This window comes from Apis mellifera, linkage group LG10, assembly GCF_003254395.2.
Source record: "Apis mellifera strain DH4 linkage group LG10, Amel_HAv3.1, whole genome shotgun sequence".
Lineage (NCBI taxonomy): Eukaryota > Metazoa > Arthropoda > Insecta > Hymenoptera > Apidae > Apis > Apis mellifera.
The window spans coordinates 11,879,922-12,003,326 of NC_037647.1; the positions used below are offsets into that span (position 1 = coordinate 11,879,922).

Here is a 123,405-nt window from a genome sequence, read left to right on the forward strand (position 1 = left end):
TAAAATATAATATTTTCAAATTTAATATCCTAATGTAACACATTCAAAAAGAAATATTTTTGAAAGAACTTACGTGATAGTTTTTTTCTCAGTGTTTTTTGATTGAGATCTTGCTCTATTTAATATTTTTAAAAAATCTGTTGTTTTTGTACGCATTCTTGAGTGAATATAAACTTTGCTATATTTAATATGATAATGTAAATAATTTCTAAACATATGTATTAAATCAATGGTATTATCACGAGCTTCTCTGTTTGTATGTCTTGGAAATAATACTATAAAAAAAAAAATATAAAGAAAAAATTAATGTAAAATTTATAAATTTTAATAATTTTTATAATTTGTTTTAAATTTTTTTTATAATCTTAACATAATTAAATTAATATTTACCAAATGTAATGTATCCAATGCAATCTCCAACAGCTGCTTCAGAATCTTGTAATTCTAATGGTGGTTCTCGATGATTAAATAAAACTTGTGGAGCTGTATGACTTGCACGTCTCCCCTCTTTCAATTCTTGTAAAAATAATTTTCCAATAACCATATCATCTTCATCTTTAAATATTGTGCTAAATACCACTGTTACCCTATCACTTTTGGCTTCAACATACCTTTATATAAAATATATATAAATTAAAGATTATTTACTTTTATTATTTTTATTTTATATATTATAAAATAAAAGTATATTCTTACATTGTTTCTTCATCTCTATATTGAATGACTGCCCTTTTTTGCAATTGTGTACCTGGTGAATCATAATATTCTTCTTGAAAATCAAAATATTTTTCAAAAACACTAGCAAAACAATGCCTTTTTAAAAGTGCTATTTTTTTAACTAATGATTCCCAATTTTCAGGCAAATTTTCCAAATCTATTAATACAGACACGTTATAACCTAATAAAAAAAATATCAAAATCTTATTAAATAATGTTTGAATAACATAATTAATAATAATTATTAAATATTTTTTAAAATTTATTAAATATTTCTTAATTATATTGTTTACCATTTTCAGGAGCTATAAGATAAGGTCCATATTCACGTATAAGTAATTCATCAGCCCCATGTTCTTGCAATTGTTTATAAAATTTAAGTAAAATACTTATCTGTAATAAAATTAAACACATTATTTACAAGAAAAAATATCAAATATAAATAAAAAAATTTCAAATAAAGTTTTATTATGAATTATTATTATTATAAATTTAAGTTTGATTAAGCAATAAAATAAATAAATAACATTAATTAATTATATATTATTATTTTAATATATAATATATAAATTTTATACATTATTATGCTAAAAACTACACATAATAAAATCTTTTAGAACTTACTCTAATTTTTGACTTGTCACCACTTAAATTAGAAATATGAAATAAAACTCCATCAAAATCTGCTATAACAACATCTGTAGATTCTGGTTTATGACTATAAAAGAAGATATATTTTAATTATATTACATATATTAAATATATAGAATATAAAATTATTAATAGATAATGAAAATTAATTACATTATAAATATAATAATATAATATTATTTTATTTTCAATATTTTTTGTTTTCATAAATTTTTAATATTAATTATATATTTTTCATATTGATCAAGATAATATTAAATAAATATTAAAATAGATGATTAAATGCTAGAAAAACTATATTTTACATAAATATTTTTTTATATAATGTAAATAGATTTAAATTTTTAATCATTTTTTTTTAATTTATTTATATAATATATATAAATATTAAGTATGCTATTAAATAAATGTCGCTAATATTTGAAATGGACACCGCCCTAATTTGTAATCTTTAACTTTATCTTAAAAACGTGAAAAATATCTTGTTCTTAAAAAAGGAACACTTTACTTACCCCGACAGAGCATTTTTTATTTTGTTATTTAATGTTTCTTCTAGTATCCTATTGTGTATCTCTAACAAAATCATTATTATATCTTATATTAATTAATTTTAATATTATAACACAGTAATTATTAATTATCTACTGAGAAATTCAATCATATACACGATTCTGACTAATTTCTAATCTTTTCTCTTGAACCAAGTGATCGTAGGTTTAACATAGCCAGATCACCTAACTATATGTATGTTGTACCACTACCAATAGCAATTGATTTATTGGACAATACACATTTTATTATATTCTATTTAATATGTTAAAAATTTTCATTTATTTATTTCATAGATATATATAATATATAAACATTTTTATTAATTAAATTCAGAAAATAATCAACTATTTTATTAATCTAGTTATAATTAAGTACTTAAGTCAGTTTACAATACAGAAAAATATTAAAAGTTCATCACATATCGTATCAATATTCATACATTATAAGAAAAATTAAAATAGATTTCAAATATTTACTAATAATGTTTTATTTTAATTTTAAAAATAATATTATAAACATAATAATTTTATTTCGTAATCCAAATTAATGAAATAAAGTTCTTATAATATATTCATATTATATATATTCATATTAGTTATCTCTAAAATAATTCTTTAATTTTTTCTTTTCTTTAATTTATTAATAAATTTTATATTTTTTGAATTTTAAATAAATAATCTTTATGAACTTTTTAAATAAATTTTTAAATTTAAATTGAAAATTTAAATAATAATAATAAATAATTTAAAAAATAATATAACAAATAAAATGATTTATATATTTTTAATTAATCTAAAGATACGTATTTTTTTATTTTAATATTTAAATATTAGTTACTAATTAATATAAATAACAAGAAAAAAGAAAATTTCATATTATATACATATATAAAATATGATTAAATATCTTTTACAATATATATATTAAAATATTAAAACTTCATAATATTTAATTGAAATTCGCGCCAAAAATTTCAAAACAATATACATTCACAATTAACAATGTATATATTCTCCGAGTCAAAATCGAAAGTTCATAAAATCATGACATATGTTGCAATTTATTGGAAGACAAAATATTAAAATCTAAATCAATTTATATCGTTATAAATATATATGTGTGTATATATACATGTATATGTTTGATGTTTATTGATATTTATAACTTTTATTATATTGATTTGATATTTCCAAAAATTGTGGAATAATAAATAATTAAAAGATTTATAAATGACTTTGAGATTAATTTCATCAACAATACCTGAAATTGCATTATCTATCGCATAATTTGATTTATTTATTCGATAATTAGATTCAATGAACTGCGTTAATACATGAATTTATTATAATATCGACCATAATGTTATTAAAAGTGTGAGATCATCATAAGATGGTTCTCTATAATGTAGTTGGTGCTAAATATAAATTGTAATAAATTATAGATATAGTAGACAATGAACAATTTATTGATGAAATAACCAATTTATTGATGAAATATCAATCATTGATAATTAATCACTTTCTAACATGATTATTATTATAATGTAGAAAAATACAATATTTTATTTTTGAAATTCTATAATAGAATTATAATATATATATATATATATATATATATACATATATAAAATAAAAGAAAATAAGAAAAATTAGATTCACACATATAGTTATTGTATTTGAAGAAATCAGACGTTATTTTAAACACTTATATTAAAGTTAATTTGTTTTATAGTTTAAGTTTATTAAATTATTATCATTCAATTTATTGTTAAATTAAAGTAATGTTTAAATATTAATTTATTAAATTTTTATTTTTATATCATAATTTTTATCATCGCGATCAAAACACTTTAACATTCCACGAATAACCTGAACCCAAAATCTTTAAGGAACATTATATATATATATATATATATATATATATATATATATAAATATTTGTTTATTCGTTATTAATTAAAAATTACAAATGAATTTATATATTAAAAATGTGTGAGATTCATTTATTTAAATATAAACTGATATTTTTAAATTTTCTTATTAAATATTTAAAATATATGACTTGTATGTATTCATTTTTTATTATTAATATTATTATAAATTTTTGAACATATTATTATAAAAAATTAATAAGAAATGCTGTTAATTCGATTATAATTTGTATTTAAATAAATTATTTTTTAATTTAAATAAATTATTCTATTTTAATTATATATATCTATTGTTTTCATAATTTTAAATAATTTTCTATTTTTTTAAATTTTAATTACATAATCAATATATAATATAAATTATTCATATATGTTGGTATTATTGAACTTTTGAAATATTCTTTAATAAGTTAATTAATTTATTTTCATTTTAAATTTTATTACTTATCCATTCTATAGCAAAGAACTTTTAATAATATGATAATAATAAAAATATGTTGAAAACAAGATAAATAATATATATAATATAATTCTATAACAATACATTATGTTTTCATTCAAATATTTATTTATAAATGAGGTGACATGACATGCGCCATGGAAAATAGGACATAGCAATGGCTTAAAGAAGGAGAAAAGATCGTGCACATAACTATTACTTCAATTATTTCGATGCTCAGTACGTTTTTCTATATTTTTTGTATGTCTAAAAACCGATTTCCGTTTGAACATAATATCTGCAATTGTTCGAGATATGTACAAATTATATACATTCAAATGTTGTGTTTGAAATTGCAATTCAAATGTCACCAAAGCAACAAAGAACCCATTCTCGATTCAAGGTAATTTTAATTTATATATGAAAAAATACATAAATACATATAAAAAATTTTTTCAAAATTATATGATTAATTATATAATAATTGTAAAAATAAATATAAAATTTGTTGCTTATTAAATAATATAAATAATTAATTTAGATTAATGAAAAATGATAAATATGATTTTTTTTATGAAAATATAAATATTATTTAAAATAATATTTATATATAATTCATATTTTTTTTATAAAATTATAATATTTTACAATTTGGAAAAAATACTTATGTTACAATATTGAATATAATAATTTACTAATATGTCTTAAATATTTTTATATCATCAAATGAAATAAATATTCCTTATAATTTTAAGGTGATAACTCCATTTCGATCATTAGTTCTTTGTGGTGAAAGTAGACAAGAAATGGAAGATTGGTTGAATGCATTAAGAACAGTAACAAAGAATTGCGCTCAGACAGATTCTGGAATTGCAGAAATGCTTAGTGGTAATCATCAATGGTATGCAACAAGTCATGCGAGACCAACATATTGTAATGTTTGTAGAGATGCTCTTTATGGTAAATATAAATATTTTATTACATATTTTTATTTTTATATATTTTTATTATTTTTATATATCTTATATATATATATTTATTATATATATATATAATTATTATATATTATATATAATTATATATAATTATATATAATTATATATAATTATATATTATATATATATATATATATAATTATATATATATATAATTATATATATATATTATATATATATATATAATATATATATATATAATTATAATAATTCATATATTTATTAAAATAAGTTTAAATAAGTTTAATTTTTTAATTTTTATAACATAAAATTATATTTTAATAAGAATATATAAATATATTATAAAATAATTTAATTTTATAATAGATAATTAATAATTAATAATTTTTGTTATATATATATATTTTTATAATACTAAATTAATAAAAAATAAAATAATATAAAAGATAATAAAAAATTATTATATGTATATAAATCTTTGATTTATAAATTCATATAAATATTATTCTATTTTAATGTAATAAATTATAAAAAATGTTAATAATTATAATTACTATAAATAATAATAACATATTATATATAATATATATGTTATATTTATATATTATAGGTGTTACTTCTCATGGTTTAAGTTGTGAAATATGTAAATATAAAGTTCATAAACGATGTAGTATAAAAGCAATAAATAATTGCAAATGGACCACTTTGGCATCTATTGGCAAAGACATTATTGAGGATAAAGATGGGGTATATGTGAAAAGATTATAATTTATTAATATAATTCTTAATTCTTTTTCTGAATTTTAACATTAATTCTTTATATAGTCTTATGGAATTGCTAAAATAAAATGAAATTTCTAATTGTTGTGATAAATGATATTTTGTTGTAGTATTTGTTTTTTATTAAAAACAAATTATAATTATCATAATATATTTTATAAACTCTTCTTATACAGAATATTACTATGCCTCATCAATGGATGGAAGGCAATTTACCGGTATCCTCAAAATGTTCTGTATGTGATAAAACTTGTGGTTCTGTACTCAGGTATAATATTATATTTCAAATATATGCATAATTTAAACTTAAAATTTTTATTTTTTTTATTATAATTATATAGGCTTCAAGATTGGAGATGTTTATGGTGTAGAGCTACAGTACATACAGCTTGTAGACCTGCCATGAGTATTAAATGTCCATTAGGACCAGTTAAATTGAGTGTAGTTCCTCCTACAGCACTGCATAGTATAGGTGATATTATTTAACATCCAATATTTTATTATATTTTTTGTAATATATTTAATTGTATTTTTTATAATTTAATTGTATATACATATTTAATAAATTTTTTTAAGTTTTTTTTTTATACTTATAAAATCCATAATTATTATAGAAAATTTTTTGTTTTTTATATATATATATATATATTATTTTTATAATTATTAATTATATTATTTTTATAATTATTATAAAAATAATATATATATATATTATTTTTATAATACAATAATTTTCAAAATTTTATAAAGAATGTAATAATTATTTTATAGGTAGTGATGAAGCTTGGGAAGCTATAAGACCTACTGGATGCAGTCCACTTTTAGTATTTGTAAATAGTAAATCTGGTGACAATCAAGGTATTAAATTTCTTAGAAGATTTAAACAATTATTAAATCCAGCACAAGTATTTGATCTTATAAAAGGAGGACCAGGACCAGGGTAAAATGTTTTATGAACTTTACTTATATAATTTTAAATTATTTAAAAGTACAACTTATTAATATATAGGTAACTTTATAGGTTAAGACTATTTCGTCATTTTGATCCATTTCGTATTTTGGTATGCAGTGGGGATGGATCTGTTGGTTGGGTTCTTTCTGAAATTGATCGTCTAGGAATGCATGTAAGTAAATTAAATAAATAAATTAAATAATTTTTTTTTGGCTTGATAAATTCTTGCTAATTGCATGAGATTATATTATGTAGTATACATTTACAGTTCTTGGCTACCAAATTATATATACATATATACATATATATATATGTATATATATATATATTCACTTTAAACATATTTATGCTATGCAAAAGCTATATTGTTCTATATTAATATGCATGAAATATTTAAATTATAATTATTTAGACATACATTTAGAAATCATAAAATTATTTTACATGACAATGATTGAGGTAAAAGTAATAGAGAAGTTTATTTTTTTATTATTAGCATGTTTGTATTTTATATTATTATTTTAAATGTTATATTATCTTATTGTCCAATCATAATCATCAATGAAAGCAATTTTATAATTATATTTAATTATTTTAATTAATATAATAAAACTTTCAATACTTTAAAATCTATAACATTATCAGGTATTAAATTTATATAATTTAGTTTTAAGATTATTAAACATGATTTTGCTATTGTAATAGAAATTAAAATTACAATAAAAAAAAGTTATAAGCTAATCTTTTTTTTTTAATTTTGATTATTTATTTTTTTTTAAAAAACTTAAAAGTTATACTTAAAAGTAAATTAACTTATTATTATAACTTAAAAGTAACTTAAAATAACTTAAATTATTTTTATTCATATATTTTTATTAAAAATTTTTATAAAAAATTTATATTTTTATTATTATATTTTTAAATTGAAAATATAATATGAAAAATGTAAAAGAAAGATCATATTTAATATATAATTTAAAATTTTATAAAAGTTAAAGAAATAAATATTTAAAATTAATTATTTTTTAAATTTATTAGTTGGTATTAGAATAAATTAGAGAGTATAATTTTGTAAATATTACAAAAAGGTTAAGTATATAATAATGAAAAGCTTTCATATTTTAAATAGCATGGTGTGTCTTTTTTATAATTTTATTTCAGATGATACTGGTGTTTGTGCATTAGGATTCTTTGTATACATGAAGCTTCATTAACTTTATTTGTAGATGGTAAGTGTATGTTAAGCATGTAATTTTTGAAAAATTTTTAATGTCTTATATATATTACAAATATTAAAAATCATTATTATTTATATTTTTAATTTAGAATTTCATATTATAATTCATTTTAATTTTTCACTGTTTAAAAGTTAGTTAGTTTTAAATTTATAATTTAAATCAATATACAATTATAATTGTATATTTGTCATTTAAATAATTACTAATATTAAAATTTTATTATAAAATTCGTAACTTTCTGTTTTATATATTTTATTAAAGGATGATTATGTTTGTAAGATATAAAATATAAAAAAATATATAAATTTGTATAGGAAAATAATTATTTTATTTAAAAAAATATATTTGTATTACAATTATTATATTGTATTGTTGCTAATTATAATATCTAATAAATATTGCAATGTTCAATAAAATTATAATATATATATATAGTATTAACAATATATATATATAAACAAATTTAAAAATAATGAGAATAGTTATATTAGGTAATATAAAAGATTTTTGAATAAAATTTTTTTCAAATAAATATTACGTATGAATAGTATGATTACAATATAATAAACAAATGAATTTTGTTTGTGAACATGTTATACTGAACAACATAATATAAATTCAATAATAAGAATTATTCTACAAATATTAATTAATAAATAATACACGAAATATTAATTGAAGAAATTTAATTTTTTTTTGCATTCATATGATTTCTGCATATTGAAAAATTATTAATTTAGTCTGAAAATGGATTTATCGATTTTAAATTATCAATATATTGTTAATAATAAAATATTTCTGATATCTATATATAGTATTATATATATATTATTATATAGTATTATATAGATTATATTTATATATATCTATACATATAGTATTTAAAAAAAAAATTTTCATTTTTTTTATTTAAATGTTAAATATATAAATAAATATAAATAAATAATGTTTATTTTAAAAAAGAAATAATACTTAATAGAATGTAAAATTAAATACTTGAAGTTATATATTAGAAACATATTGATATATTAATAAAATTAAAAAATTTTTAATATTTATCATCCTTAAATATTTAATTATTTATAATTTATAATTTAAAAAATCAAACTCAATTAATGTGATTGTACAAATTCATTTAAGAATTCTGCATTTAAAGAATTCACATATAATATAACATGTGTATAAAATTCATTTGTTTAATTATTTACGTATATATACGTGATTTACTTTCGATTTATATATTCGTGTTTATTCTAGTCTTGTAGCCTTACTCTTTCAAAAAAAGGACAAAATTTCCATAAATTTATCTTTTATGTTTCACTTATCTTATTATATTATTCAGTGTAATTAAGAGACTGGAGCAGTATTGGAACCAGTGGAATATGGATTAAAGTACAAAACAATACTCCCTATGATTATAACAATGGAATTAATTCCTCTGGATTTGGATTTGTAATGGAATGCTGCACCAAACGATTCAAAAGGTGTGTGATTGAATTGTATAGTGTTCCATATAATTATAGATTGCAGTCATAGTGGTAATATAAAGTATAATTGCAAATGATAGCATTGAAAATAAATTTCATAAATATTAGTAGTATAAAAGATATAGGAATTTTAAGATTTTAAATCAATTTTAACAAAATTATATTAGATTTTTAGGTTTTAATTTTATTTATAAGTTAAAAATATTTTATTAAATATTCAAGGATAAAAATCAAATCAATACATACTTATTTATTCTTTTTTTAATAATTTTTTGAATTATTAAATATTATTTTGTTCATAATATTATGCAATTTAAAAAATTTTGTATATTTGTCTTGGAATAAATATTATTAATTATAAGTTTAATAGTATATAGATTTATATGTATTAAATTAATAGTTTTAGATTGTAACTAATTAGATGCTTTAATAATATTAGTTAATATTTAACTACCTATTCTAATCTATTTAATTCATTATTAAATTATAATGCATAAAAAAATTATTTTTTTATAATATCAATTTTTAATAGATATGAAAAATATTATCTTAGTTTTTTTATAATTTTTTTTTTCATTGAAAAATATAACTTAAATATAACTATTTTGATAATCATTTAAGTATTTTTACTATATTTCTTTAGAAAAAATTTTTTTTATATTAAAGAATAATTTTTAGATCATATTTATTATATCTTATGTAATTATACTAATTACCACATACAAAATTTATATTATGGAACTAATAAAAATTTAATGATATCAATTCTAGAATGTGGCATTTGTAAAATTAATATTTATTCCTTAACTTATTAATTATTTATTAATTGGATCTATGTGCGCAATGATTTATTTAATATTATATTATATATAATCTAGATCAAAGATGATCAACTGATGATTTGCAAGCTACATGTGGCTTTTTTTATTTGTTTTTCTTTGTTGCTCTATTATTTTGAAAATTTAGATTTAAAAACTAAACTATATTGTGACTTGAGTGAATTTTATATAAAATAAAAATTACAATTTACAATAAACAAAATTATAATTTGAAATAATTTATTTAATTCATCAGTTTTATTTTAAAAATGATTTATAAAAATTAACTTTATTTTTCATTAAGTTAAAAAATTATTTAATTATTTCATTAACTGAAATAATTAAATAATTTTTTATTTTTGTTAAAACTTTCAAATGAAGTAAAAAATAATATAGATTTTTATATTAATTTTAATTTTAAATATGTTGTATATCTTTTGTATATATTTAAATAAATGTGTATGAGCATGAAATGTTAGATGAGGGAATGAATAGTTTGGTTGTATAATTTATAGCAAAGTTGGTCAAACCTGATCTAGGTAATCTAGAAAGTAAGAATATGTAAAGTAATTTTAAATGTTTTTTAGTGAAATTTTTTATTATTATAATATTTTGATTATTATCCTTTTTTACTATAATATTTTAATTTACAATAGAAATATTATTTTCCATTTTGATAAAATATATTTTTAATATATTCCATAATTATAATTTAGTTATATATTTATTTATATTATATATTTATAATTATTGTGAAATATTTTTTTATAAATAAAATTTTAAACATATATATTTCTTAAAATGATTTCATTCATTTTAATAATTATCTAATTTCATTTATGAAAATTTTTGTATTTATAAAAATTTTTATATAATTTATTAGATATAATTAAAATTTTCTTATTTTGCTTTTTTATAACATATACATATAGAGATATAATAAAATATATTATAATTATTTCTATATATATATTTTTTTAAATTAAAAAATTAATATTAAAAAGAAATCTTCATTCATTCATTTTATATTATTCAGTTATTTATATAGTTATTTATATAGTTATTTTAAATAAAGCATAAAGATTTAATTAAGAAAAAATTTCATAAAAAAAAAGAAGGAAAACTAAATGATAATTTAATACATATGTTAAACATTAATTATTATAACTATTATTGAAGGATAACAAGTATAATTATTATTACATAAAAAATATTAATATTTTATAATTAAAAATAATATCTTTATTATAATTTTTATTGTAATTATGTCTGCAATAAAAGCTTTTTAGGAATTTTTTAATTTTTATTTTGTATATAATAAACAATTTAAGAGGAATAGGATTCTATTTGCACAGTAGATTAATAAATATTTTATAATATATTTTATGTTTAAAATTCTTATTTTTATTGTAAGAACTAATATTTTTTTTGAATGTTTAATTATTGCTTTGCTTATTTGCAATGTATGCTATATAATAGATAAAAATATAACAATTTAATCCATATTTCTATATATTTCATTATATCAATATAAAAATGAATTGTATATAATTAATATAATAACATATGATTTATAGATTTTTTAAATGTGCATGTAATTTTTTAAACTTTAACAAAATAATTTTTTTGCACAAAAATTTAAAATAGAAGCAGTGTCAAGTTGGAGTTCTACCATTGGGAACAGGAAATGATTTGGCACGTGTTTTGGGTTGGGGATCTTCTTGTGATGATGATGCTCATTTACCTCAGTTATTAGAAAAATATGAAAAAGCAGGCACAAAAATGCTTGATCGATGGAGTATTATGACTTTTGAACGTAGTATTTCTTTGCCATGTCCCAAAAATGTTTTAAATCATCCTGATACTGTACAAAAATCAAATATTGCTAGTCAATATGAAGAGAATATTCTTACCCATATAACAAATGTTTTGGAATCAGATCAAGAAAATGTAATTTTATCTAGTATTAGGTATGTATCTTCTAAAGTATATATAAATATAAATTATAATATAAATTAAATTAATAATAATTTTTATAGTAAACTTTCTATACAATTATTATATATATACAATTTATTATTTAAATTAATTTTATCCAATTTATTTAGTCTTAAATAGAATTATTTAATTATTTTTATTATATTTTTATTATATATAATATATTATTATAAAAAATATAATCTCTATTCATTAAAATGTGATATAAGAAAAAAACAAAATCAGAAAAAAAAATTATATTAATAAAATATTTATTTGCAGAATTTTATGTGATACAGTAAAAGATTTTGTAGCATATATAATGGAAAATATGAACTCAGAGGACCAACAAGTGGAAGAAAAATGTAAAATACTTCAGCAAAAACTTAATTTGTTCTTAACAATATTATGCAAAGAAGAAGAATATCTATCAACTGAACATATAAATGATGTTGATAATATTAATTTAAATACTGAAATTTCTGTTTCACCTGATAATTGTGAAAAAGGAGTATTAGAAAAGCCAGAGAAAGATATAACAAATTTAAAAAAAGTGCAAAAAAGAAAACAATTTGCAGATAAAGAAATTGTCATGTCAAGGTAAATTAAATATTTATTTATTTAAAAATATATAAATAAAACATTTATTATAACTTCTAAATTTAATAATTTTAGAGCAAACAGTTTAAAAAGAACTGTAAGAAAATTTGTAGAATATGCTCAATTGGTTATAGATGATCAAATTAATATCAACTCAAAACATGGTATTAAAATAGCAAATACAAATAGTTCATTAGATGATAGTACAATAATAAATTCAATATTGAGTAAGTATAATTATATAAAATTTTTTTAATAAATTCCTAATATATTTTATTCTTTCATTATAAATATTTTTAATAATAAAAAAATAATATATCTAGGCAAAAAAAAACAATTAAATATTCCTGGTTTAAAAGTAGATCATGTTGAAAGTTTATCTGTAGAAACACTAATAGAATCTGTAAAAAGTACAGATAATTCAATATGTACTAGTCCAACTCCTAATGTAGCATCTTTAAGTCCTATACCAGATCTTAGAAGAGATTCTCAACCTGAAGAGATATTAACATTACCTGCTCCTGATGGTTTTGCTGATAGTAGACGAAATAGTGAAAATTTACCACAAGGGTAAATATTATAATTTCTGCATCATATAGAAAATATTAATAAAAATTAAATTCAATTTTTATTTATTATTTATTTTTTGAATATACATGAAAATATTTATAGATATTCAAATATAATATATAAAGTTGTATTTTATAAAAATAAATTCTAAAATTATTATTTTTTTATATATAAAAGTTATTCTAAGAAAAAAATTAAATTTTATATATATAATTTTATAAATTGAAAAATGTTTAATTACAAAAATTATAAATAAAAAAAATAATATAATATATAAGAATAATAATAAAAACATAGAAATACTTATTTATAATAAACATTTATTGGATTTTCTTTTAGTTCGTTTAACTTTCATACCTCTATGATTCCTTGTATGGATAATGAACAAGAAACGGAAATACTTGAATCTAATGACCAACAAATATCTGATTCCAATAATATAGAAATTTCTTCAGAATTTCAAGTTAGTGTTACAAGAACCACTTTTGATACAAGTTCACCTTCAGAAGATGGAACTACACAAGACATTTCATCTGATATAGATTCAATCCAATCACCAGAACATGAACAAAAATCAGAAAATAAAGCTAAAATGGAAGTACTTAAAGGTAAATTGTAATAATAATATCATTAATATAAATATTTATAATTTTTGTTACAAATACTTTATTTTATTTTATTCAATATTTATATTAAAATACTATTCAACTAATATCTTAAAAATTATTTGTTTAAATTATTTGTTATATATTTGTATTTTAAAATTTGTTTATGATATAATATCTTTTTATTATTTATTTTATTATTATATTTTATTATTTTTAATATAATTATTATAAAACTTTTTATTATAATAATTTTGTTTAATAATTTATAGTATATAAATAAATCACTTTGAATGATAAAATGTTATAGTGAATATATGTTGTTATAATTGATAGTTATAATGAATATTTAAAAATATTTATATATATATTTTCATATTATATTTTATACTTTATTTATATATATTTTATTTCAGGATATATAGGTAGTGATACATTTGATTCCGAAATTAGACATATTGATTCTCCTGATAATTCAGAAATGATCACTAGTGAATTACAAAATTCTGAAAGCTTAATAGGACAAGATTTAACTAGTATTATAAATGGAGAAGAATATGATTCTGTAAGAGAGTATTTAGAAAATGAATTAGAAAATACTGATATTACAAATGAAATTGCTAAACGCTCATTTAAGAAATCAACAAAATATTCTACTGTTATAGAAATGGAGGTAATAATTAGTACTAATAATATAATATATTTACTAATATTCTATAATTAAGTTTATTTTTATTGAAAAATTTACATATATATTAACATATATTTTAAAATATATTATACAAATATTAATATATATATTAATATAAATATTAAATATATTATTAAAATTTATTCAATTTTTATTAGAATAAATTTAAATACAAAATTGGATCAACAGAACAAAATGTAAACAAGGCAAATAAATTTAAAGAGCAAGATGGTAAGGCATCTGATTTATTGCGCCCTGTATGTTGCTTTACTGTATCTTCGGATACTACTCCAACAAATGAAAAACGTAATAGCTTTCCACCCACAATAAGTGTTATAATCAATCCTCCCAGTCCATCAATGTCAATTGAAAGTCAACATGATTTAGATGCAGAATATAAAATGAATCCTTATTTAAGACGACATACTGACGAAAGTATGGAAAGATGTAAGTTAATGTTTAAATTTTTATATTTAAATTCATATAATTTTGTAGTAATGTAATAATAATGATTATAGATAATAGATGATAAATAATAGATGAATGCATAATTTTTAAGTTAAAACATGTTTATTTTTTTTATTATTTATTCTCTTATTATTTATTTATTTTATTATTTATTCTTATTAGTTATTATTTATTCTTTGATATGTCAAAACAAAAATATTTTTTATCATAACATGCAAAAAAATCTAAGTATTATTTACTAAATTAAAATAATAAAAAAAATGTACATTAAAAAAGAAATAAAAGGATGAGTTTTTTAAAAGTTAGATTTCTTAAAAGTTTTGTTCTAAATTTCTTGCACCTATAATTGATATATAATATTTTATATATATGATTGAAAATCATTTTATTTAATATTAATAAAAAACAAAATAATATCTATATAATTTTAAAAAAAATAATTTGTAAAATTTTATATTATTCATTCTATATATATAGAATTTTATGATATTAATATATTTTAATTTTATAATTTTTTGATATTTATTCTATATGCATACATTTAAAATTTTTTACTTTTTTTTGATAAATATTCTTTTAAAAAATTTATAATATTACTTAAAATATTACTCATAATATTACTTTTTTTTAAAAGTTATTTGTTCAATATGTGTTCAATATATGAAAACTTTATTAAAAATTTATTATGTAATATAATTACTTTTTGATTTTATAAATGATTAGTAAGTGTGGAACTACCTGAATTGGGTTTTTCTCCTCAAGCAACTCGTCGAATTAGTAGTGGAAGTTTGTTAAAAGCATCAGAAGTTGTTTCTTTAGCTGCTACAGCTGCAAGATTTGGTGGTTCTAATGCAAGCTTACGTCATGAAAGAGTAAAATCTGTTGATAAAACAGAAGATGTTAAAAAACTTCCAATTATCAATCCATTAGTTCAGTTACCTATGTGGCCAAGTAAGTAAATGTTTTAATACTTATGTAATTAAATTATTCTAAAATAGAATAATATAAAAATATTACAAGATCCATTCTATATTGAATCAATCATATTTTAATTTGAATATTAAATATTTTTTTAAATTGAAATATGATGTATAAAAATTAATAAATTATGAAAATTTTTAACATTGTATTTAAAATATATATATTATATATTTTATATTTATATTATATATTATATATTTATTATATATTATATATTTTTATCACGATCAATTTCAACTTAAACACAAAAATTGCTTTAAATAATATTAAACAAAAAAATATTTTTTCATAAATTTTTCTATGATTAAAACTAATAAAAATATTATCAATATTCTTATTAAAAAAATTATATATATGTTATATGTATATAACAAAGAATTATAATTTATTTATTATTTTTTGTAAGAATAATTGTAATAATTACATATTTTTTATGATATAATAATTATTTATGATATAACAATATTTTATATCTTTATAGATGTTAGTGGAGGAACTGGACTTATTAGTCAAGCATTACTTGCAAATGCAGATGCACTTTGTGCTGCAGTATCACCATTAATGGATCCTGATGAAACATTAATGTAATTTATATACTAAAGAATACAATAAAATAAAATATTAATTATTTACAAATAACATTGATAAATGATTGAAATAATTTTTTTTTAATTTTTAAAGGGAAGGTTATTTTGAACGTTGTGTTATGAATAATTATTTTGGAATCGGCATAGATGCAAAAATTAGTCTTGATTTCCATCATAAAAGAGAAGAACATCCTGAAAAATGTCGATCACGAGCAAAGAATTATATGTGGTATGGTGTATTAGGATCCAAACAATGGTTGCAAAAAACATATAAAAATCTTGAACAAAGAGTACAATTAGAATGTGATGGCCAACGAATACCATTACCTTCCTTACAAGGAATTGTTGTATTGAACATTCCAAGGTAAAAACAAAAATAAAATATAATAAAAACATAAAAATAAAATATTTTCATTAATATTTCATATTTATAAAAATATATTTTCCAGCTTTATGGGTGGTACAAATTTTTGGGGAGGCACAAAAGAAGGAGATTTATTTTTAGCACCTTCATTTGATGATCGTATATTAGAAGTTGTAGCTGTATTTGGTTCTGTTCAAATGGCTGCATCACGATTAATTAATTTACAACATCATAGAATTGCACAATGTCAAACAGTTCAAATTAATATTTTGGGTGATGAAGGAGTACCTATACAAGTTGATGGCGAAGCTTGGATTCAACCTCCTGGTATTATACGTATTATACACAAAAATCGTATGCAAATGCTTTATAGAAATAGGGTAAATATTATTAATTTAAGATAATGGCAATATGTGCTAATAAATATAGTCTAAAATATAATTTGTTTTTTTTTTATAATATAGGCACTTGAAACATCTTTAAAAACATGGGAAGAAAAACAACGCAGCACACTCAATGCAATATCCCAATCAATATCAACTTTAAGCACTACACAATTGCAATCACAATCTAAACTTCTTCAAGTACATAATAAACCAACACATTTAAATGAAGAAGAAATGTATATTCTATTGGGATTTATTGAAGTGGTTACAACTTTAGTTAAATGGGTTAAACTTCTCATTATATCACATCCAAGTTTGGAACCAGATTTATATCAAGTTGCAGCACGAACAGCACAAGCACTTGAACAAGTTCATCCAGATGGAAAAATTTTGCAAGGAGTTAGTAATTTTTTATTTTATATTTACTTATAATTATTTTTAAATATAAATAATATAAATAAATATTTTTTAAAATATTACATTTTATTATTTTTATTATTTTTAAATTATAAAATATATTCTTTAAATAAATTAAAAAATTAAATTATTTATATTTAATATTTAAATATATTATTTAATTATTAATATTATTTATTATTACATATTTTTTAAAATAATATATTTTTAATAATTTTCATTCAACAGATTAATTTAAGACCAGTAGTAACAGAATTGGTGTCAAGTGCAAGACAACTTTATGAAGACTCGTGTGAATTACTCAGAGATAAGGCACATAATTTAGTAAGTAATAAATTAATATTCCTTTCACTGTTGTACTTTTGCATATTACTGTTTGAAATTAAAATAAACTATAAAATATAATAAATAATGAAATAAACTATATGAACAATATAGAATTTTATATTATCATTAGACGAATTATAAGATCAAAGTGATGAAGAGTAGGCAAAAGAATGTGAATTTCTATATATTATTAAACTTAATGTGTATATCACAATTGACAATCAAATAATCAACAGTGAAAGGGTTAGTTCTTTTTTGTATGTCAAAATTTTTAATAACTTTCTAAGTAAAATTTATAATGCAGAAATTACGAGAAGACTTAGAAAATAAACTTTCATTTTCTTTGGCCAGTATGGAACAAGAATTAAAAAAATGTACATTTGATGAAGGAGGTACAAGATTAGTATATTTACAAAACTTACCATCAGATGAACAGGTATAAAAAATTTTTAATTTAATAACATATTTTTTAAATCTTTAAATATAATTTATATGATTAGAATATACTTAATACAATAATATAATGAAATTATTTATATGTAGGGAGATAAAAAGAATCGTCATAGAGGTTTGTTTTGGTTAAAGTTTCGACGTTCAGGAATTAATTCTGGAACAAATCTCGCTCGAGATCAAGTTACTACATGGGGCGTACAAGAAGTATGTTGCTGGTTGGAAAATCTACAGTTGGGTGAATATACCGAAAAATTTATTTCTCACGATATAAGAGGTAGGGAGTTATTATCACTAGCTCGTAGAGATCTCAAAGAACTTGGTATTATTAAAGTAGGACATGTTAAACGAATCTTACAAGCTATCAATGATCTAAATAATTAAATACATGATTAAATTTATTTAAATATTAAAACTATACAATTAATTAAAAGTATTAATTAATTAAAGTAGTTAGTAATTAAAAGTATAAAATATACAATCAAATAAAAATAAAATAAAATGTTATGCCAGTTAATAACTATCTGGATGCTATTAACATAAATTTAAAAATATATATAGATACAAATATACATTATTTGAAAAATAGAAAAAAGATTATACATTAATTAAAAATTATGTGTAATAATAAGATAGAATACAAATATAACATGAATATTCTAATAAAAAGGGGCACTTAGTGTGACACAGCAATGTTATATGAAAATTATTTTCTACACTGCTGTATTTAATAAAATAATATTACTTGTGCCAAACTATTGAACTGATTCTATGTCAAAAGACAAATAATTATACTTTAGAGAACTTAAGGAAATTTTTAATTTTTTAAAAGTATTAATATATGTTATAGACATGTCTAATAAAATAATTCATATTATTATATATTATTAGATATGAGCATAACATTAACAATGCATTTATTAAACAAAGATTTAAATATTAAATTAAATTAAAAATTATAATTTAATTAAGAATTAAAAATTATATTTATTCTTTTTTATATTATACAAAAATTAAAGACTTGGATAATAATATATTAATATAAATTATATATAAGTTTAAAAATATGTATTATATTATTATATTTATTATATTTGACTTATATTTAGAATTTCAGAATATTGTATTAAATTCACTTATAACAGTATTAATGTATTTGAAAACCACATTCTAAATTTAAATTTGAAATAAGTCAATTATTTTGTTTTGACTTTTCAGTGCAAAAAGTAAAATGTGTATGTATATGTATAAATATTAAAGAAAAACTACAGTATATTTATTAGAAAATAATATTTAAAATTTATAAGTTTTTAATAAAATTAATAATTTAAAATTAATATAATTTAGTGTGATAAATTAGTAATTTTCATATGACAGTTAATTTTCCACTAAAATAAAAATAAAGACAAAAATGAAATATTTAAAAAATTTATAATATATATAAATTAAAATTTATTAATAAAAATTACAATATTAAGAATTTTAGAATTCTTTTTTGCAGTTAATAGATATATGTATGTAATAAAATGAAAAAATAATTTTTTATATTTTATATTTTTTATATTCACTTTTTATATTTCATATTTTGAACTTAAAAATTAAAAAGAAAATTTTTAAATTACTATTATTATATTTAGCTATATATTATATTTAGCTTATTATAGCTATTGTTAGTTATATATATCTAAATATAATATATTTTATTTTGTGAAACTTATTTGACTTTTCTCATTTGTATTTGTTTGATTTTATAGAATCATTTAACAATCATTTTAATTATTATAACATTAATTTGTTATTCATTTCTTACAATATTGAAGAAATCTCTTTTTATTTACTAATTTAATATAAATTTAATAAAAATTAAAATAAATCCTAATATGCTAAAAAAAATTCATAAATAATTCATGCTTTTTCAAATAAATTAATAATAATTTGCTACTATTTATGATTTCATTAGAAAACTTTTATTATTTTACCAATAATAACAATAATAAATTTTTATAATTTATATGTGTAGCAAATTTTTTAATTTTGTTTATTATATAATTTATAATATATATTTTGTTTTTAAATATTGTATGCAAAAAAATTTTTAAATTTGAAAAATAAAATTATAGATATTTTAAAAATCATTTACAAATTTTATTAAATCAAGATTATTTCTAAACAATGAATATAAATAACTAATATTAATAAAAATATTTATTAAACAAAATAAATACATAATAATACATATTTAAACTGTGAAAAATAAAATAAGATTATAGTGCTATGGATTATAAAATTTGCAATAATATTTAATTTTGTGTTACAAGTACAAAAATTAAGATAATAAATTAAATAACAATTTAAGATCATAATTATTATTTGTTAGATTAATTATTATTTATATTTAAAATTACATTTAATGTATTAATATTATATAATTATATAATTTAAATATATATAAAAATATATATAGCTATAATTATTTATATTTATTAATAATTTATATAAACTTATGTAAAGATATATATGTACACATATACATACACATATATACAAAAATAACACACTGTGTACATAAAGTGCTCTGCAATTTTTTTATCATCTAGTGTTTTATTACATTTAATTCTTTAATTAAATTAAAAAGCGCTTAAGAAAACATTTTTAACACAATCTAACATAATTAAATGAAAGTGAAATTCCTATAATCATATAATAAGAGTTTTGAAATAAATAATAATTAAGATGAATAATATGAATGATAAAATAAATAATAATAATACTGATAATAATAAAGAAAAATGTGTATGAAATACCTGCCAATGGCAATAAAAATATCATGTACAAATTTAATGAAAAACTTAGAAAATTTTTTAAATATATTATTTTTTTGTTGCTATGTTAAAATTATATTATTACGTTAATCATGTTAGCATGCGATTGACAATTAAAATTCAGATATATATCTATAAGATTTCTATAACATTACATTTATTAAATTAACCAGATAATAGAAATTAATCAATTTAATTTTGAAATAATTTATTATAAATGAGCTCATGTAATTATTAATATTATTGTAGTTATTATTAATTATTGCTGCTATTACTATTATTATTAATAATTTTAAATACAAAAAAAGGCATTATCATCATTATCTTTCAGAACTTTCTGTGGCTAAATTGTCGAGGTTTAACATTTTTTTATTATATTGCCTTTGGTCATATTTTATTTATATTTTAAAAAGAGTGATAGAATTTGAAGATAATATTATCTGGGAATATAATAATATAATAATAATATAATAATATCTAGTTTCAAATTTATTTACTTCATAATTCTCAGCATTTAATGCATTAATATTCATCTCTTATGAGATTAATGAATACATATGATTCTCTGTGTGTATGATAATGTATGTATGATGTATTGTATTATATTCAGTTTGGTATATATAATATGTGTGCATAATATATGTATAAATGCATGTGTGCTTGTGTATTACATGAAATGTGTTTATATTTGTATGTATCTATAAATGTTTTGTACATATATTATTAATAATTTCAGTATCCATATTATATATATTGCATTATTATATTATATCATGTTTTATAATTTAGATTTATATTTATATTATTGTTATATCCATTATTAATTTTAAAAAATTTTTGATATTGGAACTAATTTGATTGATCAGTAATGTCTCGTTAATTATAAATTAAAAAGAAGATTATATGTATCAAAACTATTTTATTTTAAAAAATTATGAATAGCTATTAATATAAGTAGAATATTATTGCACAAATATTAAAAGTATACGAGTAAATTATTATTTTATTACACATTCTTCAATCCTTAATTCTAAATATTGATGAAGATATCTATGTTAGTGGAATACAAATTGACGAAGCACTACCATATTGCTTTGTATATATGTATACATATCTTATTATTGATCTCAGTATTTATATTTTTTTTTTATTTATATTTGATATTTTTTTGTTATGTATATGATGTGATGCGATGTTAAGTTTATTAAATAAAAAAAAAAAAATTAAATCAATAAACTTATAATAATAATTTTAGAGATATTTTAAGTTGCTATAGAAATAAACTATAAAAATATTTTAAAAAATATGATTTTTAATAATTGATTAATAATAATAGATCTCATCTGTTTAAATTTATAAATAATATATTAATAATTATTTTCTAATTTTCTTGAATTAATATTATTAGTGAATATTTTATATATCACAACTTATAAGATACCAATACTAATAAATTCTTTTACATAATAAATAATGAAATAAATGAAGCTTTATAAATATATTTGATAAATTATAAATCTAATTGATCTATTTAATGTAAAATCATAAAAAAAAGTTTACAATCTATAATTTGCAACTCATTAATATTATTAATTAATAAATTATTTATTGTGTAAGAGAATCATGTTTATTTTTTTTATTATAATAATATATTAATGCATATATACATAATATACATACTTAATATGAATATGTGAAATGCATTAAATATATTGTAAAAATACATATAGAAAATTTATGTACAGAATCATGTGTCTACGCATAGTCTATACATATGTATAATTGTAATTGTATATTATATTACAATTATACAATAACTAAATCTTTTAAAATGAGATATTGTGGTTTTAATCTTAATAGTCTTTTTTAGATTAACAATCTATGATTAACAATCAATTTATTATCTTTCATATTTATTTTAAAATTAACAGATAAATATATAACTTTAATCTATAAATGTTTTCAATACATGAATCAAAAATTTTAAAAACATTAAAATAATATTTAAAATAGTTTTTTAACATAAAAAATTGTCACTATTGTACATTATATATTACATTTATTCTTACAAATAATAAGTTTTTTTATTAATAATATAATTGAATGAATATTTCTTTATAATAATGATGATTAAAAAAACAATTTCTCCAGTAATTCTATTTTTTTTTAACAAAAATTGAAAATATTATATGATTCAATCTATTAAAAAACAAAAAAAGAAAAATTGTTTCTATCTCATTCTCATTATCTCATTCTCATTCTCATTATATTATATTTATTTTTTTTATAATATAAATATTAATGAAATATTGTTAATAATATACTTATGAAATTTTTTTAGATTGTATAATTTAATATATATTATGCTTTTCTTTTAAATATCATCAAATGCTCAATTTATAATACAAAATGAAATTAATTCTCTCTCTCTCTCTCTCTCTCTCTCTCTCTCTCTCTCTCTCTCTCTCTCTCTCTCTCTCTCTCTCTCTCTCTCTCTCTCTCTCTCTCTCTCTGGCTCGCTCTCTCGCTCGTGCGTGCGCGTTGTGTGTGAGTGAATGTGTGTTGGATTTCAGTGTAATTTGCAAGGACAAAAGTGCCTATCTAGATTTTCTAATCATAATATGTAAACAGTATTTAATCAGTATTTGATTAATTTATTATTATTATTAAATGTATATTAATTTCAATCTTACACTATGCATTCCAAAAAAAATCTTATATTTAATATTATAAACATTAAAATAATTTGCATGTGATATTTATTTATAAAGAGATTACAATAAAAATTATAATTTACATATTTAATAGATAATATTATAATAATATTATATATATATATATATATATATATATATATATATATATATATATATAATGTTAAGCAATCAGTTGTAATTTCATACTTGTATACTTAATATTTCTGAAAATATTTAATGAGAATAAATTATGTAATAATTATAATGCATATATTATGTGATAAAAAATAATGAAAAAATATGTTCAACTTAAAAAGAAATAGTTTAAAGACTGGAAAATTTATTTTATTTTAGATATTATATATTTATGTTTTATTTTTTAGTTTTTTAATTTATTTAAATATTATTTTCCTTTTTATATAATTAATTTAATTTATAATAATATAATTTAATAATATTAATGAATAATTAATAAAATTAATATTGATTAATAAAAATAAATTTAAATGAATAAAATTATTTTTTTCTTATATTTTTGGAAAATATTTTTATTTTATTATATAAAATGTTATTTGTCAATTATTAGTTATTAGTTAATTATTAGTTTGAAATTTATAATAACAAATATAAAATATTTTGAAACATTCTTATATAAAAAGATCAATACATTATATTATCTAAAATTGCATAAAGAAATATATCTCCTATGCATTCGTCTAGATTCTTTCAAATCACTTGTGTTTTCTTTTTTCAGAATGAATCTTAGATTAAATTATGATGTATGATTATTACATATTACTCAATTCCAAAATTTATATATTATTTATTTTCAAAATTTTATCCTTGCTATAAATGATATTAATAAATTCATACAATTATGTATTATGTAATTTTTACATATCTTACACTTCTTTTCTCTATCGTAAATATTTTAAAGAGATCATTTATAGTGTAATAGTTTTAACTATTACATACTGCTAATGCTTTTTTCACAATAATCAATTACATTTGAAAATAACTTTTTTTAAAATTATATACAAAATAGAAAAAGTAATGGATTTCATTCATCAGAAAAGAAAAAAAGAGAGTTTATTACATTCAATTCGATTTTTTTAGAAAATATCTTATTTAATTCAAATTTAATAAAAAAAGAAAGATATTAATTTCATTTATTAATTATTTATATAGTTAATTTGTAAAGTAAAGTATATTTTTGTTGTTAAAAACTATATATCTAATTACTTGTATCTCTTCATCTTTTATTCTTGATGAAATCTATCACTTTTTTATAATATTTTGAATGATATTTTCAAATATATAATTCAGAAAAATATAATCATAATTGTTGAGAAAAAAGAAAACAATAAATTATTTTTACAATAATAAATTTTTCATATTAAAATATGGAATTATTTAAAATTTATTATTTATTTATTTGAAAGTGGGACATATTTACAAAATAAAATAATATTCTTAATATAATGAATTTATATTCTTAAATATAATAAATTTTATATTTAAAATAAGTTATGTAATAATTTTAAGAAATAATTTTATATTGTTACTTATTCTTCTTTATTGTCTAGAATTAATTTAACATACATAGATATAAATGTAATTATTATTTAAAAAATTTGTAAAAATTTTTTTTCATTAGAATTTTCATGTATTAAGAAATATAATTTATGTTCTTATAAACTATTATCATATATATTATTTTAATTTTAAAAAATTAACTAAAAATTTGGTACTTATATCATTATTATATAAATAATTATTTTTTATTATTATATCATATAATTTTTATATAAATAATTATATAAAAATACTAATATTAATATTAATATATGTATATATAATATTAGTATTATATATAATACTAATTTATAATATTAATATTAGTATGCATTAATTAAGAATAAATTATAATATTTTTAACATGATATTAAAATTTTTATTCTCTCATATATATATGTAAGTTATTTTTATTTATATCCCATATAATTTTTCAAATGTTTGATAATAAAAAATAAAAATGAAATTATATTGAAAATGAATATTAGTCAAAATTTATTTAAATTTTGATATCTATATTTTTATATGATTTAATATTATATATTATGATTTATATTATATATATAATATTAATATATTTTATATATTTTAAAGTTATATACAATAAATAAATATACAATAAATATTTTGAAAATTTTTCCTATAAACTTATGAACTTAAATTGTATTATTTTTTTTTTTTGTTTTTTTTTTTTTTAGATAAAATAAAAGTTTGATAAATAAATTTTAGATGATAAAATTAATTTTTAAAAATGTAATATTTTTATTTTTGTTTATAAACTTTTAGTAAAAAAAATAATATTTATTGGTAATGTTTATTTGCAAATGTATTTAATATTTAAATTAAATTAAATTAAATTCAAAAAAACAAATATAAATATTATATTATCAATGTTTTATTTTTTAATATATATTTAATATAAATTTATCTTTATTTATATAATATAAAATAATATAAAAAAAAATACTATTCTTTATAAATATCATCATAGATAAATTTTAATTCATAATTTTTTTTTTCAATTATCTTATTATAAAAGACTAAAAATTATAGAACATTTGAATCCTATATATTTTTATATCTATTATTTATTACTTCTTATATATACAATTCATATATATATAAATCATATATAAATAAAAATGTAAATTATTTAATAGCTTATATATATAAAATTAAATGCTTTTAAATGTTTTTAAATATCTTTAAAAAAAATAAATGCTACTTAAATAAAAAAATTGACTAGATATTCAAAATTTTTATTCTATTTAGAATTATTTTTATTCTATTATTGATAAAGAGCAATCGTAATTGAAAAAGTAATCATTTACAACTATAATATTAAGTTATAAATATATAACAAATTTATAATTTTTTTTTAAATTTTAATCACAATTTTATTTTTAAGAAATATAGCGTTTTATTCTTAATAGTGTAGAATCTTTTCCTAAAATTTCCATCATTTCAGCTACTGGTGGACCTTCCTAAAAGTATTAAAATATGTTATGTAAAATAATTTCAGATCTATAAATCTATAATATTTTATATTTACTTTTAAACCACTGAGTATAAAACGTAAAAGTTTCATCAATGTTGGATAATGAATTTTATGTTCATTAGCAAATTTTTTTAGATAATTATTTATCCATATATTATTAAAATTTTGAATGTCAATTTCAACTAATTTTTTTTTTATTATTTTAAGTGTATCTGTAAAAAAAAATGATTGTATACAAAATTTAATAAATTTAATTACATATAATATTTTTAAATAAATTTTTTAATAAATTATACCTAAATATTCTAAATAAGTAGTATCTAATGGTTTAGTTGGTACAATCCATAAAAAGCTTAAATTTGGAGATACAAGATCATTTAATTTTGATATTCTATTTTGTGCCCATTTTAATATAGAAATGATATGATGTTCATCTAATTGTAAACTTTCATCAGTTTGCCTACAATAATATAATATTAAAAATATTAAAAAAATTTTAAATAAAAAATAGAATAGGTATTAAATAAATTATGCATACCTATTTGAAAATGTTTCCACGACTAATTTTTTGATTCTTTCAATTAAAAATTTATTGTTTTTTTCATTTGCTAATAATTTTGTTATTTCTAATCTATTAAACTCTAATAATTTTGGAGGTGAAAGTTTATTAGAATTTACTTTTATCTTAGAAATATTAAACTGTAAAATAATTAAAATAAAATAAAATACAGAGTGAAAAAAATAAATATATTACAATTTATATTAATTCAAAATATAATATTATAATATAATATTAATGGCCAATGTATTACAAGAAAAAAGTACAAAAACTTAAGTACTTGTTTAATCAATTCTTCATAACTGTCAATGTAATGAGCACCTCCTTTATTATCAAAACCACCACCAGCATGAATAACATAGTTTAACACTGCTAATGGAAAAATTCCTTCTTTTCTAAAAGATTCTATATTTATGTTATTTTGTCTTTTTGATAATTTAGTTCCATCAGAATTTAATATTAAAGGTAAATGTCCATATATAGGTGGAGTCCAATTAAATGCTCTGTAATAATTATACTAATATTTATTTTCTACATATATAGTTTATAATTTTACTTCATTTTGAAAAATTTATGATTGAATTATTTTAATAGTTTTAAATTATTATTATTTTAATAGTTTTAAAATCATTTTTTCAAAATATTGTCCATATTGTTAATAATGAATTATTTTTAAATTAAAAAAAAAGTTAAAAAAAAAATAAAAATCTCTTAACCCATTAAAATTTGAAATCTAATATCTATAAAAATTTACAAATTTGAAGAAGTATGAAGTATCATATCAAAGAAATTCTTCTATATATAAACTTTTCTATATATATATATTATATATAATTATATTGTATTATATTATATTATATTATATAATAATATATATAATATATAATATAATATATAATATATAAATATAAATATATATATATATATATACGTCTATATAAAATAAATAATGAAAATAGACATATTTTCGGTTAAAAATCATTTTATTGAATATTAATAATTTATTAATATTAATATTAAAATTTAATAATTTGCCTAAATATTTAATAAATATTTTCTATAAATACTGATGAAATTAAAGATAATATTAAGTGAATAATTTATAAATATTATATAAATACTTACTTATACATCATTATGTGCTTAGGTGTAGATACTTGCCACTCAATTCCTCGTAATACATGAGATATTTCCATAAAATGATCATCAACAACGTTTGCAAAATGATAAGTTGGATAACCATCCGTTTTAATAATAATTGGATCTCCTTCTCTTTTTGTGATATCAAGTTCTATTTTACCATATATTAAATCATTAAAATATTCTATTTCAGAAGATAACTATAAACATATAAATATAATTTAAAAAAATTATTAATATGTGATATCATATAATAATAATATCATTTTTATACCTTAAATCTAATACAAAAAGGATCTCCATTATTAAGTTTTACTTTTACTTCATTACTGTTTAAATTTCTACATCTATTATCATATTTAGGCACTTGTCCACTTTTTATTGCTTGTTTTCGCAATAATTCCAATCTATTCTTTGTACAGAAACAGTAATATGCAGATTGATTGTCTATGAGCTTAAGCACTTGTTCTCTGTAATTTAATAAAATTATATATTGATAGTTTTTTAATATATTTAAGAGAATATTAATAATAATAATAATATATATATAAAAAATTTTTTGATTAAAATTATGTGTCAAATTTAAATAATAAATAAAATTAATAATATACTAATTAATAGTATATTAATTTTTAAAACATAAAAAATATTAAATATATTTTTCATATATTTCTATTATAATATTAATATGTTTTTTTAAATAATTATTTGTTTTTTATTGAAAACAATAATATAATTCTTTTAATTTTATTTAAATGAATTTTTAAATTTTTAATTTATATAAAAAAATTTATTTTAAATTAAACATTAAAACTAAAATAAATTGTAATGATTATATTAAAATAGAATTTTCCTTACAATATTAATTTTTCTTTTTAATTTTTTTGCAGCTAAAATATAAACCACTATTTAATTATAATAATAAAATAATAATTATAAATATAAATAATTACTTAAATTATAATTATTTGAAATAAAATATAATTATGTTTATTTGGACTTTATATTATATATATGTTTTATTGAATTTGAAAAAAAAATTTCAATGAGCTTTAAAATAGAAAATATTATTATTATATTTAATAATTTTATAGAAATAATTTTATAGAAAGATTTATAATATATATAATATAATATATAATTTTGTAATTTTATAAATATAAAATTTATATTACATTTACATACATGTAATTATGATAAAAAAATAGATTTAATATTTATTATTATTTGAATTAAATAATATGAATTACATGAATTATATCATACTTGTATATTTCAAGTCGTTTCGATTGTATGTAAGGTCCTGCAGGTCCTCCTCTTATTGGATCCTCATCAGGTATAATTCCAGACCATAATAAATCATTTTGTATTTTTTTTATAGTTTCAGGTATGCATCTACTTTGATCTGTATCTTCAATTCGTAAAATAAATGCACCATTATTAGCACGAGCAAATAAATAATTATATAATGCAGTTCTTAAACTTCCTACATGTAATAAACCTGTAATTATTTTTTACATTTTTTAAGATTATTTACTTCACTTTACTTATTTACTTCAAGAAAATAATATTCATAAAATAAAAAATAGATTTTACACACCAGTTGGACTAGGAGCAAATCTAACTCTTACTTGTACTTTTTTGATGAATCGTTTTTGGATAAATTGAACATTTACAATACGAAATATGTTATAGTTCATACTTTAAACTAAATTATATTAAAATTTTAAAATAAATTTCATTAAATGTTGTTATATGTAAAATTATTTTATTTCATATCATACAGAAAGAGAAATATAAATTATAATTAATTTTAATTACAAAATATTTATATTATATTTATATTATATTTATTCATTAAAATTTATTTTTTATTTTCAATATTATTCCTGAAATGAACAAAAATTAATTACTAAAAACTAATTCACATAATTCAATTGTATTTGGTTTTTCCATTCACATATATGAATATATATCAAATATATATTTGAAATAAATAAATAAATATATATATATATATATTTTTAATAAAATATTTTATTAACTAACCTCAAAAAATTTTTTCAAAAAATAAAAAGTATTATTTAACATTAACAATATTTATATACTTATATTAAGTAATATTATTAAAAAAATGAAATATAAAATTAATTTATATTACAGAATAAATATAATTTATTCTAATAATAATCTTCACAGCTTACTTCAAATATATGTAAGCCGTTATGCTACATGACAATTGTTAACTAAATGTAACTAAATGTAAGTATTATTTACTAGGAATTTTATTTTAAATTTTAAATATACAAAATATTAAATATAAATAATTTAACAGATAGTAAATCATATTTTTTCTACTAAATTAACATTATTAAAATTAATTATTCAAAATCAATCATTCTAGAGAATGAAATTCTAGAGAAAAAAATTAGATTTTGAAACAAAATACCGCAAAAATAAATAATAATATAACATTTAATAATGTATATATAACATAAAAGTAATTCAATTTAACAGCATTTATTAATATACATTATTTATAACAAATAAAATTGAAAATATATAATAATTAAATAAATTAAAAAATAATGGGATATGCAAAATATTTATTTGCCCAGTAAGTAAATTAAAATTTACTTTAATTAAAAATACATAGAAATTATGCTAGTTCAAAATATATGACAAATACTATGACAATAAATAAATGCAATTACAATTTGCAATATATTTTGATAAAATATAAAGTTATATCAATTTTATATTATATTTATACATTTTGAAAATTTTACCATTTCATACATTACATATCTACCATTTATTTATTATTATCATTTATTTAATTATATAAAATACAAAATAACATAAATATTATTAAGAGAAAATTATTTATAATTTTTATAGATTTTTTACATATTTATATTATATATTTATATTGATAGATACATAATTAGAATAAATTGTTTAAATTTTGCGCGAAATATATTCACAATAAATAGATAGTTAGGTACTTATTAACGATACATACATAAGGGTGCGCTTTAGTCGCAGGCTAAGCGCCGCAGATTTCGCGCGGGGCGGGTGTTGTCATTGGATTTTTACGTGACAAAAGTGAGTTTTCGTAGAAAATTTGACAACGAATCGCGTGAAAATGCCGCCGAAAAAGCGGGAAAAAGAAGTGGATGGACAAAAAGGTCCTCGAATGGATCAAATACAAGCAGACCATGAGCTCTTCCTACAGGCCTTCGAAAGTAAGAACTTTTAGTCATATTATTTTTCTTTTTTATATATTTTTGAAATTTCAAAATTAATTAATATAAAAATTTATAATAATTAAATAATTAATGATTAGTTCTATTTGAATATATGTTATAAATAATAAAAATGATCATACATAACCTTATGTACTGAAAACGTACGGAGCGCCGATTCGCGCGTCGCTACACTTCGTTCCCTCCTTCATTTCAATTGGGCACATGTCATTTTTCTATGTGTAAATTAATGTTCAATTTAAAAACTTAAGTCATTATATCATTTATAATAATTGATATATTATTTAATTTCATGTGTATTTATGATTAAATTGTAATTATTTTTAATAATAAAATATTTTTTATTTTTAACGTGATAAATGTTTATATTTATTATATAATATTGAATTATTATTCAATTTGATCATATTATTATTTTATTAGCATATAAAAACATAAAAAAATAAAGATTTTATGTGATTTTATTGTGGTTTATTACATTTTATTATAAAAAATTTAATTTCTTTTTGATTATTTTATTTTTTAATATAAGTTATAAAATCATATATATATTCTATCAATATTTTATCAAATATTTTTATATTTTAATTTCATATTGAAAGAAACATTCAATATGAATTATTTTTATATATAAAATAGAAAGTACATTTATAATGTTTTTAACATATGTATATTTTTAAATTTTTATAAAAATTATTTTACATTTTGAAAAAAATGTTAATCTTTGTTATTTAAAGGAATTTAATTGAATTCTTTTTCTATTTCATTTATTTGAATTTATAATTATATTTTTATTTTTTTATAATAAATTATATTTATTTTTTCAGAGCCAACCCAAATTTATCGATTTCTTCGCACAAGAAACCAAATTTCAGTAAGTAAAAATAAAATAAATTTATCTCTATTTCATATTTTATTTTAATTATTAATTATTTATAGTTTAATTTCTCCTCAAAGTGTTAACTGAATATTTTAATATATAATAATATTAAAAAAGTACAAATATTAGATGAAGGTGAAACAATAAACATTTGTAGACAAATAAAGTGAATGAAAGTGTATTTGGTACAATTTTTTTTGTACCAAGAGTTTAGTGAACTTTTCTTGAATTGTAAAAATTAAACTCTACAGTAGAGTGCTTGTGAATATAATCCAAACTGTAAAAATATTTTGAAACTTTTTATATTTGTTTTTAATATATAAAAACGGTAGGTATAAAATTATATTATAAAACTGTCTTATAATTTCATTATAAGATATAAATTAAATATTGCATATTGTATGTTCTTTATGTTTTTGTTTATATAAACTAAGAGAAATATAATTGTGTAAAGTATTTTATGAAATTTCTTTTAGCCAATATTTCTATATAGAAATTTAACTTACATGAGGCAACGTATGTCCAGAAGCCATAAGTCTCGACGAGGATTTAAAATTGACATGATATTGGAAAAATTAATGTTGAAAAATAATCAAGAAGAAAACCCAGGTGTTCGTGGATATATGACTCTTACTTTTCTAGGTTTTTATGATAAAAAAGGTAATCATAAATAAAACATTTTTTATTTAATTTTCTATATGTTAAAAATAATTATATTTAAAATTTTATTATAATATATTTTTATAATGATATTAATATTATAGTTGAAACACCTCAAGATCCTGTAAAAGTGGAAACATTGTTATTGAAAATATGTCATAAGAAACGAAAAGATGTGAGTTCACCAATTATGCAGGCAAGTTGATTTTTATGAATTACATTAATATAATAACATAACATTAAATATCTATGAATTGAAATATATGAAAAAAATTAAAAATTATTAATTGAGTAAATATTATTTATTTTAGGTTTCTGTTGGTACAAGTGAAGTTCCAATCAATCCTTGTGAAAATCAACCTCCTCCAAAAGCACCTACTATATCTATACCTAATGAATCTTTCAGTTTAAATAATGGTCATGTAGCAAAAACTTATATGCTTTTACTTAGAGTATATTGTACGTCCAGTACTGGCTGCCTTATGCATAACTGTGATTTAGATGGTTGGTAAAAATATATATAATAAATTATTATATCATTGTCATTTAGAAAATATATTGTTTCATATATTTCTTTTTATGTATGATATGATATATATATATATACACACATATATATATATATATATATATATATATATATATATATATGTATACACCCAATTATTTTTTTCTATATTAAGAATATTAAAAATATTTTTTCTTTATATTTAATAATTAATAATTATATATATATACACATTTTTTTCAGAACCAGCTCAAAAGCGTCGTAAGTCCTCCACGGGTTCAATTAAATCTGGAGGAGAGGAAATAAAATTGTATGGTTCTGAACTGATAGTATATGATAAGCACAATCGATGTTTATTAACTGATGGAGATTATGAATTAGGTTTACAAGAAGTACAAACTAATATTCGATCTAGCCCAAAGAAGCATAGCTCTTGGGAGTCTGTACCTGACATCAAGGAATGTGGCCCTTTTGAAGTATTTAGCAAAGGTCCAACGTTAAAATTTAGGCTTAATTGGACAACTGAACCAAGTAATGGTTTAGTTGATAGACCAGCTCCAATTCATCCATTACCAAATGGTGATAATAAGGAAAATCGATCAGGAAATAGTAAGTTATTTATGAAATACAATATATAATATACAATAAGCAGGTTTCTTAAGAATAAAAAAACAGAAGTTAAGAAAACAGCCTATTATATTTTATGTCTTATTTCATATTTTTCTTCACAAAATATATATATAAATACATAAATAAAATTTTAAGAAATTATAAATTAATGTTATAATTTCAGCTGGTCTAGAACGTTCTTCCACAAATAATAATAATAATAATAATAACAATAATAATAACAACAACAACAACAATAGTAATAATAATAATAATAATAATAACAACAACAACAACAATAACTCTACACTGCCAACACCTAATCCCCTTAATTCTTCAAGAATGACGACGTCTAGTGAAAAAACAGATACTGTCATGGGTACACAGCAAATAGTTTATCAGTTCCTGTATAATAATAATAGTCGGCAACAAACAGAAGCTTGTGAAGATTTACATTGTCCATGGTGCTCATTAGATTGTGGAAAACTTTATTCACTTTTAAAACACTTAAAATTATGTCATTCGCGATTTACATTTACATATGTGGTAAGTATTTAAATATATATAATTCTACTTAACATTATAATATTATAATTCTACATAACGTAACGATAATTAATGTAATTATGGCTATTTTAATAGCCAATTCCACAAGGTGCTCGCATAGATGTAGCAATAAATGAATGTTATGACGGCTCTTATGCTGGTAGTCCTCATGAATTAATTTCGCAACCATCAAATGTAGCGTTTTCAAGAACAGGACCGACAAGACGAACAAGTGTAACAAATATTTTAGTATGTCGTCCAAAAAGAACTAAGCCAAGTCTTTCTGAATTTTTAGAACTTGATGAAAATGAATATGAAAGCCAGAGACCTTATATTACAGGGCATAATAGGTACAAAATTTATTTAAAATAAATATTGTTTAATATATAATAGATTATATGATTTATAAAAATTTTCATAGGTTGTATCATCATACTGTTACGTGTTTACCTATATATCCAAAAGAAATGGATATTGATTCTGAAGGAGAAAATGATCCAAAATGGTTACAAACAAAAACAAGAATGATGATTGATGATTTTACAGATGTGAATGAAGGAGAAAAAGAACTTATGAAAATGTGGAATTTACATGTCATGAAATATGGATATGTAGGAGACTGCCAAATACCATTGGCTTGCCAAATGTTTCTAGAAACTAAAGGAAAGGAATTGCTCATGAAAAATTTGTATCGTAATTTTGTTTTACATATGTGTAGTTTGTTTGATTTTGGTCTAATTAGTCCTGTGGTTTTATATCAAACAATACAAAAATTACAAGAAATCATGAAAGAAGGAGGCGAAGATAGTGATATTCGAAAAGTTTTACAAAAGTCTCATGAAGCTCAAGTTGAAAAATGGCTTAATTCAGGCTGTCATACATCTTTAGATACTAAACAAAATAATGCAAATACTAAAGAAAATTTAAATACTGAAGGATTAAATTCTAATGGTATAGAGTGATGAGGATTGACTTTTTTTAGATACCACAATATAAAGTGTTCGCTTCGATTCCGGTGACGAGGTTTTTAGAAAAATTGAAGATGAAATGATAATTGAAAGATGCATCATTTGTAATCTTAAGAAGGAAATATTTTCCTTCATTTGCGAAGTTATGAATAGTAAAAAAATTTGTTTGCAAATTTATTTCAAGGAAAAATATCTGCCTTTAGATATTATTTGAATATATAAGGAATATAATCCTAGTCACCGAATCCTGAGCGTACTAGGTAACATGAAGAACAAGAATACGTAGAAGACGTCTGCCGCTTGTACTTGCTATTACTCTAGTAGGTGTCGGATAAGACTGACTTTATTGGAAAAAAAAACCTCTTTTTATACACGAACGGGTAACAGCATTTGACCAATCGATATGGTCAAAATATCGCGCGTTCGAGTAAGACGAGTCGCTTTCGTTTCTCGTCTTTTACCCGCATTCGTGCAGACCGCGTCTTGTTCAACTGCTTATTTCTACATTTATTTCTACATATATGTATATACATTTAATTTATTCAATAATATATGTTAAATTTACATATAACTACATTTTGAAGGAAATCAAGGTCATTGGATAAATATTGTATATTCATGAGATAATAGATTATTCTTTTACATGATAAAACAGTTGTACCTCCTATGTAATATTAATTTAAATTATAATCTTATAGATTAATGAATAAATTTAATATCTGAAGTTAATACAAAACTGGGAAAATTAGCACATAATCTCTTAAAATATGGGACCTTGATAAAATTACTTCAGATATTTCTTATAAACTCAATTTAATAAACTGAGGCTGTAAATTATAGGTTTTACCCCAAAGTAAGGAATGAACTGTTATAAAAAAAGTGCCTTTGTAAAGCGAGAAAATCTGAATGTGAGAGTGACTTTCGCCAATATATGACCTTTACATTAAGTATTTGTGCTCATTTATAATGCGTTAAATGTTTGTATGTTTTTTTATTTTTAGTAAAGATTTCTTTGTCGATTGTCATTCTTTCAGATAAACTTATAGACAAAATTTAGTAAGTTACAGTAAGTTTATTCTCTGTGTATATATAATATACACAATTTTACTGCCGATAATCGTTCGAAGAAACAATTACATTCCCGAGATATTTCTATATGTAAAATGAAATCTTATTCAATTTTTAAGTATTAATTTCTAGTAATGTTCTCTTCGAACGAGTTAGATCACTGTCCATTAATACTTATGCTAGGTTGTAAATAAAAAATACAATAAACATAGAAATATTATAATTTAAAGTGTTCAGTGCTTTTACTTGAAATTATTCAAATTATTAGGTTGTTCGAAAATTAATTGCGATTTTTGATGTATAAAGCTTTACTTAAAATTAACTTATTTAATCGAAATAAATTCATTACAATTTATATAGCTTTTTTGATGAGATACAAATTATCCTATGTCTTAAAAAAAAATCTGATATTGTATAAATGTGTTTATACGAACATTATAAAAAAATTTTTTTACAAAATATTAAACAAAAAAAGTTATATGTTCAGCAGAATTTATTTTATTTTTGCAGAATGTATAGTTCATATTTTAAGGAAATTCTCTTGTTTTAATATTTTAAATTATAAAAAGATTTTATGAATATGTTTTTTTTCTTATTATTACATCATTATTTATATTGATGAAATTAATAAAAATTAAATAGAGAAAATCAAAGCATCATCACTAAATTATGTAGTGCAATATTTATATTGATTGTGAATATATTTGAAAATAAATTTCTAGAAATTTAAAATAATATTGTATAACAAATATAAAATTAGTTTACAGTCCATAAGATTGTTATATGTAAAATTTTAAATATTAGAAATAGTAATAAAAAATTGCAATTTATTTCAAGACAACCTAATATATTTTTTTATTTTTTAGAATAATTATATAATGGTAATTATATTATTATAACATTATATTAAAAATTATTTTCCTTCTAAGGGGTAGCTTTTTTGAATAAAATTGTAGTACATGTTTCTATATACACAAATACACACGTACGCACAAACAATCATGTAATTTCGGAAAAATATATCTTTTTATGAAGTAAAAAATTATGTTACATATACTTTTATTAATTAATGGAAAAATTAATAAGAATATAAAAACTTTATTTTCATTTATAAAGTTATTAGTAGTGAAAATTTATAATAACATTCTAAATTTATCCAAGATTTTTACAATTATATATTTAGTTACTTAGTACTGTTTAATATTTCTCTTATGTCCGTGAATATGTTATATATGTTATATATTAAATTACATTATTTATTTAACTTGTTTTCTATTTTCATGAGAACCATCTGTTTTATTCTATTATATTTAAAATATTGTGGAAAATCTATTTTAATATATTCAATATGCCAATTAAAATGTTTTGCTTCAATAAGTTCTAAAAATTCTTCATACATAGGTGCAGTAGTTTTCATATCAGCTGTAGTAAAAACATATCTTTTCTCTAAAGCAATATAAATAACTTTCGATATATCTGAATTTAAAAGTTCACTTAATGTTTGAACAAATCCTTCAGTTATAGTTTTATCATATATTACTGTAAACATAAAATATCAAACATGCATTATTTTTATTTTAAAAATAAATTTATAAAGTTATAATTATAATAAGATATAAAGTTATAACTCACCATCTGCAGCTAAAATAACATTTACTTTATCTAATTTTTTCTTATAAGATGTAAATGATTTTAAATTTAAAAAATCTAATTCCTTAATACAAATTTTAGCTTTAATATAATTTTTGTTTCGTATAAAATTTCTATATATTAATTTCAACATTCCTTTGACATCAATATCTAGAATATATAATATTTATTTTAAATATAAAAAATAATATATAATATTATATTATTTTATTACAAATTTTGACAATTATGACAAATTACCTGTGCAAATTACTTCTTCTGCTAAAAAACTAGTTATTATACTAGTTAAACCAACTCCAGCACCTAATTCTAAAACTATTTTATCTTTGAATAAACTAGGATTTGATAAAATATAATCAGCTAACAATAATGCACCTCGCCATACTTGTAATCCAACATATTGTAAGTTTGTAGATATATGATGTTCTAAAAATATTAATATAATATAATTTTAATTAATCATTTATGATGTTTTATCATAAATTTATACTAGCTTTTTGATTTTTTGCTATATACAAAATTTCTATATATTAATTTATACCTATTAATAATTTTCCTTCTTGTTGTCTATCTAACAGTATATCATTATCATTATCATGATTTATAATATTGTTAAGACATTTTGATTTAATCATATAGGATGGATATTTAAAAATAAAACTGGATATTGCATCTAAAAAAATATAATTACACACACATATATATACATTTTAACTACTACAGAAAAATATATATATGTATATATATATAATTTTCTAAAAATTGAAGAACTTACTATTATTTTTATATTTTATATACAAATTTTTATTTTCTGTAAATATTTCTGATGTTATTACACATGTCATTTCTGTAAATAAAAGATCACTACTATATTAAAAATTTAGTTTTGAATGCTTATTTTAAATTATTATATATTTATTTTTTTTTTATTTCTATATTAATTACATAACATTTAATATAAATGATTTTAATAAAATAAAAAATTAAATTAATTTTTATTATATAATATAATAACAATATATTTTTATTTAATTAAAAGTAGTACATTTTGATTTATTTATAATTACTATATATTTACAATTAATATATTTTCATATTTAAAAAAACAATTATATACCTGTTTAATCCTGAAATATTTAAATTTTTAAAAAAATTTCTTTAATGTACAATATTTCACAATAAATATAAGGTTAAATTTTAATTTGTTATTTTAAGCAGTTATATTTTAATTGTAGTTATGTAATATACTATTGTATATAAATATGACCTATTTGTTGAATATTTCGATTATATTTATTTTTTTAAAAATATAAATTTATTAAATATTTTGTACTATACATTTTGAAATTAGAAAATAAAAAAAATAAATATTTGTAAAATAATATTTAAATTTATATTTAAATTATACGAAAAATTCATATATTTTAATTATTTCATATATTATAATATAAAAAATAATTATATGAAATATACATTTAAATTATATTTTTCCTTATTTAAATATGTTGAAATATATTGTTTATTTCTTTATATATAAAAAAATTCAAGTTTTGAATATTGAAAATTTTAACAAAAGTATTTTATAAAAAATTAAGATAATTTTAATGATCAATCAATTCAATAAAATATATTAATATATTGAATAAATGTATATCATTATCATTTGTTTCTTTTATATATATATAATTTATATTATATATATTATAAATTATAAATTAAAATATAAATTAAAAATTATTCTAAAAAAAATTTTAATTATATTAAAATATAATATAAAATATGTTATTAAATAATAAAATTGTATAATTAAAAAAGATGATGTTCTAACTCTTGTATAGTAATCTTATATTACATCTTACTGGATCTCTAAATACTGTATTGACCAATCAGCATCTTCCACGATGAATGTGATGCCACGCATTAACCACAATCTACCAACTGTATAGTCCTCTGCATCATTGTATTTGGTCACTTTATTCATATTCCTCAACGAATGGTGTTGGTGACTTTAATCTCAATATTGTAACGGTAGAATCCGTTATTTTGTCGTACGATTAAGCGAAATTTATATACGTGTCGTGATATAATTTATCAAGAAATAATATTGTCTTCGTTTAAAGATGAAGATTTTTGCATTAACAATTGTAATAATTTGTTTTTTTACTTTTAGTCTTGCAAAAATTGAAATCGAAGATTCGGTTTTAGTGCTTACAAAAGATAACATCGAAGAAGCAATCGAACAAAATGATTACCTGCTCATTGAATTTTGTGAGTAATCTTTGATTTTTTTCTTGAATAAATTTTAAAAATTTTATTATTATATTTAAGAAAAATAATAATATGATATTTATCTTATTTGCTACTTTTATATATATTTAAAACAAAATACAATTGAAGCTGATCCAGATGGTTACTTCTTACACGTCATCATTTAGAAGCCGGCTTATAAAATTGTTTATGATTGTTGACATTATTTTAATTTGATATTTAATATATAATGAAAATCTTATAGAATGAATATAATATTTATATTAATAAATAAAATTAAAATTTTTATAAAATAAGATTAAATTATTTACTATATATAAAAAAATTTTAAGTAATATTGTTATGTATAAAATTTGAAATTTATATGAATATGTATATATATATATAATATAATATATTATATAATATATTATATTTTACATTTAATATTATAATTTTTTTAAAAATTATATAAAATTTTATAAAAAAATAAATACTATAATATATTATATGCATGAACGTTTAAACAAATAAAAATCAATTACAATACAAATAAAATATGTGGAAATGTATATATTTAATTTGTGTGTAGTTTCATTTATTATTATGTATTATTATTATCAAATATTTAAGTTATTATTTTATATAATAATATAATAGATTTTTTAATATAACACTTATATAACTTATATATATATAATATTTTATTCATATTAATTATTGTTTCTTATATTATATATATATTTTCTATTATTTAGATGCACCATGGTGTGGACATTGTAAAGCTTTAGCGCCTGAATATGCCAAAGCAGCTAAAAAATTACAGGATGGTGGTTTTCCTATAAAATTAGCTAAAGTTGATGCAATTATTGAAACAGAATTAGCTGAAAAACATGGAGTTCGTGGATATCCTACTCTTAAATTTTATCGTAAAGGATCGGCTATTGATTATAGTGGAGGTCGTCAAGCAGATGATATTGTAAATTGGGTAATAAAAAAATCAGGCCCTGCTGCAAAAAATTTATCAACAGTTGAAGAAGCTAAATCATTTATTGAGTCACATAATATTGCTATTATTGGATTCTTTAAGGTATTTGTATAGTATATTATTTATATTTCATTTAAAATAATGAAATATATGCATATTTAAGATTTTTATTGTATTATGAAATTTTAATCAATATATATATATATATATATACATATTAAACTATTTTTATTATTTAGGATATAGAATCAGATGGTGCAAAAGTATTTTTAGAAGTTGGTAATGCTGTTGATGATCATGTATTTGGTATAAGTAATAATGATAAAGTTTTCAATGAGTATGGAGTAGAAGATGGTAAAATTGTTTTGTTTAAAAAGGTATATTAATTTTTACTTGTTATATATTTAATTTTTTTTTATAGATTTAATCATATAATATTTAATAATTCTTTTAGTTTGATGAAGGCAGAAAAGAATTTAATGAGGAACTTGATGTTAAAAAATTACAAAACTTCATTTCTGTACATTCACTGCCATTAGTTGTTGATTTCAATCAAGATACAGTACAAAAGATATTTAGTGGTGATATCAAAAGCCATCTTCTTGTCTTCCTTAGCAAAGAAGCTGGTCATTTTGAAGAATATGTAGATAAAATTAAAGAACCGGCAAAAAAATTCCGTGGAGAGGTATAGTAAATAAAAATAAATAAATAATAATAAATATAAATATAAAATAATATAATAATAATTTTTTATTTTATTGTATTATGCAGGTTTTATTTGTGACAATTAATGCTGATGAATCTGATCATGAACGCATCTTAGAATATTTTGGTATGAAAAAAAGTGAAGTACCTGCTATGCGTATTATAAAATTTGAACAAATTATGGCTAAATACAAACCAGAAAAGCCAGAAATATCCAGTGAAAATGTTTTGGAATTTGTAACTGCATTTATTGAAGGCAAATTGAAAAGGCATTTTCTTACGCAAGATTTGCCAGAAGATTGGGATAAGAATCCTGTGAAAGTTCTTGTTGGTACTAACTTCCATGAAGTTGCATATGATAAAAAGAAAAACGTTTTAGTTGAATTTTATGCTCCATGGTGTGGGCATTGCAAACAACTAGCTCCTATATATGAAGCAGTATGTTTTATTTACATATTTATTATCTTTACAATTTTAATAAATTTAAAAAAAAATTGAATATAATATGAATATAATGTCATTTATAGCTTGGAGAAAAATATAAAGACAGTGAAAATTTAGTTATAGCAAAAATGGATGCTACTGCAAATGAATTAAAAGATGTTAAAGTTAGTAGTTATCCAACAATTACTCTTTATAAAAAAGAAACAAACGAAGTAAGGATCTTGGATTAATTAAAATATTAATATTTATTTGAGATTAATAATGTATTCTAAATTAAGTAAATTTTTAGGCTGTAGAATATAATGGCGAAAGAACGCTTGAAGGACTTTCTAAATTTATTGATTCTGATGGTGCTTATGGTCAAGCTGCAGAAGAAGTTTGTAAAAATTTATAATTGATATTATTTGTATTTTAATAACATAAAATTATAATATTTATTTTTACAGGCTCAAGAAGAAGATGAAGATGATGATGTGCCAAGAAAAGATGAATTATAGATATGTGACATTATGAAGAAACAATTGCATAGTTTCTCATAACAACGTTTATAAACTTAATAATTCTGCTTAAAAGATATTAATTTATAGAAGACTTCTTTCTCATCCATTTCTATTTTAATATTTTTAGACTTGAATTTATAAATCAAGTTTTCAAGTTATTATATGTCAATTACTAAAAATTTATTTCTGCAATGTTATATAGAATTTGTTTATATATACATATATATATATATATACATATATATAATTATTATTAAATATATATATGTATATATATATACATATACATATATATAATTATTATTAAATATATATATGTGTGTATATATATATATATATTTATAATAATCACGTATGCATATAATTGGTATAATCTGTTTACAATGTATATTTCGCATATGACTGAGTTTCTAATGTGATAAATTGCACATAGAGATAAAGCAATTTGTTTTATATGTTTTAGATTTAATAGATAAAATAATATTTTATCTGAATGTCTGATATGAAGATAACCTGTATATCAAAAAACTATTCAAAAATATTGTGTTGTTCGCATCGTTCTTATCATTTTTTGTATGAGTGCCCTCTAAAAACTGTTTAAAATTTCTAATGTTTAGATACAGTATCTTTGTCTTGTGATGTTGATGTATGAAGGTGTTGATGTATGAACTTATGAAAGATCATTAGGATAAGGATTTCGCAAAATCGTAAAACGTATTTTATTTTTATAAAAAAAAAAACTTTGTTTTTTATTAAATAAACACACATACGCGCTCGTACAACAAATTAATATTAAAAAAAAATTATCTCTAATATTGTAGAATAGTTATTCTGAACTTGTAGATGATATATATATTTCCATTTACAGCATTTATATATATAACAGTTTTATGAATATTTAAAGTAGAAGCGATTTTAACATTTTTTTAAATTAATTTAAATAAAAATTTTATAAAAAAATGAATTTTATATATACATAAAAATATATATATATTATATATATATATAATTATATAATATATATATAATTATATCAATTTTTCATTTTCATAAATGTTTATTTCATTTTTTTTCATTATCTTTTTTTCAGTCTATCTCATATTTTCACAAATAATATTAATAAATCATAAAGTATTTAATATATAATACTTATTTTACTTAATGTTGTTATATGTTAAAAAACTGCATATGTATGAGAAGGAATTATGAAATATATCATACATAAATTCTATCTATATGATATTTTAGTGTATAAGAAATACAGTTAACACTTTGAGCAACATTTATAATTTTTTTTACTCTTTATAGTTTTTTATTAATATTCTATTTCTTATTTAATTATTTTTATCTTTGTTTATTAGAAACAAGATTCAAGAGTAACAATGGAAGATTTACAAAATTTCAATCTTTCAAAATTAATTAAATTTTTACATCGAACCTTGATTCTGACAGAAGAAGTAAAAACTATATTAAAAGCAAATTGTGAAGAAGCAATGTATTGTTTACAACCATGGTGCGTAGAAGTTAATCCTCAACAAGAAGTTAATAAAAGTATTTGTACTTGTCTCAAAGTAAGATTATTACGTTATTGTTATATATTTTTTATAAAATTTGTTATAAGTAAGTTATCTTAATTTTATTTTCTATTTTAAAGTCCAAAGATGAAGATGAAGAAATTGCTGCAGATATTAGTAGAACATTATTACAAACACAACAATTACGAGAAAAATCATCTTTAAATATAAAAAATCAAAAATTTTTCAATATACATGAATATTATCAAAAAACTGGTAAATATTTAAAGTAATATTGTTAAAATTTAAAAAAATGTATTATTTAATTTATTTAATTATATATTATCAATTATAGAAAATAAGAAAAAAAAAAAGATTCAAAATTTAAATGTTAATAATAAGAACATGCATTTAAAACAAGATCTTAATGCTACAAAACAAAATAATCAAAATATGAAAAATGATAAAGAAGTACAAAATGAAATAGATACATATACAATTAAAAAAACAAAGAATAATAATCAATTATTAATAAATTCAATAAAATTTAAAGGAACTAAAAATTTTCTTGCAATAAATAAAAGAAATGTTAAAAACATTGAAAAAGTTAATCAATGCAGAAACATTAATCATAAATTGGAAAATAAAATTAAATCTAATTGTTCCATAAAAGAGGTAATTTTTTATGGATAATATATTCACATATATTATTTTTTATTTTATAGTCTAATAAAATTTTAAATGTAAATTTTTAATTAAGTTTTTATTTATTAATTAAATTTTTATTACACGTTTTTATAAAATACTTATATGTTATTTATGCGTATTACAAAAATTTGACATTTTTTTAATTTTAATATTATTTATTAATATCGATTGATTTTATTATATATTTTGACATATAAAAATAATAATTTTTCTATTAATGAATTCATTTATTATATTTAATATATTTAATATTTAATATAATTTTCTTTGTATAGTCAAAATATTGTAAATTTGATGAAAAATATTCTGCAACATCAATTAGTGAATTGAAAAATCTAATACAAAAAATGTCAGTTAAATCTAATGATTGTACACTGATTAACAAATGTAATATAAAGTGTCCATTACATGAAAACACAATTTCTCATTGTACCTTTGACCAGAAAATAATAATTGGTACTATTATAGATAACTTTAATAGAAATAATATTTCAGAAGAAATAATTAAATCATTAAAAATTTACCATACTTATTTAAATATTGATTTTACAAAAAAATTATTTATTCAAAAACATCAGAAAGTATTACATATATTTTTGATAGAATTTAATAAAATGGTAAGTAAATATACATATAATATTATAAATAAATATTATATATTATATATATACTTATATGATTTATAGGATGAAATTGCACAAAAAAAATCAATACATAAAAATATTTCATCTATATTCTTTGAATCAATAACTTTATTTGAATCTCTTTTTTCTAAAAATATGAAAATATTTAATTTAAAAGATATTAAAGCAATGTACGCAAAATTAAATTCTGCATGGAAAATGTATGAAGTGAAAAAATTTAATAATGAATATATTTTAAAAAATGAATCATACAAGGAATTATCTGTTATTTCTAATGTGACACAATATATGTCAAATGGAATTTGGAATTTATTTTATAATAGCAATTTTGAAGGTATTAAACTAAATTTTTTTTACAACTAATGAATACTTTATTTTCTGTTATTTTTTTTTTTTTTTTAGGAATGTCAGAAATATGTTGTATACGTTATACAAATAAAGAACAATTATTATTATTCTTTGATATAATGCAAAAATTTCAATATATACAATATTATAATGATTTAATTAAGATTATTGTAGACGATATACTTCCTAACATGAAGATCTTTGATTATACACAATTGGAATACGTGAAAATTTATAAAATGATTTCTATTCTCTATCAAGGTTTAGATCCAAAAATTCCTATTTTAGTAAGAATTAATAAATAAAAATTATGATAATCGTTATTATTATAAAATTACCTAGAAAGAGAGTGAATGAGTGAGTGAGTGAGAGAGATAGTGAAAGAAATATATATTCGTTACTATAGCAATTAGAAAACACAATGGATATTATTTTATAAATACAGTGTATAATTTTATAAATTAATGAAATATTTTAATATGATTTTTAATGCTAATAAAATAAATGTAATTAATTATAATTGATTTACAAGTGATGATAATCATTATTTCAATTATTTAAAAATTATTCCTTTTTTAAAATTAATAATCTTAAGTTAATTAATAAGCAATTTATCAAATATTTTAATTCATTAAATAAAAAAAATTATTGATTAAATTAAAAATAATCTGGAATACAAAAAATATTAACATGCAATACATTTATACAAAACAGCGATTAGAATTTGGAAAACAATGTAATTTTACAAATTATCAAAAAATAGAAGTTGATATTAAACCACATGCAGGATATATGAATCATTATATTCAAGTAAATCCTACAACTCGGGCAACTCAATGTAGTAATATATATTCTGTTCATGAGGTACATGCACAAATTTATATTTATCCCAAAGATAAATTTATATTTAAAAGTATATATATATATGAATATTATTATTATTATTAATTTTCAGGTGAATACCAATACTGCAACTTTTAAAGATAATGGTATGTGTCATTCTGAAGGTGGTTGGCCAAAAGATTTAAATGCAAAAGATATAGAACAAACTATGAGATATAAACGTAAAATAGAAAAAGATGAATTATATATTCATACAATGCTTCAATTGTTGCCTGTACTTAATTTTTTTTTGTTTTCTATCTTAATATTTTACTATTAATAAATCTATCAATACATATTTTATCATTTTTAGCCAATGGAGCAATGCATTTCGCAGAATAATGTATGTAATATTTATGAACAATATTTTAGTTATATGGAACCAGTTTCTTTAATACAACAAGTGTATTCACGTACAGTTAATGTATATCGTGATATTTTACCAATCAAAAGACAAATAACACATCTTTCATGGTCACCAGATCAAGGAAATCGTTTTGCAGCTAGTTATTGTAATACTGATTTTAAAAATGCAATAAATGACAATTCTCAATCATATATTTGGGATGTAGGTAAGTTGAAAAACTTAATTTTTATAATTAAAAATTTCTAAAAAAGGATTTATATTTCATTTAAATTCATAGAAAATCCAAATATACCTTGTGTGACTTTAAAACCATTCTGTCCAATTCTAACACTGGAATACAATCCCAAAGATAGCAACATATTAATTAGTGGATTAATGACTGGTCAAGTAGCTTGTTGGGATATTAGAAAAGGATCAGAACTAGTTGAAACAAGTTCAATGGAATTTAGTCATAGAGATTTATGTAATAAAGTTTTATGGATAAATTCTAAAACTGGCACAGAATTTTTCAGTGCTTCAAAAGATGGACAGGTATAATAATAAAATAAAATAAAAATTAATATAAATATGATTTATAAATTAATTATATAGATAATGTGGTGGGATATTAGAAAATTACAAATGCCTACAGAAACATTAGTAATTGATTTATACAAACCTGATGATCAGAATATTAATAAAGCAATTGGAATTTCTGCATTACAATTTGAACCATCCATGGGTACACGTTTTATGTGTGGTCTTGAAAATGGTAAATAAAAACCTTATATTATAATCATATATATGTATTTATTTATATATTGTTATATGTTTAGATATAGTAATATTTATATTTATTCTATATTTGCTTAGGTATAGTAATATCAGGAAATCGCAAAGGTAAAACTTCAAGCGAAAAAATTGCAACAAGATTCAAAGCACAATATGGACCTGTAATAAGTTTAGAAAGAAACCCAACATTTGTTAAAAATTTTTTAACTGTTGGAGATTGGACAACAAGAATATGGTCTGAAGATTGTAAAGAATCTTGCATTGCTTGGACACCGTAAATATATTAAAAATCACCTAATTTATATTAACTAAAATTAATATAAATTACATTAGAATTATATTTTAATATTATAATTCCATTAAAATTATATTTTAGTGGTCACAGAGATTTTTTAATGGGTGGAGCTTGGAGTATAACACGATTTTCTGTATTTTTTTTGATAAAAATGGATGGAACATTAGATATATGGGATTTATTAATTCAACAAGATTCTCCAGTTCTTAGCGTGAAAGCATGTTTATTTTAATATATTACATCATTTAATAAAAATTTTGATTTCCAATATCTAATGAATGATTTTAATTGAATTTCTTGATTTAAATTTAAATTTGAAATAGAATTACATTTGTTTTGAAAGTATAAAATTTTTTAATAAAAATAAAAATGTTGAAATATTATATTAAAATAATTATTTTAATTTTTAACAATGGAGAAAAATTCTCTATAATAAAAACATCAATAATTATTTAATTTCAATTCTAACTGATTATAAAAAGTCATTAAAGTTAAAAAAAAATAGATGTATTTTCTCGTAAATTATTTGTATTAATTTGTATTAATTTTTTTTGTGTATAAAAAATTTTTCATGAAAGTTTTTTATATAATGTTGGGTTCTCTAGGTATTTTTGAAGAAAAAAATCATTCAAAAAAGATATCAAAACAAAATGAAAAATTTGAATTTAAACAAATCAAGAAAATATTTAATTATATTATTTGTCTTTTTTTTTATTTTTTGAGTTTATGTTTAAAACAAAGAATTCAATAAAATCATTCAATTATAGATTAAAAATACATTTTAATTTATTGAACAATGTTATTTAATGTTATATATTTAAGAATTAATATAACATATATTAGGTTTGTGATGAAGTGTTAACATATATAAAACCACATGAACAAGGACAATTAGCAGCAATAGCTAATAAGAAAGGAACAATATTTTTACTTGAATTTTCAAAAGCTTTAACAACTAATCAAAAAAATGATAAAGTTTTATTTACAACAGTAAGTTCTATTAATATAATGTATATAATAATTGTATATAGTAATTCTGCCATATTCAAATAATTGAAATTAGTTTCTTGATAGAGAAACACGTAGAGAAAAGGTAAAGGAAGCTAAAAGCAGAGAACAAAGATTGAAAATGAAATCTCTTCGAAATATAAATTTTGAAAATGAATGTCCAATAGGAAATATAAAAAATGATGAAAAAAATCTTAAATATTTTAATAATCATAATGAAATATTAATACATTGTGAAGAAGATTATGAAAATGCTATAAAAGCAGTAAGTGTAATGTTTTTAAAATATTATATTTTTAAAATATAATTTAATATTAAGTAAGGAAAGAAGCAAAAAAATTTAATTTAAAAATTTATTGTTTTAGGAATTAATAAAAGAACAAAAACAAGAAACAATAGTAAATAACAAATGCATAATAAACAGAGAAACAAATTAAAATCATGAATTATTATATGTATATAAATTTAAAAAATGAATTTTTTGAATATTCTTCTCTATGTTAAATTTCAAATTTATTTAATTATGATTATTCTAATAATATATAATTATTTGAAAAATTATTGAACAATAAATATCTATATAAAAAATATTTATTCTCTTTTTCTTCTCTTTGTATCTTTTTTTATTCGCGTATGTATATATGTAAATATGATAATAAAGAACAGGTATAATATAATATATTAGTCAAAAAGTGATAACAACATCAATTGAAATTTCCAATAAATTCTAACATTTATCGGATGAGAATTAGCAACAGTAACTGTTATTTTATGTATCTACATATATTTGTATAGTTGCATACGTATTTTCGTTTTGAATAAATAAAAGTTTATATTGATATTTTATTTATGATATATGTATAAATATTATAATATAGTGAAAAAATATGATTACAAGTGTAATTTTTAAAAAATATAAAAAATACATAAAAATATATAAAAAATAATAAAGTTATATAAAAATTATTTCTGATATGTTAAAAAATTACTATACAAATATTTTAATGTATTTTATTTTAAAAAATAAGTAAATTATTGATATCAATTTATATATTAATCAAAAAGTTATTAAGATTTAAATGAAAGATTTACATAACCTCTAAGAAATAATAAAAGGAATAAAATAAAATACTAAATTTTTATACAAAAAATAATAAAAAAGATATAACTATATAGATTTAGTTCATATTGCAAAATTTATTTTATTTATTTATTATTTACTTATTTATAATTTATTTTTATAGTATTTTATATTTTATATTATTTTATATTTTTATATTTTTTATACTTTATTACTTTATATTTTTTACATAATTTTATATTTTTATATAATATAACAATTTTTTTATAATTATGTTTATTATAAAACATGAAATATAAACTAAATTATTTTGAAATTTTTATTGAACAATTTTTTTTTCATTAATAAAAGAATATATGTGTGTATGTATGTGTGTATATGTATATATTTGTGTTTTATTTAAATATTTTATTTAAAAAAAAATAATTATATATATTGAAAAATAAAAAAATATTCATTTCGAATATATTATAATAATTTTAAAAATCAAAAATACAATAAAGAAATATTAAAAATATTTATAATTAAAAAATTCTTTATAATTCAATTCAAAAATAAAAAATAATATAAGATTGTAAACGAAAAAAAATTAAAATAAAGTAAATCTAAAGTGATTATAATAAAAATAAATATTTATTTTTTGCTAATAATATCAATATTAAAAAATATATAAATATACAAAATATAGAAGTTTTTATCAATATATATATTATAAAATATATTATAAAAAATAATTATAAAAAAATTAAAATTAAATTAAATAAATTAAAATTGTTTATTATTTAATATGGAAACTATGAATTTATCAGAATTTTCATCAAAATCAATGGATGTCATCGTTGATATTCATCAAGAATATGAAGAAGACAAATTTTCTAATGATAACGATAAACAAAATGAAACAGTAGATAAAAATATTTCAAATCTACAGGAATGTGAAAATGTTAATACATCTTCAAATATAAATATTCGTGATAAAAAAGTTAAAAGATCTAAAATCAATTCAACTGCACATCAAAATCTTTTAAAATACGACAATGATATAAAAATCATAGAATCGGTAGATTTGATTGAAGAGTTCGAAAAATCACAGATTAAGAAAAAAAATGAAAAAAAAATTCGTACAAAAGATAATAAATCGAATAAGAAAAATAGGAATCGATCGTTTATCGAGGGAAAGCATGATAGAAAACAATGGGATATATCAAAAAATGAAATAGTAGAAGTGAAGAAACCAACGAGAAAACGATGGTTAAAAGATACCACTGTAATTCAATTACCGGAACCAAGGAGTATTTCTTGGACAAATACATCTCCAGACAATATATCTTCGTCTGTTCAACATTCAAAACAATCATTGTCAACGGCATGTTTTTCAAACCAACCATTGCCAGCGATACGTTCTTCAAAACAAGCATTGACAACAAATTCATTTTTAAAACAGGAATTATTTGGTTTTGATAATGCAGCTTTTGATTCGGAAAATGAAGAAATTCTTAAAATTGAAACCAATCACAATCACGATAATACGAAAATCGAAATGAAATTTGATGGCCGAAGTTCTCAAGATTTGAGCAAAGAAAACAAAAGTTTGAGAGAAACGACAATCATGATCGAAAATTTAAACGAAACTGTAAATTTAGATGGTCGAAATTATGAAAATCAAAGAAAAAAAACAGTATTAGATATTGAACATACTGAAAAATCTAATTATGATATGTCTTTGAAAGATAAAATAAGTCATAAATCAAAATATAAAAAAAATTTTTCCACAGATAAGAATGGGAAAAATATTTCTGATAATTCTAATACATCGCAAAGCTTGCAAGATATCACTGTACAATCGGATTCTTCCGAAAAAATATTAATAAAGAATAATCAAAAATGTAATCGAAAACATTCAATTAAAAATGATCAAAAGCATTCTGAAGAAAATTTAATATCTGTCGATGAACATGACTATCTAAATAGGAATTATTTAAAACATTCTAGTCAACAATCGTTCACGTCTGAGGATGATGATTTGGATGAGAATCGTTCGAGAAAAATTTACAATGAAGCTAAATTAAAAAGATCAAATATGAAGAAAAAAAAAACAAATTATACGGAACAATGTCAAATACAACAAAAGCGAAAAACACATCGAAAAAATATTTCCACTTCATCTATGCATACACCTGTTAATGTCAAAGAAAATTTAAAAAAAAAAGAAAAAAAAGAAGAGAAAAATATAAAATATATTTCTGTAACAATTCATAGAACGGATATGTTAGAGATTGATTACATGACGAAACATCCTATGGTAAAGGTTCATATAATAAAAGGTGAGAATGGGAAATATTTAAAAAATAAATATGGTACAAGTACATATTTGCAACCTTTAATAACGGGAAAATTCGATTTCAAAGAAAATAAATCCATAATACCAATATGGGAGGAAGAACTTATTTTCGAACATAATTTCGAAGAGCTTTTGAAAACCGATAATGAATATGTTGTAATTCTTTTCGAAATTATAGATCTTTTAAGTTTTGCCGAAGCCAGTTTCAATTATGATAAATTTGGCAAGTTTTATTATACCTAATATCATTAGTTCAAAATAATTAATTTTAATTATTTTAATCATTTGATTTTATTTTTATTAATAGGTCATGAAAGTTGTTGGTATAAAATAGCATGGGCTTTTTTAAAACCTATAGGATATAATAATATATTACATATTGATAAAAAAATCAGATTACAACTATATAAGCCTCAAAAAAATTTGCAAAAATTTGAAAGATTTCATACATGTGAAGTAAGTTATATTTTTAGAAATGTAAAAATTTATTTTTATTCTTTTAAGCGTTATTATGTTTACTTTAAATTCTATCTTTAGTTTTAATTTTGGATAATCACAACTAATAATTTTTTTATAATAGATCAATTTAATAATTGTGATCATTAGTATACAAAAGAAAATTTTGAAATTATAGTAAAATTTAAGTATCTTGATTATATATATATAGAATGTCCCAAAATTAACGCAAGATTTGAATTAAATATAAAAGAGAGTTTTTAAAATATTATTTTTAAAATATTGTTCAATAATGAAGACACGTTGTTGTATCGTATAACGCTTCATTTTTACTAATCCTAAACTCTCAGCTGTCAAACTGTTCTTTTTTCAAGGTTGCCAACAACTTAATGCAAAAATGGCGGTAAATTCAAATCTTGCATTAATTTTGGGACACACTTTATATATATATATATTTTTTTTTTTTTCGATTTATTTTTTTAAATGTCATTTCCAATCTATTTACACATGTACTATGTATATAGTATTTTTATTTCCAATAAGAATACTTTTTTATCAAATTTTATTCTACTCAGAATTTTTATAAAATTTTATAAAATTGAAATTTATTGAAATTTTTTAGGTATATACATGGTGGAAATCAAATATTCGAGAAAAATATCCTAGTAGCTTATTTGTTACTATAAAATCCATCGATCCACCTAAATTAGAACCTGTTTTATATCAACAATTATCATTGCATTATTTATCCAATGCATGTAATGAATCACAAAAAATTCATACTTCGGACAATATAAATTTACCAAAATGGAGTAGATTAACTGCACAATCTTGCAAAGTACCAAATGATATTTTCTTCGAAACAGACATCAGTGAAAACGGATGTTTTTATGTTGCTTTTAGCAACAATGGCAAATATTTGGCTTGTAGCTTTGTTGAGGACCAAGATTATCCTATTGTTATTTATAAGGTGAATTATATAGAAATTTTTTGCTTTTGTCAATATATAGGATTAAATTTTAATTCGTGATTTATATTAAATTAAATTTTATATTATATTAAATTTTGATTAAGTTATATCATAAAATATTTAATATATACTTCAGATTTTATACTCCTTGTGATTTTAAATTATCTTTCATATATTAAAAATAAATTAAAAAGATTATAAAATATTTAAACACTTCTCTATTATATTCATTTAAATATTGATATTAATAAATATTAAAACTTTTTTTAGGTTGAAGCAAAGAAAATACACGTACGCTTTTTAGGACACAAAATTTTTGTTTACTCTCTCCATTGGTCTAACAATGATAATTATTTACTTTCTGTTTCGTCAGATCAAACTGCTCGCATTTGGGATGTACAGAATCAAATTATACAACACGTAGAAGTATATAATATAATTTATTTCTATATATATTTACATTATACATATTATTATGATATTAATCGAGATGAAATTGCACGATAGATGATGCCTCATCCTTCGTATGTATATTGTGGTAAATTCGAGTCTGAAAATACCTCGATAGTAGCAACTGGATGTTATGATCGAATAGTACGGATTTGGATACAAGATAAGAAATTGAAAAATCATGATCTCAATCAGGAATTGGAAGGTCACGAGGGTTTTGTAAATTCAATGTATTTTCAGAAGAATAGTAATTTATTAACAGCAGACAGTGTTGGAATAATAATATTATGGGCGTTAAAAAAAAATCGAAAAGTATCATTTAAAAAGGAATGGCATATATCACGAAAAATAAAAGTCAGAGAAATCGACGGTGTAATAATTAATACGATTATTTTACATCCTTTGGAATCTAGACTTCTTGTTCATTCGAGAAATAATGGATTAAAAATGTTAGATCTCGCAACTGGTGTAATATTGCAAAAATATAATGAATTGAATAATCAAAGGTATTCTTTCTTTAATAATTTCAAATTTAATAAATTATAACTTAATTTTATATATATATATATATATATATATATATATATATATACATGTAATGAACAAGTAATGGCAAGTTACGCGAATTATCATGAGAGATTTTTGAAATTGTTACAAATAATATATATTTTTTTTAAATAAAATAAAATAAAAAATAATTATTTTAAATGCAATGAATTTTAGAAAGAAAAATATAAAAAAATTCTTTAACAGAAAAGAAAAATATTTCAAATAAATCTTATTAATCTGGATAATAATTATTCGAATAATAAAAAATTAACACACATCATTCTATAAGTTTTTCTTAAAATTCGTTGTAATAATTATCTTATTTTTCTATTTAATTTATATAAAAAAAATTAAAATTGATATCTACAATAATTTTGAAGGAAATATATTTATAAAACTAAACGTGATTCACTTTATATAATGTATATTATATAATTGTATTGGAAATTGATATTATTATTAATTAATCTTTATATATAAGAATTTTTTTTAAATATTTGTTGCAGAATACAGTCAACAGCCTGTATTTCTCCATGCGGTAGTTTAATCTTTTGCGGTGATGAAGATTCATCTTTAAATGTATGGAATTTAGAAACTGGAAATCTTATTGCAAAATATGCATTCGATCGACACTATCGAGCAATAACTTGTGTAGATTATCATCCATACGATCATATGTTAGCTTTTTCAATATTTGGCAGTTCTGCTCCGGTAAAAATTTTAAAATTTAATAAAGATGCTACAGGTGAAAATGTAGGATTAAAAATAAGAGAAATTGAAAATATGGTGAACAATAGAAATGTTTCCCTTGAATTTTTAAATACACCTGTAAAATCCAAAGAAGATTTACAATCAAATAATAAAGAAATAATTGAAGATGAAGATACTGTAAAAGAAAAGAATTTGTTAACTAATGAGAGTTCTGATTCTAATCTTTTTAAGTTTCCTGATAATACTCCTTTAGAAAGAAATAAATATAATGATACAAAAATAAAACTTCAACAATTAAATGAAACTGGACAAACGATAAAAAATCGTAGTGCGAATCGTTTGTATAATATTATTAAAAAAATCGATAGCATTTTATCAAATACGTCAAAATCATCGGGCGATATTGAATCTGGAAAAAACTTTGTCCAAGAATTAAATAAGACCAAAATTTTAACAAGTTTAGATGAAAATATGGAAAAACAGAAAAACAAATTGAGAAAGAATACATCTATAAGTAGTGATGATCAATCGAGTTATTTTGAGTCAAGTACAACAAATAGTGACAAACAGAAAGTTATTGAGAGTTACGTCTCAAAGAACAAAATAAATGATTGGTATATAGAAAAAAAATTGAAAAATATAAAGGAAATGAGAAATAATGACATATTAAAAAATTATATATCAGAAAGTTTTTCTGATAGTACTAGTGATTATTATAAGATGAAAGTATATCGTGAAAGTACAAAAGATTTATCGCAAGGAGACATTGAATCGGAGCATATTACTGAAATAGAAAAAAGTGATGAAAAATTAGTTAAAAATAATGATTCAAATTCTACTGATAACAAAATACATATTGTAGAAAAGAATGATGTAAAAAATTGTGATGAAATTTCGTTAAAAATGTTTGAAAACAAAAATTTAGTTTTAGATGTTACAAATATTGAATCAAATGTAGATAATTATGGAAGTGATTGTTCGATACGTAGTAATGCGACTTTTATAATTGAATGTGAAGTTTCTACATCAAAATAAAAAAAAAATATAATCTAAAATATCTTTTTAAAAATTTAAGAATAAAAATATAATATTTAAAATCATTATTTAATTTATTTAATATAAAATGCCTTTATATATTATAGTTTATTGTATTTAAAACAAATTTGTAATTTAAAAATATTTCATTTCTAAAGCATGTATTTTAAATTATTATTTATCATATAACGCGAAGTTGTTTCGATGATAAATCGTACATCGACAAAAGATGTCTATATATTATCTAAGAGTAATTAATTATTATATTATTTTATATTATAACAGTTAAGAAATAAAACGTGCAAGTTATTTTAACTTAAATAAAATTATTTTTATTTTAAATAATATGGGTTCTTTTTTCGGAAATATAAGTAGAATTTCTGTGAAAATAATTATTCTTCCTTTTTTGTATTTGACATATTTATATGGCGTATATTTAGCGAATTTAATTAATATAGCATTTATAATTTACATATTATTCTTATTTAAATTAGTTGGTATACCATTAAGTAATGAAAGTGAAGAGTCAGGTGATGAAGAGGTACGAAATTTTTCGTAATTATTAATTAATATATTATTTATAATATTATATTATTTATAATATCTTTTTAATAATAATATTTATACTAACAAAATATAAATACATTAGATACTTCGTTAATTTCATAAAAACATGAAAAGTTGATAAAATGTATGATTTTTCTGGATGCATTACATATATATATGTACATATATATAATTAAAAAATGAATCTCGCAAAAAAAGAGAGAAATGGGCAGTATATTGACAAGTTTAGCTACGATTGGCATTAGTCTCATTTTTTATCCTTTCCTATTTCTTTGCTATATATATATTCTTTTTATTATGATCATCTTTAATATCGTACATTCATTCTATATTTTTCTTTTAATGTTACTTAACGGTTTTCCGGATAGCACAATTGTTGATTAAGATTATGTGAGTTTATAATCTACAAATAAAAATATGATTTTCAATTATTTTTCGATTTATATATTTATGCAAAATCTGCATTATTGCTTTACTTTCAGGACTTTGAAGATGATGAATCTAATATCAATTTTGAAGATACAAACCAGTCTCAAAATCTATAAAATATTCGTGCAAACATTTTCATTTATTTAAAAATAATTATATAAATTTATAATTTCTTCCATTTGGTTAAAATGTAAAATATTTTTCAAGAAATGTATAAATGAAGTATCAATTTTCATAAATTTAATAAATATATTTTTATAAATTTCAAAATTATTAATTTTTATTAATAATTCAACTTAGTAATAATTCTTTTGTAAAAAAAAATAATTTTTTATGTTTATATGTATATGTATAATAAATTTCTATAAAATGATTTGAATAACAGTTTTAGAGAATGAATTTTATTATGATTATTTTTATTGCATATATAAAATATACTTTAAAAAATACAATAAAAAATATTTACAATATTTACAACTATATTTGATTTTATTGAGTGTCATTTTTGTAGTTTTAATAATTCGAATGTAAATTATGCGTATACTTCAAACTGCTTTAAATTTGCAATTATTGCATTTTTAAATTTGCATTTTATGCAGTATTTTCTTATATGTATATATTTTCAGATGCATAGTATAAACGTTACTAGTTCAGAAACTGCCGGTATGAAGATTGTATGGCATCAGAGAATAAAAACATAGTAGAAATGTATTGGATTTTATCATATACATTTCAATTTGACAATCAAAAGTGTTAATTATCTTAATTATGTGAAAATAAATTAATTAAATATTATATTTTGGACTTTAATATTTAAAAAAAATAGTCTTTTTCGATAAAAAAACTTTTTTGCTGCAATGGTAATAATAACGAAATTGATGTTTATTGCAGTTATTTATGGTAAATTTATTTATTTTACTTAATGTTGTTTACAAAATATAACATTTTATATTAGATTTTAGATTAGATTTATAAATTAATATTAAATGAATTTCATAACCTTCAAATATTGTCGATCGATAGATATTTTAGAATTTGATTATTAACATTTAAATCTTTAATTTAATTTTAGTTATTAAAATTATTATAAGTTGTTAGGACAAATAATTTGTCTAATTCAATATTTTTAAAATAATTTTATTTTTCAATAAATAATTTCATAATTTCAATAATTCAATCAAAAAATTTACATATATTATATGTGATTAGATTTAAATTTTAATGTATATATTATATATAATTATATATATTTTTTAAATATTTATTCGGTAGAAGAGAAATTATTTTAAATTTAAAATTTTTTAATATTTTAATTAATGTCTTTAAATACATTAATTATTATAATATTATTATTATTATTAAATTAATAAATTGTTGTTATTATATATGTATTATTATTAAAACATAATTTAGTTTTTTCAGGTACTTTTACTTCTGTAATAGCATCACGTGTACTTGAATTAAGTGATAGGTATGTAATGATTAATTTTATATTATATTTATACCAATGATACATATTAATATTTTTTTATATTTATATAATTTTTTATATAAAATATTATATAATATTATTAAATTTTTTTTATAGATTTTTGGATATTCATAAAGATGGACAATGGCTTGTAATGGTATAAAATATTTTATATCTATATGATTCTCTTATTATATTATATTCTCTATTATATTATTCAAATAAAATGCTATTACATGATAATATTAACTTAATGTTATATAATAAGAAAATTATTTCATATGTTTCTTTGTATAATTATAATATATATTATAAAAATTGTTTTTCTTCTATAGATGTACGCACCATGGTGTGCACATTGCAAAAGATTAGAACCAATTTGGGCTCATGTAGCACAATATTTACATGCAACATCAATACGAGTTGGACGAGTTGATTGTACTAGATTTACAAATGTTGCTCATGCTTTTAAAGTTAAAGGATTTCCAACTATTATATTGTAAGAAAAAAATTATATTTTTTTATAACAAAATTATATATAAATTTTTTTTTTTATATTTTATATATAGTTTAAAAGGTGAGCAAGAATTTATATATAATGGGGATAGAACACGAGATGAAATAGTAAAATTTGCATTAAGAGTAAGTGGCCCTCCAGTTCAGGGAATAACAAAAACTCAAAGTTTTGACACTATTAAAAAGGAACATGATATATACTTTTTATATGTTGGAGAACGATCTGGTCCATTATGGGTAAGATAAATATTTAATTTTATTCATAATGTAATAAAAATATTGTTAATGAAGATGTTAGTAAGAAAATGTTTAAATAAATATATTTAGGAATTTTATCATAAGGCTGCAAATGTGTTCCAACCACATGCATTTTTCTACCAATCTCATCCAAATATTGTTAGTAAACATGCTCCTGTAGAAAATACTCCAGCATTATTTGTTTATAAGGAGAATATACATTACAACTTCAGTGGTAAGTATTTGATATATTAATATTATGTATAGAAATATTTTTAGCTACTTTATTTTTTTTATTAATTATATATTATCAATAATAAAATAGTAATATTAATAATTATTAAATAACATGTTTTTAATAATAATTATTTTACAATACAGATCATAATATAGATGATATAGAAAAATTAAATGAAACAATGTATAAATGGATAAATGCAGAACGTTTTCCCACATTTCCAAAAGTAACAAGAGGAAACATAAATCAACTTTTTTTGACAAATAAAAATTTGGTTTTGGCAGTAGTAGAAGAAAATCAATTAGAAAAAATACCATTACACATGGCACGATTTAAAGATATGGTAGAATCTATCATTAAAAATAAACGAGAAAAATATCATGAGTAAGTTATATTATAAGAATTTGCACATTATTTTAAATAAAATTGATTGTAATTATTTTTTTTTATATTTAGTTATTTTCAGTTTGGTTGGATAGCTAGTCCAGATCTAGTCAATAGTATAGCAATGATGGTTTTACCATTACCAAGTTTAATTGTTATTAATACTACAACAAATCATCATCACATTCCGGAGGATGAAACCGAAAAATTAACTCCTCATGTGATAGAATTGTTCCTAGAGCAAATTCGAAATGAAAGTGCTCCGGTATTAAAAAATTAAATTTTTTTTTAAATAAATTTATATATATATTTATATAATATTTACATATATATTTATATTTATATAATTAAAAAAGATTAATATTATGGGACATTTTCAGCGGTATGGTGGAAATAGTTGGTTGATACGTATATATAGATCATGGTTTGAATTAAAAACAACTCTTTCTGCAATGTGGATGGGTAATCCCATTCTAACAATGGTCTTATTTGGTTTACCAGCAGGATTCTTATCATTAATATGTTATGGTATTTGTTGTCCAGATATTTTAGATGCAGATGATGACGAAGAAGGTATAAATTTATATTGTTTTATATTGTTATATTTAATTTTATAATGTTTATATATAATATAGATATATATATTATATATTTTATCTTTTAATATTAAATGATTTTTCAGACCATCCAGGAGCAAATCATATGAAGAAAGATTAGAATAATTGGATTAATATATTGTTTATATTAAACAATTGTATAAAATTGTAAATTTTTAACCTGTAAATTACAATTTCATTTAGGTAATATTTATTAATTTTATATTAAAAAGTTTATTTAATTGATATGATTGTACCATAATTGGTATTTTATTTATTATTACAATAATTTAATATATTAATTTAATTGAATTACATGAATTATGAAAATGATAATTTTTTATAATTAGTAAAATGAAACAAATTTTATGAATATATACAAGATAATCCATAATATAAATAGATCAGGAGATTCTACGAATTACGCATTATCCTGTATATATATAGATATACACAGAATGTTAATATATTCGTAACATACTTTTGGAGGATTAATTTTAGGAGATCAAAACAACAATTAAAATGCAAAAATATTGGTTGAAGGTTATTTACTAATTTATAAGCAATTTAAGTTCTCATTGAAGCAAAAAGAGAAACGATGATGTAAAAGTTATAAAGTGATTGCGTTTAACGCAAATTTCATTTTTTTACAACTTGATGAATAAATATCAACCAATATTTTTCAATAGTAATTTACATATTTGTTTTGGCTTCTAGAATCGATTTTCTAAAAATATTCCACTAATATATTAGTATCGTGTACACATAATGTAAAAATAAATATCTTAACTAAATGGAACTTTCATAAGACAATACAAATCATATGTAGACATAAATAAGCTTTTTTAAACCTCGTAGAAAAATTTATTCTATATTATAAAAAAAAAATATAAAAATATATTAAAGTTTTATGAAAAAAATGTAAGTGGTAAATAATGTTCTGTATACTTTGAAATTAAATATATATATGTTTGTTTATGTAATTATAATGAAAATTCACTTCATACCACATAAATGTTGAAAAGTTTGAATATTTGATGAAAATATAATTGTTTCAAAAATAAAAAATTATACATTTTATATATATTTTTACCTATATTTAATGAAAAGAGATAACACTTCAAATTTTATAGCATTAAGAATATTAATAAAAGAATGCAATATTGAATTTGAAAACATTAGCTGGATTAAAATAAGTATTAATATTAGATTTTAATTTTTATTTCAATATATCATAAAAAATAAAAATGTATGACTAATTAAGCGTACAGTAGTATTATAATCTTAACTTTTGTTCAAAAATTAGACAAAGAATATTATGTCGTCTTTAACAAACCACATATAATTGTATATAGGTGCTATAAATCATCATCAGAATCCAATGCTGCTCTTCGTCTGTCAAACTAAAATTAATAATTAATGAATTCATTTCTTTTTAAACATATCCATAATATATTACAACTAACCTTCACAACAGTTTTTCTTTGTGTTTGTTGATTTACACTTTCAAGTAAACTGATAAGTTCTTTTTCTCCTAATTTACCAGGTAATTGACCTCGTTGAGCCATGCTTAATATCATATCTTCTACCATCTTTCCTTTTTCAGGTTTACCAAGACATAATGTATTTACTAAAGAAATAATATATATTATAAAATTATATACATAATGTATATAATTTTAAAAAAATATATGTAAAATATAATATTCTTACATCTTGCTCTAGCTGATTGATCCAATACTTGACTAAGAATAGAATTTCTCATATCTTCCATTTGTTGTATTTTTTCTTCCATTGCTTGTTTATTTTCTGCATTATTATTCTAAATATTTAAAAATATAATTTAATGTAATATAATAAATATTACAATAACTACTTATTGAAATAATATTTATGTGTTACAGTTATAAATAACTTAATATAGTTCAAAATTTAAAATGAATTAAATATATTGTATCATGAAATTAAAAATATTTTAATTATTAACTAATTCAATTTGATTTTTATTTATATTTTTGTTGAATAATTTATGGTTACACTTGTCAAAAATAATACAATAATAATTTACCTTATATTGGGATTGCAACTGAGCTAAACGTTGTTGTCGTATTGCTTCAAGTTCTGGGTCTGACATGTTTTATAATATTAATTCTTTACTATTTGATATTTAACAAATTTTATTTAAACTCAATATATTTTTTAATATATGTGTACTCCTGAGAAACGCAACTTCCGTTAAAATGTAGCAATGAGAAACATGAAGGTTGTCGAATATATACACGTCGAATAGATCTACATAGGTTCTACATACGCATGTTCAGTAAAGATTTGGATTTTTAATAAAATAATTCAAAGTGATTTCATTTAAATATATAATAGTAAATATTTTTCAAATAGATCATATAAATTATTATTATGTAGTATTTAGATATATACTTATATATAAAAATAAATTTTAAGGAATAAATATTGGCCAATATATAAATATATAGGTTATTCTCATTGCATTTATAATCTTATATTAATTAAATTTTTAATTAAAAATGATTTTTAAAAAGGTAAAATATATCTTAAGAAAAGATATAAAAAAAAAATTGTAAAAAATTCATAATTTATGAAAATTGTATAAAAAAAAAAATTTTAAATAAAATATAGTTTCTTATAAAAGAAACTATATTTGTATAACTTAAAAAAAAGTTATTTCTTTTATAATTTAATAATTCAAGATTATTTTTTTAACAATATCATAAAAATGGTGAAATTTGCATTTAAAATTATAGAAAAATTGTACATTTTTATACTTTATTGCATATATATATTTAATATTGTATTTTAGTATTTTTATTATACAATATATTATATATATATATATTTATTAATATTTTTTTCTTTTTTTTTTTTTTAAATTTTTTTTTCTAGATTTTCCAACATTTTACATTTACAAGTCTATTTTTACAAGTTTTTCGTTTCGGATATTTCTTTATGAAATTTGTTAAATAAATACTTTTAAAATAAATAAATAATAAAAAAAATAATACAAAATTGTTATAAGAAACTTGTTTGAAGTTTTAACTATAAGATGCAAGTCTAAATTATAGATTTGTATAAATTTTTAACAAAAAATTAATAATTAATTAATTTTCAATATAATATTATTGAAAATAATGATATCAAATTACATGACCAAAAATAATGATACTCCGTCCTTTTCGTACAATATTGCTTTCCTTTTTTGTGTCATCATATATCTTCTTGCATATTTTATTATGTAAGTGTGTGTGTTGTGACAAGTTAGAGCTTCTACAATCCAAACGTGAGATGACGCTGATTTTTAATCGTTGTCTTACTTATCGGCAAAATATATTTTGTATTTTTAATATCATTTATCTTTTTAATATATATTTTTAAATTTTACATTTTATGTTACATTTTTATAAAAAATGTACAAATTTTTATTCTATATATTTTTTTTTGTTATTTTATATATATATTTTTATTTTATACATTGTACATATCGTATTTTACACATATATATTTTTTTTTTATATATGATACGATTTGTATACAAATCAGAAAAAAATTTCATTACTTTTTTTTCGATTATATTCTCTAGAAATTCCATTTTTTTTTATTTGTGAAAAAAAAATTTTTTTTATAAGAAATAATTTCTAATTTATAAATATTTCTAATTTATATATATTAGAAAATGGATTTTATTAATACATATTCAAAACTATATAATTTCTAATACACACATGCATATATTATTTTTTTATCATTAGATATTAAAAGGTATTATAAATTTAAATTATATAATATATATGTATGTATCTATGTTATGTTAATTTTATATAATATATCTAAATGTGTTATTTTGGAAGAATTAAATATTGATAAATGTCATACAATTTATATTTATACAGAAACTTTATTATTCTAAATCAATATTAAAAAGTACAAAGCTCTTTTTTTATTTAAATAGAATTTGTACTATCATACCATGGTGGCATCCAATTTGCTGAAGGTTTTGTTTTTTTTTTAGAAATAGACAATGTACCATCAATATTATAATTTTGATCTGTTTGTCTTCTGCGTATTTCATTTTTATTCTTATCAAAAGTTTCATTATCCAAAACAACAAATGATTGACCGTTGATGTGTTGTTTTGTATTTTTACCAAAACTAGGAGAGTACGGTCTAATAATGTTAGTTTGAAGTACACAATTCGACGAAGAATCATGTATTCTTTCGGAAGACTGAAATGATGGCGAATGCCTATGTCGGAAACCTTTTGGTTCATCATCGACATTGCAAACATGAAGTCGATATGTTGGACTAGTCGATCTATGTTTTATTTTATTATTTTCCTCCATATTTGATTGCATTTGTCTTTGGACATGCATTTGCGAAGATTTTGATCCCCTAGATTGTATTATATATACATATTACAATCAAAATTATATTTTAACGAATACTAACATTTCTATTATAATAATTTTACAAAAAATTCGAATTTATATCTATTTTACTTTCAAATTAAATATTTCAAACCTTATATATTAATATTTTTTTATCATAAAAATAAAAAATTTCTTTATAAGTAAAAAATATCTTGTACATTAATACTAATTATTTAAATTCAATTTATTAAGAATTTTTATATAATACAAACCTTCGATTACTTAATGGTGGTTTTCCACAGACATTATCTTCATGAACTCGCGTGTTTAATATTTGAAACGCATCTTGATCTTGAGCAGCATTCGTGAATCCAAATTGTTCTGAATTATTATTTATCCAATAATTTTCTTTTCGCCTAGAAGCGCTTAAACTACGATCTCGTCTACGATGCATTCTCTGATCGGCTTGTAATTGATTTTCACGTTTTACGCAATAAGCAGTTTTATATTCTGGTTCAAGATCAAGATTACCTTCTAGGCGTAAATTGGCAGGCATTTTTAAACTTTCGATCCTCGGTATGTGACCGTAAGGAATGTATTGAGCTCGTACCTCGCTGGTAATTTCATGATCGTATCGTTTGCAATCTTGTCTTCCAAAACGTACACCATATTGCGAAGAATTGAATGTTGATCTCGAAGATAATGGTGATTTTCGACAATCTCTTTGATAATCTAAATATTTCGATTTGTATTCCGGATCTTGATCAATTTTTCTTACAAATTTTAACGTGGGAGAGGAAAGTATTTTTGATCCATCAGCTCGTCCAATTTCATCTTCTGGCTTTATAATTTTGGGCCTTTCTCTTGGGAAATCCTATAAGTAAAGAAGTGTTCAAACTATATTCTTAATAATATCCTGTCAATAAAATTCTTATATGCAGCTATTATTTCATTTTTTTGTTGTTATTGAGATATAGATAGACAAAAGATATATCGACCAAGTTAGATTAAATAAATATTACATAACAATTTCGATTCAATACAATGCAAATATAAATTAATTAGAAATAAAAGTAGAACAAGAATCGATGAAACGATAATTTCAAGATTAGAAATTTCAATTTGCCTTATATGCATCTTTATATTCCGGGATTTCAAGTGGTGAAGTCTTCAGATCTTCTAACTTTGAAACCAGCATTTTCATCTCCTCGTCTTTCCTCTGTTTCTCCATCAACTCCTTTTTCTTTTTCCTCTCTTCCTCAGAATCTTTGCTCGAATCATGCGTCAATCGTGTCTCCCCGATACTAGGATCGATAAAATTAACAGCATCCCCCATGTATGTATTCTCAAAAAACAAGTTTCCAGTCTTTAGATGAGTTTCGGGTTTTACAGGGTGTGGACGTTCTGCAAAATACAAATACCGAAGTATTTATCAAATTTAAAAATAAGAAAGCAAATTTGCATAATCACCCTTGTTATCATGTTTCTTAAACATATCGGTATATTCCGGCACGAAATTAGCCTCCCCATTTAATTTCAAATTGGTATTTTGCCTTAACAATTCCGGCCTTCGCACACCTATAAACGGTACATATTTTTCCTGATTTTCCGTCGTCGTTTCAAATTCACCCTCGAGTTTTAAATGCGTAGGTACACGTATAAGTTCCGGTCGACTAACGTTCAACCATTGGATGAATTTTTCACATTTCTCAGTGGTTGTTTCCAAATCACCTTCCATTTTTAAAGATGTGGATCTACGTGCTAGGTCGGGTTTATGCCGACCTTCGTAAGCCACGTACGACGAATAAGTTTCCGTATCCGTGTATAATTCACTATCACGTTTGAAACTGGTACCCCTGTTACATCGTGGACATATTAATTGAACGATCAAAACAAATAGATGGATTAATTCCTATACAGAGAAATAATTTTATTTTGTTTAATAAATTATTATACCATTATTAAAAAAGAATTTATCATTTTCATACACGCTTATGGATTAATCGAAATATAAATATTCTTTGAGAAATTTTATTATATCGATATTATATTCATACCTTCTGCTCAAAGAATTTCGTTTAAGAGAATTGGTAAGCGGTTCGGTCTCCATTGTATTATTATCGTCATTGATCTCGCTCGTTTTATTTTTAATCGGATTTACTTCCTCTCGTTCCCTTACATCTTTCCCAACTAAAGCTCGCCTACTTTCGCTCGATTCCTTCGTCCCAAGATTTCGAGGCCAGACACATTCCTACGGTAAGGGGTACATCTATGAAAATTTAACAACATTACTTGGATCACGAAGGTATATAGGCTTGAAACGAGTTGTATAGTATTTAAAAAGTTGATTCATCATGTTAGAGATGAGGAATACGAACCTCGAGGGATTCTTCGCTTCTCGCGCGGAAAGCTTGGCGGTATTCGGACACGAGATCTTCGTTTTCAGCCTCGACGTAAACTTGAAGATTGTCCTTCGGTTGCCCCTCTACACGCCTCCTTCGATAACGGGCCAACTCGTCCACTGTCAGTCCTTCCAGCAAAGGCCATATTTCCTTCGATTTATTCCTTCTTCGGTTTTTCTTTCTACTCTGTGCTAGCTCGGTGTCCGAGGAAGATTTATTGACCCCGTGGGAGGACCATCCAATTTTATATGTACGACGCCTATAATAACGCGTTATAAAAAGTAATCGTTCAGAAAGTAGAATGAAAATTGGAAAAAATTTTTCTTTCTCTGATTTATCGCCATCGAGATATTTTTCCTCGAGGATGCTTAAAAGGGAAGGATCATAACGAGTTGATCATAAAACTAAACAAAGAATAATAATGCGTTCGTTGAGGAAGGAATTATTTCGTATAAAAATTATTGTAATTTTCCTGGATAAATGTTTTCGAAATAGAAAAACAAATTAATGAAAAAGATAATGAATTGTAAAAATAAAAATGGCATTTTTTAATTTGGAAATAAAACGTGATAAAACGTCACGTGTAATCGTTATAAAATCGCAACAAGACGAAAGAAAAGAAAGATGGAGCATCGAACCGGGTGGATGCCCGGAACGGACTGAAATGTTTCAGCAAGTGTATTGAAGCTGCGGGAGGATATAAAGGTGGGCGGAAGTGGAGGTGGTGCAGCCCGAGGAGGGTCGAACGGAGGAACAGGAAGAGGGTGGTACGTGCCTTTACGGAACGAGCCTTCCAGACGCGACGCATCGATCTACAACAACGAGAGGGGGAAGGGAGGGGAGAGAGGGAGAGCGAGGGAGAGCGAGGGAGAGCGAGGGAGAGCGAGGGAGAGAGGGAGAGAAGTTCGAAAAAGAAATTTCGTTAAAGCCTAATAGTTTACGTGCACGGAAATGTTTAAGCATTATCCAGTTTCGTACCAACGACATTGACGACGTAACAATCCTTATCGGAATCTATATAAATGTTTCGACCTAAAAAGAATCTTTGCTAACTTATGTCGCGATAGAACGATAGAAATTGGATAAAATGGATGATGGAATTGGTAAAAATAGACAATGAAAATTGTGATAGATGGAATATGGGCACGAATTTATTTTCGCATTTCGTCGATTCATTGAGTTTTATTTTTAAAGTTTCATAGATAATATTGAAATCTGATGTCGAAAATGTAACGTAAAGAAGAAACTTAAATTATTGTGATTTTTTGATGAACGATTACAGAAGATGAATGAATTAAATCTTTAAAGATTTATTTCTGATAACGTTATTTTTAAATTCGCAGACAACGATAATTGAAAATTTTCGAAATAGAATGGCTGGTTAATTAAAAATAAAAAATAAAATTATCTGTTTAGCAATCAATACTTCAACATGACCTACAAAATACAAGGAAGTGAGTGTAATTGACCAACATTTCTTCGTGATTGGCACACAATTATATTACCTTTACTGGAAACTGGCCCTGATTTCAAACATGTGCTCTTTATCGATATACAGATTTGGGACGTGTACAAATATCTACCCACAAATCTTAAATGAGCTTTTGAACAAACAGATCTTTATCAATTAGACATTTACAAATTAAAAAAGGTTACATAAGTTATACAAATAATTACAAGAATTTTAAATAATATAATTCTTAATCGATAATAAATGATTTATAGCACGTTGAATTGTATTATTTAAAAGAATTTATTACTTCAGAGTAATTTATTTCAACTTGTAGTTTGTGCTTTACGTGATCAATGACCATCATGATCACGCGATAAAAGACTATCAATGTATTTTGGGAAAGCAATTGAGATGTAAAACACGAACAAACTTAACGAATATTTATAATTTTTCGTTTATTTTTTAATTTCATGTATCTTCGTCAGACTGAACGTATTTCATAATCGAGTTCGAAACCGATTCCTCTTTCGCTCATAAAAGAAGCAAGAAGTTAGGTTAGTTGTTATTACTCGAGAATTACCTTCCATGTGCCGAATAATCGTGAGGGTCAACGAAGGAAACGCGACGTCAAAGTTCAACATAACCTGGTGACCTCGATTTTCCATGATTGTAGCCGACCACGAATTTTACATACACCGACGAATAAATGTCCGTGACGTGTTGATGTACGCACACGCAACTCTACCGGTGGATTCGGTCAGTAATTTTACCGGTTCGCACGATTCGATCTACTCGATGCATTTTATACCAACACGCAAATCTAATTACTTTGAAGAAAAAAAGAGGTTATGCGCGTTTAAACAGCTGATAATTATTTTATATTAATTTATCAAAGATTGATAGAAATGTTATAAAAGAATATATATAATTATTATACATATTGCTTTGCTAATTGAAGAAATTTTTGTTGCGTTGAGTATATATTATACATTACGTGAGTATCTATCATAAATATAAAGTAATTTCAGTATCTCAGTTTCCTTCTATTTATTCCTATTTACGATGAATTCTTAAGGTAAACTCTTTTCTGAATTAACAAATTCGATTTCGATCGATGTTGAGGTTAATGGCAAAAAATTTTTTCGATCATTATCATATCATGTATTTAAGCTTGAAATTGTATGTGAAAAAATAATTATTGGAATCAGTTTTTTTAAATCAAAATTATCGTAGAAAAATCGTGAATGAATCAAATTTATTCAACATAAGAAATAAACAGTAAACTAATAGAGTTTTTTAACCGATTAATGAAGTTATTTAATATTTATATATTTAGATAAAAACGTGAATTAATTATATAAATTTGTTAATATTCGATTATAAATCAAAAGTTAACAACAATTTATTATTGGAAAAATCTTGTAGCAAACCATTTAACATTAATGTAAGTGATGAATAGTCGAAGTACGAAGAATGCTTTTACTCAAGACAGGAAATTAACCTAGATTACAATCTATGGCCAATCATTGTCAATTTTCATTAAAATCTGACATCTATTGTCCTAAATTTCTTCGAAGTGAAGAAAAGAAGTGAAAAAGAAATTAAAATGATAATTTCTTTAAATAATTCATTTATTAACGTATACGATTTATTAACGTAACATAACGATGAAATAATATTGTAATATTTTAATATTACGATAAATCATCGTATTATGATTACATGATTTATAATATCTGGGTCACATTTTTCGAATTTTAAAAATTTATTTTTCTTTCGTGACAGAAGTTTCGATCTTCATAAAGGCACGAATCTTCCAATCATAAATTTACATTCCAATATAAAGTTGGTTATTATGCTATACCAACTATGGAATAAATCACACAAACTTGGGAAATTGATTAAATTTTATTCGAGAGAAAAATATTGCTTCATAAATAATTGAATCTAATCTTTTCTTAAAAAATTTTTATTTCGTTAGCAGAAATTTTGAATCGTCTCCAAGATTTTAAACAAAATGATTTGTTAATCAAAGAAACGGAATAGTAATTTGATAAAAATAACTTATTATTTGCTCAAATCAAAAATTTAATTTTTCGAAAGAAACATCATCCATGTGATCATATTTAATTTAGAATCTTTGAAATTGGAGAAAAAACGATCGAAAGAATCTACCAAACTATTAAATTTCATTTCTATAATCACGATATAGATATTACAAGAAAGTTCTATTTTTAAAATATAATAAATTCCTTGTTTTATGAAAAAAAGAAACCGATAATTAAAATCTCGTAAAATATTCTGAAAAATTATCGTTAATTTCTCTCAATCAGGAGAGAAATTAAGATAGAATGACTTTTCAAGTAGTTTACGGAACAAATAGTCCCTAACGGTTCGTTAAACTTGGAAAGTTCAATAGCCTGCAATCCATTCTCCCACCGATGCGACTTGACACCGGAAATATTTGACTATTAGTTACCTTTTGCCAGCACGATCACTTGTGCCCTCGTCCATTGCATTCTCCTGTCCCAACTATCAGATTCCGGCCTCTCGAATCTATCACGCCCGAAGTGATTTTGTTCCCGATCGTCGAACAGATTATTGAGAAAGGGCTGTTAACGAAACGAAATCGATAAGATGACTCGACCGCACTAAAGCTTTCCGCTGGCGTGACTGCCTTTTCGGACAAGATGTTAATGAAAAGGTGCCGGTGATACACCTGCGCAGCTGCGACGTTCACTCGACTCGATCACACGCTAGATGGTATAAAGATCGAGCATCGAGCTCGCCTCTAGCCATCCGTTTCGATTTTGTTTTTCGAGGAATTCGATTATACCGAGGCGTGAACATTAATTGCGGAGATTGCCCTGTCGCAATTTTCCGTTCGATTCATCAATTCTTGGAAAATCCAATTTTTACTGAACATTTCATTTATTATTCTCTTTGTATGTAATTGGTTGGATATCGGTTATTTCTCAATTCATAAATTGCAATTTTCGTCGCATCTATTTCTATTATAACCTAACAAATGTTGAAGGATTGATCATCATCATATACGTATCACGTATCAGATTTTTACGAATAAATTTCATTTAATATTTAACTGATATTTTTATCAGATATTTTGCACGTGCATGCGATTAAATGTTTATATTAAATTAAATATATTAATAATATTAAATATTAAAATTCTTTCTCTTTGTCGCATACGTAGAATTCTTGATTTTGATGTTTCTTTAGATATCATCGCGATAGTTAAACATGTATGCAATCGTTATTCACATAGATAATGCTTTTCCGTGTCATACACGCGATATGAACAAACGATGCCATTGTCAAAGCCATTGTCAAGTACGTTACATCAAGTTGAATTAATCAATCACATATATATATATCGCAAGTTATTATAAATGATAATGGATTATGAATGAAATCAGAATGTGTCTTTATAATTTATCTTTTACATATATTAGACATAGATTTCTATTATCAATCATTTTCCTCTCATATATCAAATCTGATATCTCATACATCATAAAATTATATCCAACGATCACTCGCATTAATTGCAATACAAGTTGACTCGCACATCGTCCAACGATTTGCCATAAATTTTTTTAATCAAGATCTTGATACTAATTTTAAAATCTATAAATCTATAAATCTAATCAATTCAAATCATTACTAATTTTATCTATCAATTTTATATACCAGACATACATCAATTGATTTGCACGAACTGTCGAATAAATGATACTTCAATGATAAGTCGAACTGAGTTATGACAATAGAAGAACGTATTCAATGTGCCGATAATGGAAGGAACATAGAAGTCTTGGAACATCTCGATAGGAGATCGGAAACAGAGAGATAGGAAATAAAAAAAAAAAGAAAAAATGAATAGAAAGTAGATAAAAATCCTAGCTTATTGGAATTAGATTACGAGGACAACGTTCAATATGTAGAATTTAACTTTGGTATCAAGATACCAATCAGCAAAAATGCTCCTGGATCCTCCCACTCATTACTCAAAGTAGTTTACTACACCACTCTTCGATGATTCTTGCTATCATGTTACATTACAATTCGACAGTGATTCTTCAAAATTTGAAGAGAGCAAAAAGAATTAACAAATTATAAAATAAATATATAATTAATTTAATTAACATAATTAAATATGTAATTATAAATATAAGTATTCAAGAAAAAATTAAATTAAAAAAAAATATTCAAAACGATTTGAATAATCATAAATATAAAAATTCAAGATGAAACAAGAAAACAATAAAAACACAAAACACGAAGATCACAAACGAAGGAATAAAAAAATTGACTTTTATTTTTTGTTTTAATTTAGAAAGTATATATGGAATGCATTCATAATAAACTTAGTTAATTAAGCATTTATTTTATAACATATAATATATACTTATATTTTCTACTTATATTTATTTATTAATTAATTAATATGTATATAAAGGATATTTTTGTCCTATTTAAAAGAAAAAAGAAAAAAATAAAAATATTAAAACTTTGTTAAAAAATTTGTATATTTTATAAAGAAATTTGATTCGATGATACTCAATTATATAATAAAAATAATAAATTTAGTAAATAAATTACTAAAAAATAATATATTAAATTAAAGATAAAGTATATTAAATTATCAAAATTAATTTAATCTTGTTTAATAAAGAAAAAAAATTTAAAAAAAGACAGAATAGAAATAATTAAGATATAAATAAGATAATAAAGAAGACAAATTAATGTCAATTAAATATCAAAGCCATTTTTTGAATGCATAAATTTTGAGAAGCAAATAGAGGAAGAAATAAAAAGATAGACATAGAATAAAAATTATGACATTAGCGCCATCTTCAGAATACCGCAAATAAAATACAAATAAAAAAGATAGTAAATAAAACATAAAATAAAAGAAAGATAAAATAGACTAAAAATTGATTGTTAATTCCATTTCTTAACTTATATATATAATCTTAACTAACCTAAAATCTCCTTAAACGTAAGATAAAGTAGAATAAGAATAAAGAGTTAGCACCATCTTTTGAATACTAAAAATACCTTTCTAAAAGTTCTTAAGATGGCAGTAATATTTAATTTTTATTCTATCTTATTTTGTTTTTCCGATAACTTTCACTCGAAAGATGGTACTAGTGATTTATTCTCACTCCATCTCTATATTTCTTCTAATATTTACCATCCTTTCTTTATATGTTTTATTTGCGCCATTCTAGAGATGGCGCTGATTCCATAATTTTTATTTCTATTTCTATCTTTCTTTCATTATTTCCTTTCCTTGTCTATACTTTTAAATTAACAAGTACGAAACATTAAAAAATAATTTATTCAAATTTAAATGCAAATATAAAGCGATTTTGAAGAATTTTATAATAGAAAAATTATTCCATCAAAGAAAAATATCTTTATATTTTAAATTCACAACAATACATAAAAATGAAATAATCAAGAGATAAAATAAAATTAATTTTTTTATATTTTAAAAAATTAATTGAGTCAAAATAAATTTTATTAGATTTTTATATATATCTAATTATCTAATTATAAAAAATAAGAAACAAAAAATTTTTTTGTGTTAATAAATTAAGCTATTTATTCCATGTTATTTCTATTTCATATATAATAATTAATAAGTCTTTTAATAATAAAAATATACAAATATTTTAACTTGCTAATAATATGTATATATATATTATTTAATCATATTATATATAAAGTAATATGTATGTAGATATGGTAACAATATTGATTAGATTTATAATAGGTGAATTCTACAATACATTGATATAATAATTTGCTAGTAAGAAGAAAATGTGGCAAGATAACGAAGTTCGATTTGATATTTCTTACAAGTAATTTTTTTTTAAATGTATTTCATATTAATTATTATTATTATATAAATCTTATTTGATTTTTATTCATATATTATGAGTAAAAATTTAATTTATATAAATTTTTATTCATATATTATGAATAAAAATTTAATTTATATAAATTGTACTAAAAATTAAATTAACTGAGATGTACTATTAAAATTAATATGTTATGTAAAAAATAATTTATTATATTTTATTTATAAATATTATAAAGGAATAATAATAGATATTTACGATAATTATAAATTTTTATTTTTCTACTAGTCATATGCAACTAAGATTGGGAGAATTTAATGTTGATAAACTCGATTTAATAGAAGATACAAAAGGAAATGCAGGTGATAATGGAAGATTAATAGTGACCAATCTCAGAATTATATGGCATTCTTTGCTTCTTCCTAAAATCAATTTAAGTATGAATCATAAATACATTAATAAACACATAAATAATTTAATATTTTTTTTATTTATAATCATTTTTATAAATATATATTTTTAAATTTATATTAAATAAAATCTTTAAATTACATATATTTTTAATAATTAAAATCGAATTTTGTAATCTTGTAATTTATAAATATTATAAATAAAATATAAAAATATAATTATTATAGTTTATTTAGTTTATAAAATATAAATATAAATATATAGAAAAAAATAATAAATATGAAAATTTTATATAATACTAAAATATTATAAAAAATATTATAATTAATATAAATTATGTTTTTGTTTTTTTATTATATAGGTATTGGCTACAACACCTTTATAACAGTAAATACTAAAATTATACATAGTGTTAGTATATTTTATTAAATCATTGATTCATTTTTATTTTTTAAATAACAAAAAATATTATTTTTATAGTTACAAGGAAAACACATGCAAGCTCTATATATTTTAGCTTCTTTTCGAAATTGTAGATACGAATTTTTATTCACAAATCGAGATTTAAAAAGTACACGACATTACACTTCCGTTATTGGTGTTTACAGGTATATATTTTATTCAAATAAAAATTTTTATTATTTATCACATAAGTTATTCTTTAATAAATATTCATTTAAAAAATTTGAAAATTAAAATTATTTATTAAAAACATAAAAATTTATTTATAACATTAAATTAAATTTTATTTTATTTTTAAATAAAATTCTCATTTGCATTTTTTTTATTTTTATTTTTTAAATATTAATTTATTTTTTTAAATCCATATATTTTGATTATATTTATCTTATTATATGTTTAAAGTATTAGACAAAAATATATTTTTTAATAAATATTTATAAAATATTTTTATATATAATAATAGCATTATTTTGTATTAATATTACAAAAAATTTGAATTAATGTATATATTTATATTTCTATATTTATATAAATTATTTTTGATAAATTGTTATAAAATTAAGTTAAAATAAAAAATTTTAATCAAAAAATGAAAATTTATTAAAATTATGATTATCACTATTATCCAAATAAAATTTAATTATAATTATAATATAAAAAAAAACATTACAGAGCATATATTTCATCTAAGATTTATCGAGAAATTAAATTAAGAAGTGGAATAATTAATGATAAACAATTGACTTTATTACCACAAGAAATAGTTCATTCAACACTGCAAGATATCTGGAATTTATCATTAGAACAGGTTAATTAATTATTTTTTATAATAATAATAATATATATATAAAAAATTATTAAAATATTTTTTATTAACATTTGTATTAGGGGAATATTGGAACTTTTATCGTGACAAATATACGTTTAGTATGGTTCGCTGATGTTAATTGTCAATTTAATATATCAATTCCTTATCTTATAATAGTAAATGTGAGTACAAATATATATTATGTATATATTAATATATAGAATTTTCTAATCAAAAATATAGTAAAAACTTTTTCATTTCTTTTTTTTTTAAATAGATTATTATCAAAAATTCAAAGTTTGGTCCAACTTTAGTTATTAATAGTACTGAATCCAGTGGAGGATATATATTAGGATTTCAAGTTAATCCCGCTCAAAAACTTCATATCGTTTATAAAGAAATTTTAATGTTATGGAAAGCATTTGAAAAATTTCCTATTTTTGGTGTTGATTATACTTTTGAACACCAGGTAATTATATTATTTTTAAATAATTTATTGAATAAATATTATTAATTATCTATCAATTATTACAGGCTCCATTACAACAATCAAATATAGAACAATATACTGAAATACAAGATAATCAAATTGAAATTTCGAATGTATTTGGTTACTACTTTTCTGAAGGATCAAATCAAAGGAAACCAAGTTTTTCAATTTATTTAGGTCTTGCAGCAGAAGAACCTCGAGAAGCCAGTACACTGCAAAATCTATGGGAGCTCGTGCCACAAACTTAATTGATACTATAAATGATATACTTTAAATTCTACAAAAGTATCATTTTTTTTTACGTAAAATTTAAAAAAAAATTAATACTAATATATTTTATATATTTGCATTCTATTTAAGAATTTCAATCAAAGATCTATATAAAATTAAAATATAAAATGAATATAAAATTTATTATTATAATAATTAAAATTAATAAAAAAATAATTAAGAAAAGAAAAATAATTATATAAAAAAAAATTGTTTGACATTTTTACTAATTTTAATTTTTTAGGTCAGATAATTTTATAACTAAATAATTGTTATAAAAAGAATATTCATATAAAATATTTATAAAAAAAAAATATAGATAATAAATATATGTGTATACATATATAGTGTTCTACTAACTCTATATTTTTGAAATATTTTCGGTATTTTAAATAATAAATGAAAATGTTACATATATTAAAGATTATTATTATTTCTATACTCTTATAGAAAATTATTTTTATATTCAAAATCCAATATTCTATTGAATTTATATAAAAAAATAGATATTTCACTTAAAAAAAATAAGATTTTTTTTTATGTTTATAAACTTCTATATATTATATAGAATATTTTATATATATTATAAACTTCATCTATAAACTTATTATTATTATATCATATAAACTTTATAACTTTTATAAATAATATTTTCATTTATTATTTGAAATAGTGAAAATAATTTAAATAATTAGAATTTGTAGGATACAATATATATTTATACAAGATATAATGAGTTATATTATATTTTAATTATTTTAATATAACTATATTGACTTCTTAAAACTCGTTATTTCTTTAAATATTTTTTGTTAATTTTGTTTTATATAAAAAAGTCAATGATAGGAATTCCACAACTATTTAATATAACTATTTTTCTCTCATTTCAACATTTATATTTAACACTTTACCAAATATTTTTTAGTATTTTATTTATGGAAAAGTCAACGTTTATACGGAATTGATAAAAAAATAGATAACTGGAATTAAAGCATCAGTATTCTATAATATAACACTGAATAAGTCTTTAATTGTTTAATTGCAATTTCATACCACTTTTCAGATTTCGTCTTTAAATTTAACTTGGTCTACAATTTAAAGGTTGCACAATTGATTGATCTTGATTATCATCACCATCTTCATTCAGTTCAGCCTGCTGAACAGGAAATCTATATCCCATATTCATAAGCATTACTTCAAATGGGTCACTCTTCATGCGAATTTGATTTGCAGATGCAGCATCTTCTAAATTTTGAATTTCTCTTTCATTTATACTACCATCCTATATCAAATAAATTCCAATTTAATTTTTAAAATTAATGAAAAATTATATTAATATATATAAATATTATATATAAATTCTACATGATTAAATAAATATCAAACTTTCTTTTTTTAATGAAATTTTTTAATGAATAATTTTAATAAATAATTACTATACATACTTCAGGTAAAGGACTCCATAATCTAACTACTGGATCAATGCCACTAGTAGCTAGTAAACAAGTAGATGGGTGAGGTTGAAGGCAATTCACAATGCGTTCATCACCTCTTAATACACGTATAATATTTGTAGTATTACGATCCCAAATAAAGAAAGAACCATCATCTGATCCTGCCACAATATATTGACCATTGCTTAAAGGAAAAAATTAATAATTACAAATTCAATTAAATTTTTAAAATAAAAATAATCTAATACATTATTTTAAAATATACTTACTTTCCAAAAAAATTAGCTTCTTTTATATCAGTTGTAGTATTACAATGCCCACAAAACCTCATTTTATAATCAATTGTATTGCGTCGCCATTCTTGTTCATATTCTGATATTTGTATCATTAATTGATTCATATCAATATCTCTACCTAATTGCACAATAATTAATTATAAAAAAAATATTTTTGATAAATTGAATATGAAAAAATTGTTGTCAGTATTTATTATTACACATATAATAACTATTAAAAATTATCAATACTTCATCATGTTATTAAATATAAGAAGTATATATAAGATTGGTTGCTCTTCTTTTTTTTTTATGGATTTGAAAATCAGATATCAAAATTTGGGAAAAATGATTTCAGATATGGCTTTTATAGTGATTATTTTATTGAAATTTAATATACAAGCTGTGGCACTTAAATAGAGACAGCTAATTTTACTTATGAATAATATATCTTCCTTTATAACTTATGAAAAAAATGTTCAAAACAAAGTTTCACTATTTAAAAGAGCACAGACAACAATAAAACAATAAAATAATTTTTTTTTAAATATTTTTTTAAAATTTCAAAATAATCGCTTTTTTTTTTAAATAGAAATATATATATTTTTTAATATATCAATACAGTTATAATCATATCATCATATAATATTAATAATATCTATAATAATATCTATAATATAATAATAATATCTATAATATTAATAAAATAAAGGTGATAAAAATCAAACAATTTTAATATTATAAAATTTAGACAATATTATAAAATTTAATATATGGAAGATATGAAAAAAAATGCTTCACATCTTTCTTATTCTACATAAATTATTTTTTTATCTTATTCTTTATAAAATTGAAGTTAAATTGAAAAAAAAAATTAAATTAAAAAATAAATTTAATGGATTTTTATCTGAAGTAAATTAGTCATTTTTTTTATAAGAAATAATAAAATATATTAATCAATTTATTAAAAAATATACATATGCGTTTCAACAAATAAATGTTTTCTATTTTCATTTAGAAAAAAATCAATTATATCAAATTATATCCCCCTCAAAACAAAATGAATTCTATTTGAAATTTATATAGGCTGAACCATAACTTTAAAAAAATGGTAGAAAATAGACGAAAATTTTATTAAATAAAACTAAATAGCTTCGAATTGTACAATTTCTTTATGTTAAAAACTATATGTTTATAAATTGATTCATTTTTTATTCTCTATAAAAAATATGAATTTTAAAATATAATTATATTAAAAAATAATTAGTTTAAAAGATATTTTAATTTTAGTTATAACTTAGTAATTTAATACTAACTTTATATTATGAATATAAGTGTATAACTTATTTATATATATATATAACTAATATATATAACTGCTATATTTTGCAAGATTAAATTAATTATTTTTAATCATAAGTTTATTATTTTTCTTTAGAGAATAAAAATATATATTAATTAATACAAAAATATACAGGTTCATTCATTAAAATAATATTGATTGTGAAATCTTTAAAATGCTTCCATTTCTAATATAAACATGCATCAAATCATAAACATGCATCATTCAAAATCATTTAAATTTGTGTAATGAAATTTTTTTCTATTTTCTATTTTCTAGTTTTTTTTTTTTATGGCTTTACGTGAAATATCTTATATATCATATCAATCTTTCAATAGAATGTAATGAGGAAAGACATACCAGAATCTATAGCTTCTTTTATATCCATTTTTAATGCTTTACATGCAGAGTTAGATGCATATTCAGGAAATTTTTGTTGAAAGTCTTTAATTATTTTATCAGCTTCAGCTGATTGATGTAAATCAAAGAGACAACGAGCCAATCTACAAATATATATGTGTATGTATATATATGTACATATATATGTATACATATGTAATATATATATTACATTACACTTAATGCGTTATTATTATAAATTGTTATTATATATACCTGAAATGAGCTTTTACATGTCCAGGATCAAGAAGTAATGTCATTTGACAATCTTTAAGCGCAGCATATATATCGCCATCCCTATAAATTACATAAAATTATATGATATTCAGAAAATTTTATTTTATTAATTATAAATTAATATTATTCCTATATTTAGAAAAATAAAAAAAATGAAAATGAATATATGTTATAAATATTTTTAATTGAAAAGTAATATTATTTGATAATTTAAAAAAATTTTTAATTTTTCTATTTACTTTATTTCTTCTTTATTTTATTTACTCATTACTTTATTTTTTAAATATTTTAAAATATTTAAAAATTTTAAATATAGAAATAAAATTCATACCAAGTTCGTTTCATATATGCTGCAGCTCTATTAGCAAAAAGCACAGCTGCAGTAGGACAATAACTAATTGCTTTATTGTATAAATTAATTGCCAATGTATATTTTTGTTGCTCAAAGCTTTCATTAGCCTAAAAACAAAAATAATAATAGACAAAAAGAAAAAAAATTAATTCATTTAATTATATTTTTAACATATCTAAATTTTATGAAAAACTTGAAGAAAACTTACTTGACGTTTTAATTCTTCAACATGTGGTGGCAGGATTTTAATATTTTTATTAGTAAAATCTATATCTTCATTATTCTCTATACAGCACTTTTCAAAATTTCCTATTAATAAATTTAAAAATATTTATGATTTATTTTATATATGTTGTATATGAGTATTTAAAGTATAGATTAATTTTATTTGTAATTTATAATAGATATAACATAAAATTTTTTTAATAACATTTTTATTTTAATAACATATATTATTTTTATAATTATGATAATATAAAATTTCCATAATTATAATTATGAATACATACTTGTAGAGTAACCAAAGCAAGTCTTCAAATTCTTTGGATTATTGATATCAAATAAATAAATCTGTTCTCCACCCATGTTAACAAGAAGTTCATTTCCATCAGCACTGAAGGTTAAATATGTAGTAGTAAGACTCCTATTACCGTCACGTTGTCGAGAATGCAGATGGCCTGCTCAATATCAAACATTAACAGTCTTTGTTAGAGTGATCATATAAAATGTAACAAAAGAGGAAAATAAGGGTAAAGGAGTCGCGTACGCTATTTCTGATCGTACGAACGAACCCGCGATAAAGTACTGTGCGCAACCCAATGGTATATTTTCATCTGGATCACCTCCACCAGCTAGCCGTATACATACATTTCCTCTTGTCCAGTTACTATGTGGAGACGAAATAGGCACCTAATATTATAAATCATTTTTTTTTGTACTATAAATTTATTATTTTTGTTATGAATAATATTTGCATCTAGTGATTCTTTTAGTTATTACTTAAGTTTTTGAACGTTTAATTTTAATTTTATAATTACCTGAGAAAGCTTAATCATTCTACGATCATACATTCGTATATAAGCATCATTAGCTCCAATAGCTATTAATTCAGGTTTCTTTGGATTCACAGAAATACATTTGCCCTCTGCATATCGACCAGCATGATTAACAAGATTTACTAACACACTATTACAGTCATTACTTTTGCAACTATGAGGAGCACGAATATCATATTGTAAAATAAGACCATCTTCTGCAGCACTCCAAAAAAGAAAAGGTACAGTAGTTGCAGTAGCAATACGCTTTACGCGACCTATATGACAATTACACGAAAATATTGGTTCAAGAAGTGTAAGATCTCGAACTCGTACTTTTCCATCTCCAGCACCTGATACCAATATCCTATCATTTGATTTTGGCAGGAACTAAAGAAAAAAAGAAATAATATATTTTTTTGAGTTATTTTTAATTACAAAATTCTTTGATAAAAAGAATTAAAAAAATTTTTAAATTATAAAAATTAATATTTTAAAGTACAACTTGAATAAATCAACAGATTAATATTTAAAATCAATATTTACCTTGACAGAAAATATATTTCCATGGTGACGTGTACGAAGTACTAATTTTTTTTCATATCGAAATGGATCCCATAATATAATATTCATATCATCAGATGCAGAAGCAAGAATTCTAAAAATATATATTGTAACTCATAAAAATAAAAATATATTAAATATTAAATTACATTTAATTATCTCATTTTATATGAGATGATATATATTATAAATATATATTATATATAAATTATTAATAATTCTGTAAATATTTTTTATATTGCAAATCATTTATTATTTATTATATTCTTTATTTAATAAATACTTACTGTCCACTTTCATTCCATTCTAAACAATTAACACATCCTGTATGACCAACTAATTCTTTTTCAAGTCCTAAACGGGATATTAAATTTTCTGTCACATGTAACTTTTGTGAAACTGCATATGCCACTGAATCCTATGTAAAATAATTCAAATAGAATTAAACACACTTTATACCGGAACATAAAAACATTATTAAAAATGTTTTAATATTTTAAATATATTTAAAAATAATGTTTTGAAATTTATATTAAGAAATATTAATTAATAATGCATTTAAAAATAAATATATTTAATATATAGTATATATAGTATATTAAATTTTTATTAACGTACCCGTATTTCACGTTGCCGTACTAAATCCAAAACTCTGTAATCTTTATCATGTATGTTAGGAAGCATTTCTATATTTATTTTATAAATCACTTATTGTACTAAAAAAATTAAATATCCTCTGAAAATCATAAGAAATTCATTATTTTTATTAATTGTATTATACGTTTACTTTTTTAATAAAAAAATGTAAATGTAATCATTTTATAAAAATAACCTCTAATATAAAGATAGTACTACATTAAAAGTGCAATAATTATTTTCACGAACATTGGTTAAAAATACTTAACTTAAAATTAATATGATAAAATAAAATACAAAATGATTAATAAGTCGTTACTTGTTTATGCATCATTAAAGCGTTATTGAAACGTACTCGTACTGCTGTCTTTTTACACAATACCATGAACTTAACATTACTTTTGTACTTTATCACATCCTATCCTATAGTTAATATATGTATACACATATCTATATATACTTATTTAAATATTATATACTTCATTGTTTTTTTAAAATATAATTAAATTTTACAATTATTTTTTATCTTTTAGGACAACTGATGTGAAGATGTAACTTTCTACATAATGTCAAGCTTTGTTTCCATTTCCATTTCGTTCTATAAATAGATATTCGTTGACTTGTAATGTTTTGATGTCTATAATAATTAAATTAATCTAAGAAAATAATCAATGTTATGTTCATATTAAATTTTCTTAATTTTATCATTTACATAAAAATTTTTACGTATATCATTTGTTTATGAAACTTTCAATTTGGAAATATACTATATCATTTTCTAACCTAACAAAATTTATCTATTTTATCTAATTTATAAATGCTATAATATATATACATTTGAAACTTACATATAATTTATTACATTTGATATATTTTTTACAATTATTATTATTATTTTTTTATTATATAGTTTTAATTAATATTATCATTATATTAATATTATTAATTTTACAATTTAGACATTTTAAAGCTCTAAATATTATAAGACATTTTAAAAATATTTAATAATATTTTAAAAATGTCTTAAATATGCTTTAAAAATGTTAAAAATTAGAAGACATTTTTTTATATACTGATATTTTAATCATGAATAGTTATTTCGTTATAGATCGAAATTAGATTGAATTATTCGTATAGGAATTAATGAAAATTTATAAGATGAAATTTAAAACTTATCTTCATAACACATAAAGTAATTTAAAACTTAAAACATTTTGAATTAAATAAATATAAAATTAAAAATTTCAAAATTTTGCATTTTGTCTAAAAATAATATAATTATTAATTAGATTAAGAAATCTATGAGAAATGTTTAAACAAAACATAAATCTTTTATATGTTTTATACCAATCATTTTTAAGATGATGCTCGAAATCTGTCATTAAACATCTTAAAAATGACATTTAAACTCTTGGATTCAGAACTAAATTAGAGTTTTTAAAATGAAAGTTGTGATAGGGATTTTTAGAGAAATATATATAAACAATATTTATAAATAACAGCTTTTAATTATTATGAATTACTTATTATAAACTTATTAATAACAAATTAGTAATTGTAATTTATATAAATGAAATTAAGATTTATTAAAGAATTAATAAAAGAACAAGAATTAATAAAATTTTGATAAAAAAATATAACATTTAATATAACATTAATAAATCAAAATCCAAAAAATATGAAAATAGATTAATAATTTAATTAAAATAATATTTATCGACCTAAGAATATTTAAATTTAAATTTTGATTAATTGTATTAAATAATCATTGAATTAAAATTTTATATTTTAAAATTATTCTTTTTTCATATGTTTCGTTGTAATAGTTTCATTATATCAAGGTATATCCACAATTATATTCATAATTATATTATCTTCAAGGCAAATATACAACAATACTAATAGTACATTCAAGGCAAATGCACAACAATATAATTATAAAGTTGTCCTAAAAATTCTTTTCGTTATTTGTACATACGGTTTTGGTGATCAAAATTTGAGAAGTACAGTCTATTTTTTATTAATATTAGAATTAGGACAAGACAATTCAGTTTTCTTTTAATTTTTCACTATTGTGTATTCTAAGTTAAGTGTCCAAAGCTTTTTTGTAAAATTTACCAATTAATAATATTGGAACAAGTTACAAGTTGAATAAGCTATATTTTTGCAATTATATATTAAATAAAATAATTAGATGATTTAATGATTTTCAATAGAAAAACTGTTTTTTTTAATATCATTAAAAGTTATTTCAAGTATTTTACAAATAAGTCAAGATTATTTTATAAAAATAGAATAGTAGAAATTTCAGAAAGATGGAATGACATTAGGATATTAAGTGTATAAAAAGTGTCTATAAAGTGTATAAAATTTAAAAATTAAAATATATGATAAAGTATCATTGAAATATTATAAATACAATCAATTATTCTTTTGAAAAAATGAAATCATGGTAATTTAAAAAAAATAAAAAAGATTTATATTATAAAAAAAACGAAAAAATTTTTTGGAAAAATTTAGTAAAATAAAAAGAAAAAATAAATTAGAAAGCATAATGAATTAATGAATGATGATACTATTATGAATGATAAAAAAAATTAGTTATTGAAAATAATATGGTATTGATAGTTTATTTTACCTAAATTATATTATAAACTTTAGTAAGTAAAATATAATTTTACATTATAAAGTAATGTTAAATTTGGAAATTCTTTTTTTTATTTATTGATTGCAATAATATTTGATTATGTAATTATATTTATTGATCTATTTTATATAATTATATTTGAATTTTTTATACTTGTATTTTTGATATTTATTATGCTTCTAAAATTATTTTAAAAAATTTTGTCACAATTTTTATTATATTGTATAATCATGTTTTATATTGTATTTTATTATTAATCTTAACAATTACATATTAATGATGCAACATTATAACAAGATCTGTGAATTGATCAAAATATAAAATAAATATTATTATATCTTTCTTTTTCATTTTTTTATTATAAAATTTTTTATTATAAATTTTTTTTATTATTTCATTTATATTATTATTTTCATTTTTGTATTATTATATTTATATTATCTTTTAAAAAATATTAAAAAAAAATATTTGTAAATTAAAAAAAATCTATCAAAAAAACCAAAATTTTAATTATTTAGATATTATAATTATATCTTTGATTATATTTAAAATGATTTTATTTTTTTAAATATAAATGATTAAAATAATATATTCTAATAATGGAATTTCTAAATATCCATGATAAAATTTAACATTACTTAAAATTTCAAGTAAATGGATAATTTTATAATCTTTTTATGAGATAAATTAATTATAACTTATATTTATATTATTGATAATAATATGTTATAATTAAATAATATTAATAATGCATGATATATATAATAAATACTTGTAAATTTTAATATTATATAATGTTTACAGATTTATTTTTAATAAATTTTTAAAACAATGAAGCGAGCACGTATAAAAGCTATAGTTACAGTTCCAACTCGAAGAAAAGCAACACAAGATATATCTGATACCGAAATTATCAATACATTTGAGAACAATGACAAAAATAAAAATATATCTGATGATTCATTACAAAGTTCAGAAAATATTTTACATGAAAACCAAGAACAAGAAAATTTAGAAAATACAAAAAAAATAATACAAATACAAGAAATAGAAGAGCAAGTGCCAAATGAACAATTTCCTACTGAACAATGTAATGAATATAAGAGTGATTCTATGCAAAATTCTAAGGAAGAAATTGTAAATATACAGTCATCAGAAATTTTAAATATAACGCAAATCAGTAAGTATAATGCAATATATATTGTATTATGATTAAAAATTAGAGTTTACATTCACAATTTAAAAATATTTATATAAATGAGCTATGTTTATTAATGAATATAATATAATTCTTATTATTTATATTATTATTTTGTATTATTATTGATTTTTTGATTTATAATTGTTTAAGTTCCTACGTAAAGTCATTTTTATACTTGGAATGTACAAATGCATTATGCATTTGTATTAGTGCTATACAAAGCTGCATGCAGACACTAACAGCCTAACTGATTATCAGTCTGTAATTTAAAGAAAAGGCAAGTCATTATTTGCAATGATTTTAAAGGAAATACTGATATTCTTTACTGAATCATAAAAAAAAAAACAGATAATGGAATGCAGTAAAAGTAATTATTTATGTTATTTGTTCTTTATATAAATTGAAAAATAAAATTACACTTTATCATAAGTTTTTCAAAAATTATTAAGCAATTATTATAAAGATATATCATAAATTGTAAGATAGGAAAATTAAAAAAATGTTATCATAAAGAATTGTTAAAATATTTTGTTGTTGTAGCTTCTCCCATAAAATCAACACAAAATCGGTCTGGTTTTATGAAACCAACACCAAAATTTGATAATAACAGCAGAGTAAGAAGAAACAGTATTCAAGGAAGTGGAGCGAGTACAAGTGAATCTGAAGATGATAGCAGAAGATTACCTTGCAGTATTACCAATCATACAAAAAATGATTTAGTACAATTATCATATAATACAAAAGATGCTGTTACTAACAATATCAAAAACAATTTAATAACAACCAAATTGGGACAAAAGAGACGTATTTTAGTCTCAGAATCTACAAGAAAACTAGCAGAAGCTAGAAGAGAATTTCATTTAAAACATGAAAATAAAACTCCAGATAGAAGCAAACTTACAATGTATGATTTAATATATTACAATCCAGTTACTAATCCTATGAAGAAATCTAATGAATCTACAACAAGAAAAATGTTGGAATATCAGTATGTATTAAATAAATAAATAAACATTTATTATTATAAACAAATTAAATAATATAGATATTTCAATTCAAAAGTAATTGTAATAATAATATATAAATATAGTAAAATAATTGTAAAAACAATATATAAATAAAAATAGAAAACAAATAATTATTTTTACAGATCTGAAGAATTTCAGGAAGAAGAAAATGAAGATGATCCATCATCTGCAATGCCAGTGCCTCAAGTAAAAGTTGGACCAAATGGTCAACTAATAATAGATGAACAAAGTCTTGTTATAGAACAAACTAATGCAAAAAAAGGTAGGAAAGTATTAGCAAAAGAAGCTATTATTGATGATGATAATAGTGGAAGTGGATTTTATAAAAAACGACAGAAAAGCAAAGAATGGTCCGAACGGGAAACTTTAAAATTCTATAAAGCATTAAATACAATTGGTACAGATTTTTTGTTGATGCAAAGTCTTTTTCCTCATAGAACAAGGCAAGAAATGAAGTTAAAATTTAAGAAAGAAGAAAAAGTTAATAGACATTTGGTTGAGAAAGCACTGGCATATCATCAAGAATTTGATACTGAAATGTTAGAAAAATCATTAGGTAAATTTATATATTTTTTAAAAATCAAGTACAAATTCATATGTCATATATTTTGTAAAAAATATTACATAAGATGGTTAAATAATAAAAATATTTACAATAAAGCTATTTATTATTTTTGCATTTATAAATATAATTTAGAATTAAAATTATTCAAAAATTTTAAATAAATATATTATATTTATTTTATATTTTGTTTTATTTTAGAGAAATACTTTATTTCAATTTATTTTATTAATTATATTAATATAATAGAAATATTAATTTTAACATAAAAGTAAAAAATAATTTAATCAATTGAATATATATATTTCAACAAATATTCAACAAATATTCAATTTTCATAATGGAATTTTATATAAAATGTATTTAAAATTTGTGTAGTTTCTACTAATAATTTTATGAATAAATTTATGTTTATATTAATAATAAAATGAAAATTCAAGATCTAAAAAAATTATAAATAATTTTTTTCTTTAATTTTTTCATAAAAAAATTAAAATATGATTTATTAAATTATTAAGCTGTTCATTTATTGATTAATATCATAATTTTTATTGTTTATAGCGACATTTGAAAATTCAGAAAAAGAATACTTACATATACAAGAAAAACGAAAACAAAAGACAAAGAGTAAGAAGAATTCAAAATCAACCAGAAGACGAAGTAAGTTTAAAGTATAAATTAAAATTAAAAATTTTTCAGTTTATTAAATATTTTTTTAATTGATTTTATTTTATAGAAAATTATATTTCTTCTATATAAAATTATATTATTATATTAAATATTTATTCACTTATTAATTTATATTTACTAATTTATTTTTAGGAATTGTAGCATCTAGTATTGCTGAAATGGATGCATCTGACAATGAAGAAGAAAAAGAAGATGATTTTGGTTTAGACTCAATAATGTCTAAAGAAAATACACATTTAAATGATGAATGTCAACAAACATCAAATAAAATGAATAAAAAAATGTATAAAAGAACAAGAGATGAAAGAAAACTATTGATCAAAGAAGATGATGTAGAATCATTAAGTTCATGTAATGATGTTGACAGTGACACAGAAATTTATCGTGTAAGACCAACAAGATCTGGAAGATTACCAAAAGTAAAAAGATTACAGGGACCTGATATAAATACTCTTGATAATGAAAGGTTAAATTGTTCTTCCAATGATGAAATAACAATTTCATCAGAAGATAATGCAAAAGTTACAGAGAATTTAATTTTTGACAATATCAATCTTAATTCAGAAATTCATCATATAGATCCTATTAAAACAGTTATACCAAGCATTGGTAATGTAGAACCAGGTTCTTTGGTTATTTTATCAAAGGAATCTTTAGAGGAACCTGGTAAAAGTGTTTTACAAGTTTATATGGTTAGTTCGGACGTTAATACTTAAAACCTTAAGAAAGCTAATGTAAGTATATTTATTAAAATATTTAGCAATTATAATCATTATGATATTTTGAATGAATTTCTATAGAAAAGAAAAGATTATAATTAATTTAATTTTTATAAAATTTTTAAATTATTTGATGTCATATAAATATGTTAGTTGTTATGATTATTTAAAATACAAAATATAAAATTTATTATTATCAAAAAATATTATTTAAATTTTATTTAAATTTTAGATAAAATACAAGTGAATAAAAAAAATGCTAGATTGAGAAGAATAAGAGATAAAAAAAATAATATGTAATTTATATTTGACTTCAAAATGTAAACACATTGTAAATGAAGTCTAAGGACTAATGGAACTTTAACATCATTCTTTTTCAAGAAAATAACTGAGTTGTAACCTATGGTTGCTTTAACATTTTTTATCTTTGTAACGAATAGAATATGATTCAATAAAAATGAACTTTTATTTTGAATTTCTAGGAAAATGTCAATTTTGAATCTTACCAATTAAATCTTTATCAATAATTAATTATTTAATAATTTAATGATTCTTCATCGATCCAAAAATATAATATCATTTTAAAAATTATGGTTTTCTTGTATCATCCTATATATTTAAATTTATAATTAGATTTTTTATATAGATTGTAATATTTTTATCTTTTAATAGATTTGAATATTATAAAATATAAATTATTTCTTATATCTATTATACTTAAATAATTCCATTTTTAAATATTCAAACTTAAATATTCAACTTTTTTATATAGTAAATTTTATAATATGAAATTTATTAAATTAGTAATAAATAATTTTTTATAATAAAAATAAATTTTATCTTACAAATTTTTATTTTACAATTTATAAATTTATTTAAATCATACATAAAAATACATAATTGCATATATATAGTAAATAAGTAATTTATGTCAAAAGAAATTTTAATAACACAATTCTAAAGTGTCACATGGAATCCACTTTGAACTTTCTAATGCATCCCACAAATTGTAATCTTGTTCTATAATTTCTCTATTAAGTTTATCAATATCTATAGGAACTGAATGTTCTGTAAAAAAAAAAAAAAATTAAAATGATATCGATATATTTATAAATAATATAATGTTTCATACCAATTAATTCTAATTCATCTTCTTCAGGTTTTTGATCAGATACATAACTATTATATCCGTCTGATGTAGGTTCACTTTCATAATAACCTTGCTGCCATGCACTGTAACTGTTCCAATAAGACGATGTATCATAATAATTATAAGCATCTGAATTTAAATTTGAAGGTGTATATTCTGATGATGACTGTGGTGGTGTTGATCTAAAAAGAGAAGAATCATTTGTTAGTTATATATGAAAATATATATGATATATATTTTATAAATAAAAAATCAAAATGTATATACCCTGATAATTTATTCCAAGGCCTAGGGACAGCATTACAAATTTTTAATGATTTTGTTCCCAGTCCCCTATATCCATTCATAGTAACTAAACTATTTTTCTGTTCTTCTTCATTAGCAAATCTGACAAAACCATATCCTTTACTAAATCCAGAACTATCTAGAATGACTTTTGCCGTTCTGATTGAATTATATTTAGCAGCAAATGCTCTATATAAAGAATAATCATCTACATCTGTTGATAAATCTCCAACCCAAATACTAAATTCTCTTTCTGCTGTTGGTTTTCCTGTAGTACTAGCATGATTTAATCGAAATCTTACAGCCTACAATATAAAAAAAAAAGTAAAAGTTGAAACTAATGTCTGTATTATTTATATAATATAATATTAATATGATATAATAAATTATTATATATATTAATAAATTATAAACAATTAAAACTTATTAATTAAAACTTTGTAAATCCTTACTGGATTTGAACCAGGTATCACTTTGCCATTTAATTTATGCATAGCATCAAGTGCCATTTCATCAGTTGGAAAATGTACAAAACAATAACCTGCAGGTTCACCAGTATAACGATTTCTCATTACTTTAACTGTTTGTGGTTGTTCTCCCATTTTATGAAAAGCATTCATTATAAAACTTTCTGTCATATATGGTTCTAACTAAATCAAAATATATTCTTAATTTTGTTATAAATATTAGAAATAAAATATAAAAATTATATTTACATATAAAATAATGAATATTTACTTACACCACCCATCCATAATTGACATAATACCATAGGACCAGACATTTTCTTGTTTATAATTGTCTGAAACAGAAAAATCTCGTAAAATCTTGTAACAAAACAAAACAAAATTCATAATTTATATTACTTAAATATTAACTAATCAATTTACTTATTTTTTTACAAGCAAAATTAATATTGCATTTATATATTTATTTTTATATTATTGCTTTATTATAATCTTCATAATTATTATTAATATATTAATAATGATAGTCTTATTATTATTAATAATATATAGCAATATATATGAAATGTAATATTCTATTACAATTATTTAGTAAGAAGAGGTTAGAAACTTATGTATAATATACATTATATTATTATATACAAACATGTTAAATATTAATTAATTAATTGTTTTTGAATTTTCCAAAATTATCATAAATTTAAATAAAAAAATGTTATAAACTTACTGTGTTTTCATTAGTCTTTTATTTTAATAACAATTAATTTTGTTTTTCATTTATGTTTTTGTAAAACAATGATTATTAAAATTACGATTATTTTAAATAAATTTCATATCATTAAAAAAAATCATTGTCAAATTTCATTGTTTCTATTTAAAATAATTAAAGAACAATATTTATACTTTAGATGGCAATATTCATTTAAGCTATATACTTGATATTTCGATACTTTTGTTTCGATATTAAATATTATTAGTATCGATAATCTACAATACGCTATCAAATTTATATCGAAAAACAAATATTTGTATCAAATGAAACAAGTACTAATATTCGATACAAAAAGTGAATGATTTAATTAATCCATTTTTTATAATTTAAATATGAATTTTAATTTAATTATTACGTAATTCTTATATTCTAAAGTATTATTAATAATTTATATTTATTATTTAGTGAAAAATGAAACAAGAATTCACTAGATGAAATCATATTCTATTGGAGTATGACAAAATGACATATAACATTCCAAATAATATTTAGAAAAAATATTATAAATATTATCTGTGTATTTTTATGTAATATTCGTTGATTCGATAAAATTCGAAATTTATATGGAATACGATAATTTTTTTAATTACTTAATTTTTATTTAATTTTTATTTATTCTCTCCTATAATTTTTAGAAGAAAAATAAAAAATTCATAAATGTCAAGCTAGAATTTATATATTTTTAATTTATTATTGAGTAATATGAAATTTTCAAATATATATTAAAATAATTTTTAATTAGAGTAAATTAAAGCTTAAAAGCAATGAATATTTAAAGCAAAATTATGACATTTTAAACATATAAATTATTAACAAATCTTATAGAAAATATTATGTTTGTTTCTTTTAAATACTTAAAGCGATAAAAAATTTCTTATTGAATAAAAATTTATTACAATAAGAAATATATAAGTAATGATAAGAATTGATAAAAATATCTAGAGAATTTTTTTTATTATTATTTTATAAACCATTAAACAAATTTATAGAGAAAAACGATAATTTTATATTATATATTTATTTTATATATATTTGAGAAATTTTCTGGAATTATCGACATCTTAATAATATTACTCAAAGGTTAAGCATAAAAGAACAAAGTAAAAAAAAAAAAATGATTGAGAAAAGGTTTGAATGGAAGGGGAATAGGAAAAAAGAATCATATTACGAATATTTAGTAAATTTTTATATTTTAAATTATTCATTTCATTTTTATATCTATTATAAAATATATAAGTATATAATTACCGAATAATAAAAATTAGTAATAAAAAGCAATGAAATAATACTTGATAGATATTTAATAACAAATGATATTGATATAATATGTTTATATGCATATGTATACATGTACGTAGTGTATTGACATTTGCTATTTATTTATAAAAATGTAATAAAATATTTAATTTTTTAATTGAATATAACATAAAATTTTAATTACATAATTAATCATATGAAACAATTAATTTAAAATCATTCAGTTTAAAATCATTCACTAAATAAATAATTTTATTAAAAGTGTTTTTTCTTTTCTTTCAACCAATGGCACTTATTGCCAAATATGTTGAAATTTTTTTCATTAAATAAACAATTTTGAAATAAATAAAATGTGTTGATTGTTAGAAATTAATATGAAATAATTATCATCGTTAACAAATGTAATTTTTTCTCAGTGGTGATAATAAATTATGATATCACGACAAATAAACATGGCGCTTATTTGATACTGGAGTCTTTAGTTGGAATAAGCCGCAACTGTTGTCTCAATTCGTATCAAATTAGCAATTTTATTTTTTGAATTTATTCATATATCATTTAATTATATCCATATTATTTACGATACAGTGAATGTATCGTTTTTATTTCGAATCATTTTCACGAGGAAACACTTGATAAACCTGAACGTCATACATGTCAAAATGGCCCGGGAATATGATCATTTATTTAAGCTTCTAATAATAGGAGATAGTGGTAAGTGTACAAATTTTCTTCATTGTTTAAATATATCAATAATGAAGTTTACACAAATGTACTATAATAAATTTTTAAAATTATTATAGAGAGAATATCATATTACTTATATTTTTAATAGAAAATGGATAAAATAAATTATAATCAAGATTTCTAAAAAATTATGTTTAATATGATTACAATAAAGATATAAAAATTTTTTTAAAAAACTTACTTTTTTAAGTAATAATCTTCTATTGCTAATCTTCATTAAAATTTTTTGTTTACAAATGATTTTCTTTTCTATGATATGTATTAAAAAATATACAAAATTATATATTTAAATTATATATTTCATATCATCAATAAGCTATTCGCTTATATGTATTCATATTATATTAATATTATCATATTATATTAAATAATTATGATATAAAAATTTTTAATTCTTATCGTATAATATTAAATTTTGAAGATATTTTATATGTATGTTTAATAATATTTTGATAACTACAAAAAAGATTTTAATATTAAGTATTTTTTCAAAACTTCAATAATATGTGTATATAATATAAAAGTATTAATAGTAATAATATATAAAGCTTTATTATATATTTGACATAAATAAATGAAAATTCTTTTTTAATAAACATATCCAAATATGTATTTCTTATTTATGTTCTAATAAATTAAAAATTTTCTATCATTACAAAAATTAAGTTAATGTTTTTTATAAAAGATAATTAATTATTATTTATTATGTAAATATTTTATTAAATTTTAAGTTTATGAAATAAAATTTAAATTAAAAAATGTATATATCTTTTTAGATTTAACTATTTAATATATTTAGTTATAAAGAAAATTATTTTTTTATTATATTGATAGAAAATTTATATTTTTATATTTTATTAAATTTATTAACTTAATTTTTATTAATAATATTTATTATCATTATTGTTAAGTTATCATATTAATGATAGAAGTTAACCTTTTCTTAGATAATTTCTTCAAATATAATAGCAATAATGTTTTATTTTCTATATATTAATCAGTTATAAAACAAATATAATATAATTTATTTTCAGTATAATTTATTAAATTGATTATAATTTCAAACAATAATATCAAATATTTATAACATATCTATAAAATTATTATTTCTTTTAACTTCAAAAGAATCATTATATCTTCCGTATTACATATTCTTGTTTTTATTATTTATTATACTTTTTCAATTATATTAAATACAAATATTGTTGGTAAATATAAAAAAAAATTGAAAAAGGAAAAATTAGGTATATTTTATCAGTAATTAAAAATTTAATGAATAATAAATAAAAAAAAATCACTATATTTAATTGACTTTGAACAATTTTTCATAAGATTTAATCAAGATTATCTTTATTATTAAAATAGAAAGTTATTAATATTGAAAATTATTTCAATTAATAAATAATAGTTATTTTTTATTTATTTTCTTATAGATTATAACAATTTATTATTTATTTAAATATGTTTATATATATTTATATATATTAATTATATTTTATATTTATTTTATATTTTTTGTTCAAGGTGTAGGTAAAAGTTCACTACTATTACGATTTGCTGACAATACTTTTAATGGCAGTTATATAACGACAATAGGAGTGGATTTTAAAATTCAAACTGTGGATGTAGATGGTGAGAGAGTAAAACTCCAAATTTGGGATACAGCTGGACAAGAACGTTTTCGGACAATAACTTCAACTTACTACAGGGGAACACACGGTGTTATAGTTGTGTATGATGTGACCAGTGGTGATTCTTTTGCTAATGTTAAAAGATGGTTACATGAAATCGAACAAAATTGTGATGTGGTCAACAGGGTACTTGTAGGGAATAAGAATGATGCACCTAATGAAAAGGTGGTATTAACAGAAGATGCACAAAGATTTGCAAATCAAATGGGAATTCAGTTATTTGAAACTTCTGCTAAAGACAATGTTAATGTGCAAGAAGTAAGTAAATAACAATTAATATGTTTTTATAAAGAAATATATTAATTAGTTGAAATATTCTTATATTTAATAATTATTTAAATATCAATACTCATATTTTTCTAAATAATCTTTTTAATGATTCAACTTTTTAAATATGTTTTAATAATATACCTTGACATTTGCATATATATATATATACTTAAAATATTGTTTATTTTTAATAAATATTATTAGAATAGTTTACTTAACTCTTTGATTTTTATATAATATTAAATAAAGATTTCTTTCTTTGTCTTTTTATTTTTATTTGTTATATATTTATAAAAAAAGAATAATTATTATATTAATATTTTATTTTTATTGTTTTTACTATTAAACAATTACTATAAATTTTTTTATTTATTATTACATAAAATATTATTCAAAAATTAATTATTATTTCATATACAAAAAGTTATAAAATCAAAAATGCAGATATTTCTATGAATAGCTATAATTTTGTTGAAAAACATTCATATTTAATTACAAAATAAAAAATTACATTCTCTGACAATGTATGTTAAAATTAGAAATATTGTTCCATATTTTATATATTACATTTGTTTTAAAATATAAATAAATTTTTATGCATGATAATTTTCTCTATAAGAAAAGATTTTATTTTTTTAGGTCCAATTTAAATAAAATTGAATAAAAAAATCAAAAAATAGAATATTCAAATTTTAATTTGTTTTTTGTTTAAATTGCAATAAAATATCAAAATTGTAAAACATTGAAATTTTTTAATTCTTCATTAGTGTGTAAATAATATATTTTTCTATTAAATTATTTATATCATATAATGTAAATAGCTTTGTTCCTAAAAATATTATTATGTTATATTAATATTATTATGTAGAATTATTTAAACATTTGTTTTTTAATTACAATAATATTAAAAATGATATATATTATAGCTTTTTATTAATAATTACATTTTTTATGTTTTTAGATTTTATAATAGTTATATATAACAGTTATATATAATGTAATAATATAATTTTATATATATAATATAAATTCATAAATTTATTTATAGAAATTTAAATTTGATATATATTTTTAAAAATTTCACTATTAATTTTATAATTAATATATATATATTAAATTATATTATGTGTTTAAATACATAATATAATTTAATAACTAATAATAATACTAATTATTAAATTTTTTTAATTTTATAATAATTTTAATTTACATTAATTTGTTATATTTAGATGTTTATGGCTATAACACGACAAGTATTAAGAACCAAAAAAGAAAGGAAGGAACGACAAGCTATACAAACCAGTGAAACAGTCAATTTAAGGAAAAGCACAAAACAACATAAAAAGAAGTGTTGTTAACAGCATTGTATAAGCATGCAATCTGTTGTTGATATCATTTAATCACATAACACAAATGAAACAAAAATAAGCAGAGAGCATGTGATAGCGATAAAATGATCATATAATGTAATACTGACGTTTTTTAAAACTATTAAGTTTTGTATTTATATTACAACATCGAAGATTGTATTCTCATAGAAATATACTTTGATGCTAGTAATGTTCAATATACATAGGATGCAAATGTTATGAGTGTGTAGTGTTTATTTAGCAAAAATAACTTTGTAAGTACACACTTTTCAAAAAGCTGCATTTTAAATGTGGCATTAAAAATATAAAGGCCTATTTATATTGTACAATTCATAATTTACAAAATATCAGCACAAAAAGGAAAAACAAGTGAAATATACATAACTGCTTCTTTTATTCATTTTTTTCATTTTTCAAAAAAAATTATTTATAAAAAAAAGTGGTATAAAGTAGAAGATAAAGAAATATATTGTACAAAGTTTAATCTAAATTTATTGAATAAAATAAAGAAACATTGTATGTATGAGATTTGGATGAATATGGATAAATTTTTCTGAATAAGTTACCATAATGTGAATTCAATATTGTTAATATATAATATTTAATAAAAATTAAATAATTATCTTCATCAGCAGGTTAAGAAAATTTTGTGCATATTTACTGTACAAAGTTCCTGTAGTTTGATGATGCTTTAGAATGAACTTTATAAATCAAATTTTAATAATAATCATAACATATTTACGGTATAACAGAGGCAAGCTTTTTTTAATTGACAGAATGTAATATGTAAATTAAATATTACAAATTCAATGTAAATAGAATTGGAATTTAAAAAACTTATTCATTATAAAAGATGGATCAACAAATTATAAGAAATTAAAATTATTTATTCTTACAATATGAATATGTAATATAAAATTTAATTTTGTAAAGTGTAAGTCTTACAAAGTTTTAATATTATAATAATATTATAATCATCTATGAAAATTTTATTTTTATGAAATGATTAATTTTATTAAAATAATAAATTTAAATCTTCATTTTATAGAATCATTTTTATTGCTAAAACAATTATAAATTTTATTACTACTATTATTAATAGTAATTGAAATAAAAATTATTAGCAAAATTTATTGTAAGTATAAAATTAAATATTTTATAATTACGTAATAATTTGCTAATTTTAATAATAAATATGATTGATATATATGTGCTACAATAATACAATAAATGTATTTTATCATCTGTGATAATAGTTAAGATACTTATCCAGCTGCCGCTGTAATACCGTTTTAATAGTTCTAAATGATATTACAAATTTTTGATCAGAATAACATATCTTTTAAATAAGGGAATGAAGTGGCATCCTATAATATGTAAATATTTTACTTGCCAGTTTTAGTGGCATATCACAAATATTCCAATCAAGTATATTCAATATTGTTTACTGTTATACAGTTATAATATTGTACATGAATTATTATATACTTTAAAATATAAATAGAATTTATGTGTATATGAACATATTTTATATTTTTTTAAATTATTTATTACCTCTTTCTTTTTAATATTAATTCCGAATTAATGATTAATATTATATTGTATTAACATTTTATAAAAATTATAAATTAAATTTGAAACATATTATTGAATAAAAAAAAAATCATTAATTTTAAGCAACTACAACGCTTAAAATATCATAATGTATAAATAATTAACAATTAAGATATATTAAAATGTATAAATAAATTCATTTATAAAAAATAACTTTTCAAATACATTATCTTTCTTTTTTTCCATTTTTAATATTATAAATAATATTATATAGTTAATTTTTGATATTTTTATACAATATAATTTATATACAATATAATTATATTTTTTATATAATATAATATTATTTTTAATATATAGAAATTTAAATGATATTATTTAATATAATATTATTATATATATATATATTGATATGGAAATATACGATGTGTGATAAAACTATAAATTAATGTTTAAAAATATAAAATTGAAAAAATATTATTATATTAATTTTTTATTGAATATTTATCGTAAGCAAATATATTAAAAAATATATTAAAAAATATATATATTAAAAATAATATATAAAATATATTAAATATATATTAAAAATATATTAAAAAAAATATATTTTATAAAATTAATTATCATAAAAGTATTAATTGTAACGAAGAATATTTTCATTATTAAAATATTTAAATAAATTATTTAAATGTTTAAATAAATTCATTCTATCAATGATTATAATAAATAACTTTTATTTGAAAATTTTTTTTTAAATTTTAATATTGATTTTCTTCATTTTATTTGCCAAATATTTTATTTATTTTATTTATCGTGCATATATAGAAATTTCTACGCAATAAATATATGTGTAAGAAATTTTTATTTTTTTTTTCCGTATTATGTTTCGTATTATACGATGCTAATCAAAATAATTTATTTTTTTCTTTAGATTAATTATTACAATAAATAGTTATAAAGAAGATATAAGAATTTTAATTGAAATAAGAAAAATTAGAGAGAAATAATTAATCAAAAATGATATTTTAAAATAAGAATAAAGTATGTAAAAAAATTAAGGAAACAGTGGCCTGTTTGGCAACGTGGTTCGGAATAGTACATGGTGTTGTACCCCCACCTCCTGACGAAAACTTAAAAATGCCGCCGCAGCGCGACCCGAATCGATATTCGTCGGTAGAGTCACGTGATCTAGGTTTGAGCACTCTCAGCCAATCGGTGTTTCGCTGAAACGAAGTTTACTCTCCTTGTGTTACAGAGCGACGACACGACATCTAACTTTAGGTAACTGGAACAACAGTTCGCGACTGGCAGCGCACCGGTTTACGTTTTGGCGATGTGTCGTTCCGAAGCCAGTTACGCGAGTGGTTTTGTGACACGTTTAACCGTTAAGGGAGTGAATACAAAGATAATATCACGGTAGTGGTGTGTAGAAACAAATCAATTTGATGCTTGACAAAATTTGTTGGCAATTTGTTTTTATTTCGAAAGAACGTAACGGCAGTGTGCGTGTGAGTATTGCTGATATTCATATCGCGTCTAGAAAAAGGTGATCATTGTAGTAAAGAGGAAAATCGGAAGAAAACTAACAATTATAAGCGAAAAAAAGATAGGAGCAGCGAGAGGAAATGGTGGGGTGATAACAAACATTGGAAAAAAAGAAAAAAAAATATACTATACATCATACGTGTGACACGCACGACGTACGCGTACGCACACATATATAGATACGCGCGCTTGCGGGCGCGCTTACAGATACAGGCACGTAATAACGTTACATACACGCGCACTCAAGCACACACACGCACACGCGCGCGCGCGTGCGCGCGTGTGTGTATGTACTTTATAGTAGATGAATACATACACGTATTTATACATAATAGAAAGAGAAGAAGAAGAGAAGGACGGTGCGAGGGAGGTTAAAGGAGAACGGTCAGGAAAGAACCGAGAGAACAAGAGAGAGAAAATATAGAGAACAAGAAAGAAAGAAGAAAGCGAAACGTGTGGATGAAAGGAAATAGGAATCAAAAAATATGATAGCGTTACATTTATTATGCGGTGTTCGTAAGTACTAAGCGATCCGCGTGGGACTGAAAAAAATTGTAAAGCAAAATAATCGACGAACTTTTTCTTTTATTTTTCATTGATTAAAATAAATTTGTCCTCGATGTTCGATTTAATCCAAGTAAATATTGACGTGATCGATAGAAAGGTACAGTGTTCGAGATTGAGTATCGTTGATTTCGAATTATTATTTACATGGAAAAATCGAAGACGAAATATGGTACGACGAGTTACGTGGTACGATATAATTAATTGCGAGAAAGAAATAGAATAGCGGTGTTCGAAAGAAAGGAAGGGAACGAGTGAAAAATATGAAGAGATGATCCCGTAAAGGCAGAGAAATGTGTAGGAAAGAAAGTGTAGGAAAGAGAGGCAAAGAAGAAAACGGAAAGAAATAAGATAAAGAGAAAAACGTGTACGAAATAATAACATTAAGGCTAGAATTTTTTGAGAAAACGCGTATATGCGTGCGTGCGTGTGTATAGTATATCAGTGGGCAAGATGGAGGAAAGTCAGCTGTTGATGACGGAACTTCCGGCATTGACGCCGAGTCGTGGTACAACGTTGCTTCATCGTTCAAGACATTATTATCAGTTACACCAACCGCACCTGGCTGCGATACCGACCTCGCAGAGTCAAGGGATTCTTTATAACTCGAGTAACGCGCCACATTATACTAGCGGTACGACCGGTCTACCGGCATACGCGCAAGGTCTTTCATCGAGGCAACAACCGCAAGTAATTGCTCGCGGTACTGTCACACCGAGCACGCATATCTCCTGCCTGTATCCTGAAATATTGGCGTTGATCTTCAGCTATCTCGAGGTCAGAGATAAGGGACGTGCCGCCCAAGTATGCACGGCGTGGAGAGATGCGGCATATTACCGATCCGTTTGGCGAGGGGTTGAAGCCAGATTACACCTAAGGAAACAGGCACCGGCGTTATTCGCCAGTCTGGTAAGAAGAGGAGTGAAAAGGGTCCAGGTACTGTCGTTGCGGAGAGGTCTCGGCGATGTTTTGAAAGGCGTGCCAAACTTGGAGGCGTTGAATCTCTCGGGCTGCTATAATATTACCGACGCTGGCTTGATCAATGCTTTTTGCCAAGAATATACCACGCTTACCGAACTCAATCTTTCGTTGTGCAAACAAGTGTCGGACATTTCTCTCGGCCGGATAGTGCAGTATTTAAAAAATCTCGAACACTTAGAACTCGGTGGTTGTTGTAACATTACCAACGGAGGGCTCCTCTGTATAGCATGGAATTTGAAGAAATTGAAAAGACTCGATTTACGAAGTTGTTGGCAAGTATCCGATCTGGGTATCGCTCATTTGGCTGGCGTAAATCGCGAGGCGGCCGGAGGAAATCTCGCATTGGAACATTTGAGCCTTCAGGATTGTCAACGGCTGAGCGACGAGGCCCTCAGGCACGTGTCGATCGGTTTAACCACTTTGAAATCGATTAATCTCTCGTTCTGCGTATGTATTACCGACTCAGGACTGAAACATCTAGCCAAGATGTCCAGCTTGCGCGAATTGAACCTTCGGTCCTGTGACAATGTTTCCGATATCGGTATGGCTTATCTTGCGGAAGGCGGCAGTAGGATTTCTTCATTGGATGTATCATTTTGCGATAAAATCGGTGATCAAGCGCTCGTTCACATTTCCCAAGGATTGTTCAATTTGAAATTATTGTCGCTGTCTGCTTGTCAAATCAGCGACGAAGGTATTTGCAAAATCGCGAAGACGTTGCACGATTTGGAAACGTTGAATATCGGTCAGTGCAGCAGATTGACGGACAAAGGACTCTACACCATTGCCGAGAGTATGAAACACTTGAAATGTATCGATCTTTACGGATGCACCAGGATAAGTACCAACGGCTTAGAAAGGATTATGAAATTGCCGCAATTGAGTACGTTAAATCTTGGTCTTTGGCACGTGCGGTGATGGCTTTTTCTCAATCGTATAATACATTATTACACGCGTCCTCCCTACATTCGTATCGGTGACCAACACGTTTCCTCGGTGCCTGCCAAACATTGCCAGATACCATGCCGATTTTCTAGTTGTTTCTCTTCTTCTTCTTCTTGTGAGTTTTTATTCTTTTTCTCTCTCGTCCATTATTCTATTCCCTACATCCTCTCCCTTTCCTTTCCATACACAAGTATATTTATAGACGATCTATAAATAATTCAACTTGATCTCTTTCATTTTCTTTTCTCTTTTCAGATCATGTGACACGATTGCGTAACGCGTGCACGCTTATCTTTTGTTCCTTGTCATCCTCCACAATTAAACGTTAAACGCAAATTCTCCTTTTTTCGATTATACGTCATATTTATTCGGATCAGTGATATATATTCGATATATATATATACTTTTGATTTCATCGCACCGAATTTTCTCAAGATATTTTTCTCAAATTTTCAACGCTTCGTTCATCGCTCGTATTTACCATACGTATTTACGTAGACGTATTATTGAAAATTAATAATGTAATTTTCTCGACGATATACATAACCGTGTATTTATTTATAGAATGAATATTCGGGATTCCATTCGTTTCCTTTATTATAATCGTTAAAATTGAATTTTAATCGAGGTTTTAAACTAGACTATAGATGTAAGCGCTTACGCATACTTTTCGCGTTTTTCAACTCGTTCTACGTACGTTTTCTAATGAAAATTCGCGTACGTCGTATTGTTTCTTTTTTTTCCTTCCTTTTATCGTATCAAACAACAACGGCGTTCTCTTCTTTATATGTACATATATTGTATATATATATGTATATATATGTGCGTGTATATATATATACACATACATATATACGTATATATATATATATATATATGCGAATCTGTTAATCCTTATCTCTTTAGCGAATCAAGTATCGATAATACTTATAACCAAAGTGTTGTATTTGATTCTCCGTCTGCATAATTTCGTTTCTTAATATTCTCTGTACATTTTTGATCTCTCGCTCGTATATTTATATACGTGCACTTTTATGCGAATATAATCACACAATCTATCGTGTGTATCTTTATGTACACACACATACACGCGTGCGCATAAAATACACGAATACAATTCATCGAATATTTTTTATTACCGGATATCTTGTCGTCACAATTACGTATTATTTTTCATTGTTTTTTTTTTCTTTTTTTTTTTTGGTGTGTGAACATATATATATATATATACTGTTAAGTTTCTTAATACGTAAAGGTTAAAAATTTTTTAAATCCATAATAATTTTATGTGTAAACTTTTAATCAGAAAAAAAAAATTGCAAGTTATTACACTTGGTTTTTTATCATATCATTTTATAACGAGATCATTGAATTTGTTATTTCGTCGAAGATTTTTTTTTTTTTTTTTTTTTCTCTTGTTCCATCAGTTTATCGTAATTATCTGACATATCATACCAAAGAACATGGAGATTAGAATTAATGCCTCAGTCCTCCGATTCGTTCGTTTTCAACGTGATTCGATTATTTCAATACGATATATAATACGAATAGTAGTATATAGGTTATGTCGTTACGTTTGTTTGATTAGCGAAAAATCATTGCTTTCTTCTTTAATGACGTAAGTTCGTATATATATATATATATATATATATATATATATATATATATTATATATATATATAAAATATTATAACGAGAATATGATATCGAATGCGCGATGTTTTAGGCACCGAATTTATCATACGATACGATCATTTTTTGCCTGTATAGATCTTCTGTAATATAACAAATATGTTTTTATTTATATATATATATATATATATATATATATATATAAAATATATCATATATATATATATATATATATGATATTGAAACATGTATCTGTTTCTTAAAACTGTGTAAATAGATATGTACAAGTAAAGAAGGAAAGAGAAGGAAACGAGAAAAAGACGCGAGCGTGTGAAAGATTATTAGTACATTGTGTATTATAATATACATGTGATGTAGCAAATTTTTTTCTGTGTTATCGCAAAAAGGGGGGGGGGGAAGAAAAAAATCGTGAATTACGTTGATGATCTGTATACGAATTAAAAAAAAAAAAAAAAGATAAAAAATAAGACGTAGGTATATAAAGTGTATAGTAGTGCATGCAAGTAGCAATAACAAATCACGCGAAATTCGATGATAATTATAATTTATTCGTAATTCGATTTCGATTTTTTATTCCGGACCGGTTGTTATAAATAAAAAAAAAATGTACGTATATGTACCTACGTATTAGAAATAATCTATCTGCGTTGTTCAATCAAACGATGATTGCAAACGAGAAATAGAAAAATTTTCTTTGTTCTACTTGTTATTTTGTTTACGACAAATACATGTGTATTCGATCTTCTCTATCGAATAATGTTATATATTGGAGATAATTTTTTTGAAAAAATATGTATTCGGTTCTCTTTTTTTTCTTTTTTTCGTAGCCCAAAAAAAAAAAAATTATTGTTGCTCGAGTGTACATCGAATCGAAATTGTGTTTTCGACACATTTGACTAGAATTTTCAGATGCATCGTTATTAAGTTGAAATTTCTTCGCATTGTAAGATTAGATTTTATTCGGTTCACTGTGTGATTAATTATTAAACGAAATAATAAGATATGAAGAGAGCGAACAATGCTATGAAATTGTTATAAAGATTTTAATAAGAATAATTTTTTTAGTATAGAAGTTTTCATTTTTAATTGATTATTACGTGATTTTAATTTTTACGAATCATCTGTTTCTCTCTCTTTTTTTTTACTTTTCTTACTTCGCTTGCTGCTATGTATCCACTTGAACATATGTAATTTAATTGTGAATTTTGTTTTTCTATTCAAAATTGTGAACATTTTCTTTTTCATCTCTGATCAATTTTACATTTTTCATTTTCACTTTTAACGTGTCTGTATCTGAATCAGTAAAATATTTGGATACGGCATGATTGATTGATCAATGATTGAAAAATGTTAAAAATGATTCGATGAATCTAACATTTGAAAGGAGAAAGAATTTGACAAATTTGAATAGCGAAATATTTTTGTAATTCCTTAGACAAGTGATAATCTTTTATGATAAGGTTTATCTTTGTTTATGTTATTAAAATAAAAAAAAAAAAAAAAAGAAACGAAATTGAAAAGCGTTAATTTGAAGTAAAATTATTGTATATTTTTGTTACACGTACATTTTTTCCTAATAATTACTATTCTATTACTTCAAAAGTCAATTTTAAATATTGAAAAAAAAAAAAAAAATAAAATTAAAGATAAAGATGAAAAGATACGAAAATTAGATTGAACAATTTTAATGTATTTAATAGGTATTACGAATACCTATGATTTTTAATCAGAATAAATTAATCGTTGATGCACATATATATTATAAAATTTTAATATTGATTCATAAAAATTTTTTGTATTTTTTTTTTTTTTTTTTTTTTTTTTTAGAAGATTTCGATATAATCTTTAATTTTTATTTATATGGTATTTTAAAATGAGAAGCGTATAGTACAGAAATTGGCTTCAAGTTCAGAAATGAGATAAATAATTCAATCATTTCTTAATATTATATTTATTAATTTGCCTTGCTGATTAGATTATATAACGTTTCAAATATTATTGTTATTGCTAATATCTATCATGATATTTGTTTACGTTTATATATATAGTTTAATAAATAATGACGTCAATAGTTGTTCGTCAATAACCGAGAGAAATGAATTGGTTGGAAAATTCTAGTCAAATGTATGTAGAAATCTCTTTTTTATTAATTAGATCAAATATTATATATATATTATACGATATAAATAAATCAATAATGCGAATCAAATATTTTTCAACTTGTAAGAATATTAGAAAGTAAAGTGCAATTGATTTATATTTTTCAATTTGTGTAATTATATTTTAACGCGTTATTAAATTTTATCTAGTTTTTTTTTTTTTTTTATTAATACTAATTCACCTTGTAACATTGATTTGGATCATATTTTCCATCATTGGTACATTTATCCGTATATCGTCCTACGTGACTTTCAGTCGATAAATAGATAGCTGTAGATAATTTTTTGTTCCTAAGTATTATTTTTGACCACAGTTGTATGTTACCATATGCTCACTCGAATCTAAGGGATACGTATGTATTTCAGGGATACGTACGTATATTTGTGTGCGCCTTGTTTTTGCAGGTCAATTTTTTACATTTCGTTTTATATTTGGAAAAAAGATAAAATTATTACGAGATCGTAATTATATTCGTTGTACAGAAAAGTTAGAAAAATTAGAAAATTGTTGTTAACCTACGTTTTCCCTTTCTTTTTTTTCCTTTTTTTTTTTTTTTTCTTCCTTTCTCGTTTTGTACAAAACTATTGTTGTGTAACGGGGAATTCGTTACAGCATTTATTAAATACAGACATGCAGAAACATGGCAGAAATATTTTATAATTAAATATTTTATAATTTTTACCGATTCGCTGTTATCGTTGGTCGTGTTGAAACTGTGAAAAATGATTGCGTTTGTTAATCTTTATAATATATTTCTTTAAATGTTAATACAGTTCATTTGTATTTTTACAAACATGTTTTTTTCAATATCCTATATAAACGAGCGTGCGCACATACATATCTACACAATTTTTTTTTTTCTTTTTTTTTCGTTTTATAATACATTTTATCAAATTTCTCTTATTATATATTTCTTTAACATTAGTTAACTACTTAATTTAGTCGTGTATAGATATACGTTGCGTCGTTTTTTATTACTATTACCATTATTTTTATAGATTCTTAAAATTTTCACGTTTCAAAGTTTCTTAGCACCGCGATGTTTATTATTTTCGATCGGGTGCGGGCAGATTCCGAGTATATGAAACACTGGATAAAATTCCTCTCGTATCCAAGGCAAATGTGGGAACGTGATCGAAATTTTTTCCATCGTTGCGCGTTAAACAAAAAAAGTAAAAAACAAAGATACGTGTAGATCGCTTCTTGAATGCTTATTGATCGAATTACGTAATTTTCTATCGTTTATTATTTTATTTTAATTGCAATAAAAACGGATGAATTTTACATGACGCGTTTCGCGTTGGGAAAAAATATTGCAATAATTTCGTTAAGTAACAATCGATGATAAAAATTGTCTTTATTAGATATTCCAAATTTACTTTTTAAATCCTTCCTACGAATTTTGATTAATTTCATCCACATTTTTTCCTCGAGATAAATATATTCAATTCGAAAATTATATAATAAATGTTTAACACTCCTCGAAATTAATCGATCGATATTTCTACAAACTTTAAGAGAAAAAAAAAAATTTCACGATTAAACTAATTTAATTAGCGCAAAATGGAACGATAATTATCATTTAATAATAATAAATTTAAATTTGCCATTAATATAAATAATTTACGCCAAAGACGTGTTCTTTATATTTAAGATGTATTTAAGATAATTTTTTTTTTTTAAGAAATAACGAGAAGCAATACGATTTTGAGAGAGAGAGAGGAAACAATAAGTCAAATGATAAAATAAAAAAGAATCGTTTTCGATTAATCGTAAAATTTATCAAAATTGATTATTACGAATCGATGCTCGATTTTCGAAGGGTACAGAGATATTTCTGTATACGTTAAAAAAAAGAATTGAGAAGAATAGATTAGACGCATAGGAATATATATATTTACATAGAGGAATGAATTTCCTTTAAAAAAAAGAAAAAAAAAAAATATTCGATCCGAGCCAAATCAGACTTCGTTTCGTTCTATATAATCGTGTATATTAATGCGTGTAATGAACGGGAAAAAACCGAGGCGAATTGCACAATCGTAAATGGCACGATATTATACATTTGATGTGTACCTTTGTGCACAAATTATGCACAATCGATGAGCTGCGTTAAGGAAACGTGTGATATCTTAACTTTGTTGCTTTATTGTTTTTCTTTTTTCTTTTTTTTTTTTTTTTCTCAGTAATTTTTCAGAACGGTATTTCGAAACTTATTTTTTTCTTATCTGTTTAAAAAGTTAAAAAGTTTCTCAAGTTCGAGAGAATGGTTGTTGAATCGTCGCGGTTAATTTGCCAATTTTTTTCAATTTTTTTCAAAGCATTAAAATATTATCTGAAGCGAGAATGGGACACGATCATTTAAGGAAAGTTGAAAGATTAATTTAGACGCGGATGAAGAATGACTAACATTAGCTGTTTGTGGTTAATTTTCACGTTCATGGTTAATTTTAATTTCACGCGCATTCAACGAATGTCGGTATAAACGTTTATGCCCATTCATTTCAGGTGGATAATCATTGATAAACGGTCAATACAAACTTGAATAATTCTTCTTCTTCTTCTTCTTCTTCTCCTTCTCCTCCTCCTTCTCCGTCGTACGTGCGAAAAAAGAAAAGAAACTGATCGTTGAAATTTACAATTCCTCCGTTTTCACTGTTCCCCGCGCATATTTATACTCCGGTACGCATAACACTTTTGTATAAAAGTGTAAATAACGTTCTCAACTTTTTATGCCAGTTTATAAACTTTTACATTCCTTTGAATTTCTTCGATTCTCTTTTCCCGATACTCCGTGTAGCCAGTAGCCACCAGGCTACTTCTCCTCGATGTATATCTTTTTTTTTTCTTTTTTTTTTTTTTTTCTTTTTACTTTCTTAAGGAAACTAGCATTTTGTTTTCACTTATTATATACATGTAATTCAAACACTCAAATTTACATTTGCTCCAAAGACTGAGATTTTTTTTTTTTTTTTTATCGTTTTATCGAAATCCATCCGATCGATTAGAAAAGAGGGAGGATCATCGTTAGGGATATCGCGTTGTTCGAGAGAAATAAAAGAGAGAGAGAGAAAAAAGAAGGGGAAAACAAGCATTTCGTCATTATTATTTTCTTCACACTTTGAATCGTTATCTCTCGCATAAACGGCCGTCCACGCTGGCATGGCGTGTAACAGCATTAATAATATTGCATTTGATTTCGTTTATCTTTGATTCGACGTAGGAAGAGACCTGTTGCGTCAAAAGCGGGACATCCTGTAAGACTGATAAAAAATGGGGGGAAAAAATTTGATAAAAACTTAGGTTTATTCCTCTGTTGTATTCGTATCGTGTAACGTATCCTTTTGATATATATATATATATATATATATATATATATATATATATATATATATCCGTCCTTTTCTCATCATCGTACGAACGATATTCGAACATTTCTCGCGTGGTAAAACAGTGAACGGTTGTAGTTAAGTTTAAGAAATGCGGAAATATGGGGAACATTCTGAAAAAGCATTTTTTCCACAGGGGGCCGATATTTTCTCCTCTTAAGTAATGATTCCAGATGGAAATTTCTTTTTTTCTTTTTTCTTTTTTTTTTTTCTTCAAATATCTAATAAATAACCGTGTCTGGTTCTACCAGAGATAATCGTAATCGCGCGATATCGTTTGTAAAAAAGAAAGAAAAAAAAAAAAATCGTTGAAGGAAATCTTTTGACGAGATCACTTTCCGAGAACTCCAATGATAAAGGAAAACTCGAAATGATGATTTATGGAAAAATTCGTCGTCATCATTCGCGCGCTACCGTCTCTCTACTTTTGCTTTATCGACACGTACATCTATCTCTTCCATTCTACATCCATAAAAGTAGAACGCACTCAGGAAATTTGATTCGTGCATCGATTTATCACGCTTTCTTTCGTCTATCTATCATTAAAAAAAATTATTCGCGATGAACTTGTGATAATTATTCGTACGAAGGTTTATATATATTTTATATATATATATTTCTTTCCGCGATAATTTTTTTTTTTTTTTTTTTTTTTTTTTTAAGTTATTATTTGATATTATTTCCGATGCGAGAGTGAAATTGAAAAATTTAGATAACAATTGATCGAAAATGAATAAAAGAAAAAACAAAGGGTATAATAAATATTTATAAAATTTATCCAATATTTTTTTTCTTTTTTTTTTTTTTTTTTTTTGACTCACTACTTCTTTCATTTTATTCATAATACAATTATAAAACCGCAATTCGTTGTTTCTATATAGTAGTCGATCCTCCACTCTTCGTTAACCGAAATGAAATTTCTTTCGACATCTGTAACAACTTCCCTTTCAAATTTGACTCAACATCCGGTATTTTCTGTCTTCAACGCTCGTCTCATCGGGCGCTAAGTGTCCGTATAAGCGAATTATAAACTTATGTAGCAGAAAGGTTAGGTTAACCCGGATATTTAGATTCATCGCGTTGTTAACAAATATATCTAAATATCCTCGCGGAATTAGCAAAAATAATTCTCTACTGATTTCTGCGACATCGGTGCCTTGCGAAAGAATGTTTTTTAAAATGGGGAATATTATCGGTAATATAAAAAAAAAAGAAAAAAAAGAAAAACAAAAAAAAAAGAGAAAAAAACAAAAAAAGTAGTTTAAAAAAATGCCATTTTAAATACAATCTTGTTATTAAATAAGTAATAAAATTATTTTATTACTTATTTAAATTTAAATGTAATTATGACACTTCTATATACTACATATATATATATATATATGTATTATATTACATTATATATAATACTTACATTAGCTTTAAATACGATTTTATTATTGAATAAGTAACATGTAAATGTAATAAACTTATTTTTTTACGAATTTTGTCATTGAGTCATTGAGAAACCTTAACTTCATTTCATTTTCCCACTCTCGATTTCCCTAGTTTGAGGTTGTCAACAATTTTTTTTAATATTAACGTACTCGAGAAACTTGATTTGAAGGGAGAACTTTTCAAATTCTCTCTTTGCTATTTTACATAAGAAAGATACTACTCGAACGAAAATATCTATCCCTAAAATGTTTGTATGTAGGATATCGAATATTCCGTTTAACTTTGAAAAGCCTGTCGAGACTCTAAAGGCAAGCAAACTTATCCCGAGTTTCAAGATCTATCGAAAATTTGAAGACTTTCGAGAATTTTAGGTTCATCGAGCGTTATTCGAATTATATACGAATTCGAGAAAAAATTCCAAGTGTTTCATCAATATTTCTCGTATAATAAGTTTAGAACGTTTTTTTTTTTTTTTTTTTACATACATTATTAAATTACTTTTGTCAATTTGTCGAAATGTGTCAGCAATCGACTTAACCTAAATTCTAACCTAAATCGAAGCGTGGAATAAAATATATTTTGACTCGTTTTCTCGAGTTGAAAATCGGATCGAAAGGAAATGTGAAATAACGAGCTTTTTTAATTTTTCCGCCCTTAATGTTGCGATGTCTGAAAGATATACTTGTAATAACCTCTTTTCAGTGATAAACCCGCCGAATTGCACAATCATTCTCGGTAACGCGGTAACGCAAGTTGTGAGAAATCTACTATCAACAACGTAACTCGTGAGCAGCGTTTTACTTTCGAACGAACATGCGTGTACATTTTTTTTCCTCGACTCGGATTAATTTTTCATCGTGAAACTTTATGCGATGCATAAAGATAGATTTGAAATGTGTAAAACGTTTTAATGCTACGTCATTCTGCATGAAAGAGTGAAAAATATTCCTAAGCGAATATTGTATTTTATAGAAACTGGGAGGATTGATTTCGCTCCTTGAAAAAAATTATTTCGCGTGTACGACATGTTCTATATATTCTATACGCAAAAAAATATTTCTTCAAAATATACGAGTTTCGCGAGTATAGAATTTCCTTGCAAGACAAAGCAACGGGAGACTTTTTCGTCCTTCGATCGATATATATATATAGTTACGTATGGTGTATATGTACAAGGTGGTAAGTACCTTGCACACGATGAACGAAGCTGTTGAATCGAGGCACGCGTACGCGGCAATAACAGGTGAAATTCAGTTATTTCTCAATATCATTTCCCATTACCCATTCTTCCCGAATCCTCGACACATCAATTTCTCTTACTTTTCTCGTCCCGATATGACGAATAGGATACAACGTGTAATTCGTATAATTGTATATGTGAAAAGAAAAGAAAAAAAACAAAAAAAAAAACAAAAAAAAAAGCTAGAGAAAAGGTTCCTAATAATAATTCTCTCAGCGAATAGATTCGATGAAATCAAATTTCAGGAATGATTTGCAATAAATAAACAAAAAAGAAAAATGCAATTTACCGATCGATGAAGAGAAACAACAACAACAACAACAACAACGATACAGTTTTGACCGATTCTTTATCCTTTCAATTTTAATCGATCATATATTTGTTTTCTGAAATATAAAAAGAGAAAAACTAATCTTACCAATGTTTACGGTACGTTTTTCGAGTAATCTTTTATATAATTACCGAATAATATCGAAGTAACGAAAAATGTTAAATATAATAGAGACGCGGTTACGCATCGTGTAAAATCTTTGTTATTTCTGATTGGTCAAATGAAATACACATATGTATACTATATTATAGAATTGTCGGAAATACTCTATAGAGGTACGTAATATTATGGAAATAACATCGAACGATGTGATAAAAACATAAGTATTGCGCAAATCATGGAAATAGTACACTATTTCGCAGTGCCGTGTTGTTGCGATTCTTTGTAAAAACTTTTCTTACGACATTTCATGCGTTTTTAGCAAAGGATTATTCGCCACTGTTGGAACGGATTGAGGTTATGAATTAGGTATCTTCGAAAATAAAATGAAATTCCTTCGAGAAAGGGGAAGGAACAAATTACTTTTGCGAAAGATAAAAGCGACTAACGCTGTAACAATGTAATAATTCCAAGATGTAAAAAAAAAAAAAAAAAATTTTAAATTAACTGTTATCGTGAGTTGTACATAAATCCGTATGTGTCTCGGTATATGTATACATACGTATAATAATGGAATACCGATTATTATGCATCCTTATCACTTAAATTTTATCATCGAATATTCATATTTCTCATCTTCTATTGTAACGCATGTATTCGTGCGTTCATCGAAACACGAAAACATTTAAAATACAAAACTCGTGATCTGACTCGCGTGATCTATTTCTTACTCGATCCGAGTTTTTCTTCGATGATGATTTGACTTTTTAAACGTTTTTTTCTTTTTTTTTTTTTTGCCCCCCTCCCTCTCCTCAATTTATATAAATATTTGCTCCGAGAAATAAACCGGTATACCGTTTTACCGTATATATGTATTTGCATAAATATATACATTTACGTTTTGCATTACGAATAATACGATTAATATTCGTATCGAGAAATATTTCACATTCAAATTACAAATATACATTGTATATACATTGTATATTTCAATGTTTATTTTATTTGTTCGTTTTTTTTTCTTTTTCTTTTTTTTTTTTTTTTCGGGTAAATCGATATGACACGCGTTGAAACTTTTCACTGATACTGTTATATTTTTCTTTAGAAGAACCAATAATGTCACGGATTCGTTCGTACAATTCGTTCCCGTGCATGTAACATATTGTATGTATGTATACGTTGGTTGTAAAGTTGTAAAATCGATTGAAAAAAAAAAAGGATCGATCGATTCGAAAAAGATGGGGAAAAGTATTCCATGGATGCATACTTTGTGAAAAATAAAGAAATTTATGGGGGGGAGGGGGAAGAAAGGGAAGGAAGCATTTAAAGAAAGTCGACGGAGAGGAAACCTAACCTAAAAAAAAAGGAACGTCGACGAAAAATCCTACCGATTGTTTTGTGAATTGAAAACAGAAACGGAATGAAAGAATGATGAAGAATGGGGAATGACGAGAAAGTAAGAAGGAACACGATAAATCGAAATTGCTCGGCGTTTCAAGCTTTTTTGTTGTTTACTTGTTGTATAAGCTTTTGTATAAAAAAAAAAAAAAGAAAAGAAAAGAAAAAAAAAAAAGGAAGAAAAAAAGGAAACGGATCGGAGTGTCCCTTCGGCGCGCCGAATTCAAAAATCATTAATTATTATTTAAGCGTTAGATGACGGGAGGAAAAAGTTGTGCAGTTTCGTAAATACTTACATAATTAATTTAATTGCGATTGTGTTGCGAGCCAATATTGCACACTAGTCAGTGAATATTTATTTATGTAATATAAGAGAAATGCACGATGATTTGTAATTAATTACAAGTTTATAATGAGATTCATCGATAATACCATTGTATCGATCGATCGATTTATGTATTCGTAAAGAAAAAAAAAAAAAAAAAAAGACGTTGCTTGAAATTTACGTTTCCCTTGTAATTTTTCTATTTCGCGTTGTTATTAGTATTATCTGTAAGATAGATATATATATATATACGTATTATATATATGCAAATTCAGAGAAATTCAAAACGTGCAAAAGTTATTGCAAAAAAAAAAAAGAAAATAAAATTATTTTGTTCAAGGAATATAGGAATATAGGAAGAGGATTTACATTTTGAACAAAATATTATATAGAAAAGATGAAAAATTTAATTATTTTTTGGAAACGTAAATTTCGAAATTAAAAATACTTTCAGCGATTCCATCGAATTAATATTATACCGTTATACTTTTAATTAAACAAATGTGATTCAAAGAAAACAAGCAGAAGATATCCTTTAATGAAATAAATAAAAGAATAGCGTCCTTTTTTTTATTTATTTATAAAATAATTGATTATAAACGATGTTTGTAATATTCCAAAACGCAATTTTTTTTTTTTTTTTGATACGAAAATAGGAACGAAAAGAATGGAGGAAACGATGAATTTTAATAAAATAAATTTTGAGAGAAATAAAATGTTAGAAATGTCAACGACATAAAAATCAAAGAAAGCTGAAACGGAAATATTACCATTGAAATTTATCAAATGTACGATTTACATAGAAAGTATTGTGTCCGGTAATTACTTTAATCAAGTTTCATGGAAATAAAGGAAAACGTTTCTTTTAATTTAGCATTTTTGATGATAAAGTTATTAATTATGATAATAATAATAATAATAATAATAATATTTTGCAAGAAAGAAATTTATCGTTTCCTTTATGTTTCAAAACAATACAAATAGCGATAATAAAAGTTTCAAAATATATAAAATCGTGGAATTATCAAATTTCTTAGTTTGTTACATCTTTCGTCTATATTATTTCGACGATAATTATTTACATGAAGGAAGAGTAAAATGCGATGAAATGAATCTATATGGAACGAACCAACTTGGTGTTCCATATAACTATTCAACTGATCGAAATATCGAAAATACAAGTAAAGAAAACTTCAATATTTCAATTATTACGTATTACCTATGACTGAATGTATGTATTATATAAAAAGTGTAACATATGCACGCGTGAAGAACTGAAGAGGAATTCGGCCTGCTGATCGCTCCGTCCGTATCGCACTTTGTAATTATGTACCACACTGTAAATATTCAACGATGAATATGTTAGCAAATACACGCGCATTGTGTGATTGTAAATATCAGACGTGACGAAGATGTTTGTTAAATATAGAATACGTTACGTTTTTTAAAATGTCTATTGATTTTTTACTCCTTTCATAGATCATTTCAAATCACACTTGAAATAATTATTTTAAATAACTTCAATAGGTTATTACATATACGAGTTTTAGCTTGGAAATAATCCTCATGATATCTCATTTAGAGAGAATAGAAGAAGAATAGAATATTCTCATCTTTTATCTGTAACGGGTACAGTAATGTTACAATTTCTGTTATAGCATTATTTAGACAGTTATTTCTTTTGCTAAATTTAAAATAAAGAAATATTAATAATTAATAATAATATCGTTTGAAATTATTAATATTTTAAGTAAATTGATATTATCTGTATTTTCAAATGACAATGTTAAAAATAATAGCTCGAAAGAAAGTATTATTATATTTTCAAATAAAATTTTCCCAAGTTTTGATACTGTACCTTCATAAAACTGCAAAGCCGTAAAAGAAAAGCAAGGTAAGTTTTCAATTTTTTTTTCTTTGTTACTGCGTAGATGTACAAAAATATGTAATATATCGTATCGAATGATAATTGTCAACTGGACTAAAAATTAGAGGTTAGATTCATTTTTTCACACGTATAGTAAATGAAATTAATTTCAATCCATAATTTTTAATATATAGGTACTTACCTATGTATCTCTATTATATAATTGTAAAACTTTCAGGAATTTTTCATTTTGAAACATTTATATACGGATTTTTTTCACGATATTTTTCAAACAGTTATTTCTGAACATTATAGAATTACAGTTTCACTTTTTCTTTGCTACTAACCGTTGACAGAGTATATTTCACGTTTACAAGTGATATATAAGTCGTGGAATAATCATTTCATCAAAAATTTCGATCATCAACGCCATCTCGCGTTTGGATCGCGAAAGCTTTGACTTATTACTAGCATAGCAGAATGTGCAAGAAGGTATTCGTGACGTCACAAAGAAAGACAGAAAATATGTATCACTTCCTTTGATTATACGGCTCCTAGTATTTTTCATCAATTATATTATAAAGATTAATTAATTATTAATTATTTTTTTAATAAAAAAATTATGTTTTACGAAATTTACATCTTAAAATTAGAGTTTTAAATAAATTTTTCGCTTTAATTTTAACTTCTTTTCAATGAATTACTTATTAATGACTACTATATCACTGAATTGATATCATCGATACCATTGTAATTCGTTTTGCATTAATTTATTATTATGGCATTTATTTATAAATACGAAATGTATGAATCTGAAACGTTATTTCCTTCTCTATTTTTACGTATTAATTTTATTGATAATTTTATTTTTATTTGAATAAACAAAATTGATTGTTTATTACTTAATTGAAGTAGTTGACAAATAAATACAAATTACTTAATTATTAGTTTTTTATTAAAAATTTATGCACTTTTAGGTTTACATCTTGAAATTAAAATTTCAGACTTCTCGTTTCAATTTTAATTTTTTTCAATTAATTATTTATCAATAATTATAAAGAGTATTTTATTCATCTCGTCTTTATGTAAGTAATAATAAACAATTAATTTATTTGTTATATAAATAAAAACAAAATTATGAATAAAATTTATAGGAAAAAGGAAAATTTTAAATTCATATATTTATATTTGTAAATAAATATTATAATAACAATAGATTAATGAAAAATATATGAATTATGATTAATTATAATTAATTAAAAGAAATTTCATATTAAAATAGGCACAAGAAATTTGTCTAGTTTTAAGTTTCAAAATATATAAATTTTTATTAAAAAATTGATAATCATTCTGTATTGATAATTAGTATTTAATATAACATTTCTGATGTATTAATTCTTATGATGTATTAATCATTAATAAATAATTAATGGAAAAGAATTTCTCATTAAATTTATGTGAAGTTTTAATTTTAAAATGTCTAAAAATGCATAAATTTAAAAAAAAACACAAAAATTAATTAATTTTCAATGTAACATCATTGAAATGGTGAGAAATATTAGGAATTACATAATCCAAAATGGCGTCTTTTTTTGTCCTTCTCGCACAATATTGTTCTCCTTCTTTGTGACGTCACGAATACCTCCTTGCATATTCTGCTATGCTAGTAACAAATCGAAGCTTCCATGATCCAAACGCGAGATGGCGTTGATCCCCGAAAATTTTTTTTGTCTTATATAGATAAAATATATTTCATTGAAAATATATAATATTAAAGAAAGGAAACTCGTTTTATGCGTCGTGCCACTGCTTCTCAGATTATAATCCTCTAACAGAATCATAAAATTCGATCAAAAATTCTTACTTACGACACGATTTCGAGAATCTGAGAAAAATTTTGCGTGGCACTTTTTTTCCAATAATGTTTCCCTTTTTAAAAATTTATGCTGCTAAAAATTTCGATTTTGTATTAAGAAAATATAATCCGAGAAGAGATAAGAAACAAAATTTTTTTGATATTTCTAAGAATGAAAATATTTTATTAAATTTTACTTACAGCTTCAATTTCTTGAAATACTGTTTTTTGTCAATTTTCTAATTATAAAGGATTCACAAGATGAAACATGTAATATTATATTTCTTTTATTATTGATATAATTAAGAAACATAAGAGAAAGATAAAAGTTAAATGGTTCAAAAAAGAAAAAGCTTAATATTATTAATTTTTTTTAAATAGAAATATATATTTTTTAATACATGAATTGATATAATCTGGTATTCTCTATAAATAAATATTGACTCACGTATACACCTAATATAATGTAATCTATATATAGATCTATATTTATAAAAAGAAATGGTATCATTAAATAAATAACTATTTTATCGATATTTTCATTAAAAGATTAATATGTCCAATTATTCTTTGAATGAATATTTTAAGAATTTGAAAGACTATACCAACTATACTAAACGAGTAAGAATAAACACAAATTGTGTTTTTTAATTAAAATTATAAGTTAGATTAAAAAATATATCTCAAAATGATAGAATAAAATAAAATAACATATTCTTCCAATAACTGATGGTAAATTCATCTTTATCCTACTACACATTTCTTCTCTTATTGCTTCCATCTCTACTCCAACTACTTCTACATACTCATCTCTTCCATATTTTGTTGATACAGAAGTACATATATTATTTTTTCTCTTTTTTGAAATGTTTATACAGCCCTGGTAGCATAACAGGTGCTATGAAAGAAGAAATTATATTTGAAATGTAGAGTCAAAATTTCAAGATTTTCATATCAACTAACAATAATGTATTAGCATATAATGAATCTAAGAAAATATATATATATATATACATGCATATATATATATTACTTAATGCAATTTAAATTATTTATGAATATATTCATTTATATATACGTTATATATATATATATAGTTGGAACAAGGTCTGATCAGGTTAAACGACTTGGAGAGAAATAAAATATCAAGTATCGTTGGAAAATATGGAAAAGGTATGTAGGTATAGTGGATATTTACAGGTAGTTGATAGATATATTTGGAAAGGAAGCGAAAAGTTGAGTAAGAAAGGAAATCCAAAGAGTTTCTGGGCGCTAAACGAGACTACCTGAGAAGGGACAAATCCCTGGTGCCGCATGTGATTAAGTCCTTTTCACAGAGTCACGGAACCCGAACGAAGCAAAAGGAAAAAAATGGATGGAGCAAGGGAGGAAGATGCAGGAGGCTTGGGTTCCACGAGGAGAAAAGCATTGTGCAGATTCTCCGAGACAAAAGCGCGGGGCATGGTGCGCGCGGGGATCG

At 21.5% G+C, this 123,405-nt stretch overlaps 17 protein-coding genes and 1 long non-coding RNA gene across 38 annotated transcripts in view; 10 read left to right on the forward strand and 8 right to left on the reverse strand.

The window, feature by feature from the left end:
* The window catches only part of LOC551784 (probable actin-related protein 2/3 complex subunit 2), a 3,126-nt gene extending 1,034 nt beyond the window's left edge, over positions 1-2,092 (reverse strand). The window contains exons 1-6 of the mRNA XM_624169.6: positions 1,881-2,092; positions 1,342-1,435; positions 1,011-1,110; positions 697-898; positions 391-611; positions 74-275 (exon numbers count right to left, since the gene is read on the reverse strand). Of these exons, the coding sequence (XP_624172.1) occupies positions 74-275; positions 391-611; positions 697-898; positions 1,011-1,110; positions 1,342-1,435; positions 1,881-1,954 (893 nt within the window). The 5' untranslated portion in view covers positions 1,955-2,092. The remainder of the gene's footprint in view (positions 1-73; positions 276-390; positions 612-696; positions 899-1,010; positions 1,111-1,341; positions 1,436-1,880) is intronic.
* A 2,286-nt stretch (positions 2,093-4,378) lies between these two features.
* LOC412355 (diacylglycerol kinase eta) lies at positions 4,379-19,818 on the forward strand. Of its 8 annotated transcripts, none has more exons than XR_003305532.1 (22): positions 4,379-4,692; positions 5,045-5,249; positions 5,856-5,992; positions 6,202-6,293; positions 6,367-6,497; positions 6,797-6,965; positions 7,047-7,149; positions 12,168-12,490; positions 12,780-13,097; positions 13,173-13,324; positions 13,421-13,667; positions 14,007-14,275; positions 14,689-14,945; positions 15,122-15,410; positions 16,155-16,382; positions 16,894-16,996; positions 17,094-17,363; positions 17,449-17,743; positions 17,828-18,148; positions 18,395-18,490; positions 18,845-18,929; positions 19,079-19,201. XR_003305532.1 is itself a non-coding variant. In XM_026443469.1 (22 exons), exons 1-22 carry the CDS (start codon positions 4,654-4,656, stop codon positions 19,325-19,327), a joined length of 4,425 nt encoding a protein of 1,474 aa, XP_026299254.1. In that variant the 5' UTR covers positions 4,379-4,653; the 3' UTR covers positions 19,328-19,818. The 8 variants fall into 8 exon arrangements, 6 of the variants coding, with proteins under 6 accessions (XP_026299254.1, XP_026299253.1, XP_026299252.1 ...); XR_003305531.1 differs by having other exon boundaries at positions 19,037-19,178; XM_026443469.1 differs by having other exon boundaries at positions 18,798-18,929; positions 19,079-19,818.
* A 7,456-nt stretch (positions 19,819-27,274) lies between these two features.
* Positions 27,275-31,122, reverse strand: LOC411707 (probable glutamate--tRNA ligase, mitochondrial). Its single transcript, XM_026443095.1, has 9 exons — positions 30,834-31,122; positions 30,500-30,734; positions 29,508-29,703; positions 29,219-29,433; positions 28,374-28,596; positions 28,073-28,233; positions 27,831-27,994; positions 27,589-27,746; positions 27,275-27,520 (listed from the first exon to the last, which is right to left on the reverse strand). The coding sequence occupies exons 1-9, from the start codon at positions 30,931-30,933 to the stop codon at positions 27,440-27,442; spliced, it is 1,533 nt and encodes a 510-aa protein (XP_026298880.1). The 5' UTR covers positions 30,934-31,122; the 3' UTR covers positions 27,275-27,439.
* A 1,131-nt stretch (positions 31,123-32,253) lies between these two features.
* On the forward strand, positions 32,254-38,761 carry LOC409170 (polycomb protein suz12-B). Of its 2 annotated transcripts, XM_026443097.1 has the most exons (10): positions 32,263-32,481; positions 33,330-33,376; positions 33,442-33,710; positions 33,859-34,042; positions 34,147-34,238; positions 34,354-34,546; positions 34,794-35,159; positions 35,344-35,705; positions 35,802-36,055; positions 36,127-38,761. In XM_026443097.1, the coding sequence occupies exons 4-10, from the start codon at positions 33,889-33,891 to the stop codon at positions 36,665-36,667; spliced, it is 1,962 nt and encodes a 653-aa protein (XP_026298882.1). In that variant the 5' UTR covers positions 32,263-32,481; positions 33,330-33,376; positions 33,442-33,710; positions 33,859-33,888; the 3' UTR covers positions 36,668-38,761. The 2 variants fall into 2 exon arrangements, with proteins under 2 accessions (XP_026298881.1, XP_026298882.1); XM_026443096.1 differs by lacking the exon at positions 33,442-33,710 and having other exon boundaries at positions 32,254-32,481.
* On the reverse strand, positions 37,271-41,340 carry LOC727048 (methyltransferase-like protein 22). 2 transcript variants are annotated; one of them, XM_026443099.1, is made up of 6 exons: positions 41,251-41,340; positions 40,167-40,238; positions 39,933-40,064; positions 39,632-39,817; positions 39,374-39,541; positions 37,271-39,280 (listed from the first exon to the last, which is right to left on the reverse strand). In XM_026443099.1, the coding sequence occupies exons 2-6, from the start codon at positions 40,234-40,236 to the stop codon at positions 38,994-38,996; spliced, it is 843 nt and encodes a 280-aa protein (XP_026298884.1). In that variant the 5' UTR covers positions 40,237-40,238; positions 41,251-41,340; the 3' UTR covers positions 37,271-38,993. The 2 variants fall into 2 exon arrangements, with proteins under 2 accessions (XP_026298884.1, XP_026298885.1); XM_026443100.1 differs by lacking the exon at positions 41,251-41,340 and adding an exon at positions 40,509-40,558.
* Positions 41,341-41,344: 4 nt separating this feature from the next.
* LOC551435 (protein disulfide-isomerase) lies at positions 41,345-45,061 on the forward strand. The gene is made up of 8 exons (XM_026443098.1): positions 41,345-41,659; positions 42,397-42,728; positions 42,866-43,003; positions 43,081-43,311; positions 43,398-43,769; positions 43,859-43,987; positions 44,065-44,151; positions 44,222-45,061. Exons 1-8 carry the CDS (start codon positions 41,512-41,514, stop codon positions 44,270-44,272), a joined length of 1,488 nt encoding a protein of 495 aa, XP_026298883.1. The 5' UTR covers positions 41,345-41,511; the 3' UTR covers positions 44,273-45,061.
* Positions 45,062-48,104: 3,043 nt separating this feature from the next.
* Positions 48,105-51,306, forward strand: LOC412174 (dynein intermediate chain 2, axonemal). Of its 2 annotated transcripts, XM_006569646.3 has the most exons (10): positions 48,105-48,353; positions 48,445-48,606; positions 48,685-48,943; positions 49,016-49,269; positions 49,330-49,489; positions 49,591-49,783; positions 49,886-50,021; positions 50,648-50,794; positions 50,868-51,077; positions 51,178-51,306. In XM_006569646.3, exons 1-10 carry the CDS (start codon positions 48,180-48,182, stop codon positions 51,247-51,249), a joined length of 1,767 nt encoding a protein of 588 aa, XP_006569709.2. In that variant the 5' UTR covers positions 48,105-48,179; the 3' UTR covers positions 51,250-51,306. The 2 variants fall into 2 exon arrangements, with proteins under 2 accessions (XP_006569709.2, XP_006569710.2); XM_006569647.3 differs by lacking the exon at positions 51,178-51,306 and having other exon boundaries at positions 48,107-48,353; positions 50,879-50,992.
* A 1,343-nt stretch (positions 51,307-52,649) lies between these two features.
* Positions 52,650-58,446, forward strand: LOC100578386 (jouberin). Of its 2 annotated transcripts, XM_016914597.2 has the most exons (7): positions 52,650-54,217; positions 54,302-54,457; positions 54,542-54,690; positions 55,313-55,660; positions 55,931-56,086; positions 56,168-56,616; positions 57,166-58,446. In XM_016914597.2, exons 1-7 carry the CDS (start codon positions 52,681-52,683, stop codon positions 58,403-58,405), a joined length of 4,035 nt encoding a protein of 1,344 aa, XP_016770086.2. In that variant the 5' UTR covers positions 52,650-52,680; the 3' UTR covers positions 58,406-58,446. The 2 variants fall into 2 exon arrangements, with proteins under 2 accessions (XP_016770086.2, XP_006569712.2); XM_006569649.3 differs by having other exon boundaries at positions 52,650-54,457.
* A 376-nt stretch (positions 58,447-58,822) lies between these two features.
* On the forward strand, positions 58,823-63,662 carry LOC726237 (protein disulfide-isomerase TMX3). Of its 3 annotated transcripts, none has more exons than XM_026443087.1 (11): positions 58,823-58,946; positions 60,028-60,301; positions 60,815-60,872; positions 60,990-61,029; positions 61,208-61,371; positions 61,442-61,625; positions 61,716-61,860; positions 62,007-62,247; positions 62,320-62,512; positions 62,628-62,820; positions 62,930-63,662. In XM_026443087.1, exons 2-11 carry the CDS (start codon positions 60,259-60,261, stop codon positions 62,962-62,964), a joined length of 1,296 nt encoding a protein of 431 aa, XP_026298872.1. In that variant the 5' UTR covers positions 58,823-58,946; positions 60,028-60,258; the 3' UTR covers positions 62,965-63,662.
* Positions 63,663-64,042: 380 nt separating this feature from the next.
* LOC551586 (programmed cell death protein 5) lies at positions 64,043-65,296 on the reverse strand. The gene is made up of 4 exons (XM_623978.5): positions 64,912-65,296; positions 64,557-64,665; positions 64,310-64,473; positions 64,043-64,246 (listed from the first exon to the last, which is right to left on the reverse strand). Exons 1-4 carry the CDS (start codon positions 64,975-64,977, stop codon positions 64,202-64,204), a joined length of 384 nt encoding a protein of 127 aa, XP_623981.1. The 5' UTR covers positions 64,978-65,296; the 3' UTR covers positions 64,043-64,201.
* A 1,478-nt stretch (positions 65,297-66,774) lies between these two features.
* LOC100578466 lies at positions 66,775-73,796 on the reverse strand. 3 transcript variants are annotated; one of them, XM_003251375.4, is made up of 7 exons: positions 73,578-73,796; positions 69,622-69,904; positions 69,301-69,494; positions 68,975-69,099; positions 68,370-68,647; positions 67,516-68,117; positions 66,775-67,265 (listed from the first exon to the last, which is right to left on the reverse strand). In XM_003251375.4, the coding sequence occupies exons 1-7, from the start codon at positions 73,610-73,612 to the stop codon at positions 66,818-66,820; spliced, it is 1,965 nt and encodes a 654-aa protein (XP_003251423.2). In that variant the 5' UTR covers positions 73,613-73,796; the 3' UTR covers positions 66,775-66,817. The 3 variants fall into 3 exon arrangements, with proteins under 3 accessions (XP_003251423.2, XP_026299104.1, XP_026299105.1); XM_026443319.1 differs by having other exon boundaries at positions 68,714-69,099; XM_026443320.1 differs by having other exon boundaries at positions 66,776-67,265; positions 68,714-69,099; positions 69,301-69,512; positions 73,578-73,795.
* A 3,072-nt stretch (positions 73,797-76,868) lies between these two features.
* On the forward strand, positions 76,869-79,514 carry LOC551495 (Bardet-Biedl syndrome 5 protein homolog). The gene is made up of 8 exons (XM_623890.5): positions 76,869-76,989; positions 77,278-77,426; positions 77,762-77,811; positions 77,881-78,008; positions 78,535-78,670; positions 78,751-78,852; positions 78,948-79,139; positions 79,205-79,514. Exons 1-8 carry the CDS (start codon positions 76,949-76,951, stop codon positions 79,406-79,408), a joined length of 1,002 nt encoding a protein of 333 aa, XP_623893.3. The 5' UTR covers positions 76,869-76,948; the 3' UTR covers positions 79,409-79,514.
* Positions 79,515-80,432: 918 nt separating this feature from the next.
* On the reverse strand, positions 80,433-86,363 carry LOC413547 (WD and tetratricopeptide repeats protein 1). Of its 2 annotated transcripts, none has more exons than XM_396989.6 (14): positions 86,079-86,363; positions 85,706-85,823; positions 85,375-85,505; positions 85,070-85,181; positions 84,527-84,913; positions 84,281-84,398; positions 83,999-84,166; positions 83,698-83,798; positions 83,469-83,596; positions 83,117-83,197; positions 82,862-83,004; positions 81,154-81,298; positions 80,876-81,068; positions 80,433-80,712 (listed from the first exon to the last, which is right to left on the reverse strand). In XM_396989.6, the coding sequence occupies exons 2-14, from the start codon at positions 85,769-85,771 to the stop codon at positions 80,509-80,511; spliced, it is 1,977 nt and encodes a 658-aa protein (XP_396989.2). In that variant the 5' UTR covers positions 85,772-85,823; positions 86,079-86,363; the 3' UTR covers positions 80,433-80,508. The 2 variants fall into 2 exon arrangements, with proteins under 2 accessions (XP_396989.2, XP_006569713.1); XM_006569650.3 differs by having other exon boundaries at positions 86,043-86,363.
* A 1,285-nt stretch (positions 86,364-87,648) lies between these two features.
* On the forward strand, positions 87,649-93,045 carry LOC725286 (transcription factor TFIIIB component B'' homolog). 4 transcript variants are annotated; one of them, XM_026443301.1, is made up of 7 exons: positions 87,649-87,726; positions 89,175-89,550; positions 90,112-90,559; positions 90,722-91,155; positions 91,723-91,821; positions 91,984-92,585; positions 92,803-93,045. In XM_026443301.1, exons 2-6 carry the CDS (start codon positions 89,202-89,204, stop codon positions 92,565-92,567), a joined length of 1,914 nt encoding a protein of 637 aa, XP_026299086.1. In that variant the 5' UTR covers positions 87,649-87,726; positions 89,175-89,201; the 3' UTR covers positions 92,568-92,585; positions 92,803-93,045. The 4 variants fall into 4 exon arrangements, with proteins under 4 accessions (XP_026299086.1, XP_026299085.1, XP_026299087.1 ...); XM_026443300.1 differs by lacking the exon at positions 87,649-87,726 and adding an exon at positions 88,300-88,383; XM_026443302.1 differs by lacking the exon at positions 87,649-87,726 and adding an exon at positions 89,722-89,938 and having other exon boundaries at positions 89,415-89,550.
* Positions 93,046-93,428: 383 nt separating this feature from the next.
* LOC551421 (tRNA selenocysteine 1-associated protein 1) lies at positions 93,429-95,610 on the reverse strand. 2 transcript variants are annotated; one of them, XM_623813.6, is made up of 6 exons: positions 95,200-95,610; positions 94,748-94,807; positions 94,458-94,655; positions 93,988-94,310; positions 93,703-93,902; positions 93,429-93,638 (listed from the first exon to the last, which is right to left on the reverse strand). In XM_623813.6, exons 2-6 carry the CDS (start codon positions 94,787-94,789, stop codon positions 93,514-93,516), a joined length of 888 nt encoding a protein of 295 aa, XP_623816.1. In that variant the 5' UTR covers positions 94,790-94,807; positions 95,200-95,610; the 3' UTR covers positions 93,429-93,513. The 2 variants fall into 2 exon arrangements, with proteins under 2 accessions (XP_623816.1, XP_006569720.1); XM_006569657.3 differs by having other exon boundaries at positions 94,458-94,651; positions 95,200-95,238.
* Positions 95,611-96,996: 1,386 nt separating this feature from the next.
* On the forward strand, positions 96,997-100,968 carry LOC100577870 (ras-related protein Rab-35). Its single transcript, XM_003251372.4, has 3 exons — positions 96,997-97,215; positions 98,773-99,197; positions 100,439-100,968. The coding sequence occupies exons 1-3, from the start codon at positions 97,164-97,166 to the stop codon at positions 100,565-100,567; spliced, it is 606 nt and encodes a 201-aa protein (XP_003251420.1). The 5' UTR covers positions 96,997-97,163; the 3' UTR covers positions 100,568-100,968.
* Positions 100,969-103,420: 2,452 nt separating this feature from the next.
* Positions 103,421-108,418, forward strand: LOC410175 (F-box/LRR-repeat protein 14). The gene is made up of 2 exons (XM_006569658.3): positions 103,421-106,286; positions 106,427-108,418. The coding sequence occupies exon 1, from the start codon at positions 104,699-104,701 to the stop codon at positions 106,142-106,144; it is 1,446 nt and encodes a 481-aa protein (XP_006569721.1). The 5' UTR covers positions 103,421-104,698; the 3' UTR covers positions 106,145-106,286; positions 106,427-108,418.
* Positions 108,419-115,634: 7,216 nt separating this feature from the next.
* On the reverse strand, positions 115,635-120,492 carry LOC102654570. Its single transcript, XR_001704622.2, has 4 exons — positions 120,273-120,492; positions 120,062-120,184; positions 119,643-119,823; positions 115,635-119,540 (listed from the first exon to the last, which is right to left on the reverse strand). It is a non-coding gene; the product is annotated as an uncharacterized LOC102654570 (long non-coding RNA).
* Positions 120,493-123,405: the final 2,913 nt, after the last annotated feature.

Coding starts and splice junctions, on each gene's coding strand:
- LOC100577870 (XM_003251372.4), top strand. CDS start 97,164: ATGGCCCGGGAATATGATCATTTATTTAAGCTTCTAATAATAGGAGAT. Junction 97,216..98,772: donor TCTAATAATAGGAGATAGTG/GTAAGTGTACAA, acceptor TTTTTGTTCAAG/GTGTAGGTAAAAGTTCACTA. Junction 99,198..100,438: donor ACAATGTTAATGTGCAAGAA/GTAAGTAAATAA, acceptor TGTTATATTTAG/ATGTTTATGGCTATAACACG.
- LOC413547 (XM_396989.6), bottom strand. CDS start 85,771: ATGCTTCCTAACATACATGATAAAGATTACAGAGTTTTGGATTTAGTA. Junction 84,914..85,069: donor GAAATATATTTTCTGTCAAG/GTAAATATTGAT, acceptor TTTTTTCTTTAG/TTCCTGCCAAAATCAAATGA. Junction 84,399..84,526: donor GAATGATTAAGCTTTCTCAG/GTAATTATAAAA, acceptor TTATAATATTAG/GTGCCTATTTCGTCTCCACA.
- LOC727048 (XM_026443099.1), bottom strand. CDS start 40,236: ATGACATGTGTAATAACATCAGAAATATTTACAGAAAATAAAAATTTG. Junction 39,542..39,631: donor AGAAGAAGTAATTTGCACAG/GTAATTTGTCAT, acceptor TATATATTCTAG/ATATTGATGTCAAAGGAATG. Junction 39,281..39,373: donor TGTTATTTTAGCTGCAGATG/GTGAGTTATAAC, acceptor TTATGTTTACAG/TAATATATGATAAAACTATA.
- LOC551495 (XM_623890.5), top strand. CDS start 76,949: ATGTGGCAAGATAACGAAGTTCGATTTGATATTTCTTACAA. Junction 77,427..77,761: donor TCTTCCTAAAATCAATTTAA/GTATGAATCATA, acceptor TTTATTATATAG/GTATTGGCTACAACACCTTT. Junction 78,009..78,534: donor TCCGTTATTGGTGTTTACAG/GTATATATTTTA, acceptor AAAACATTACAG/AGCATATATTTCATCTAAGA.
- LOC551435 (XM_026443098.1), top strand. CDS start 41,512: ATGAAGATTTTTGCATTAACAATTGTAATAATTTGTTTTTTTACTTTT. Junction 43,312..43,397: donor CAAAAAAATTCCGTGGAGAG/GTATAGTAAATA, acceptor TGTATTATGCAG/GTTTTATTTGTGACAATTAA. Junction 44,152..44,221: donor ATGGTCAAGCTGCAGAAGAA/GTTTGTAAAAAT, acceptor TTATTTTTACAG/GCTCAAGAAGAAGATGAAGA.
- LOC726237 (XM_026443087.1), top strand. CDS start 60,259: ATGGTAATAATAACGAAATTGATGTTTATTGCAGTTATTTATG. Junction 61,372..61,441: donor GGATTTCCAACTATTATATT/GTAAGAAAAAAA, acceptor TTTTATATATAG/TTTAAAAGGTGAGCAAGAAT. Junction 61,861..62,006: donor TATACATTACAACTTCAGTG/GTAAGTATTTGA, acceptor TTTACAATACAG/ATCATAATATAGATGATATA.
- LOC412174 (XM_006569646.3), top strand. CDS start 48,180: ATGCAATACATTTATACAAAACAGCGATTAGAATTTGGAAAACAATGT. Junction 49,270..49,329: donor GTGCTTCAAAAGATGGACAG/GTATAATAATAA, acceptor TTAATTATATAG/ATAATGTGGTGGGATATTAG. Junction 51,078..51,177: donor ATGAAAATGCTATAAAAGCA/GTAAGTGTAATG, acceptor TTATTGTTTTAG/GAATTAATAAAAGAACAAAA.
- LOC100578466 (XM_026443319.1), bottom strand. CDS start 73,612: ATGGACGAGGGCACAAGTGATCGTGCTGGCAAAAG. Junction 68,648..68,713: donor TAAGAAACATGATAACAAGG/GTGATTATGCAA, acceptor TGTATTTTGCAG/AACGTCCACACCCTGTAAAA. Junction 68,118..68,369: donor AATATAAAGATGCATATAAG/GCAAATTGAAAT, acceptor CTTTACTTATAG/GATTTCCCAAGAGAAAGGCC.
- LOC410175 (XM_006569658.3), top strand. CDS start 104,699: ATGGAGGAAAGTCAGCTGTTGATGACGGAACTTCCGGCATTGACGCCG.
- LOC551421 (XM_623813.6), bottom strand. CDS start 94,789: ATGTCTGGTCCTATGGTATTATGTCAATTATGGATGGGTGGT. Junction 94,656..94,747: donor GTCAATTATGGATGGGTGGT/GTAAGTAAATAT, acceptor ATTTTGATTTAG/TTAGAACCATATATGACAGA. Junction 93,903..93,987: donor CCTTGGAATAAATTATCAGG/GTATATACATTT, acceptor TTCTCTTTTTAG/ATCAACACCACCACAGTCAT.
- LOC725286 (XM_026443301.1), top strand. CDS start 89,202: ATGAAGCGAGCACGTATAAAAGCTATAGTTACAGTTCCAACTCGAAGA. Junction 89,551..90,111: donor TTTAAATATAACGCAAATCA/GTAAGTATAATG, acceptor TTGTTGTTGTAG/CTTCTCCCATAAAATCAACA. Junction 91,822..91,983: donor AAAATCAACCAGAAGACGAA/GTAAGTTTAAAG, acceptor ATTTATTTTTAG/GAATTGTAGCATCTAGTATT.
- LOC100578386 (XM_006569649.3), top strand. CDS start 52,681: ATGGAAACTATGAATTTATCAGAATTTTCATCAAAATCAATGGATGTC. Junction 54,458..54,541: donor TTTCAATTATGATAAATTTG/GCAAGTTTTATT, acceptor TTTTATTAATAG/GTCATGAAAGTTGTTGGTAT. Junction 56,087..56,167: donor AAATTATACAACACGTAGAA/GTATATAATATA, acceptor ATTGCACGATAG/ATGATGCCTCATCCTTCGTA.
- LOC412355 (XM_026443467.1), top strand. CDS start 4,654: ATGTCACCAAAGCAACAAAGAACCCATTCTCGATTCAAG. Junction 13,098..13,172: donor AAAGAAATTGTCATGTCAAG/GTAAATTAAATA, acceptor TAATAATTTTAG/AGCAAACAGTTTAAAAAGAA. Junction 13,325..13,420: donor AATAATAAATTCAATATTGA/GTAAGTATAATT, acceptor TAATATATCTAG/GCAAAAAAAAACAATTAAAT.
- LOC551586 (XM_623978.5), bottom strand. CDS start 64,977: ATGTCAGACCCAGAACTTGAAGCAATACGACAACAACGTTTAGCTCAG. Junction 64,666..64,911: donor AGTTGCAATCCCAATATAAG/GTAAATTATTAT, acceptor TTAAATATTTAG/AATAATAATGCAGAAAATAA. Junction 64,474..64,556: donor TCAATCAGCTAGAGCAAGAT/GTAAGAATATTA, acceptor TTATTTCTTTAG/TAAATACATTATGTCTTGGT.
- LOC411707 (XM_026443095.1), bottom strand. CDS start 30,933: ATGAACTATAACATATTTCGTATTGTAAATGTTCAATTTATCCAAAAA. Junction 30,735..30,833: donor ATTTGCTCCTAGTCCAACTG/GTGTGTAAAATC, acceptor AAATAATTACAG/GTTTATTACATGTAGGAAGT. Junction 28,234..28,373: donor ATGAAGAATTGATTAAACAA/GTACTTAAGTTT, acceptor ATTATTTTACAG/TTTAATATTTCTAAGATAAA.
- LOC409170 (XM_026443096.1), top strand. CDS start 32,382: ATGCCGCCGAAAAAGCGGGAAAAAGAAGTGGATGGACAAAAAGGTCCT. Junction 32,482..33,329: donor CTTCCTACAGGCCTTCGAAA/GTAAGAACTTTT, acceptor TTATTTTTTCAG/AGCCAACCCAAATTTATCGA. Junction 34,239..34,353: donor TGAGTTCACCAATTATGCAG/GCAAGTTGATTT, acceptor TATTTATTTTAG/GTTTCTGTTGGTACAAGTGA.